The sequence below is a fragment of the Erithacus rubecula genome (genome assembly GCF_903797595.1).
Source record: "Erithacus rubecula genome assembly, chromosome: 9".
Lineage (NCBI taxonomy): Eukaryota > Metazoa > Chordata > Aves > Passeriformes > Muscicapidae > Erithacus > Erithacus rubecula.
This window is the reverse complement of record NC_136660.1, coordinates 25,244,693-25,361,704: the sequence shown is the minus strand read 5'-3', so window position 1 is coordinate 25,361,704 and position 117,012 is coordinate 25,244,693. Positions and strand designations below refer to the sequence as shown.

General features: G+C 40.8%; 1 protein-coding gene across 3 annotated transcripts; it reads right to left on the bottom strand.

The window, feature by feature from the left end:
- Nucleotides 1-11,730: 11,730 nt before the first annotated feature.
- On the bottom strand, nucleotides 11,731-103,066 carry ADD3 (adducin 3). Of its 3 annotated transcripts, XM_079313146.1 has the most exons (16): nucleotides 102,822-103,066; nucleotides 69,666-69,711; nucleotides 35,998-36,221; nucleotides 25,041-25,179; nucleotides 23,495-23,646; nucleotides 23,299-23,379; nucleotides 22,091-22,240; nucleotides 21,096-21,239; nucleotides 20,909-21,007; nucleotides 19,713-19,895; nucleotides 19,210-19,467; nucleotides 18,046-18,165; nucleotides 16,675-16,764; nucleotides 15,826-15,946; nucleotides 14,818-14,913; nucleotides 11,731-14,119 (listed from the first exon to the last, which is right to left on the bottom strand). In XM_079313146.1, the coding sequence occupies exons 3-16, from the start codon at nucleotides 36,190-36,192 to the stop codon at nucleotides 13,821-13,823; spliced, it is 2,127 nt and encodes a 708-aa protein (XP_079169272.1). In that variant the 5' UTR covers nucleotides 36,193-36,221; nucleotides 69,666-69,711; nucleotides 102,822-103,066; the 3' UTR covers nucleotides 11,731-13,820. The 3 variants fall into 3 exon arrangements, with proteins under 3 accessions (XP_079169272.1, XP_079169270.1, XP_079169271.1); XM_079313144.1 differs by lacking the exon at nucleotides 14,818-14,913; XM_079313145.1 differs by lacking the exons at nucleotides 14,818-14,913; nucleotides 69,666-69,711; nucleotides 102,822-103,066 and adding an exon at nucleotides 40,563-40,951.
- Between the last annotated feature and the right edge of the window lie 13,946 nt (nucleotides 103,067-117,012).

Sequence of the window (117,012 nt, the reverse complement as noted above, 5' to 3'; positions counted from 1 at the left end):
GTACCTCTAAAGCTTCTACGTAATTTCCTTTAAAATCCCTCCTTACAATCCTGTAACGATTGACCCTCCCTGAAATCCTGTGTGGTGCCCCCTGATCTCCTGATCTCAGCATTCATCAGGCAAACCTGAGCTTTGATCTCTGCTTTTACAATAAGCTATTTTTTTTTTCACTTCCAGCCTTCTAATTGCCCTCCCACTCTCCATCTTTGTAATAGTAGGTTTTCTGTCTCAGAGGAGATGGCACGAGCTCTTCTCAGCTCCTACTTGTTCTCTGCCATTCACACTTGGCCTTTCACAGTAGCTCCCATGCAGTTCTGATATAAAAATAATAAAGAATTTTTCTTGCCCACTCTTAAGGAAAAGCACACATATGGTCTGAAATTGCCTTGTGCCAAGCAGAAAAAAGGCACATCTCTTGGTGGGTGGATTAAACGCTGAATATTCCTGGTGAGTCTGGATGGCTCTGTAAGGAGTGGATGGGACCTGCTAAGGCAGGTGGGAGGATGGATGTGGCAAAAGGTCCCAGAGTGTCTCCCCTGGTGCAAAGAGCCAAGTGGGGGATACAGTTCTCAGCCTGTTCAAAGGAAAGCTTTACATCACTCCTAGGAATACACCAATTGATCCTTGAGTCTGGGCTGGGCTGGCACATCAAGAGAATGCCATTTGACATTGCTCCAGCCAGGAGGATCTTGTAATATTCTCAGTGTGCAATTTTGCATGCTTCAGCTTTGAGTTTTTATGTTAGACTAAGTAATGTGACATCCAAGACATCGACATTCAACACATTTTTGGGATTTGTGCTTTCTGGGCTAGGACTGAGGAGCCATTGGGATAAACCTAGAAGGATCCACTGTGGGAAGAGCAGAGAAAGAGAATCCCACACCTCCCAATGGAGGTTTGAGCCTCTTCTCACTTTTGAATGTCCTGTGTCCCTCCACTCAGCTGGCCTTTTGACTGATGTCATGGCACACAACCTGGCCCTGTGTTTTGATGTATTAGCTCAGGCTGGCCTTCCTGAGGTGGTGACTGCTGTGAAACCAGGCATCTCTGGGGCTGTGCACACTCTGCACCTGCTTTTTTCCCTTTCACCCCCTCAGGCCTTGTGTCTTGGCAAACTGGCTGGAGAAGATAAAGCCTAAAGGAAAAGGGAGGCAGAGGCTTTACAAGGGGAAGAGTCCTGGGAGGTTTCCAGCCATTCCCCCCAAGATGGAGCATGCAGAAATGATGCCCAGGATTTTGGAGGGGCAGGGGCTCAGCTTTGCACATCCCAGAGTGTCTCTTCAGCAATACTTTATTTCTGCTTTGTCAAAGCTTTTGCAGCTCGAACTCATCAGATAGTTTCTACAAAGAGAAAAACCTCAAATTTGCACAGTAAAATCCGTTTCCTTGGATTTCATGGCTAACTTGGGCTTTGTGGTACCTGGGCCTGGTGTTAAAGTGGTGAAATCCGTCAGGGCACAGCTGACATCTGTCTCCAGCAACAGCAGCAACTAAATAATAGTGAAAAATTACATTCTTCCCTTCAAAGGAAGGGAAGAATGCTGCTTATTCAAAATAAAAGGCTGGATAAAGGTTTAGCTTTAAAAATTTGTTAAACTTTAGAAAAAAATGTCATGGGCTAAGAGGTCATGGTCAGACCTGGAGTTAATGCTCACCTGCAGGCAGAAGGAAGGGTCAGTGCCCAGGGAAAGACTGCAGGAACCTGATGGGCAAAGGCTGCTGGGTTGGTTTTGGAGGCTGGGGGGCACAGGGATGCTGCTCTTGGCCCTAATGCCACTCCCCAGTGGGCAGGGGAAAGCAGCCCCTGGCTGTGGAGCCACAGTGATGGACACCAGCTGGGCAAGGGAGCACCTGGCTGGGAGGGGACAGTGCTTCCCAGGAGGAGCTCTGCTTTGGGAGGAACCCTGGGAGCATCCAGTGCCAGCAGCCAGCAGCTCTGCTGGTTCAGTGTGGGGGCAATGCATGGAGAGACAACTCGTGATTCTTGCAGTGTAATTGCTGTTACCTAATGATTTCCCTCACTTCTTACAAGCATCTCCCTCCAACAGCTCACTGTGCCTCTGCAGGCCACTGCCAGGCAGATTTTGACCTCAGAAGCTGATGCAGGAGGGTTTTCTGGTGCATCCCAAGAACAGAAAAAGCATACCAGTGTTTGGATGCAGTTTTTCTCATTTTTACTTGCTTGACATCCTAATATTCAAATACAAATAGACCAGCCCTGCTGCTACTCCAAACACCTGGTGCCATAAGGGGAAGGCAAAACCAGAGGGGATAGGCTGGGTCATTTAGTCCAACTATTCTGAGCAGCCACGTCATATAATCCCCTTCACAAATTTCCCAGTCTCCCAGCAGCCCCCAGCAGTTAATACCCATTTGTTCATGTGCCAACATTATCTTTAAAACCTATTTTCTCCCCCCAGTATTTCCCTACAGCTTCCTTTTCATCTTCCTCTGCCCCCTGCCATTGTAACTAAGGAGAAGGATTGTGCATCTTCCCAGGCTGATCCTGCCTGGCATCCTCTGTCTTCACCCTGGCCATGGCTGATCATTGCAGCAGCACCAGGGGAGAGTCTCAGCATCCCAGCCCCTGGTTTGTGCCCACAGCAATCCCACATGGATGGCTTCCAATGGACTGAGATCCCTGCATCTTATGGCAAACATGTCACAGCAAAAGGCACTGCTGCTGGGCCTGACCCTTCTTCTGTGCAGGTCCCAGCTCTGCTGAGTGGGACCCCCAGCCCTTCTGCTCCCCCCCAGCCAGTGCATTACTCCCTTTGCAATTCATTCACTAATCCTCACCTGCTCTGATTCCACTGATGATGGCTCTCACAGTGCTGCCAGATACCTGCCTGAAGAAGAGGTTTGGTCTGCACTGCCTGGCCTAGAAAAATCTCTGGTTGTAAAGACAATAATCAGTGTGACCCATTCATTGCATTTCTAACCTGGTACCCTTCCCTGTGACTGTTGTTTCCCCTAGGACCCAGATTTTGTAGGATCCCCCAAAGAGCAAACAGCTTGCAGAATAAAACCACATAAAATGCCCCAAACCAATGTGCAGGGCAGGAAAGAGTGACTGTGGGTTCCTGATAGGGCCAAGCTGGCAGAATGCCCTTGCTTAAATCAGCAATCAGCTGATTGTGGGCAATGGCTTTGGCAGGAACATGATTGTTCTGTTACTGACGTGCTGCCCTGCCATGGGTATTCCCCTTCTGGGAACCCCCTGAGCACCCTTTGTTTAGGGCTCACAAAACCCTCTATAAACCTGGGACTGCTGGCTCTCAGACAGCTGGTGACAGTGAGCAGCACAAATGATCTGCTCTACATTTCAGATGGCTGATCTTGGTGGCAGATGACTTGGTCACACAGCCAGCTTAAATCCTTGGCTCTGATGAGACTCCAATGATTGGAGTCATTGCCTGCTCCACCATGAACATCACTTCAGTGATTCTTAAAGATGCAAAGGTAGCCCTCTAATCTACCCAGAAATTCTCTCAGCACCTGCAAGAAGATGATTCCAGAGATCCTGGTTCAAAAACCTACACCTGTTTATTTGTACAACACTGATAAAACACTCCAGGCCACAGCAAAATGGCTCCCTCCCCTAGGGTGCTCACAGCATCTGGGGGGAAAAAATGATTCATTAGGGTGTCCAGGATTAGCAACAGGATTTGTGGTCTGAAAAACACTTGGGGTGATTCAGCGTTGGGAGATGTGAATGTGCTGTTGATCATGGCAGGTGAAGCAGGACAAGGACAGAAAATCCCATGGGGACAGCACAGGAGGCTGCTGGCAGAGTGCCACTGACACCAGCTCAGTGTCAGGAGCTTGGGCACAAGGGCACTGAAGAAGATGCCATAGAAACACAGGGTTGATTTGATGGGAAGCTGAGCTGGAGCACTAAATCCTAGAGGGATGCATAGCATGTGCCTGCAAGAACAGCCCATAGGACTGCAAAGCAGCTGGAGGAATGCTCTGCAGGGCAAAAGCAAACTCCTGTGACCTCTGGTGACCTGACCCAGCACCACACAGGCTGGGCACTGCCATCCACTTGGGCTGAGGTCAAACCAGTGAAAACTCACTGGATCCAGGCATAATCCCGCCTGCTTCCTGCCAAAGCCTGCCCCGCGCAGGTTTCACCAGGCAGACACGGCAGAGGGTAGAGCAAAGACACAAACAGAGAGGTTCATGTTTTCCACCCTTCTCTCCCAGCTGCCATGCAGATTGCAGCTGCTTCTCCCCAGTCACGCTGGCCGCAATACTCGTTGGTTTGGTATTTAATTGCCTCTCCCTAACGACGCATTAGGCAGGGTGTAATTTGCTGGCGCTGGTCAAACAATACAGATAAACCCGGTTTGCACACAAAGGCAGCGGAGCGGGGAAACTCCGCCGTCTGATTCTGCTCCCCTTTGGAGCTGCTGGCTCCAGACATGGGCGGGATGTGCACAGACAGACGTCTCGGCCTTCGGGAGAAGGAAGGGAGATGTCAAATAACTGGAGACACCCGCTTGCAGTGCGGCGAGCTGGGGTGAAACCATGAGCACCCAAACGTCACCAGGGCAGGGCTGCCGTGCCCCAGCACAGGGGCTGCCCACGTGTTGTTACAGCGCAGCACAGCTCTTTTCCTGGCTAGTTTTTGTTTTCCTACCTGAATTTCAGGTATTAAGATATTTTAACACTTCTCTCTCTGCTGTTTTTTAACCTTAGTGGCTAAGATAGGGGAGATGACAACTTCACTTCTGCTTGGGAATGACCCAGCTGGATATTAAAAACCCAATAGGGGTTTTTTACCTTAGGAGGCAGATGGGCTGTCATAACATCTATGCTAGCTAGCCCTCAGTGTTTGTCAGGAGATTGGTTTCAGTTGAAGTAGTCAAAAAGGAACAAAAAGGGAAAGCTTAATTGATACCCACATCTCACCCTACAGCACCATGATGCTCAGAGCATCCCTGCCCTCTCCTGCTCTGCCTGTACCCCAGGCTTCAGTCAGTGGACAGAGATTTCACCAAGATGCTGTGAATATTAGAAAGAGAGTTAAAAGTTAGCCTGCCCTTGCAATGCAAATGCTGAAAAGGCAAAACACACCCTTCCTTGTGCTGGCCCAGGGCACAGACCTGCATTTATGATCACATCTAATACAGCCATGTATTACATGAGCAATCCTCAATATCGATACAGAGAGAAGGGCAGTTATATAGATCATGGGTGGATTTTAGTGTTCCTTAAATATTTACCCAAAAGATGCTGGTAACCACTATTGATGCTAAAGAGCTGCACATTGCCAGCAAAAAATGGGCTTTAAAATGCTTGGAAATTAAGTATCACCATTAAAATTAATTGGGGAATTACCTTGTTTTAAGCACTCCAGTACTTTTAGGACAGTGGAGTTGTGATCCTGGCTGGGCAGCGGTGAATCCTGTGCATCACCCACTTCATGCTTGGATTTGAAGGAGCCTGACTGCTGTGCCTCACCCTGTAGAGGGAAGACTTATTTGGGACAGCACCAGGCTCCCACATTCCATCCCCAGACTTCTCAGCATCCTCCTCCCATTGCCAACATGCTGCACATGCAATAAACCCAGCTGCTTTGTCACCAAGTTGCACATTAACACCCACACCTCCAACACAGGGTAATTTCTGGGAAACTCTCAGATAACCCTGTCCTGGTGCTCGGCATCCTGGCACCTGCGCCCGGGCACGGCCGGCGGCGCCTGCTGCACTCGGGCTGGCAGGAAGCAAACCAACAGCAAAAAAAGGATCTGTTTGTTTGAAGGGCTCTGGAACAGGAGGAAATCGAGGGTGCGTCAAAATGGAAAAGCACAAAGACAGCAGGGAAATGGGGTTTATTTATAAACTTGGAGAGGATGGCTGTGAACAATAGGGTGGGTGGTTTTTTGTCCCACCAAGAGATGGAAGAGGAGTCCCTGTCTGTCAGCCCCCAGCACTGCAGGATGGGCTGGCTGGAGAGCCCTGGCCAAGTGCTCAGCCTGGGGGTCAGGGGCTCTCCAGAATGGGGCTCCATTGCCTGTGCAGAGCTGCATCCTAGGCAGGCATGGGGTGGGATCTTTCCTGGATTCCTGCAAAGCTCCACCACACCAGTCTCTGTGTGGGCAATGGCAAAGAGCTGCACAGCACCCACAGCACGTTTCTCCCTGGGGTGGTTGGGAGCACCCAGCAGTGGGTAGGTTTGGGTCCTGTTCCTGTGCAGCCGTGGTTCTGAGCATGTTTTGGAGCAGGTGATGCAATAGCAAACCTCGCTCCAGCTCATGAGCTCACCAGGAGCTGCTGGTAACTTACTGCACAGGGATCCTGCTTTGCTTTTGTGCCCTCTGGGGGATGTCTAGGGCCCTGGAGAAGCAGGTGCTGTGTGTGGAGCAGAAGGCACTTGTGCAGATGCTGGTGGAGCCCAGCACTGTGTTCCCACTCACCCAGACACCACTTTGGTTTTCTCATCATACTGATTTCTCCAAGTAATTGTGCTTTTTCCAAGTGCCCAGTAAATCAGTGGTATTGACAGCCTTGATAAGATCTAAATGAGAGCAAGAATAAGTGGGGGCAACAGCCCTCCTTTGCTTTAGGGGCAGCACTGGGTATGCAGTGGGAGCAAAGACTGAATCCTGATCTCACAGGTTGATTAAATGTGTGTGGCTTCACAAAACCCACCTGAAAAGACACTGGCTGCACACAATGAATGTCAGTGAGCTGTGCCATGCTGAAGTGGGGTTCAGGGAGGCTGGAGGTGCTGTAGGGAAGCTCCCAGGAGAGCCTTTGACCAGCTCACATGAATCCTCCACAGACTGAAAAGAACTTCTGAAATGAGATAATTTTCACAGAGGGAGAGGTTTCTCCAGCCAAATTGTTCCCTGTGCAGCCTTGTCACTGTGTTCACACCAGCACTCACAAGGGTGAAACTGGAGGAAGAGGCTGAAAGCAAAAACAAAGTGTACTTTGCTTTCAAACTTAAAATGCCCAATGTAGAAAAATCATCAGAGTTATAGAATAGCCTGGGTTGGAAGGAACCCCCAAGGATCATTGAGCCCAACTCCCTTCCCACCCCTCATCTGCACAAAGCTCATTTTCAATGAAGGGAAATGACACTGTTATTACTTGAAATATCCCTAAGAGGCCCAGGAGCCCCAGTGAGCAGCTGGTACCTCAGACATCCTGGTGTTGGTAGGATGGAACAGGTAACACTGACATAGCACCTTCACACTCACCCTGAGAAGGCATTTAGGGCATCTCCAGTATCATAAAGCAACTGGAAGGGCAGAAATCAAGCCAAAAGGAGTAAGACAGCCCAGAAAATATCTGCTTATTAAAAAAACTACACCAATGCCCAAATATTCTCCCATTAGACAGACATTGGCAGAGCAAATTCCACCCAATGTGCCTCTTCCAGGTCATTTGTGAAATTGGCCCCATTAAATAAATCCAGGAAGAACCAGCTGCTCCAGCTGAAGGTGAATGATCACATGTAGGTGACATGCCAGCCAGGAGATCAGGACTTAAAGAGATGTGGTTACTTAATTGTTGTAAACACTGTTGAATAAATCTAAATAAACTCTACTTATTTATACAGCATATTCCTAATGTTGGTTGGATGTTGCCAACTTTAAAATAAAACTGAAGTCAAGCAGGGTAAATGTTTTAATGCCTCTGTAGATATAATTAGCATGTGTAATATGTATATACAAATATACATAATATATGTAATTATAGGTATTGGTGTTTGAGAGAGCTGTCTAGTCAGATGGAAAGAGTAAGTATTGAAAACACTGTACCTCTGCCTGCTAGAAAGGGGAGGATGCTCATACTCACTGGAATAAGAAATTGGTAGTTCCTGTTTGGGAAAGGGAGTTACTGCCCCACATTCCCATTCTGCTGAGTGGATTTAATAGCCAACTTCTGTCTTGTCCATCCACTTAATGAAGGATTGGGGCTGAAAGTGTCCAACATCCAAGGGCAAAGCACTGTGTATAAACTGCAGCTGCTGCAGTGTGTTCAGAGTTTCTTGTAGATCCTTTTTGGCACCCAGCAAAGGTCCAATCAGGAGATGAGGTGGCTTTGGTCCTCTGGAGCAGCCCTGAGGCTCCAGCTCAGCACCTGGGCACACATCTGCACCACATGGCCATCTGCAGGGGTGTGAAGTGACCCCAGGCTTTAGTGCCATTGTTCCAAACACCAGCTTAGGAGACAAGCTCGGGCAGGTCCCCACACTGCCATTGACACTCTGAGACCCCCAACATGGCACATTCATTAGGGGTCAGCTCTCAACACCCTGGACACAGAAATTCAGCCATTTGCAGCAACCTTTCCTTTCCTTTTCATCCCCATGGGGGCATGGAGGAGAGGGAAGGTCCTGGGCTTGCAGAATGTTCACTGAGAAACAGAGCCTTCAAAGTCCTCAACTACAGCTAGTCAAAATGGTGTTGGGGGCTACATTTTCCCTGCAATTCAGGGATTATTTGGCTCTCACTGCATCAAGCTGAGGGCTAAACAACTTTCTCCTCTGCAGCTCTCCCTGGCATGGTAAGTGCTCAGCCCTTTGAGAAAAGCCATTAAGGTAAGCACCTCACTTTAGTCGATGTTTGAACTTTCTGTACCTTTGGGAGGAGAGGGATGACTGCTGTGCCTGAAGGTCAGAGAGCAGCCAACAGCTGACATGCTAAAGGTCAAATCCAGCACCAGCTGGCAATGTCATCCAGGGCTGGGAGCGGCCAGGACCATGCCCAGGACCACGTCACCACCCCAGAGAATTTCAGTTGTTCCTCACAGAGTTCAACTACTCACCATCCTGATAACCCAGTTTTGTTTTTTACAAATAATGTAATTTGCAAAAGCACCAGCAGTGCCCAGAGAGATGCAGTTGTATCGAGTTACTGCTGCAAATGTGTAAAGGAAATGCAGCTGGAATTCATGACATGGTGAGGCAGAAAGGTGTGGGAACCTTTGGCAGCCATTGTCTTCCACTGGGGTCTCCTGTGACTTCTGCCCCACCATCCAGAAACACAGAGAAGTCTCTGGCCTGTGGATGAGGTTGATAGAGAGAAAATATTGAACAAATAGATATTATTATCTTCAGTGGAGCGAGTTAAAAAGTGCAAAAAGACTTCAACATTCTTAGCTTGTTGCAAAAGGATGGAAGAGAGGAGACTTGCCTCTCTGACAAAGCCTGTTCCATTGCTGGATTTTGAAATGAATCAATATAGAAAATGAGTCCGGCAGCCAGATGTCTGCTTTCATCTCTCTGCACTGGAACTGGGATAAAGCCCACAAAATCTCCACCAAAAATACCTTCCTGGAAAGCGCTTTGTTGGCGGCTCCGCGGCTGCGGGAACAAAGGCGGCAAGCGCGGGGCTCTGCTGCCGCCTACAGACCGCTGGAATTTTCACCTCCACAGGCTCTCTCTGACTTCGGGACTCCCAGCCACTATTCCAGAGTGAACTCTTGTTCACCCTCCAATTGCCATCATCACGCTTTGTTTTGTTTGCGTTTAAGTTGATCAGACTTGACTGAAGCTGTCCATGCTGTGTGCTGCTCCACGTGAAAACCGCTTGGGTGTGTTTGCACGTACTGCTGGCACATGCAAAAAGCACAACTATTGCACCCCAACATTTCCAAAGGATAGGGCTGTACAAAAGCTTTTTCATATTGTATTCTGTCAGTCTTTTCTCTTAGCAACCTAAATTACTGCTTGGTTTGAAATTGAGATTAGAAAGTGTGGTGAAGGGCTGAGCAATGTTTACACTGAGGATGGGCTTTCCACTATTTCCCAGAGGGTCTGTGCAAGTTTGGCCAATCTGCAGGTCTCTGACAGAGCAGTTCCTGCAGGCTGTGTGCCAGCCCACACACCAGAAGTGCCCATCAGCACTGAGAGCCCTCCTGGTGCCCCCAGTGCATGGCAACACCCACGGCCAGGCTGGCCACTCTCCAGCTGCCCACTCACACACGGCCAGGCAGCTTCTAATCAGTGCCCTTCAGAGCCCTGCACCTCCTTTAACACCCTGGGTCTTTGAAAGAGCAAACACCAACCCACAGAGCAGCCCCATGGGTGAGGGGATGTGTTTCCCTGCCAGGCTGCAGAAAGGAAGAGAGAGAACATCAGCGCTCACGTCAGAAGTTTCCATCAGACCCATGTGCACAGCATGGGACACCGTGGCCCTTTCTCTCTGTCCTTGGCTACTTTGCAGTACATCCTGTTTGAGAAGTTTCCATGGGCTGAAATAGTGAAAAGTCAACAGTTTTATGTTCAAAATAGAAAATTCTCAATTACTTGCCCCAGAGATGACAGCGATTTATGCCACGTGCTCAACAGCGTGTAACGGACTCTACTGGCAAGGCAGGAAAATATGAGTCAAAACAGCCTATTACAGCCCTAAGCAAAGCATTATTCTCTCCTCTTGTGGCATCTAAAGCCTGATACACCTCATTCTGCAGATTCTGCAAAATCTGCTTTCCTATGTAACACCTATCTCCAGAACAGCTGGAAGTCTGTAAAAGACAACAACAGGTGATCCCCTGGATGTTCAGCTTTATAAATTCTTTTCCTTTTTAATGTTCTTGGGTGGAAGCTGGCATGCAATTCCTCACAGCAAACACTGCTCCTCTGTATTGCTCTCTCTTGGGTTAAGCAGTCTAATGACAATAATTATCTCCCATCATGTTAATGATCCATTTTGAAGCTCATCTTTCCAAAGGCTCCTACTTCTCAAAACTAAAGTTCTAATGTTTATCATGCCTGTTATAAACATCTACTTTATTTTCATGCTTTGGTTTGCAGAATCTCAGATCCTTTGAGTAACATTGTGAACAAATAAGATATAAGTGAAAATGAAGGGTCTGATGTGGTTTGGAGACTCCTGGGAATAAAAAGAGCCTAAACAAGTAAATTATATATGCCCTTGGCCTTACAATGGATGCTCCTCCATGTAGATACTATAGTAGTATCTACTTTCACTTTAGTGCAGCACTAAGCAGACTGTAGATGTCAGAAAATGACTAAAATCTTGGTCAAGATTCATTTAAAGTGCTAACCCAAAATTATCCTACCACACGGGGACTGAGTCCATCAGACTGTCACCAGACTCAGAGGGCTGAATTTTGACTTTCTTGTAAATGGAAACAAAAGGCTGATTTGTGGAAGAACAGGAAAAATAAACATTTGTGCAGTCTTTAAAGATATTTCACAGAGTTGGTAGAGCTACAAAAAAACCCCACTGCAACTTCTGCAGCCTGAAATGCTCCAACATACACCATATTGGCAGGGCATGACATAGATATCTTCAAATTATTTTGCATTAAGCTTTTTCTACAAGAAGACCTTTATTTTATTAATAATAATTTTTTTAAAAGGTAATTTCTGTGAGCTATTTCCTTGCTCTGTACTCAGCACTAAAACCACCCCAGTCCCTCATGCTGTCACCTGTGATGCCATGGTGCTGCAGAGCAGGAGGCAGCCCAGGATGGGCAAGCACAGAGCCCCTGGGCTCAGAACAACTGCCTGGTAGTACCCTGCCTTTTACCACGAGTCTCTTTCCTCTCCAGCACCTGTGACAAAGACAAAAACTGTTCAATAGCAAGATCAGATTATTTTCTTGTAGAGCTCTCAGGATAAACACAAGCAAGAAGTCCTCTCCAGAATAAATTCTTGAGAAGCAATGTGCATAATCAAAGCATCTTCTCTACAAGCAGGAGATGTAAGTGCATAAACAAAAGGCTGCTATATGAAATCCATCTATTTAAAATACTGTTTATTTGTGATTTAACATTAATTAGCATTACATCTATGAGCAATTTCAGATAACATTTATATATTTTCCACAGGACACAAGAGTTGGCTGGCTCATTCTTTATGCCAAAGCAAGTAAATAGAGGCATTAGCAAAAGGTGCAAATAGTTCACGGTTGCATTTTAAAAAATATTTATGCACATTGCATTCATTTAGATATATTTTTAAAAAAGTTATGAAAAGCGTAGTTCACAGGTTACTGTTTCTACATATGTTGTAATACAACACAAATAATGTAGAACATAAAAAACAAAGTAAGCAACTGAAAGTTTCCACTATGATTAAAAACACTGATTCCAGTATTTAGTGACAGCTAGAAAATTGTTTCCAGGATCCATTCCAACATTGCATTATCACACTTACACGGTCAAAGCTAACCAGCCCCCGAACATGCTATAATCAACATTGTTGCATGCCAAACCACTCTCCAGCCATATTTAACAATTATATATTGTATAATATTTCAACCGGTAATTTGGGAATCACATGGATCTTAAAAGATGTACTTCCTATTGTGATGACTGATTTACAGACATTTGACACAGCGAAGAAACCCCTATGTTAATTTCTATGTTTAGTTTGTATTTACAATACAGTAAAAGTACTAAAATGACAATACAAGTAAAAATGAGTAAGTGGCAGTACCACCCTTACCCATGGCACTAGGCTCTGATTTGCTCTGGGTTCATCCAAAGGACAACACAGATTCACGAGACCCTTTTACAATTTGAATGAAACTGAAGAAAAAACCCAAAGTGTTGCACTCTGCATGAATCCATACAAATTATTTAAAACATCTAGTATGGAAATGTCACTCTGCTGATTTAATAAAAATATCCCGCAATCCATATCATATATTTAAAAAAAATAATCACCGAACTTTTACTTTCTTTGTCTCCTCCTATTTCCCTACTATTTCACTTTCCCTTTTAACGTTTTTGTTTCCTTCATTTGGTTATGTTAAGAGATTATTTTTCTTCATTCATTAGCAATACCATGAGAGAGAAAAAGAACAACCCACAAATAATTTTTAAACATGAATCCAGTTCAATTTTATATGTTTTTATCCTTTGATTTTGAAGTCCCTGGATTCCTGAATTATTTTTAAGTATACTCTAAACCAAGCATCCTTAAATACACTCTAACTATTAAATGCTTGGTTCACATGCTTATAATACCTTTATACTGAATGGTATACAAACATTTGAACATATAAAATCTTCTTTTTGTTTTGTCAGTTAAACTAAATTATCAATGTTAAGTGTATAAAATCCCCCTTCTTGAAAAATAAGGGTTTCCCCCGCCCCAACTGATAGAATAAAAAAGAAGTCTTCAAAAATTATATTTCACTAAAATGAAATATTTGGCAAAAAAGTTATTGAATAATGGAATTCTTTAGACATTTTGTATAATTCCAAATAAACTTTCTCTTACACAGTTTTTCCCCTAGTATTATGTGCCAGTGTATATTATTTCTATATGAGCTAATCTTAAAAAAGATGTAAAGGTGTGCTGTTAATATGTACCCACTCAAATAGGGGTACAGAAACAAAATATATGGTCAAAAACCACAATACAAAAATGTATGATCTGGTTTCCAAATGAGACAGCAGTTTTAAAAAGTCATATGATCACTCAACAGTAACTTTATTAAAGACTTTAACTGTACTGAAAATTTTCAGGTCTGCAAAATACTCCAAGCAGAACTTGCTGCTGCATACTGTGATGGTGTTTGACCTTGCTATGATGGTAATTGAGCACCTGCCAGTGTAGTTCTACATGAAACTAATCAATGTTTCCAACCCTCATAGCAATTTGGACACAGCTAAGTGTGAGATGAATTAATTTGCAATTAACATGAAAGGTTTTTTGTTTGTTTGTCTGTCTCTTTGTTTGGTTTCTTTAAAGCAAAACCTCTTCCAGTTTCTATTTGCTTAGGTTAAAAGTCCAGTTACTGCACACCCCTAACACTATGCTGTTAATGGTCAACTTAAAGGTTTAAAATGTGCAATGTCTCCTCACACCACAACTGCACTTACGCTTCTACCTTCTCCTTCTTTTTACTCTTTTTCAGGAAGGAGGGGGTGCGGAATTTCTTCTTTTTCTTTGAAGGGGATTTGGAAGGTGACCCTTCAGGGGACAGGGCCTCTTCTATCTTTTCAGAGCCTTTAATGGTAATCTCTACGCTCTCCACAGTACTCATGGTTAACTGACTGACCCTCCTGGTGAGATCTTCTTCCACGTCGTGTGCATCTTCCTTCCCGTTCACCACCACAACTGGCATCTCCACAGATATTAGGTTGGCATTCTGGGTGTAGAAATCCTCATGATTTTCTGAAAGAGCAAATGATTTTGCAATTATTTATGCACAAAAGAACCCCAGTATTGAGACAAAGCCTGCGAGTCTGGACTGTGATCCAATGAATGAAACCCGAAGTTCTTAGATGTGGCTTTTTCCCCTTTATCCACAATCTTAGTTGCTGTAAGCAGACAACACAGTCAAAATGTCATTAAGGGAAAATGGGCTGAAAAATCCTGAAAAAACCTTATGTCTGCCAGGTGCATGCACAGCTCAAGGTGCATAGAGCATGTACATATATAGTCTACACAGCATATACAGCCTCAAGCACAGTCAGAATTACATTTTACTGCAAGAGACTGGTTTATGAAAACATAGCCATTCATACAGAAGGCATTGGAGAACTTGCTTTTTAAATTGCCTACTTAGACTTCTGGGAAAGTCTTAGGCAAAAGAACTATTCTTAACATTTTCAGTAAAATGAAGTATAATGTCTATTTGCTCCACCTGGTTAATATCTAAGTTTCAGCATGCCCTGAGTTGTTTTCAGTTTGTGACAATTATGTATTAGTAAAAATTGGGAAAAATAGTTTTCTGGACAGAATACCACCCCAACTTTGCAAAATAGGGCTCCTTTTGACTCATTTGTCTTCATGCAAGTGTAAAAGTGTAGAAGAGTTGAGGATTTGGGTTATTGGAACCCTTGGCATCGTACAGAAATTGCATGGAATACCTTCTAATCTTTCTGGGACATTTTGCGGGGATTGAGTTTGTGACTGAATTTGGGACACAGATGAACCGTCATCTGAGAATAATTCCTGTTCAGCATCTGCAGGACAAGATGTGAGTTAGTAGCCAAGCAAAAGTGAAAATCAAGCAAGAGTGTCAGTGCTGATGATACAAGATTTACAGGTCTGCTACAGCTTTGTGTTGCTCATTCTGATAACAGCACCAAGTTACAATACACAGTTGAAACTCTGAAGAATTATGGATTTGTTTTATCCGCTAAAAATTGGTATATATTAGTTCTTTATTGGAAAGCATTAAAGTAAGTGGCAAGGTTGCATTCCAAGCAGCATTTTATCTTGTCAGTCTCCTGGTGCAGTAAGCTATTACACGATGTCCTGAGTGTGACATACAGCAAAGTTGTTTTATTACACATTATTAGTGAAGAAGAATTCACAGTGTTATTGTTAAAACATAAAATCAACCCTGAATTAGTAATTCTCTATGGAATAGTAGTATTGGAAGAAGATGTGAAAAGTGAAAATAGATGAGACTTGCACACTGAGAGAAGTAAAATTAGAGAAGCCAGAGCCAAACATCTCAGTAAACTTTTGCTCAGTTGGGTACAGACTTGAGCTAATTGATCTCACTTTAGTATCAGCTCTGAGGAGGAACTGGATTAAGATGACCTTTATGGACTCTTTCACCTTAAGTTATTCTATGATTCTGACACAAAAATCAATTCATCTTAATTAAACCAAAAAAATTTAATTAATTGTGTTTTTGTCATTCCCATTTCTCTGCAAACCTTTCATTGCTTTCATTTCAGCACTAACTGAAGCAAAAGAACAGCCCACATTTAACAAAAGCATTCTACCACCTCAAGGGATGATTAGTTCAAAGCCAGTTGCCAGCAGTATACACTAATAATTAACACGTACACAATTTTTACAGCAGGTATTTTCAAGTCTATTATTAAAATGTACACCCCAGCAATTCAAACCACACTGCTGACCTTCCAAGCCCTGCTGCTTGCGCTCAATGGTTTTCTTGTACTCCTCCAGCTCCTTCTCAGTGAGGTGGCTGAAAGGGTTGGGTGGTGCCGGCGGCGCGTGCTCATCATCAAACTGCACTGGCTGGGAAGGAGAAGGAGAACTGAACACTTAGAAAATAAGAAGCAAAAAGAAAAATGTGCAGGTCTTTATTTTTCTTTTTTTTTTTTTTGGCCAAAAATTTGGTGATAAAGTTTTGGTAGGTAATACAGAATTAAAATACAGATGTACTAACACTTAGAAGTATTCCAGAAACTCTTCAAAGTATTCCAGAATGCCATTCCAATTCACCACAGTATGTTGGATAACCTTATTAGGGATATTTACAGTGTTTGGAAGTATATTCTATTCAAGAAAAGTTTAATAGGGGCAGGTAAGAAACTGGAAATCCTCTTTCCCAATAAGAAGCCTGTTTCTAATAAAAGCTGTCTTCCACATGGTCACATCCCACCTTCTGAAATCAGCTGTTTCTGGGACTCAGTTGTTATCTTAAACATCACTCCCACAGACTAATGAAGGCTGGTTTTGGCCCCATGCATTCCAAAGTTCTTCCTCTATCACTTAAATGATCTTAGACAAGGATTCTACTTCATTTATATTAATGGTGGCAAACTTAACATGCACATCTCAATTTGAAACTAACTTTTTAAACCTTTAAAACAAAACATGAATAAGATGTATCACACCACTTAAACTGGCACTAAAATAATCATAACAAAACATTTAGAACTAAAAAGCCCAAGATGACATTTGAAAGACAGGCAGCCAAATAACCTGAACAGTTGAAAATTAGTTAATTATGTTGTACTCACTGAACTTGGCTTTTTATCCACAACAATCCCTGCAAGCAGCTGAGATTGAGGTCCTGCTGTCTTTAGGTCATATCGGTTTTGCTCCCTTATCTATAGAGAGAAAATAAACCAGGTTAGAAACATATTTCTCCTTAACAAATCCTATACCATCAGCTTTGCAAAGCCACTAACACAGGCAGCAGTAAATGGCTGGACAATAAGCTGTGTGCTGCTACATCTAGAACTCTTCTTCCATCCCTGAATGCACAGCATATATTGTTTGGCTCTTTCAGTACTCACAAATATTTACCCCAGAATCAGCTCTTGCACTTCATGTAGGCCAACATTTAGAAATAAGCTCCCAGGAGTAGCCCCTGAACCTGTCCTCTTCACCTCATAAATGACACATAAATGTTGGAGAAACTATTGGAGAAAACTCTGTGGTCACAAAAGTTGGTAAAGTTTTTCCTTCTGTGTATAGTTTATTTTTTTCCCTAAACTAACAGCCCTAGCTTTGAGTTTTCAGAGCTTAAGAGATTGACAGATCAGATATAAATACCAATACAGATCATATTTAAAAAATCCTGTATCAGAGAATTAGGAATAAACTCTCTATAAGCCAGTGACATGCATGAATTTAAAAATCATTGCCTGGGACATGTATTATTAATCTCTGGATAATTAGAGGGTGCCTTTCCAGTTTTGAGGAAGGGAGTTGCTCCTTCTAACTCCACTTCAGTCCCCAAGGACACAGATATAGTGCTTTCCAAGAGAGAAAAAAATATGCAATCCAATGAAAAGTGTCCTGAATATCTGTTAATAAAGTTATGCTGAGGGTGGAGTATCTGGGCAGTCTGATAATCAGTGTCTTTTATGCTGGAAGGGAAAAGCAGAGAGATATTTCTGTTTACAGAGAGGTCCAACAATAATCTCTCATTTTCTTTTTTTTACTGCCATTAGAAATTCCAGCTTAACAAGCACTAGGCAAATTAGAACAGAACAGAACAAGATTAGAGTCTGAGATTGAATCATGCTGCAGATGACGCACAGCAGTTCTGTTGGTGTTGACACCTAATTGTCTACTAAATAAAATGCTAAATAACAGGGACTACCATTCCCAATCTATCATTTCCATAGTTAACACTCATCCTTCATCAGACTATTGCACTCAAAATTTAAATATATAAATATTGCATATGTATCCACAGATTTTATGTATATCACACATTTAAATACATGTTTTTGGTGCAAAAAATCACATATAGTGTAAGAACCTTCTTAATAAAATCAAAACATTTGAAAATGTTATTTTACTGCTCTGTTGAATCATTACTTGAATATGTATTTTTATCTGAAAATGTTACTATTTTCAGTTCATTACACTTCTTTTACCTTATTTCTCTTTTCCAACACTTCACTTGGGTTTGTGTTTAGAGGAACAAATTGGTTTGGATCTTCAATTTTGATTGGCGTTCCTCCACTAGTCTTGGAGGAGTCATCAGCTTTCATCCACTTAAAGATGGGGAGAAAAAAGATAGAAGCTAAAATACTCAGTATAATGGAAAGGAACAATTCCCTGTGTTGTCATACTGTTAAAGAGATGTCAAGAAAGGATTTTCTGATTTCACTCTCAATTCCACATGACACCTAAAAATAATCTCAATTCCTTTCCAGGTTTGTGTGTTTGCCCAAGAGGATTTAAGTTACCTTGAACAGGACTACTTTTTGTAAATACTGACATACACTCCTGAAAAATGCAGTGTTAGCTGTGTACCAATGAAGCTGTATTTAGAAAGGATCACAGTTTCCAGTAACTGGTACATAGATCCAGAGCCCTCCTTCCTTCAACCAACTTCCACCTCTGCTGACCACACATTGACTGCAGTCTTTTTCCCTTCTCAAGCAGGGTTCTGAGGGTGTTTTTCCCAAACTCAAGTTTAGAAACCTGCCAGCCTGCCAGCAGGAGGAGCTGATGCTTTTACAGTTGTACTGGGAGTAGCTGAAGAGCAACACGCTCTGTAGTCCCACAAGGGCCACCTCTCTGCAGGCTGGAAACTAAGTGTAAGCATCCTGCTGAGCTGCAGGAGGGGGAAAATCTTCATCATGATGAAAAGCCTGTAGCACGAACAGACCTTTCTAAAGCTGTTTTCAGTAGGCTCACAAACAGAAAGGGGGCAGCAAGAGATGAATTAGAGCTCGTGTCTCCCTCGTGTAAAAAAAGAACAACCCACGGGTGACTTAAAACCTTACTATATTTGGTGGATAACTAATAGCACAAGAAGAAGTGGTAGAAAAACTGTTTTTTACTTCAGGAATAAGAGATGGTTAGAACAGTGAAATCATTGTTAAATTTTATCATAAAGTGTTACTCTTATAGTCAACCCCTCCCTCCTCAAAAATAGGAGACCCTTAGTACATTAAGGCTCTGAAAAGCCTATTTTAATTTGCTCCATAAACTTATTTCCTAATCCTGTTCAAAATTTCCCTGTATAAACTGTGCATAACTTACTTTCAAGTAGGGCAAAACAAAAGTGACTGTCCAACATATCAACCTACCGTGATCTTAGTCCTGGGACTGGTTTCCCCATTCCAGGACTCCTCAGGCACATTAACTTTCAAGTATGTGTTTGGAGAGTTCAGCCACCTTGTCTTCTCTCTCTGTTGCCTCTGTGCAAGGAATTTCAGGGGGGAAAGTGGGACTGTATCATCTTCAAAGGAAAAGGCAGTCACAGTGGCTGGGATCTCAACATCACTCTTATGTCTGGGTTTCTCCCTGACTAATGGTTGCCTATAGGCATAGCCAGTTCTGTATCCCTGTGGGGGAGGAAAATACAGAAAAAATGTTTAAAAAAATTAAAATAAAGATTTTTACTATTAAGCAACTATACATTTGTAAGATGGTGGGACAAAATTAAAGCTCAAAGCATCATAAATTCTTATTAAGATGGAATACTGCTGTCAGAAACAGTATGACTAAAAAATTATTTGCTTTACAGAAGTTAATCCTACACTCAAGACCTTACAGAACTACATAGATACTACCAGCAATATGCTCTCACCAGGTTGTCCAGCATCCTCATGAGGGCTTCAAATTCTTGCTCCCCAACTTTCCATTTCTGTTGTGAAGCCATATTAACTCCACCTCCTCCCATTGCTGCCACAGCATGTGTGGAAGGCTTGAACTTCTGCAGATTCAGTAGTAGGAGATTGTCTATCCCACCTGCTCCAGCTAATGCATGAACCTGGAGACAAAAGGAGTGCATTTGGTTTGTGAAAAAGCTTTTGTATTCTCTGCTTTTCTGAATTTGCAGCAGGAGGTTGTTTAAATACATGCTGCAGTTACTTCTCAGGCTAGCTTTCTACTGTCCAAAAAATGTATTAAAATATATAGCAAGTGACTGCTACAGAAAATTGCACTTTGAAAGGAGTAGATTCAAACACTTGCTTTCAGAGTACCTTAAAAGCATCTTTCTGCATCACAAGACTAAAAATATTTCATTTGTATAGCTGTTACAAAATAGAAGAGTGTCTGAACTCAAAATGAATGGTAGGGCAAGGAAGGAAAGGAGTGGGTGCCCACCATTTGCACATCCAAATGCCTCTTTGGTAGGACAGGGTCACTGGGGAACAAGAACAAACTGATGATGTTTCTGGGGATGGGCTTTAAACTTATGAAAGGTGAGAACACTTTCAGTGGTCTCTCTTCACAGGTTATAGGTGACATCTGGAAACCTTACAAGGTAGCTAAAGATAGACAGAATGGAAAAAATTGAATTTGTGATTCAAGTTATTTTCAAATATGCCACCCATTACCACTGCTCTAAAGACCTTCTTTTAGTTTGGTTTCACAAATCACAGAGAGAAACTTCTGTACTTGTCACAACATTCAGCTTCAGTAAAGGAGCTGACTCTCGAGAGATCTCAAGTCACACTTCCCCATGCAGTGAGTACCAGCAAATCTATTATCTGACAGATTCCCTGCATGAGGCTCACTCTGCACAGCATGGAACAAAACCTTCTGTACCCTTTGGAGTGAAACACCACTGAGACTGTGTCAGTGTTCCTAGAATGAGTATTTTTGCCTTTCCCTTGCTGATTCCCTGATCATCCCAGTCTCTCTTTGACTGGGAATACAGGATTACTGGATTCCACAACTCCAAAACTCTGCAATGTAAGAGGTCTTCCCATCTGGGATATAATGTGTAACTCTGCAGCATAAGTGTTTAAAATTAAACACAGATAAATTCTCTCTCACCTGCGTTTCACAGGCCAGTTGCACATTGAAAATATAGTGGAATGCTTCTTCCAGTGTCTCTCCTAGTGCTACCACACCATGGTTTCTCAAGACTAATACCTGGTAAATGAAGACACTAATGTTAAATGGTAGAAACTGGAGCAGGACATGAAAATTGTTTATGAAGAGCATAAATGAGGTTGAATACCTTGCAACTGGGCCCAAGAACTTTCTGAAGCTGAATTCTCTCTTCCTGTTCATCAAGAGATCCCTGGTAGCTGTAATATGCAACATCTCCCAGAATCAGAGCCTCTTGTGATATGGGAAGAATGCCACACTTCATAGAAGAAACCTGTTTCATGAAAATGAAATGCTGATAACTAGGGAAAAATGAACTCTCAAAATTCACATCTTAACCACCCAAGCCATAACAGGGTGTACTTTGTTAGAAGAAAGACAAACTAAATAGAGAGAGCTTAGAAACAACCACCCCCACCAGTCTAATTTGCAACAGGGTGACAGACGTGCTGTTACTCTGTCTAGGGACATATTTATTGGAGGAAATTTTTGTGAATTTTATTCATGTTTAATTCATGTTTATTTATATTTAATTAATGTTTAATTTAATTATTAATGTTTAATAGTTTGTCCTTCTTTCCCGCATCTATGGCTTCAAAAAGCCAGCATAAAAGAAATTGTTAATTCCTTTTTATTTTGTCTCTAGGCAAAGAATTTATATATATATGCATTTCTAGATAAAATAATAAGAATTTAATTATTTCTAATAAATTATTTCAGGCCTCCTTACATTTTTATCACTATTATACAGACCATTTAAAGTTTATATTAACTATAACATTTAAATACTGAGGTAAATCCAAACTAAGTGTAACTACTAATCAAACCACTTAAAAATGGAGCTGCATAATGCAAATGAAGATGATTTATACAGCACATTATATTATCTAGGGTGCTACAAACGAAACCTGTGTAAACTATTTGCTTTACAACCTCCTCAACCTGAGTGCAATAATCTCTGATCATCAGTTTATTCTGATGCCATTCCACTGTCGTGGTCCAGCCCTCTCTATTTGATAACCCCACGCTTTTATTTACCAGAGTGGATATTAAAGCAAAAATGAGGCTGCTATGAGGAGAAATCTGGCTAAGTTGATAGGCAAAGGTGTTTTCTTTCAGACTCACAGCAGCTGTGGCAGGGGTGTGTATGTGTATGACACATCTGACGTCGGGGCGGGTGGAGTAGATGGCCACGTGTGGACTGAAGCCCACACTGTCAATGCTCAGAGCTGTGCTGCCCTGGTCCACCACGTCCCCTAGGATGTTCACTTTAACCTGAAAAAGGCAGACAGGCAATTGATATTCAGAAAGTTTGTGACAACTTCAGTTATCTAGAAAATACCATTCCTTTCTTATCTGGCACCAAATTTCCCCACACATTCAAGGCTCAGAGCACAAAAAAAGTAGGAGAATGAATCTGTGTGTCAATAAACTACCCTGCTGTAGCTTGATAGCTGTTGGAAGTTGAGCCATGGAAGAAGTAAGGATAAGACCCTGATATAACATGTATTCTGCTTCAGTCTAGCTGACCTTTCCTTGTTTCTCAGTTTTAGAAACGCATTTCATTAGCATTTCCTACATTTTAAATATGAAGATAATTCAGAGCCTGAGAAATTTCCAGTAAGAATATTCAATGCACAAGGAATTTTCAGATTCATGGGAACATTAAAATAGTAATTCCTGGATCAACAAAAAACTACAGCAGGGTCATATATCATGGTGTTTTGGTTCTGTGCTTGCTATGTAATAGTATCAATCTCATTTTGGTACTCCTTTCACCTTGAGGCAGTTTATTTGCAGATATGCAGTGACATGAAGAGCATATGGCAAGTTCTACACCAAAAGATGTGTGATTTAGCAGCTACCACTGCCTAAATACCAGCCTGTAGCTTCACCCAGCTCATTTGCTGGGCCTGGGGAAGATGATTTAACTTTATCTCTTCACATCTAAAGGTAAGAGATGATTCTGATAACACTACTTCTACAGAGTCATTTCACATGTATTGTCACACTCTTAGGTTATAAAAAGCTACTGCTACACTGAGCTACTGGTGCTGCACTAAGGCCACTGTAAAACAGACAGGAAAACAAAGCTTTGCTGCTCCACATTGAAGGTGGAGACAAAGAAACAGAAAGTAAAGCTAAACCCAAGAAGAAATATTGGCAACAAAAGGTGCTACTATCTAAGCAGTTAATCAGCTTTTCATCTGGTGGGTGAATATTAAAAACACCCAAACAACAGCATAATTACAGAAGTCCTTCTAAGGAACCACAAAAGTATTTTTAAAAACAGTATGAGCCCTGTTAGTTATTACAGCAGGTGAATCACATACCAAATTAGAAGCTGAAGCTTCAGAAAAGGACAGCCCTCTTGGAATGATTAGAATGTGGTCATGTTCTTTGCTTACTCTTACCTGCAAAGGAGACAGGAAATGGATTACTGACCTAATTTACATTAATCAAGGGGAAAATCATTTGAATGAACAGGTGAGATTCTAAATAAGTTTCTTTTTTCTCTAAAATACTTACTGTGATATAGGTATTTGGCAAATGAGCCCACCCAAACAAGTCAGCCAATCTATATAAACTGGCTAACTTGCATCGAGTAAGTTTTTCTCCCTTAACAAATGAGGAGGTATCTACCCCAGGTAGGTCATTGATGGGTGTAATCATTCCATGGCCTGAAAAATAGACAAAAATAGATGTTGGCCACTTGGACAATTAAATGTATTTCCAGTTATGTCATAGTTTTCCAGATGCAGAGTATTTAAGTGGCTAGCAAAGCAGTACTAGCATTTATGAGAGTGAATAAAGGTTTTCCTGAGCTGTCTCCTGAATCAATATCCTACATAGGACTGGAACTGTGCTTTAAAACATTTATCACCAATGAAGTATTTTTTACATGTTACTTTAAGGTTTTTTTGTCACAGGAGAAGACATTCCTTGTGGACTTCTGACAGCATCAAAACTAATTTGAAGAGATATCTCAGCCTTGGCAATTCAATTCAGTCCTTATGAAGAATTTATGATTAGTGCAAGAGTTCCCAAAACCTTAGACAGAAGGTATCACCTCTTAACAGAGAAATCACAAAATTTCTTTCTCTGACTTGTGACTACACAAATATATCCTTCTCCCCTCCATGAATGCATGATAGCCTTTTGACACCCCACAACCTTTGTTTAGAGGAAAAGTTTAGACCAAAAGAGGTAAAATCATTTTGGTTTTCAACAAAAGAAGTGTGCACTTTGAGGTCTGCCCCCACTGTCTCTGGCAAACCCAGCAGAGACAGGAGTGGGACACAGAGTCTCAGTAACCAACCAGAGATGTGAACATGAGGTTATTTGGGCTCTCTGCTCTCTTCCACTCATTTTGTTAAATAAACCCTGAAGTACCATTTTGGGACCAAATCTCCAAAGATGATGAATGCTGACAGCTGCCACTGTACTTCAGGCTTGTAAGCTCCCATATGATGTCCACCCACAGAACTTAAATTGACTTGAATGTCTCAGTGCTTCATGACTTGGAAAGAAGAACTTGGGTGTTAACTGCAAGATCCAAGTGACATCTTTGCAAGTAGAATGCAGACTAGAAGCTGTTCTTAACAGCTGTGGGAGCTGTTTATTTGATAATTCAGTTTGCCAGGGTATTCTCCCCACCTCAGAGTTGGGTTTTGGTTTTTTTTTTAGTAACAATTTATATGTAAGAGTAGAAAAAAAAGCAACTAAATGGTAATGTATTTCACATCTCAGTTTATACTCATGTTAAACTCCTAATAGTAACAGGGCACAACATTTAGTTCCTTACATCAGTTCAACTTTTATTAACAAATTATAGAATCACTGAGTTTGAGGATTCCAAGGATTTTGGCTATCATACAAGTCAAAGAATTTGAGAGAAAGAAGTCTAAAAAGGCAAATCAAGGCCACCATCTGCACTACTTCACAGCTGAAGAAAGCTCTGACAGAATTTTCATAAAAGGAAAGAGGAGATCCCAGCAATCCTAAGATCCTAAGCCCCGGTAACAATTAAAAAAAAAAAAAAAAAAAAGGAGCAGTTTATGTTTAATTCACTTACTGAGTGGAGATGAGGAAAAACCTGTAAAAGTGCTTGCTGTAATGTATTCAGCAATCTGCTGTAATGCAAGCAGTCCAGTGGGGTTATTGCCCTTCTTCATCTGTTCTTGAATAAGGCATTCCAGATCTTCTCTAAAAGCCTGTAGAAACATTTGAGAATCATCAAGGAAACCTGGCCTTGATAATCTTATTTCAATTATAGGTGGGGCTCTGCCTCTTATTAATGTTACATGAAACTTCCCCATAGATTTTGTTTTTAGCTGTTTTAACTTTTCCAGAATTAATCATCTGACCTAAACTTTGTACTGGCAATTTGGGGGCCAGAAAGTAGGAGTTTGGTCACAGAGGATTTACTAATTCCCAGTACACGACAAGATAAAATGTATTTTAAAAAATTTATTACACCCATTTTTATCAGTAATAAAGTGTTGTCCATATTTTGGAAGAGATACTTGAAATTCAATCAGGATGTGTTGCTTTCTGTGCTGGATATTTTTTTTATAATGTAATCCCTCTGAAAACCCATTCAAATTTGATAAAGTTATAAACAACTGGAAAACTGGAGCTCATCCATGCTCAAGTAATATCACAGACATGCAAAAACTAGATAGAATGCTATCTTCTCTCTATTTCTTTTCTTCCCAAAAGGGAAAACCCCTTCCTTCTTTTTCTGAAGAAAGTGACTGCAAGCCCAAGAGATAAACTCTTGCAGAATATATCATGAAAAAGTTTTCACAGAATCAAATTTAATATACAATGCACTGTGGACAAAGCCTGTCCCTTTGAGATGATAAACAGATTATTCCCTGTCTACAAGAAACCCTTGTCCTAGGACCACTGCAGTCCTGACATTTCTAGACTAAGTAAATTCTGTTCCTTCAAACTTACAGGTTACATTTTCTAGCCCTCACATTACTTCTTGGCAGCATCTTGCAGCTTTTCCCCAAACTCACAGTACCCAAACCTGCACACAACATGAGCTGAGGTAGATTGAGAACACTCCTCCTGGGTCCTTCCAAAAAGATATTTGGTGTCTTTATCATGCAGCTGGCTCCTATTATAACTCCAGACTATTCCCTGTAAGTAATTGCTCCTTTCAGTTTGCCTTCCTTGGCAGAGCACTTGCTCTCATTTAAAGAAAGAAAACAGTTCTGTATGACAAATGTAATTTCTTCACTGAATTTTAACTCAGTTCTTCAAAACACCCACTCTGTTGGAAAATGCACCAATCTCCTGGGTCTGTTCACCAACAGGTTTTGATTAGGAAGAGAGAGTGTTCCTGAACCCCACAAAGACATCCTCAGGACTCTACTTGACACAGCCTCCTCAGCTAGACAGCTGAGCATCCATGACTACTAATTACCAACTTTTCAGACACCCACAATCTCCTTTGAATAATTTTGTCAGGATCATGGCCATACCTGAGACTTGCCACATTTCCATAAGTAAACTCTCTAAAAATTCCCACTGACTGACTCTGAATGGATCTGTTGCACAGATCTCTCTCCCAGTGCAGACCAGAATATTCATGTGGCATCCCCCAAACAGCTGAACAACCTCTCACCAGCCTGAAGATGCACAGGCAAAGTCAGATTTTTCTCTTTTGTGGCTGCTGTTGGTAAGGTCTGTGCAGCAGGAGAAAGGAGCAGATGAAGAAAAGGAAAAAAACCCAAAACCCATGGAATCCAGAGGGAAAAGGAACCTAACCAAGGGAAAAGAAGTGGAGGCCAGGGAGCAGTGGCCATAAACTGACACAAAGTTCCAGCTTAACATGAGGAAGAACTTTAGATCAAGGGTAGAAGAGCACTGGACCAGGCTACCCAGTTCTCTGCATTATATTAAATTATTCCTCCTCCAATCCAACAAGGACTATAGAAAAGATCTGCAAAAACATTAATAGTAAAGTCTTATTAGTCATATTCAGATTTCTGGGGATTTTTTTAAACCTGTTCAAGTAATGTTACCTCTACAGCAGAAAAAAAAAAAAGTAATATAATATATTCTGGGAAACTTTTGACAGAAGGATTCTTATTAGTTTATTACATATTATATTTTTCATTCTTCTGCTTTTTGGTCGTGTTTTTGTCATTCTTCTGAGCTTAATTTTGCACCTTAATGCTAACAGCAGTATGTTACACATTTGCTGAGACTACTAGGGATGAGGATTTAGTGCTGTATCAACAGCTTTATTGAACCAAACTAGCAGCTTGCCTTAAAAATAATCTTAGAAATAAGAGAAGATTGGTAAGAATCAGGAAAGTGGCAAATGTGGAGGTTTGGGATGAGCTGTAAAGCAGGTGAGAATATGGATGAAGTGCATAAAATAAAGTATGCAATTTATCCACATGCCAGTGCATAATGATGTTCTCTGGCAGCCTTCTGCCCATCACATGGATATCTATGAATATTTTAACACATTTCTTTCACTGTTACAGACCTTTGAAACTTGGAACTGCATGTCCTTAAGTAACCACCCCACATGTGCTAACACAACCTTCTATTTCTGGTAATTCCAGCAGGCTCCTATGAAGGGCACCACCTCCTTGTGGTCAGCAATTTACCTTTAGTAAGAGCCATTAAATGAATGATATTTATTGGATATTTATTTCACTGCACAAGACTGATTTCTGTAGAACCACTAGCTTGCAGGTCTCTGATTCTGGGATCTGACCAGAGCAACAGGAGCCTGCTTCTGAAAACCTAACTAGAGCCTGGAGACCAAGGGGTTTGGTTTTGCTTTAATTCATGAGATTGTAATATATTTATATATGTGTGGAATTACACTGCCCACAAATGACCAAGCAAAAGTCATACAAGTAGGTCATACTGGAGAGAGATGCTTTCAAAGAGATGACAAACATGCTGCTCTGGCACAAAGCAGATATTTTTCAAGCTGAAAGGTCACTGTAATTTTAGATGTAGTATTTGACAAGAAAATGCTGACAAAGGAAAAACTGTACTGTCAGATGAATGAAAAATGATGTTATTCAACTGTATGCTCAGCATTGCTCAATCAAGGGAAAGTGTCAGCCCTCAGATTTAGGAGGTTCTTTCAGTACATGTGCATTGTTTTGTTTGTTTGAAACCACAATAACTTTAGACATGAGACACTAAGAGCAGTGCCTTTTTACAGTGGTACAAGTCCCAAAGTGAGTAGCACAGCAGTTCACAGCTGCCCATGATCCTGCCAACACAGCTGGACTCAGACACCTGTCTGTTTCTGCACACAGCAAGGATGTAACCTGCATAACCCATCCCTCCACAGATGGGAATCATATCCTGTTTGCACAAGCATCCTTCTGCCTTCAGGGACCTCACCTGCCCACCTGTGTCCCCCCTTGTTTGTGCTGAAACAGCACTTCAAGCATCAGACTGAAGGATTGCATAGGAAATATCCCATGGTATGAAAACTGGGCCCATAACAGCACTGGAAAGGAGGTTCAGACAAGATGCACTACCAAGAGGATGCTGAGTGGGGCTTTTATTTTAGACACCCAAGTGAGTAGCCTGAGCTGACCTTGGTAAAATGCAGGTTGCTGCTCTGCTTCCACCTCATCCACCTTCTGAGTACACTCCACCACATTGCTCTGAGACATGATTTCCCCACAACTCACCAGTAAAAACGAACAGGCAGCTCAGCCTGCTCCTAAAACTGTTTCCAGAATTTCATTCTTTCAAAATTGTACTTAGTATTTTACACCAGCTTAGACAGCCTTACATGCTACTGCACAGCTGTAGAACAGACACAGCTTTTCTTGATGGAGTCCTTAGTAGAATGATTAGGTCAAGCTCTTTCTAATATCATAAAATTACTTCTCCAGAACTATTTGCAATCATCTTCCAAACACACATCACAGAGTCAGGCAGTTTAGATGGAAAAATCTTTCAGCTTAGGTCTGCAGCAGTTCTCTGAAACTCAAGAGTGAAGTTAATAAGCTCAGTTCTGACTCATTTACTTCCATTTTCTTTCAGAAGTACAGTCTAAGTGTGAGCTGACTGTAAATTTGAGCTTTTAAGAATCAAAACAACATTTGTGTGTACCAGTTGACAACTAGTATTTTTCAGTCAACATATGCAGGAAGAACTAGAATAATCAACTTGCTAGAATAACCTTTTTTACATGGGTACACACATATACAGTGCAGAATAATGATGTTGCTAAAAAACTTGGTATTAATATCTTCATCTTGCTGAGCAGGTCTCTAAGGATGTTAAGAAGTACACAGGCTTCTAAGTATTTTGACTGTCTATGCTGTTTCTTTTTTGTTGACCACTGATTTCCACATGCATCCGAATCAAAAGAAGTAGAAATAAAATAATAAGCAAATAATAATGGTATACAAGTCATCTACAAATACTCCACACCACTGCAAGCCTTTAAGAGGAGAAAGCACATGCTCACATGAGGACTAATTACAGCAATGACCAAACAGTTTCACATCATTCTACAGGAAAGTAGCTAAAAAAGATGTGTGATGTCCCTACCTTTCACATCAGCACTGCTGTTAGCCTAAAAGCTGCCAGATAATACAAGAAACCCATCCAGCCATTTTCACTTTTGCCTGTTTCGATCAGGGTTTCTAATATCCTAAACCCATTTTAAAAAAGGGCATAATTCCACTTATCTAAATATGCCCACACAGAGTCTTTAAGCCAAATCTCCACCACCGAAGGAAAATTTCAAAACTTAACTGGTATTTTGTCTTTGAGAGCGAAGAGATGTTAATTTTGGTTCCTGTGCTGTAAACACAGCTGCCTGTGAGAGGAAGACCTTCACTGAAGCAGCCGACACTGCTCCCAACAGGCTCTTTCAGGACTGAAGTTTAGATACAAACAGCCCGTGCCCTAAGTGGAAAAGGGTGGAGCTGGCCACAAAAAAACCGCCAGTGAGCGAAGGCTGGCGGGGAGAAGATAAGAGTCACAAAAAGTGTTTGTCAATGCCATGGAACAGAACAAGGGGGATGGGGTTTCTGAGTTAAGACAAAAAGAAGCTGCCTCAGTAATAAGGATGGGCACTTAGCTGAAGTTACAATAATCTCTTCACTTGCACTGAAGGGTGAGGGTACCTGGGCTGGGTTAGTGGCTGGGCTGACAGCAAGGTGCTCCCCATGCTCAGCTCAGCCTGTGCCAGTTTTTCCGGCTCCTCTAACCTGGTGCACACTGGCTTTCCTCCATGAGCTGCAGCAGTGTTCACTCCTGTGATAAGCAGCCTAGAGATACCCCATGATTACAGCCAAACCTGAGGCACTGGACTCCTTTGCCAAGCCCATCTCCAGCACATCCAGCTCCCAGAGCCAGACAGTCACATAACTGCTGCTCTGCATGGGGGTCTGGATCCCTCCATTGTGTTCTCTTGTGGAGTAAAGCCATACCACAGATCTTGCTAAATGGAATGCAAATGAAATGTAACAAATGTAAATGGAATGTACAATGAAATGTAAAATGCTAGAAGAAATCAAATTTCAGCTCATCAGGGGTCTCAGGCATTTCTGAGCATAATTAACTGGGTTTTTCAGTAAGTGCAGGACTTGGAAGGGTGGGAGCACACACGGTGATGATGCAGTAGGAGGGATGGCAGAGCTCTTGCAGGGTGTTCTGCATGCACATGCTCTTGCAGACAAGGAGAAGAGTCAGCAGTCATGGCTTTCCAAGGTTTTCCAAACGTATCTGTTGCCATTTACATCAAATGAAAAAAACCCACAGTTCAAACGAAGTGGAAAGGAGCAACATGGAAATAGAGGGGAGTGAAAGGTAAGCCAGCTTTATGGCAAGCAAGCAGGGAAATTCTCATGACATGCACTTGTGGTGCAGGACATTGGTGAGAATTTACAGTGCACCATTGCAGCTACAGAAATGACAGCTCTGCAGTGAGATTTCTTGGGTCCTCACAGAGATCTAGAGATGGCCTCGATTTGAGACACGTTGCCCTGACCACAAATTCCCTCTCACTTAAAATGTTTTCACAGTGCACAGGGGATCTTTAAGGGACATTTTGTAGTATGTCTTCAATGACTTGTCAAGTTGAGCTCTTGCCTCTGGATGAACAAAATGCTGCACAGGTTGTATGATGAAAGCATGCAGTTAAATAAGCTATTGCAGTGGGAGGAGAGTCATGACTTCCCAGCAGGATATCAGGAAAATGCCAGAGAAGACAAAAGCCAGAGCAGGGAGATGCAAGGCAAGAGGACTGCCCAGTGTGGAGGTCCTCAGGTGATATAAGAGGTTGACTCCTTTGTGGCCAAGGGTGAGACTTCTGAAGGATGTGAAAGGCTTTTGAACTTCTGAGAAAAGAGCACCTGAAGCCAAAAGTTATGAGGAACTGAAAGGCTTTGATACTTATAAGAAAATAAACTGCCCCAAAAGGGAGTGGTATTGCAAAAATCCTGGATGTTCACTCAATACAAAATAAAGTAAGCTAAATAACTGCAAAAGCTGGGGAAAAAAATAAATTAAATCATCCTTCATCTCTGTCCTGATGGTTTGAAAATAACATATCCAGGAAAAAAAATCAAGTGTGGGTGGGATTGCTTGTTTTTGAGAAGAAAAATCTGCCTGCAAGCTGCAAGCTAAGGCAGACCTCTGAATAGAAGAGTTGCTAAGCTGTATAGTTATCTCCCCACTTTTTTGTTTTTGGGCAAGACCAGCTAGTGTGGGAGGCAGGGGGGTGTGTGCATGTGCAAGGCAGGAAGGGAGGCACAGTAGAGAAGTACATTTTTACCTCAGTATATCCCCCCAAAGTTTTGCAGTCTGAATAGCTTTACCTGAGCCTTCTTGAAATAGCAGTGTCAAGCCAGAGTGGCCCTGAACACCCTGCAGAGTCAGGATGGGTTGGTAGACACTCTCTAGATCCAGCATGAAATTAAAGTAAAGCCTGATGGGATCCTGCCAACACAGAGCTCAACTTAAGAAAACAACAAAGCCTGAGCTCCAAATAGCTGTGTTTTATATGTAAAAATGGCAAGCACACATCCAGTGGGTCTTAAGAAACCACACAAAACTTCACTAGTAAATTAAAAACATAAACTGGACATTTAAATTCCAACAACTGGGCATTTTTATGTTTACATAAATCAGCTGTCCAATTCATTGCTTCAGACACAACTTCTTCTTACATTAGAAAAAATAATGAAGTATATCTCATATATAAGCACATCTTTTGTACAAGAATGCATCCTCTCCAATTTTTACCCTTACCTGTAGCTTTCCTTCCAATGCACCAATACAGAGGGATGGAAGGTATTTCTCAGTGCAGTCTAAGCCTTGATCCTGATTTCCTGTCAGGTTACACACATTGTCCTGCTGGCTGAAGCCTGTAGTTAGTTTTTCTGCTGGGTGGTTAATGGTTTCTCATGGTCTCACTGCACTGGAAGCAGTGTGGCACTGCTGCCTGCCTGCAGAAACATCCAACACCTTCCCTGCTTCACAATGGCTGTGGGGATCTTCTCCCAGCCTGTATTTTCATTCAGCTTCTCATGCTGCACTGGCTGTTCAGTTTTCATAAACACCATAACTGCACAACCATAGCCTTTTTTTTTTTATGTGTTTTAAGAGTTTCTGGTTGCTGTGGTGACAGCATCAGAGAAATGCAAGAAGGAAATAAAGGCCAGAAAGACTTGTACACCACAAGTGAAATAAGGAGTTTGATGGTACAGAAAATACATTTTTGCTCTATAAAAGACATAGCTACTCTGTGTAGCAAGCAACATATGACTGTTTAGCATACAGACAGGACTGTTTTTAATTGCAGAGTTAAGTTGCAAAATATAAAAAACCACAAAACAACCAACCCATCTTTTCAGATTTTAGATATATTATAGGGCAAGCATCTTGGGCCCAATAAGCAATAAAACTAGTCCACTACATTAATGTAGTACTTTTCTTTAAAAATAACAACATATTACCTGAATCCTCTGAACCTGAATACATTACTAATATAAATCTCAATGGTTTTATGCTAAGATTGACCAGCAGTACTTCTGGATGTTATCAGGCTGCTCAGGCTCAGCTGATTTTAATTTCTTTCCACCTTTCTAACAGACACAGAACAGCAAACATGTTCAGTTTATCAGATGCTCAGGGTCTACATGCAGTATTAGGCAAGCACATCTGAGAACTCACCTATAATGTCAGGACATTCTCCATGGGCAATGGTCAGAAAACAACTGTGATTTGTTTAAGGTTTATTATGAACAGACTCCAAGACATTAGCAAACAGCAGATGTAATGGAAATAGCTTTTCAGTAGCTTTTAAATTATTTAATTTAGGAAAGGGAAATTGCACATCAGAGAGGAGTAGTCAGATTGCACACTAGTATGGGCACTAAGCAGCACATCAGAGAGATGCAGCAGCTTGATGTCTGAAGATGTCTGGTCAGGCCTGCAGCCCATACAATAACATGCACTGAATAAAATATACTGTGGTATATACTGAAATATATTCTCTAATTTATTTTGTTGCTAAAGGATTTATATTTTCCTACTTGAAAGAAAAAAAGTTTGTTAATAAAACCAGATTAAATTCCTGCTATGTGGCAGTGATTAACCATTTAGTTTTGCACCTCTGCTCACAGAAAGTGCCTGTTCAAAGATCACCTCAAGTCCATAACATGCTCGTATACTTTTAAGACAGTTACTATCTACAGTTACTACAGTTACTAGATACACTTCACATTTACTAATACTTGCCAGAAGAGGAGTCACTGACTATTTCTTTGATCTGAATGCATTTATCAAGGCTTAGTGAAGATACACATTTATATATCTAAGACTGGGTGAAGATTTACTAGCAAAGCAAGTTCTTCCTTGAACTGTGTCTCATAATTCCTCTTCTTCTAAACACCTTCAAACTATATTCTCTCTGTCAAGTGGAATATTCCAGAAAAGCATCTAAGTTCTATGAAAATATGTAACACAATGTAATTCTGCAGCTATAAAACAAGAACACTATGGATAATAGTCATCAATTCAATCCTGAACCTGTGTTACACAGGCTAGTAACAGGACTAATACTTCATGGCCATTGTGTGATGAATTCTAAATTCAAGGGAACAAGGTAAAAGTTTTCTGTCCTGAGTCCCAGAAGCAGTATGGCACATAGCAGCTGGAGCCTGGGAAAAATACTGCACCTTTCACCCCCAAATAAATTATGAAATTTACTTGATGGACATTTGGTCACAGATACCGTATAAAAATGCTTTCATTTCCTTGCGTGAGAAATCACAGCAGAGTTCCTCTAAAATTTCTGTATCAGGAAAAGGGAGGATAAAAGGAGATACTTGAGGGGAAGTGGGAGCTCAGACAACTCCTCTTCGTGCCTGATCCCACACTCAGCTCCCACTCTAAGCCAAGCAGGCAGCAAGCCCCTGGCTTATTTGGACAACTGTTCCCTTACACAACAAAAACTTGCAAATTATTGGCAGCTCTGAACAGTCACTTTCTAAAAAGTGCTGGGCTCAGCTTCTCTTGCAGCAGGACATTGAGAGCAGCCCAGCAGCTCCCTGTCCCACAACCTTCTGTTAAAACAGCAGCCTAAACTCAGGGGTTCATACCCCTCTTCACATCCCTTCCTAAAATCTGCATGCTGACACTGCATCTACTAAAAAAACCACCACAGAGCCTGCAGCAAAGGGACATTAATTACATCTGGCAGACTTGGCAAAAGATGCCCCAAAATGTTAATGAAATAGTTACACTCATCAGATTCAATACTGTCATCAAAAGGACCAAAAAAACACCCTTACATACAAAATCAAATGATCTCTCCAATTTATTTTTATCTGTTAGGCTAAAGATTAAGTCTTTCTGTGAGTCCTGGCTACTCATAATGTGAGTATTTTAACAAGAATGAGTAGACTCCGATCACATTTTACAATTGAGTATTTAACATAAAATTATTATGATTAAAACATTATGCAGTACCTCCTAAGAGTATTTTTCTTATGAAAGAGCCTGGCTACAAACCCAAGCTTGCACAAATTGACTTGAAAAATAATAAATTCCTTAGTCAACAGGTTCACATTATACTCAAAGCAACACACAGATCCAAGAGACACTCCACGACAACACTTTAGCAAACAATCCTGTTATTCATGGATGACTATAATAGGGAGATTACTAACAGCTGTTTGCAATCTCTTTACATATGGAAAAGCTTCAAAAAATTACAGAAGCACCCCAATTTACAGAGAAACTGAAGACAGAAGAAGCTGTAAAGCTGCTTAGCCCCTTCCCAGTCCCATTATCCTCAATACTCTCATGTACACACAGATACCCCTAAAGGATCATTCCACTGGCCTTATTGACTCCCTATGGCTTCAAAGTACTCAAGGCAACAGTGTTACTTTCCAATGTATTCATCAGGTTAAACTCAAAGAACACAGGTATTAAAATATAAATTAAAACTACTACAAATGTGGTTCAATAGATTGAATATTTTTGTTTGTATTCTACACAAGTATTGAACTTACACAAGCAGTAGATGAGCACTTATATGGCCAAGTTGGGGAATGATCACCCTCAAGGACATAAAAAGAACATAGTCTAGCTTTTAAATAAACTTAGCCCAATTATAAACGTTAATTAAAGCATTCCTGATGCAAATGATAGGTTAATATTCAAACCCAGAAAGCAGAACACCACGTAATGCCCTAATTTGTTCCTATTTGACCAGTGACTCCTCCACTCTCTTCCTTGCCCCTAAGTTTTAATTAGGAACCCTGCAGCCAGCCACATCTTTCTGTAACAATGCAATGAATCATAAGAATATAAAAGTATCAGAAGAAAAAAACAACACAATAAAGGCTGCTTGTCCACAGACAAAATGCTACACCAACAGAAACTGGATAATCTGTTCAGTGACTTCTCTTAGAAGACGGTCCAGAGATACTCTATCTAGCTGTGACACAGATTCCTTTTTTTACAACAGCCTTTCCCTTTTACTCCCCTTGAGTGGCACTCACAGGGCTCTGCAGTATCTGGGTGACCCTCTTCCTCTGCTCCATCATATTGAAGTCCTGTCTCAGGTCAGGGGACATGTTTCTCTCCCGGATGTACTCGGGGTCGTTCTCGTTGATGCGATCGAAGTACCGCTCTTTGTGAGGCATCGTGGCTGGGGGAGGAGTAGTGATCACCACCTGGCTGGCATCAGCACTCATGCTTCAACACTGTGCAGGGAAGGCTTCCCCTGAAACAAAAGGAAAACAGGGAAAAATGTTACTTCAAAGGAGGGCAGTGCACGTAACTTCCAAGTCTGGACACAAATGATGGCCCTTCACATCTCTGTAGGTCATCTAAAATGAAAGGAGAACAAGTGAATAACTATCATAGTCAGAAAATTTAGGAAAGACTCTAGAAAAATGTTTAAAAAACATTAGTAAGTTATATGATAGTGCATAACCATCTTTATTCAAGGAAAAATAAAAAGCAAAAAGCATACAATTAGGAGTGACATTTGGAATGACCACTGTGCATTTTATGACAATCTTTCCTCTGTAATTTTACACTACACTTACCACCTCCCAAGGTTTTTATACAGCTTTTTTTTCTGAGCTGTTCAAGCTAACACCCAGAAGAGAAGGTCTGTTTAGTATCTGCTCAGAGCTCATCTCTCAAATTGAATGAAGAAATTCCTCAATTACAGCATTTTCAAAGCATCTCATAACCACAACTTAAAGACAAGGCTTCAGGACATTAAAAGACCACCAGGGAATTTCCACAGAGCTCCAGCTAGTGCCTGCTTTTTCATGAAACACTTGGAGACACTGAGGGAACTGCAGAGAAGGTTGTATGTTGGCCCATACAGAATTGAGGCCACATCTATGGCAAACAGCTGAGATTCAGCTTTTTGCCTTTTGTGTGCAATTGTATGCAAATATTCTCACTGAAGATCATTACATTAAGAAAAGGAAAAAAAGCCCAACAAAAATACTTTCATGTCTTGGTAGAAAGCTTAAAAATCTCATAAAAAATACCTGATAAGCATTCATAAACACAAACAGAACTGGATCAAAGGGAAAGAAGCAGACACCTGAATTTTCATATTAAGATTCAGACTCAAAAGCACACTCAGGAACACCATTCCTCAAAAGCTACTGAAGAGGGACAATGTCTCAAGTTTGAGGAACAAAGAGAAGCAGGATTTGAAGGACGAGATAAGTGTATTATGAAAATACATTTTAACATGCAAATATCTACAGTCAATAATAAATTTAATATAAAAATATTTGCATGCAAAAATATTTGGTATGTAAATTCACATCTTCAGAGGAAAAAAAAGCTCAAGTCAAGCATGGTTTGACATTCTGGTATCAGTGGATCAAAGTGTCCTTGCTCTGTGGCACAGTTCACCCATCCCTCGTTTGTGTCACTGCAATTACCATTTGAGGTATTCTGTGAGCAGGGAGCCAACATGGAGCATCCAAACTGCCTCCACTGTCATCTCATGTATTTCCCAGGTGAAACACTGGGAACCCCTGTCAAAACCACCTTCAGCAGCCCAAGCCTGCAGACCTTGTAACACCCTCTGCTGCTCAGCCACACCACGACCCAGGCTGGCAAGAGGATGCAAATTGGTTTGCAGCCAGTTTCCCACACTGATTCCCAAATAGCTTTGCTGACAGTGCAAGGGAGAGCAAAAGGATGAAATCCTGGGCCACTGCAGCCCTGCAACCAAGCATGAAACTCCAGACAGAAACCACCGACAGAGCTGGGAAAATACTAGCAGATAAGAGCCAAGAAAACTATGTTTATGACTTTCTTGTACACTACAGATAAAGATAAAATTTGGGATTGAGATGAAACACAAGAGCTTACTACAGGTTTAATTGTTTTGTTCCTCTTGCCTTTTTTTTTTTTTTTTTTTCTTCTGAGAGAGAGAAAAAGAAAACATCATCTGGGATGCAGCATTATCCAGCTGCACACACAGAGCTCCCAGGAGGTACCTGGCATGCTGGATAACATACCATGTTCTGGGATGTATAATTCACATCCTGGAGACAAGCTCCATGAACTCTGATGGCTTCATTCCAGAGGCTGTGGAAACACATTGGTGAGTTTTGCATTTGCTGCTGGGGTGCAATAGGAGTTCATTCAGCATTTGCTGACTGACCACTGGAAAGCCTGGAATGTGTGATCAGTTTGGGGATGCTGGGGAGAAAACAAGGGCTTTGCCTCAAGGAAGTGAGAGTTAGGGAAAAATCTGCTAGAAGCATGAAAGAAGCTTAAGTTCTTCTAAAGAATAAACTCTTGGGATGATGTCTGGGGATCTGACCACCACTCAGCATAGGAAAAATAATCTTATAAATGTACCTGTGTATTATGCCTTCCCTCCTCCACCTTGTGTGTACCTTCCCTGACCCCCCTGCATAAAATGGTGAGGTTTAAGGAGAAAACATAATACCATGAGATCATTGGCCAAATGCCACAAGGTATGAGAAACTCGAGACCAGATCTGTCAGCTTTCACTGCTCTCCATCTGTGTTGGGATAAGAGCCTCCATCTGAGCCAGAACAGACACCTTCCAGCACCTGCAGGTAACTAAAAACAGTCTAGAAATCCAGATAGCAAGAACCTTGCTTGAACTGGTGACCAGCTGTGACTCCTGCTCTTTTCCTCCTTCCCTGGAGTTGTCTTATCTGACCATTTATTTCCCTAAAACCTGAACTGTTAACCCCAAGTAGGAGACTTGCTCAGCTGCTGATCGACTCAGTTGGCTGGATCAACTACATGCATGTCTGAAATTCAAAACACATTTATTGTTATTATTATAGGTTTATAAGACATAATTAGTTCAAGTCCATTACTTTACAATTCATTCTTACAGCGATAGAAAAGCCCATTCAACTGTAAAAATGGCACAAATGTGACTGGCAATACCCAAAATCCACAAAAGAGATTTTTCTAATTGCCTTGGACTTTAGTTTTTCTTCTTTCCTTTCAGCCTGGTTTGTTACCTCCAGCCATTAAGATTACAACATTGAAGTCCTTGTAGTATAAAACCCCTCCATTACTGAACATAATATGGGTGTTGGGTCCAGTTGTTCTTATTAGGTCTGGTTCAATGCCCGCTCTGTTGGGCCCAGGCTGACTCTCATATAACCCCTACTGTTTCCTGGAAATTTTTCAAACAAATCAACCATTCTTTTATTATTTATTTGCGTATTTTGATTTTTTTTTTTTTAAAGAAAGAGAACATTTATTAAAAATGCCATCAGCTTTAGGGGAAGAAAAAATCAGTACCTCCTTCTCAGCACAGAATCAGCAATAAGACAAAAGCATTTACAGAAAATCCAGGTCTCAACATCTATAATTGTGATAGAGAACCCTCTCCCCCACCTTTCTTTTTGTGCGTGTGTGCTACTTGTGCCTGGAGAAGAAATCAGCTTTGCTGCAAGGCTACTTTTGGCTTCCACCCCCTCCAATGCTGTTTATGAAAGAAACTGAGGTACCACCTTCCTGAACAGTACTAGCTAACATTTCTCATGCATGCTCCAGAGAGGCTGCAGAGACTGAGGCACAGGTAGAAATGAGAACCCCTATAGCAGCAAGACTGTATCTCGAGTGGTCAGAATGGACAAACACACACACAGAAATCAAATATAAACTCAGATCTGATTCCATCCTGGTGAGAGCCATCACTCTTGGTCTGCTGAGGCATACATTCTAGCCCACATTTTGGCCTCACATGCACATGCTGACATACTAGAAAGAGATTCAAAGTTAAAGAAGAGCAGTTTTCCACACCTGGTTCAACTGCTCCAACATGGGGCCAAACTAAGAGCAGAAAGTCAGAATGGATAAATGTTTCTTACACAGAATCCTTATCTCCGCTGAAAATACTTTTAAGGACCTGTAAAACAAAAAGGCTCACAAGGTCTTGCTACAACGTAACTTGTTAATCTAACTCCACTTCCCCCTCCTAGTCCTGCCCTCCTGGTTCGTGCTGAACTGAATTCTGATACAAAAGAAAACAGGTCGTGTCCTCCCGCGCTTTGATGCCTTATATAGCTCATGGGTTTGGCTTCCATATCCTGTTCTGTATTTCATACCCGTAACTGGGCTTCACAGAGAAAGTAGAACATACCCCTCTGTCAGGGAGCTGTGCACCTCTCTACTAAGGAGCAAGGTTTAGTTAATGAAAGCTTCATTTTTTTTTTTTTTTTCCCAGGAACTCAGAACTGTTGATTTTAGGTTGCAACATTACATCCTGAGCATCCCCATCTGACACTTTGTAAAGTCTAACTACCCTGCTGTGCTGCTTTTATTGGAAAAACTATTTTGAATGTTAAATCACAAAAACAGCTCAAAAATAATAATGAGGTCAGAGAAATAAGAAGTACTAAAGTAACAAAAGTGCAGGAGACCAAATGTGAGGAAAATTTATATTGAGAAAGATCCCCCAGAAAGCACTGACTTGATATATTTATATCTTTCATAATGTACTGAATGAATATAAAAATAAATACCACCAGAGTAACAGAAAAGGGACCAAATTATTAGATCACCTAGCAACAGAACATTAACCTACCTTTTATGCTGATCTTTTCTGGCTGGTTTCAGACATCTCCATTTTCTCTATGCAGTGCAATCCATCTTACTGAGAGTTCCCAGTGCTGCAAGCCAGCAGCGTGTGCACGGCATCATTAACTGGTGCCACTGATTTGGGGTCTGAGCACTGGAGCTGGGCTCCCCCACACCACAGCAGCTCCCTGGCAGGAGCACACCCAGCCCTTCTGCTCCTGTGATTTCTCGCCTGCTTGTTTTTAAGAACAGTCTGCTCTTTCTCCCCTCCACCCCCCCTCCAATATCTTGTCTGCCAGGAGACTTGTTGGAAGCAAACTGGGCGTCTCTTGATCTCAGTTCCAGCCTCCCTGTGAAGCAGGTTCCAGTCTGAATCAAAGACTTGGCTTTAGCAAACACCGTCAGCGACGTACGTCAGCTGCCAGCACACACACACACACTTCAGGGGTATGGGGGATCCTTGAGAGGGACAGGGAAGTATGTGGGAGAACATGGACTGAGAAGAGGGTCACCAATGCTATTTTCTGCCACTAGAGAGTCAACTGCTCATCCTCCCTCCTACACATTGAAGTAATGGCACAGAAGTGAAGAATTGCAACTCTTTTAAGGAAAAAAAAAAAAAAGGATAAGTACCTCAAAATTAAATTTATTCTGAAATGGGAACATCAAATACCATAAATATCTGAGTTTATTTATTTTTTTTCCCCAAATCCTACAATGAATTTGGAATTTTCTTACTTTACACATTGTTCAGATGAGTAAGATGTGTGGTCAGACGATTGAATTTTCTGAACTCAATTTGTGGAACTGAAAATACCTAAATAGGCAATATTTATTCAAAATTTCATTAACTGATTTTACTGATATACAGAAATTCCTTACACTAGCACTCAAGACACCCTTAAATTGACAGAAATTAATTTGCAATTAATACTCCTCATAATGTCTCCTCCCAGTCTGCCCAGCCATTCAATCTTTCTCCTGTTATCACATACTCAGATTTATACCAGCAAATGCTTGTAAGGCGTTTTTTAAGTGGTTTTTTTTGTTTTAGTTTGGGTTTTTTTGTTGTTGTTGTTGTTTTTGGGTTTTGTTGTTGTTGTTGTTGTTTTTTACTTCTTAAAAAAAATTGATTAAGTTTCAACTGTGTCAGTTAGCCTGACAGTTAAATGCTTAACTACACAAATGTTTGTTCTGAAATAAAGATAATGATGATATAAGAGTATAATACCATTTCTTCCAGTAGCAATGCAGCCGTAAACAATTTGTCATACTACAGCCCAAACTGGTTACTAATCAAACAGTCTAATCCAGCACTGCATATTTAAGTGCTTTTAAAGAGAGCAAGCTAATAAAATTATCAGCTCTTTTCAGACACCACATTAAAGAGACTGTATGGCAGCAAGATATATCTTTCCTAAGAAATAAGCACTCAGGTGCATTTGAACCTTGTTTTTGTGTTGTTAAACATAAAGCATTATTTTTTCCTCAATTATATCATGCAATGTTAAAGTCAGCACAAATAGTCGAGCTATGCAACTCACACTTTACTTAGTGTAAACTGGAATTGAGCCAGACACACTTTATTGTCAAGCAGTGAGAACTAAGTGGGTTGCTGACAACCACACAGAATATGAGAATTTGAGGCCTCTAGCTTTACCTTTAACTGCAAGGGTGATGTTTTTTTCTTTGTTAAGGAAGGCTCCTTATAATGCACTCAGCCTGTAGCAGGTGCTGTCTGCACCTCCACATTTGCCAACGTTTTTCAGCACAAGCAGTCAGGAAAAAACTTCCGGAGCCCAGAATGCTGGTTTGATGTATCCAATATGCTCCACCACATGGCCATAAAAGCTATTTGCATGCATTGAGTCTCATAAATGAACTCGCATGCTTAACCCTGTAGACCCAAACTACTTGAATCATTCATACTTTGCTATTCCTTCACTGCTGCGTGAGTTTTTCATGTCAGTAAAGGGAGGGAACCCTTGATAAGCAAGTTATCCAGTCACCCTTTTCTAAAAGTCAGTATGATAAAACTGGTCTCAAAAGCACAACCCTGAGAGTTCAGCTCCAAGGTCCACCCTGCCCACTGGGGAACCTTGTGTGCCAAGGGAAGGCAGTACACCACTGGCATGTTGCCATCACTGCATTGTGTGACACCTGAGCAGTCAGCAATGATATGATTTCCTTGCTCCACTCCATGAAATGTTTTTCTTGTTTTACATGAAAACTGTTAAGATTGTGCAGACAATACGAACATTTTGAGATTATGATGTTCTGCACACAAAATATGCAAGTCAGATCAAACCCAGTCAAACAAGCAAACTGGTTACAGAAAAGTAGCAGAGGAGGAATCCAGAATTTGTTGGTGAAACAATTCATGCAGGTGACAAAAAAACCACCTTTTTTATTTTTAAAGACTCGCCTCTGCTTATCTACATAATCACTTGTACTTAAGTCACCTAAAAATATTTCACGAGTCAGTAGACAACAGAGAGCTAAATTAAAAGATTATGTTCTGGTAGCACTTATCCGTATTAAGCTGTGAAAGTAGGCACTAACATAACCCACACACAGAGACAATGGCTGAACAGTGTCCCTGTGTCTCTTGAAAATCATGAAACCTGGGTTCCTCCACAATATAAACTAAGAACTTCACTGTGAAAAAAAAAACCTGGAAAAGCTGATTGCAGTCACAACCTTCCATATTTCACAACACTTGTCCTCTCCATCTCCTGCAAACTCTCCAGCTTCCTCTGGTGACCTTTTTCTTGGGCTGTCCCTGACCTGCACAGATGCAGGGGAAAACAATTCTTCTTTATATGCAGACCTACATAAGGTTATGGAGTAGAAGAAACAAGCTAACTTACTAACTGCTAGATAAATCAGCTAACTTGCTAATTGTCTGTTATGTAAACACTTTTAAAAAAATCCATTGACTCACATAAACCTGGACAGAGCCATCTGGAGTAACAAGGACTACTCCCAGCAACCTGCAGGAGCCCTCCTGTGTCACTGGGTACAAAGTGTGACATTGGAGAGCAGGGAAACCTCTCATCAATCCCAGGGCACTTGAAAAGTCTCTGTGATTTATGAGTGTTTGATTATCCAGAGAAATGCCATGGCCAAAGCAGATGCCCCCTGAGTTTTGCTGGAGGGTCAGAGGCTGTGATGGTGGGCAATCCAGATGATCGACACAAGGCAACTGATGGATTTTACAAATATTTACATGAACAACTGATCTTGTGCATGGCAGCACGCAGTCAAATCTTTTTATAGCCCAAACCCCTGGGGTTCCTCTCTCTTCACATCAAATCCTGACCTTTAGCACCACTGAGAGCTCAGTGTAGACCCCATTTAAGACCACCACCATGCACTGACCACAGAGAATTGCAGCTCAATCCTCCGTAACTCACAAGTGAGCACTGGCCAACAGCTAATCTCAGTAGGACAATTGCAACTGGAAACTTGAGGAGAAGATGAAACTGTGCCAGGTCTTCGATCATACAGTCTTCAGGACAAATTGTATCTTTATTAATATTATGCACCACACCCTACACAACTCTCCCCAGTTCATCTTGGGATCTGTGAATCACTCTGCCATAAATTTTATATGATAACGTAAGTCACATTAATATACCAGTATCAGCTTGACTGTGTCAAAATAAGTTGGCTAGCCTCTCAAAAAAGGAGTTTTAACATTTTACTGACTTATACATCATTCTCACATTAAACAGAAAACATGAGCATTTCAAAATAACTGATTTATGATAGCTATAGTTAAAAACTCGAAATATTTTAGATAAAACAACACAACTATATATAGATTTCACATTTGAAAAAAAGAGAATCTCTTTTTTTACCCCATTCAAGACTCCAAGACTTTATTTTTTCTCCATTACCAAAGTCAGTTTTGCCTTAGCATATGGGACAATTTAACAATTTAATGGGAAAAGTTAACAAACACACAATTTGATGGAGGTTATATTATAGTTGCATCCCTAATACTTACAAAATCATTGTCTGTAGAGGACTTAATTTACAAGTACCTCATGCTACAATTTTTCATTTTTTCTCGACTGCCTTGAGGCAATCCTGCCTTTCCCAGTGTATGTGTTTCAGTCCCCCATCTCTGAAAATACCATTCCCTAATTGTGCTAAGCACATCTCTCCATGAACCTTCAGTCAACAGTGGTTACACAAAAGCATCAGGGTTAAAAATAATCTGGGGGAGGAGAGCAGAGGAAAGTGTGGAGCAGAGTAGGGCCACAAGGGCCTAGCCAACCTACTCAAAAGTTCAAAAGGCAGCTACTTTATTAGCTGCAGCATTAATTATAATTCCAGTGAAATCCCTTGGATTTACAGAAGTGAGAAACACGTTTTTGGTTAATATTGTCTTCAGCTTGCTTGAAAATCATTAAACACCACCCACAACAAACTACCCAACTAACATATGCAAAAAGTTTCATTTGCTTTCAAAGTTTAACCTATATCAATATTCACATCAATCTCAATTGACTTGGCCTGAATTTGACCTGCTTCTTGTCTCTGCCACCTTTTGCTTATGGTATTGGAAAAATAAATTGAATTTAGAGAGCCAAAGGTCTTCTACACCTTCAGACATGAAAAACTATTCCCCTGAATCTCAAGCAAACCCAGCTGATGGCAGAGGGTCACTTTGGACTTAACCACAGCACTGAAAAAAGGAGATGTGCCCAGAGCAGCAGCCAGCACATGTCTGAGGAAGAGCTGAAGATTTACTAACAAAAGTAAGCCACACAGTGAGGGGTAGGGTGAGTCAGCATCAAGCCTGGTAGTAAGAGCAATATTTTAAAAGTCAAAAGCAGAATATATAAATATTTAATAATTAGGTTACTATTATTTTCCAGTGCAAGCAAACAATTATCTACTGTTATCCCATAATTCTCCTTGTCCATCATTGCCTGTAAGCCTGGAAACTCAGATACAATACAAGACACTCCACAAAAACTACTCTGGTACTACAAAGCATGGATGCATCCTGGAATGCTACACAAAATCATGGGGACTTACACATCTGTGATTGTTCCTAGAATGGAAAACCTGCTGACACTAAACACTTGTCCTACAGATTTAAACCATCCTCCTTTTTGCTCTCAGTTGCATGAATATTTCATGTCTGAAGAGGAGATGGTCCAATGAACTGAGAACAGAACTTCCCAGCAGCCAAGGTGCTACAAGCAACCACCCACCCCAGACTGCTTCAGATGACACTCACTTTATACTACAGCACTGTAATAATTCTTCCAGTTTTGACTTCTGCTGGCTTTTTTTTTGTTTCTAATTTCAAGAATATTCTGAAATCAACAAATAGATGGATCTGACTCCCATATAAACTTACAAAATAGCATAAATAAATAAAATGTCTTTTAGATAAAACTAAATACCTAAGAGCAATTTTATTTGAATTTCCAAAGCTCATTACTAAACTTGACCTGAAAATGCTATCTGCTTGTTTGCATTTAAACCTGTGTATGTTTATACTGGGTAGAAATATCTGATGTTATCCATGGGCTGAAGTTCAGAGCCTGAAATGTAGAGGCTCTTCTCTCAATTCTAAGAATTAAAGGCAACAAATTTAAAACTCTATGAGTGATTTTTAGAAAAATGACATTATGTTCTGAGCTTTGGTGATACTTTTTTTCCTGAATATTTGAATAAGTGATGGACAACATCCATCACCTTATACCATTAGAAAATCATTGATGACACAGAAAAATGTCAGAGGATATGGAGATTACATCTGCTTGATGAATAAAGGTAAGTACCATCTTTTCTAGATCTTTCAGTTTGGGTATTTTTTCACTTTTGTGTCGTGCGTTTTGTGGGGTTTTTTATAAACATCTGTAAAACCTAACACTGTTCAAAGAATTAAATATCTCTATGCAAGAACATGCCCAAAATCAACCACAAAACTTGATTAATAAAGTGCTGAATAGTAGGTGATTAGATGCTTGCCAAGGGCTCCTTCATGACAGCTCTCCCAGACGTGCTGGAATGCTGCAGAGGACAACACTGACCCAGGGCAGCCAGGGCTCTGCCTTAACCACAGCAGGGATGAGGAGGAACCACATCTTTGTTTTTTGGAATCCATTTTTTAATCCAAAGAGGAAAAAGGAATCTGAGGACTAATCTGGTCTCAGGAGTTTGATCTCAAAGGTTTTTGGAAGAGTAGTAGTAGGTGCTGCTGTTAGAGTTGGGCAGTACTTAGATTTATTTTTTCCTGTAAGATGCATTCCTTCAACTTGCTAATTTCTTGCATCACTTTGGGCAGGGAGATAACTGGATTTCTATTTTATTTTTAATTACTGAGTGATGCTTCCAGTGTGTATTCAAACAAGCATGTAAGATGTCATTTGTGGGTTGTTGTGGGTTTATAATTTTGTTCTTTTTAATTCTCTGGCAAATTGCTAAGGAATTTTGATTTTGGCCTGCCTCATCAGTACATTTTTTTTCTCTGTGATAAATTATCAAAACTAATCAAAGTTTGTACTGCAAAGCAGCCAGTATAATGTTATGAAAGCATGCAAAATTTTGTGTTAGATGAAGAGACTTTTTCCTGAGACTTCTGGCTTCAAACTCAGAAAAGTGAAATTCATAATGAGAAACACTCCTACCTTGCACACAACCCCTGCCTCTCAGAGAGTGCAATTATACAAGTATGCTGGGTGAAATGTAAAGAAAGGTTTTCATTACATCTATCTGTGTTCATTTCCATGTTGTTTGTAACTGTGTGATACTGGACTGGAAGACCAGTGGTTTCTAGAAGACTAAAATGGATGGTTTATTTTTTTGAAGTTATTTTTAACTGTCACATTCAGGAGGAACTGGATATGAAGCCTTTAATAATGATACATCTGATATATAAATAGGAAAACATGAGAAATAAGTAAACAAACAAAGCTATCCCTTCCTGGCTGCTCCTGGCATGGTGCAGCAGGTCATGGGCATGCCTGGCTGTCCAAAAGTAAATCAGCAGCCATCCTGAGCTAACTGCACATTCCACCTTTTCATTCTCTGTTAGAAACTATCACCCACAACAATAAGTTCTCCAAGGAGGCTATTTCATTCTTGCATCCACAAAAAGTAATTACTAAATGCTGCCTTGTGTAATTATGACAGCACTTTCACAAGCTCAGAAACGCAATGCCTTCATTTTACTTGTCCATTTAAGATCATAATATTTTATACACCAAAAAGGTTTTCGTCCTTTTTGCAGCAAAGTATGTTTTAGTCTTTAAAAATGAGAACCTAAATTGTCTCTTGATTATGCCAACCTGTGATCAAGTTTAATTAATTATCTACACTTAACCTGGACTTGTTTTTAGTCAGTATCCTACAATCAGATGGACTGAGCAACTTATACTTCAAGTACTGAGGATGCTGCTTAGCATCACAATCCTACATCTTTAACCAGATATCAATTTCTGTAAAGCACAAGCAAATTCTGTTTTTACCTTTGTACCAAGTTTGGCTTAAAGTAACCAACAGATTGAAAAGTTAAATGGCAGGAATGAATATGTGCACAGTGTGATCAGGTAAGATCCCATTTTCACAGAGCAGCAGGTGAACAAACAGTACCTGGAGCTGTCTCTGACCTGCAGCATGATCCCAGACATAGGTTTAAAATAACTTCCCATGATAATTAAGCTGAAGCTGTGAACAAGCATAATTTTGCTAACATGGACAATCAAAGGGGAACTTGAATAATCCCATTGAAGAGCCAATAATTTTCTTTTTTCTTAATAAGTAGTATTTGTGCCCATGGTGGCAGTGCTTCCTGAAACATGAACAAAGCAATAGGTATGTTTGGAAATTTAAATTTGTAGGATAAATTTAAAAACAGAGCGAACCCTCAAAGCATACTAAAGGCCAGTGTTAAAATGGGTATCTATAAATAGCATAAGTTCATAGTTCTGAGAGGAAACCAGCATTCAAAATTCCCCAAGTGCCTGTGAGCAATGACCTGAGTTAGTTCTACCTGAGCAATAAAAGCACTCAACAAAAATGAGAAATGTACTGGTAGGAGCAGAACAGGTTGATTTCTATTTTTGTCCTCTTCTTCCATTTCCAATGGCAGCATTACCACTAACAGAAAGATAAGTCAATTCAAATGATGACACTCAAATAAATCCCACGTTAAAAAAAAGAACCACATTTTCATTATTATTCTTGCATCTCATCTGACCTCCTCAGTATAACAATGAAAAAGACAAGGAGGGAAAAAAGAGGAGGAAAAACAAAAGACCAAACCAAAAACCTGAACAAATAACTGCAGAGGCTCAGGGTATCAGTTAAGAAATATAGCTGCTCTGAAGCATTTAAAGAGAATACAAAAGGGCCTCTACAATAGTATAACCTTTGCCTCTGTCTGCCAGCATCACAGTTTACACGGTTTCCATGGAAACCCTCTGCAAACATATGAATGTGCTTGTTGCGTTAGATGTCGAACAGAAAATCCTTTGTGGCAACTCTGGAGGGCCAAGGCCAGTGCCAACCTCCCAGTGGAATAATGCCCTTCACTATGCCTGGCCCTGACACACTTGCTCACATGGCACAGCTGCTGCCACCGCTTGTTTTTCCCCAGCTGATAAAAAAGAAGAAGAAGAAAAAAAGAGATATGCACATCATAACTATTAAATATTTCCTCCTTCACGAAGAGCCTGTTTTGCCTTCACCAAACTGACAGCAAAGTCTTAGGTCCTGGACTCTCAGATGCAATGCAGGAACTGTTCAGTGAGGACTGGCTGGGAGGCTTCCAGCAGGCTTCTACTCAGGGCATTGGGAATACATTTGCATATTGAGTAGATAACTACCCAGGAAGGGGATGCCACAATTCTTCATTATTATGTGCTTTGAGAAAAACACATTAAAAATACACATAAAATCTCAGCATGCAATAGGTACATCAGTTCAGAAGATAAAATGAGCTTCATCACCTTGTTATTTATCATCATGGAAAGACCAACTGACCTACAAATAACTCACTGGATGGGCTCTTCTTTCAGCCCTGGAGGCAGGAAAATTCTACCCAAGACAGTGAAGTGTCATCAAGAGGGGTGGTTTCTTTTTGCTGTTGTTAGCGGTATGCATGCAAGTGAAAGCTGAGGAACTAAAAAACTGGTTTCGATTTACAAAAGAGGAGTATTGCTACTGGCAAATATCTGAATGTTCTGGATTTTCTCAAAATTCATGTCCACTCTGTAGCTCTACATATTTTACCAGCATTGAAATATGAGCACTTCTAATAAAAGTGCACCTTTAGGCAGCACACATACCTGGAACATACCTTGTTTATAGGCTAAAACTTTGCCCTGCATCCTTATTCCTCTGAAAAAACAAATTTTTTGGTACATCAAGTTAGACATTAGATAAAGCTTTTCACCCAGAGGGTGGTTGGGCACTGAACAGCTCTCCAGGGCAGTGGTCACAGCACCACGTCTGACAGAGCTCCAGAAGTGCTTGGACAACGCTCTTGGGCACACTGTGTGATTCTGGGGGGTGTTTCTTCTCAAGTCTAAGAATTTGACTTGATTTTTATGTGTCCCTTCTAACTCAAGTGTGTTCTTTGATTCTGGGACTCTAATATCTGAGATATCAATGACATAGATATGCACAGCTTCAGGGAGATGAACCCTCAGGGAGTATGACTCCTCCAAAAGCTGTATTTAAGATAAAAGTCTCTGTATGCTGCATGAAAGGCCTGTGCCATTCCATGGCACCTTTCTGCTGCTGTCCGGACACTTCACCTGCCACTCAGCCATTTCCAGCCACTTTCACTGCCAGTGACAAAAACCAGCAGCGTAACAGCTCTGTCTGAAAAGCTAAAGAATGAAGAACAGCAGATTTTGTAGCAGAAAGAGAAAGCAAACGGAACAGTTCTAACCCTGCCAGCTCCCTGTTTTTGTGTTTATTTCGTTCCCGTTCCCAGGGACGGCGCTGAGGGGAAGCCCTTCCCGCTCCGCCATGGCCGCCCTCACCTCACACCGCCAGCCCAGGCCCCGGGCAGCAGCTGCCAAATTAACCGAGGGCAGCCAGGCTCTCCTTTTAGCCTCGCCTGCACAGCACAGTGACGCGGGGGTCACTCAAAGCCCGTGTTGTTCCAAGGCTCTAATAACCCATTGTTCCCCCGCGGTTGCCTCAGCGAGATAAAACGAAAGGCCGCGTTTTCCGAGGGTAAGCGAATTCCCGCTGCCAGCCAAGGGCTCGGGCCATCCCGCGGCTGGCCGGGGACACGGTGGGTTTGTTTTTGTTCCTGGGGGTTTGCAGGAACATCTGCTCAGGGAAGGGATGGCGTGGGGCTCTCCATCCCCTTCCCCACAAAGCCGTGTTTGGCCCCTCCGCACTCGGATCTCGCTGTAAAGATTGACAGTCCCACAGCTAAAATCCGGCTCCTACCTGCTGGATGTTTATAACCTGCTTCCATGATGTTGCAGAAGGATTGAAAATCTAATGGTTGCTATTGTAAGCTTCCCAGGAGAGGGGAGCCACAGAGTGAAGCACCCCCAGCATCACACCCACCAGGCTGCAGGTAACAGTGTAAGTACTGGGAGGGGAGAAAGGACACAACAGGCAGAATTAACCCAACAATACAGGAAATTATAAGATTGAAAAGTCACCTGTTTTATATTTTCACCACATCCTCTTGTCCAATAATGAAGTCCAGTGAACATCATTAACATTCCGCTAATGAGACTCCAACTGCCCAGAACAGCAATAACGAACGTGAGCTCTGTTTCCACCAAATCTACCAGAAGGATTTTTAAGGGTCTGCTTTCCCACTGACACAAACACATGACTCCCATTAGCCTTAATAAAGGAGCAGTGCATTCAGTGGGAGAGAAACTTCCCAGGGTTGCATAACTGAACTGTAGCATGCCCAAGACACAGTATAGACTCCTAAAAGAAGTTAGCAGTCCCAAAACTACAGGGACAGGCCAAATTCTTCCATTACTTTCCCATTAACTTTTGTCATAGTTCAGACTTCCTTGCTTTAGGCCAATGAGAGCACTCAAAGCTTTTTTTATGAAAGAAAAATGGCAAAGTAAATTTTTAATGGAAGAGCAAATCAGACATTGGGATGTTTGGATTCTATTTTTAGGCTGGGAAAAAAACCCCAACAACTTCAAATATGCAATTTCTTTATCTTAATGCATTGTCCCTACATACTATTCTTGACTCCATGGTATATAAATTCTTACTTTTCTAACAATGCAAATTTGTTGACAGGATGACAGGTTAAAGTTTATCTTTCAGGCTGCTTCCCTTGCCCCAGTCACAAAAATCTAGTTATGTCAATTTATGTCCCTTTCAGTGCTCAGTGAGGCGAGGAAATGGAGTGGAGTGCCAGAATGTGGAAACAATGCAAAAAAACTAATGCCAGAACTCAGTATCTGCCTCCTAGGCTAAACTCTGCTCGTCCTCACAAAGCTTTGGGATTATTACTGTGTATCTCAAAACTGTGTTTAAGAAAAACCTTCATTCCAGATGTTGAAAGCATGATTAATCTACTGAAAGTTAGAAGCTTTTTGTACATCTCTTCTCCCCAGTTTATTTATTTTAAAACACTTGGGTACAAAGTTCTTTTTTTTTTTTCCTTTGATCATGGTGCATGTATGCTTTTGGATACTAGGAAATTGAATTTAATTGACAATTTAAAATTGGTCATGCCTTTACCATAAAAATGTCTCTGATGTAATCAAAGAAATTCAGTACAATTGCAGTATACATTAATGAAGGCTGCCTCATGCACTCTGCTACAGCTTTAAATGAGAATAGACTTCTTTATTATTTATCACATTGCAGTGACTAATCTGGGAGAATATCTAGTCTGCTACTAGTCACACACATGATAAAAACCCATTAGCACACATACTCAGAGAAGATAAACTACTTTGACACAGTAAAGAAAGATGAGGAACTATAATGAAACAATTGCTGTAACAATGTGGCCAGTAACGAGCTGTTTTAGAGCCATGTGTTAAAACATATCAAGATTACCAACCTATAAAAAACCCCAAAGCCATCAACAATTAAAAAAACAACTCAAAACCCAACTCAACCACAAACCAAAATATAATTGATTCATTTTATTGCACAGACTTAAAACCTCAAAGGTACAGGGACCCTGGTACTGCAGCACAGCAGAATCAGCCCTGTGCCCCATGTGGCTGTGCTTACTTCAGCTGCCAACAAACACTCAAAACTCTGAGCCCAGTCCTACTGAGTCTGGCATTCTCCTTGGCTTAGCAGAAGCAAAATCAGATCTCATTTCCTTAAAACAAAAAAAAAACCAACCCAAACAAAACCAACAAACCCCAACCCATCCCATAATATGCAAAATGACCAATGCCAACAGACTGATTTATGGATACATGATACTAACTACAGAGAGAAACTCCATTCAAACACAGAAACTGTAACTCACCAGTCATGTCACAACACCGAAGATAAAAATCATGCCGGTGTCAAATAGAAGACACTCAAATTACAAGACAACTATCTGCAGCATCCATCCCCAACCATTCTGTCAAACACACAACTGCAATAGCACAAAGCATCTTTATGACAGGAATAAAAGGCTCTTTAAATGCTCCTTTTATTTTTTATTGAATGAACCCACTCTTACACAAAGTTCACTCAACGATGTCTCGGGCTTTAGTACTGCCAAATCCTGTATTTCATTAGTCAACTATGGCTTGTCAGTCACACACAGAACAATCTGAACTATTTATTAACTGCATACAATTTCATCATGTAGCAGGTCAGGTTGTTTAAGAAACTGAACTTATTACTATATTGATAAATGTAGTTGTCAGGAAGACAAGAATCTTTTCAGTGTTACACCACAGCTGACCAAACACTTCTCTGCTCCAAGTCACTGGCAAAACCCAAAGGGAGTTACAAACCAGAGCCACAGACTCCTCCCAGCCACAGTGTCAGCTTCAGCAATTTCTGTAGTTGACTCTTCTCACAGATCAGTAATCTTTACTAACAGTGTTCCTCCCTCCAAGGAAGCACACTGCACCACACCTCCCAATTGTTTTAGCAGTACATGTATACAAAGACCACAGTTGAGAAAGATACTATCAGATGTGGCGAGTCCAGAGAAATCTTGTCCTAAATATTTTTCAAGTTTATTCATGAGAAAAGGGTGGAGAAAGAAACCGCAGCTAAGAGATTCACAAACATGAACTCATTTACAGGTTTGCAAAGCAAATCATGCCACCAACCTGACATGTAACCCACAGGAAAACACAGTGCAGACAGTCTGGATCAAGATACTCACTGTTGGATGAAATTAAATTGCCCAGCCACTAGATGAATTCCTTAAAACTGGTTGCATTTTTTTGCCACTCCTAATCTTGCAGTCAGACAGGCATTAGATTAAAGTGAAGGCAAAGCAGAGAACAACCAGTTTCTAAACTTTAACAACTTGTTACACGCTGGGGCAATTAAGAACACTGCTCTTATACACTGTTTATTGCCTTGAAAGGATCACCAGTTGTTTACTGGCCATAAAAACAACTGCAACTCTATAATACCTTAAATATTTACTAACAAGATGCACCAGAATGCAAACCCCAGAAATCTATTCTCAGACCTTTCTGTCCAAACACAACTTGACAAAAATACCTTCTGGCAAAATCATTCCAGAATGCTTTTACTCTGGTTTTACTCTGCTTTTTCTCCCCTCCCTATAACAACACCCACTCTTCCAAACAAATAAGTAATCCAGTGTTGCACAGGAATTTTAATTGTTTCCATAACTTCTGCTACCTGCCAAAAAAGTACTTAGTATGACAGATATGGAGTGGAGTGCCTATGATACATGTATATTTACAATAAGATAGGAACATATACATGCATATGTATAACATACAACTTCTGTAATAGTTAACTTTTGTACAGCTATTAAAACTAGAAGCCTTTCAAGGACGCAACCTTCGTTCTTTGAAATAACAGCCACGATTTGAGTTACTGACTCTCTGGCTCAGATTTACAATCAAATTACTACAGCTGAACTTCCTGCATACCACGTGAGCCAGACCTGGGGTGGTGTCCCCTTGTGTGGTGTTGGCTATGACAGACACAAGGTCACAGAGGAAATCCCTTGCGTGGAAGGGATATAAAAAAATCCTGAAAAACTGGGATATAAAGATGCACTCCTTTGTATTTGCTGGAAGTAAATCCCACAGTTCTCTGCAGCAGTCTCTGCAAAAGTTTGGCTGATGTGGGTGCTGAGACTGAAAGTTTGGCTCCTTTCAAGAGTTGTGCAATTTTTATTTATTTATTTATTAAGATCTTGGTCTGTCAACCCTTCCTCACTCTGCACAGTATTTACCACAAATAATGGCCCTGGTTTCAGTGGGACCTTTGAAATACTCATCTTAGGGTACAAGGAGTTACACAACCCAAGCTGGTGGGGACATTTTCAGCATATTTGTACGACTTCATTTATTTAGTTGTTAAGACCAGGTCTTAAAACAACAAAACCTCATTTGAGTATTTGTTTAAACAATCCATTCTAGGATTAGAGTATTTATAAATATACGTTACGCAAATATTTCATATTAGTAAAATACCTAGGAGAGTTGTAATTATTTTGGCAAAGAGCTTAGAGATCTTCCCCTGAGTAAACTGCATGGCAGCATAAGCCTACTAGCAGGGGAGGTGTAACAATTCCATGAAACAAAAGTACATTTAAAACAGTTTAATGGACAAGGGGAAAAATATCTGTTGCACTTTCACACTGGAAGCTCACAAAATATTATCTTCAACAATAGGTACCACACATTTTTCCACTGATTTTACAACTAAGCCCAGCATGCTACAGCTTCTGAGAGCATTAGGGCTTAGAATCTACTTTTGACAGCATTTTTTGATTTGTGATGGGTGGTTTGTTTTTGGATTGTTATGGGCTGGGTGAAGCCCTGAGGCAGACATGCAGCCCTGTTGATAACATATGTATTTTCCAACCCCGTGATAAATTTCCCATAACTGCTAGCCTGGAACATGACTTTCAGCAAGTTGACTGTTTCACATTTGGATAAAGCAACATCAATCCCTTTTATAAATTAGCTCCAAGAGTATACATGGAAGACAACCATTTTCATAATAGATTGCTTTCAACGCTCAACATCAGACTCCTATGTTCAGAAAACAATGATTATTGCTTTCAGAAATCCTAATCTCCTCAAACAGATTTTTTTCTCAAGCTGAAAATCCAAAGGCAGAAATTAATTTTGCAAGATGCACCTGGAATTTGAATATCGACGTCAACAGTGCTGGTTGTTACAGCTTAGGAGAGTTTTTACTCCATATGCAAATCCTAATCTACAGATATATTTCAGTTCTCTACAGTACTCCCACTGAGAAGGTCTGTGCTGTTTTCAAAGCCTTAAAACCTTGCCTTTCACAGCTGCAAAGGAAATGACAAGAGAAGAAAAACACAGCCCAGTGCATATCAGCAATGAATTCCATCCCCAGCTGCCCAGCTGTTTGTGCACGGAGGAACTGGGCTGTTTCCCCCGGAGCTTGGGCCACTGGAAGCTGATACGGCACTTTCGGAGACGGGGCTGCTGGTAACGCGTCAGGAATGCGAGATCGCACGGAGTGAAGGGGAAGAAATGAAATCCAGACTGGAGTGCTGAGCATCTGTGTTATGGGGATAAAGTTATCTGGGGGAGAGGAGGCTGAGGGGGACGGGGAGCTGCCAGAGGAGCCAGGCTCAGCATGCAGGACACAACCATCAGTGGCAGAGACAAGGTGGGATGAGCTCAGAGACCTGCACGTCTGTGTCAGCTCTGCCAAGATGTTTTTATGTGCCTGACATCAGATAGGGGGATCTGGGGACACTTTATGAAAGCTGTTACTTTCACTTGGGGTCAGGTTTTCTCAGCAAAATTGCTATAGAGACTTGGCTCCATCCATTCCAGAGTAAGACTTACTGGTGAGAAACTACTACTTATTGTTATCTCACCAATGGCTGCAGCCCTAAAGCCCCAGAATTTAAAGCAGAATTCAGTCCTCCACCGTCTTTCCTATAAATGAAATCCCTTCATGCCACCCTTGGGATTTCAGGGAAGGCATAGAGTATATAAAAGAGGGATGTTATTGGTACCATCAACAAACCCAACCCTGTTGAGCCCTGGAAATTTCATCCCACTCAAACCCACCAGTTTACATGAACAGCTAATTTTTTCCTCTAATACATTTAAAAACTCAAAACAACATGTATTTTTTCCCTCCATTAATCCAAGCCAGTCTCCATTTAAAAATTCCAAATCAATTCCTTCTTGCTGGATAAAACAAAACACTTCTAATATATATTATTATAATATGCATTAATATTATATATATTAATAATATATATTAATAATATGTAATATATATTATATAATAAATATATAATTATATTAATAATATAATAAATATAATAATATAATATATATATTAATAATATATATATTATTTTTTTCTTCAGCTCCAAGATCACCAGTAAAAAATAGCTCCTTTGATTTTTAGTAGCCTTTTCATTGGATGGAGCACTCAATCCTCTCAAATCTGCACAGGTGTTCAAAAGAATGACACTAATAAGAAAGTATTTTCACTAGACCATTTTCAAGACCTGTAAGAAGAAACTATCACAGGGCTATTCCCTCTACAAAAAGCAATGAAGTACCAGCTTGTGTATTTTGCTGAATAAACTGAGTCTGCTAAAACTACACACTTGTGTCCCATGCATGGAAAGAAAAACATGCTGCAGAAATAAGACTGTGATATCATGTCCATACAGTAATAAAACAAATGGTAGAAAACTATCCTTCTAGCAAACAAGACTGATGAAATATTTAAGCATTACCTTTTCAAAAAAGGATCTCTAAAGTTTAGAGCTATTTTTCTGGAAGATTGGTATAATCTCCAAAACCACTTACAAGCATGCAATGTTATCAGTTGGAAAATAGAAAAGCAGAGGACTTTCAGTAATTTACAGCTTCCCAAGGAAACTAAATCCAAATCCTATGGTTGACTGGAAGATATGAATTTGTACAAACAGTTTAAATTGCCATGCTTTTTTCTTTTTTGGAACCAATGACTCAATAGAGGGTAAAGAGAAGCAACACCTTTTTAAATCAGAAGCATAGCATAATTTATACTGCCTGTAATGTCACTATATTGCTGTAGGAAGAGTTCCATTGCTGCTGGAAAGCAAGAACAGCACTCTTCTTCCACAATTTCATTTTTAGCTACTCAACATTGAGCAAATCCATTGGGGGATGATTTCCTACATTGCTTATTGTCTGCCACAGCAAAACCTGGCTTTCTCACATATTAGAAACATGCACAGAAAGTTTCTGGAGGTGATCAGTCAATCACATCACACTGAGCAATGCCAAGACCCCCAAGGTATGTAGGCCATCTTCCCATCACCATTAGTTCTTTTCACATGAAGTTCAGCAATGCAAATAACTGTATTTCTTAATATCCTACTTATCCTAAACACTGGACAATACAAAACAAAGGTATTTTAAAGCAGCAGAACACAGAGAAGTCTTTAAAAGTCACAGAAGGATTAAAGACTTTTTTAAACCTACCTCAAAATAGAAGATACCTCAGTAAAGTAGGGAATAGTGATAGAGCTGCAGATGCCTTAAAAAATTATGTAGCTTAAAAATTACTCTTCCCCCAGTCATACTAACTAGAATTGGTGTTAGTTATTGATTTCAAATTTGTTTCTCAGGCTCAGTTTTCAGCAATATTTTGATCTAAGACTGTGAAAATACTGATAGATGTTGAAAGTGATAACAGTTTCACTGCATCAGTAGAACTCAGCTGAGCACTGCAATTAGAAATCATTCAAGTGAATGTTGCAAGTGCACATATGCCAACTGGCTAACTAAACACAGCTCTTCACTGACTAGTCTCTTCTCTTTGCTACTTTTTCTCTCACACAAAAATCTCCCTTGTGAAGCAAATCTATCCAAGATCTATGTATTCTGTAAAAACTTGAAATATCTACCCCAGAAATAAACCACGATTCTGCTCTTAAGGATTTACCATTTAAATTTAGGCTTCAAACTGGAGATCAGTTTTAGTCACTAAGGCTAAAATTCAGATGTAGAGTGTTCCAAGCCCACATACCACTTATGTCCCAAAGCAAACTTATAGGTGAGTAATAGTGAGGTTTAGATATGCACACCTCTCAGATTTTATACACAGCAAAAAGTTTCACACTAAAAGTATGCAAAAGGGGCTTAGAAAGTCCCTAATTTTCACACCCAGCTGTAATACATGCATATTCTTTGACTTATGCTGAGTATGAACACATATCACATTTATGAATATGAAATATATCACATTTGCTGGAATAATTATTGAAATATGGAAGTTGATTGTGCCTAGAAACGCTTAGATCATATAATGGTTAAGGATAAATAGCACCATATGAACTTGCAAGAGAAGTTCATACTTCACGGTTAAATAATTAGTGAGTCATTTGGGATGACTTAAGTTATTTTCTCTCTGAGAGGTGAACCAGGAACAAAGTTGCTCAATGTCTAAAAGTTCCCAGTTTGAAAGAGAAATTCCTAAGTCCTAAAGTAACAGTTTTCATCTATCATCTATATTATATAGTACTGAAACTTAATATCTTCATGTTCAGCATTTGTGTTTGTGAAACTATTAGATCCTAGAGTGCAATTCTTTCTGCCTAAGTTTAGATAATTATATACTATTTGAAATCACTGTCTAATTAAGCTCTCTCTGGCATTAAGTGAGTAATTATCTAGACTTCATTGGCTGCACCATAGGCTCACAGTGGTTGCAGAAGAGGCACACAATCCACAAGCAGGCACTGACATTGCAGAGATCTCGAGTTATGCAAGGCACGTGCTGCCCTAAAACACTGACAAGCTACAGGCAAGACAGAATGAGCATGTAAGAAGAGATCACTTAACTATTTTATTAGCCCAGGGGGGAAAAATATCCAAGTGGCAGATTTAAAAGCAAGAGTCTATTCAATAAATTCTTGCAATTCACGTGCTCAACGGGTAATACACTTTTCTATTCATCTCACAACCAGAGGTCTTTCTCACATTGCCCAAGTCAACAACATTGATTCTCAGCAGTGAGATACAACACAGTATAAAACAAGAACCTCACAGTGCCAAGATCTGGCAACAGTTTAAGTGTGGACTAAAATATGCTGTCACCAGGCACAAACAGAGTTTCAGAATACCAAGTACAAGAGCTGCCAACATAACTATTATTAAGTTAAAATACATCACCAATTCCTTAAAAAATCAAAAGGAATAAAATCTCATCATGTAGGCAGTAGAACAGGAGGAAAAATGAAAGATGGACTAACAGAGGAAAAGTAGCAGAAATTTTATACATATTATAGCAGAAATATTTTACGTATTTTATTTGGTTTGCAACCAAAACACAAATTTATTTGATTACAAAAATGTTCATCCATGGAGACTACTATAAAGCAAACATGTTTAATAGGAGTGTTTAAAAAGTTCCACAAGTTGTTTTTAAAGTAATGACAAGGTTTTCTCTCCCATTTTCAGTAAGTGCTTGAAGCTAATGTGCATCTCAAAAACTGACTTCTACATTTTACTGTTGCTGTCAAGAAAGAAAAATTAGCCAAAAAGTTACCAAATGCACTGCATAACTCACACTTCTTGATATCAATGTGGTACTACTGTCTCTACATCTCAATGTTAGTATGATGTGTAAATAAACAAAGCACTCCTTTATACTAGAAATCCTTTAATGGTTCATGCTGAAAGTGGAGTAAAGGCAACAAAAAAACCCCTCGCATCCATCAGCCCACTACAAGCACCTTGCTGTATTCACTAAATAAAGAGTTTATTGCAGTGAAATGTACTGAATGTCCTGCACTGAAATGCATTTTGTAAAAGCTGATTTAAGCTCCCGTCCTTATATGACAGTTAGATGAGCCAGGGTTGAATTGGCATGATTCACAACAAACACACACACAACACTAAGTTATGGTGAAAATGAGAGGATTTTTGAATACTTCTCTAAATCATCAATGCCCACCTACAAACATATTCTTTCTTCCATATGACACAATGTGCAAAATAGCAATGGTGCAAACTTCATGCTTTATGCTTGAAAGAGAATAGCATAAATTCATCTACAGTTTATATTCCCAAAGCCTAAGGGAAAGATTTGGTCAAAGAAAATGTTTCCATGGAAGTAACCTGACCTTTCTGGTAAACTTTGGTCATTTTGTAATTCTTTGGTACAAAACTGGTATAAAGCTGCCAGATGCTGGAGAGAGCCTTTCAGCTGGTCTAGTAAATCTGTTTAACTTTAAAGCTATTTCACCATCATTAAGTACCTTAAAGAGGCTCTAGCCATGAAAAAGCTTGAAGCTGCTTTTAGTCCAAACAATATATTTTCCTAAAGCCTGGTATGATGCCAAGATGACACTTTACATTATTTATTTTGTATCTTCTTACCAAGAAGTGTGTGTTATTGTGTGTTATCAGCAATGCAAAAAAGAGTCACACATTCAGTGTGATGTGTGCCAGTCACATCAAATAGTTGGCAGATTTCATAGGAGTCTACTTACTGGCAATGCCACACTTAACACAGCTTCACCTACATTTTGTGGTCAGAACCTGACCAAAATTAAACAAACATTCACATCTAAATTAATATACATCAGCAGTCATAGTTTTTTATTATATATGTGTCATTTAGTGTTTTTGAGGCAATACAGTTAATTTCAGTCCACTGTTTCCTATAATCCAGTTATTTATTGAGGTCCACATAATTTATCACAAAGTTACATTGTGGTATAGTATTCTGCTCCTGGCTGTTAAGCAAGTACATTTTTCAAAAAGTTATATGATTATAGAGCAAATAATTGATGTTTGTTTGCATTTGACACCAACAGCAAGTTCAACTCTGCAAGCTGAGGAGGAGGAAAATGAGACCTAAATAACTGCATGTCCCACCCTAAGGTTAAAGGCCATCTATCTAAAGTGCATGTGAGAACTTCCCTCAAATCCTGAGATAAGTTTTTGCCCATGTATTTGCTCACATGTTTACCAATTTTGTGGTCTTTGTTCCTAATGAAACATACCAACCTGCCTGTACAGACCTGCAGGTCTGTGGTACACTGACTATTCCTGGAATGCTTTTAATACATTGAAATTTTGTTTGTTTATCTTCCTGCCTCTGATCTCTCAGCCATTTTAAGCAACAGATCACAGTTGCCAGATCAATGTTTTCACTGGTGCTTACTGTCAGCTCTCTTGGGCAAATGGTATCTACTCCTGGCAATCTGCTACTTTTTTTCTGTTTTCTAAAAATCTATTTTACCAACATTTCAAATTGAGACCAATTCTCAAAATGTGACCTACAAAGTGAAGTTTCTGCCCTAAAATCTCTCAGGAAAGTCAACTTGGATAAAAATCATCTAGCTTTTGTTCTGTGCCCTATCTTTCCCACGCATTTCTTCTATACTTCAGTCATCTATCAGCTCTCCAGTCTGTCTGGCAGGATGTTCATTCCTGATGTACTTGAAATGATTCAATTTAAATGATTTATTGTCAGCTCTAGTATCTTTAGCAAATTGTTTCTCAGAATATCTTTTGGCCAGACTTATTATACTTTAAAATTTAATTTGTGAGATAGTTTTTTTTTTTTTTCCTTCTATTTTCTTCACCAAAAACTTCAGCTTTTGAAAGATGGCTCCCTGTTGCTAAGAGATTCCTAAAACTTGCTATAAACCCCTCCATGCCTCTTAAAAATAAAAAGTAGCAACAACAAAAGTTTGAAGTCTTCAATAGATGAATATATATTTTATCCAGCTTCTAATTCATTCTTTAAAAAACCACTTTACTACCTGCAGGCTTTAACTTCCTGCTAACAAGCATTCTCATTTTTATGACTGGCAAAGGAAAGGCTGCTCAGTCCCCCATCTCAGACCACTGAACTGGGATCATACAAACACATTACTGGGAGCCAGGTAAGGACAGCTGTGCCATCCCAAACACAAACCTACTGAAAGCAACACTGATGCTTTCTGAAGTCACTGCCTTCAACAAGCTTGACACTTGTATCCACAGGCTTTAGAAACACAAAATTGTTTCCTTCCATACCTTCATGGTAGCAAGTTGCTGCCCCAAACATCAAGGAGATACATTCAATGTAGTATAACCATTATTGGTATTCAATAATGGTGTTACAATGTTTCAAAACTTTTTTTTAAGCACATGTGATTAAAGACTGCAAACAGAATGCAGGTGGGTTTGTTTTGTTGCTGTTTAATTGTAATATTTGAGGGATTGACTGCTTTAGCTTATTAGAATTAACTCAATCTAAAGTAACAGCCTATGTCAAGTATAAATGGTCCATTTCCATGAAGAACAAACACATTTAATTCAGCAACTCACTCACCAATTTGTGTAAATTACTGTTAGTCCAAAAAACATGATTAAATTGAATTTAAAGTTAAGAGAATTATACTTTACTCCAATTACTGATATAGATAAGCTTCAAACTGAACTTCTTGACACGAAACTGCCCTTATCTGTAGGCTAAGGTGTAGACACTGGGCAACAGCAGCAACTGTCAACCACTGCAAAACTGCTCCTGAATGTGGAGCACAAAGAAATCAGACTTTCATGCTTTGTTAGTGATTGTTTTTACCCCATTCCCCTTCAACCAGGACTCTCACAACCACAGTTCGTAGCACTCCATGCTGATAACCAGCAGAGACTCGAGTGTTGGCAAGTCTCAATTAGCAGCCCAAACTCTGCAGGAGGAGCAGAATTAAGGGAGCCCCAGCTGCAAAGAACTTGACTGAATTTGTTTAACCAGATACACAACAAAACCAAATCTTTAACTTGCTGCCACATTTAACAGACTGTTTTCTATGAAGAGTCATTGGTCATTAGCAGACAGAGAAAACCTTCATGTTACTACAACTGAACTGTTAAGAAGTTATATAAATCCAGTTTCAGCAGAGGGGTAACAAAAAACTGACTTTCTAAATATCAACATTTGCTAAGGATGTTGCAATTTCTGAATACAGCTCGATTAGTGAAGGGGGGAAATACCACAAACTCATAGCTATTGCTGAGGTTAAATTGCTATTGAGCAGGTGAGGTTCAAGATTTGTAACTACTTTAGGGAAAAATAAAACCCAGTTTTAAAATACATATTCTTCATTCACTCCACTCAGCCGATGAATAAAGTCAAACCAGAAAAAAATCCAACAATCTCCATAGTAAAGACACGATGGTGAGTAAATACACATCTAGCCACATATGGGTTTTTTATGCTTTACAAAGATTCAGCAATTTTAAGTCATCAGGGACAGATTTATTCCTGAGCCAAGGAGCAATTAAAAAAAATTAAGCACAGTGTTGAAGTTTTAGAGAGGCACATTTAAAGCCATTTCATTAATAGCTATAATGCTAGCAAAAAAGAATGAGTTTACCTTTCAGAGAAAATATTGAATTTTAAGGCAGATATGTTCTCTTGCAGTTATAAGCCTGATCATTTAAAATATATTTTGAATAGCATTTCCAGCTTTAATTCCATCATCATACAGAAAGAGCTGAAAATCTGTCAGCTGTGTCACAGGCAATTGAAGAATTACATCAGCTCCAGTGCTTCTCTCCCATGCCTGGCAATGTGCACTCCCTACAACTCCTCCTGAAGGTGCCCACCAAGCTCCTCTGCTCCCTGCTGCAATCAGAAAATTCACATGAATGCTGTCCTCTTCCTCCTCCTGCCTCCCATGAAACTCTTTTTCACATGGACTGAGGAATTTGACAGGGAATGAGATACAGAAACTTATCTGCTGCCAGCAAACTGTTTCCATGAAAGGGACCTTGGGAAGGGAAAATGGCAAAGAGCAATCCAACACTCTTCAACACATTCCAGGCACTCATGGGGGGGAAAAAAGCAAAAGACAAAAGGGAGGGAAAAAAGCAAAAAGCAGCACCAACAGTATTTTAACATAACTGAAATAAAGCCTTCGAAAGCTGTGCTGTCTTGGAAAGCATTCATGTCTTTTTTCCTAAATCCACAGCAGAAGTAATAGCTACAGAAATTCTGTACAAACTCAGGGATTAGCAGCATGCCCAAGGAAGAAGCAGGATCTCAAGCACCCTACTCACATTTAAAAGATTGCAGGAGTTTGGATAAGCCTTCCTTACTGCTATGGATCATCAAAGTAGCAGCAATTCTGTAAGTAATTTAGGGTGATGCTTTTCTATTTTATTTATTAATCTTCTTCATCCTCAACTTCTAAGCTACTCCAGCTTTCCATCACAGTGAGAGGAGCAGTACAAGTGTTCAAATTAAGTCTGTTTATGCCAGAGAAATTTTAGGTTTGGTACTTTTCAGACAAGACAATAATCACTCGGTGCCAAGGTTACAGAGAACCAGGTTCTATCTCGTAACAACAATCTATGCTGAATATTATTGTGTTTTGAAAATAATGATTAAAAACACAGCCAACAATCCCACAGTTCTTCCACGTATGTACTAAAAGCAATAGGAGCAACAGACAAAGCGGTTTTTTTAGAAGAAAGGCAGCAATATAGAAATGTTGAAGGATCACTTTTTATATTTTTTTCCTAATTCTCTTTGACTACTTTAACTTGCACAATATATATATCCCTCATTTTATTTCATTTCTTATGAGTATCTGGGCAGAGCTCCAGTGCTTTGATGAACTGGTCACAGTGAACAGCTCTGTTCAGCATGAGCACTACCACCAGCAGGGAAAGCTGGAGAACTGGAGATACAACACCACTGTCACATCCATACAGGACAAGGTTGAGATAGCCAAGAAAACAGGAACTGAGTTCCACAGAGTTTCTTCATCTCAACAGGAAAGAAAAATCCAACAAATGCAGGACTATAAATGCAAATCGTCTTCTCAATTAATGTGGTTACCTTTCAATCCAAACAAGAAAAAAACAGATTGCAGACACAGCATGAACAAATATTACTATCTGCAACTACAAAAATTTAGTGAAATTCAATCAGAGACTCAGATTTCTATGCATCGAAACTTCTCATACTAGGAATAAAAAAAGCTTTAAATTGATTCACTAGAGAACAAGGCATTGGATTACATAACTGTATAAAATTTGCATAATCCCAAATCTGTGTTTAATTTTGTCCTTATTATCAGACTGCAAGACAACTTCTTTTTACGAATATTTACTGGAAACAGGCATTTAGGGCAGAAACACACTTGTGTCACATATTCTGTTTCATCACTCATGCAGACAGGATTATCTACAGTCACTGATGTTTGAAGAGCCACATCTGGGCAACTGAAACAGCACCAATTAAAAAACTGACCAAAATCAGGAAGTTCACTGACAATGGGGCTCAGAAGGGACAATAAATTTACATTTAGCCAGAGAACCCCAGGCTTCTATGGTGATTAAATATGGTTCAGGGCTGGTAGCTGACAGAAGACAGAGAACACAATCTTTCCATGTTTGCATGAAATACTGTACATCCAGGAGTAAACACTTATTAAACACTTTCACTTGCTTGATCCCAGGAAGCATCATGGCTAAAGGGATTTTGAGCCAATGTCAGTCCCAATTCCTCCTTGCTGGGCTGGAAGGGTGAGAGCTGTCTGGAGAATGGAGAGGGAATGTTGAAAGATGCACTGGGCAGGGTGGGAGAAAAGCACTCAAGACATGCTTAAAATAGTCCCACAAACACATCTAGCCTCTCTCAAGGATTAGAAATCCCAGGGCTCAAAATCATCTACACTGCAGCAGCCTAGTTAGGAACATGACCTTCAGCAGAGCTGTTGCAGCCATCCTGGAAAACAGGGTGTGTGCAGGTGGCAGGAATGGGACACTAAAGGCTGACAATTCAGTAGGGCACAGACAAAAGGTTTAGTCAACCCTACACTGGTAACATACAAACAGACTTTGTCAATTGTCCTCTCTACCTTACTTTGACTCCTTCAAAGAGGTCAGAGTAGGGCATGACCATGTGTAAGGGGATTTAAGAAGTCTAAATGAGTAATGCTACCTGCAGCTTAGAAATGTGCTTCATATCAGAGAGAGAGAGATATTAAAAAAAAAAAAATCAACTTTACAAACTTGCTGAATCATAGAGTTCTCTGAGATGTTTTCAAAATGGCCTCAACAAGCCCCCTGAACATTTTAATAGTTCAAGATCTGAACTCCTCACACAAACCATGTGGGACAATATGAAGAGAGTGCAGCTTTCCCAGCAGCTATGAGACAATGTTGAATTTCATTTGACTAGGTTAAATGGTTATGGGTAATACAGCTCCACTATCTGTATTTCAGGGAGGGCTTGGGGTTTTATTGTTATTTTTAAAAGAAAAATCAATTCAGGTGATAGATTGAAAAATAGGTTAATATTAGTCTTGCATCTTACTGTATTTTTGTACAATTTACTTTTAGATTGTTCCTTAGAGCAGGAAATTAAAAGGCCATTGTTTTACCACGTTCTCCCATAATAAGATGCATCAGATTGGAGTTATTGAATAAGCTCAAAATTCCCCAGGTTACATTTTTCATCTTCAGCCTTGTCTTTCAAGTGAGCTTAACTCTTATTAAAAGGACCAGAGCTGTCCTCAGGCATACCCTGTCTTTAAAGATGAAGCCCCAACCACATTTTATGTAAAAGACCTCTCAGTCTGTACCTTTGCCAAGCTCTGTAGCAGGTTTAAACAATTATGCAAGACAGTAGATTTCGATTCCAGGCTCCTCTTACTCAGTCTCAAGTTCTAAAAATAATATTTTTCTTTCTGCTAGAGCACTTCCAAACAGTGATGATCCAAAGGCATTAAACAAAAAGAAAGTTACAACTTAAAGAGCATGACACAGATTATGAATAAAGAAACCTTTCCCATATGGAAAAGTTTTAAAAATTTGACATTCCTTTTCAATATGTGTTAATCAGGAAGACAGTAGTGAATTCTCACTGTTTCAGACAGAAAAGAATCAAACCTCTTGGGACACATTACACAAAAGAGCAGTTGCAAAGAAGGGAGAAAAATAGTGAGAAAAATCCTGTACTTTCTTCTGAAACCATACTCCTAACAGTGTTTTCTTAAATGTCTAGGAAAGTCAGCAGTTTGGAGCCAGCCACATGTTACTTATCAATGCTTCAAATGCAGGGCAAGTAAGAAAGGCCATGCCTGGTTCCTTTTGCAATTGGGAAAAATCTCTTTTGAAGTCTTTCTGAGGGACTGGCGGGGAGAAAGTGTCAGGAAAGGGATTTGACAGGTTCTGCACAGTAAGGGGCAAAAAACATCAAGAGTAAAATCCCTTGTCTAAAATGTGCAAAGAGATAGAAACCTCTCCTTCAGCACTGGAGACACTAGATAAAATGTCTGAGAGTCCCTTGCATGTTTTTTCCAGCTACACATTAATTCCTTTTTATGCTTTTTGTCAGCTTCTCATCTTACCAGGAGCTGCAGGAGTAGCCAGTCCAGTGCTGCAGGGAATGCAGCCACACTGGGCTCCATGTACAGCAGTCTCCCAAGATCCCAAGAAAACACCTTGCATTTTAAATACCCCAAGCATCACAAGACCTCAGTTTAAAGGTGGAACCAACAATCTGAATGATCTTACAGAAAAAGTGAAAGGACTAAGAAAATACCCAGTTTCTTGAAATGAAAGGCATTATCGGTGAACGTATCAGTGACAACACTTCTGGTTTTGCTCTTGGGCAGCAGACAGGTTTAGCTCTCCTATATTTTCAATTCTGCCCAAATAACAGACATGAGTAATTTTGTACCATCTGCAATTTAAGCATAACTACCACCAGCAGATCAAGAACTGAACACATTTTGATTTTACCAAAACTGTAAGTTGCACTGCCCTTTCTTTTAAATTCTCACTCTTTAAACAAAAAGAAAACACCCATTATTTTTTCCATCAATCACAAAGACTTGATGTAACTCATCTCTAAAAGCAGTATTCATAGTAGAAATTTGAGAAATTAATTCCATATAAATTGTACTTTAATCTGTAGCAAACTGCTCTTGCATGTGTGGCACAAGCAATCTACACAGCTACAAACGATACAAACTCAGCATCAACAGGACCAAAAGGACCAGAATTCACTACATCATCACTCACAGATCACAAAATGATGCACTCTTAGTGGAAGAAGGCAGCTCAGCTCCTCTCAATTTGAAGTGCACAGAAGTATAAAATCAGCTTTTCTTACTAAAAGCCATTGTCTTTCCATTTTGATGAAGTGATAATATTTTGACTTCTTCCTTGCTTCTGCCTCATAGTATTCCATTTGCAGGGTACATGTAGCATCTCACAGGTAATTCTTCATAGAAAAGAAAAGAGTAAAAACTTTCTCCAACCAAGAAAAATCCCCCAAAAGAACCCTATCCAAGTGCTAGCAACAGGATTATTTTAATATAATCTTTTTAGTTACATAACAGACATGAAAATGCAAGTCTTATTAATAAAGACCTGGGGAGCTGTAAAAAAGAGTGGTAGACATAAAATACTTCAGATAAGAGATTAGGTATTCAAATCCCTAAAATATTCCACTGTAAGAGTGTGTGCTGCCTATTATTATTAAAAAAAAAAAAAAAAATCACAACACAATATATGTTATCTATACCACAGGTACAATTGTAAGTCATTAACAGAAGTGTCTGAAAAATGCCTAGAAGAATCCCCAGTTCCAACTTACAGAATCCAGGCTGCTGCTCAGGTTCTTCCATCTTCATACTGGGACTGGAACTTGCAGGAAACCTCAATACCCTGATGTCTGTGCAGTTCTATGACATATTTGGAGCAAGTATTGTGCAGCTTTGTTCAGGCTCTTGTACACACACCAAAGCTGAGGTAAAACTTCATCCCACAAAGGTATTTTACACAACATTATTGAGATTATTGTGATAGGGTTTTTTGTTCTGTGGTTTTTAATAAAACCACTTTAAAAGTGGCAGTTCACTGATTCAGTTCCCTCTTCCCCCTTATTGTTACACTAGAACACATCAAGAATTCAGGCAGTATAATGTTTTAGGTACCTTGAGTTTTTCCACAGCTTTCCTCCTCTCCAGTAATACAGTTGACCTGTAAAACAGAAAAAAAACATGACTGACTGCTGGTAGGCTTCACTGGAATATACTGTATGCTTAAAGCATCCACACAACATTTAGCTTCTTGAACTCTTTTTCAGAATTTTTCATTGAATTGCATTTAATTTTGTTATCATATATCACATTTTTCAAAGAGAAGTCTCATTTAAGAGTGCCAAGTTGGGAATCTTAACACTCACCAGGTTACAACTCAGAAAATCCAAACTACCTGCTGCATTTTTAAAGCAGAGCATAATAGCCACAATCCCCAATTCCCCTTGTATCCCTGAGGAAGCTGAACTCCAGAGCAGCCACTGAGCTGTGGAGCCAGGACAGGAACACAGGACAGGAACACAGGACAGGAATACAACACCTCCCTTCAAAAACTGACACTGCTGGTGCTCAAAGTTCCTAGGGAAACAACTGCCCTGCTCTGACCCTTTCCCACACTGAGCAGTGATGTGTTTTCCTCTGGCATTCATCTTCTAAAATGAAAGTCAAATGAGTAAATAAAATAGCAATTGTTTGCTTCTGTCATCTTTTGTCTTCACAGGCTTTGACCATGAGTTATCTCCAGTCAAACCTGACAAATTATTTCCATCACCTTCCTTTTTCCCTCAGCTACTCCACCAAGAAAAAACAGTTATTTCCTGGGGGAAAGGGGCCAGATTCCTTCATTTCATAAATGCATACAAAACATATGCTACATTTTCTAGGATCTATACATTGCAAATTTGACATTTTATGCATTGTGAAAACACTGAGCTTACCCTGCCATGAGGCAAGGCTGGTACTTCTCATCAACTTTCTACCCTGTTTTAATTCATCAGGTTGTAACAGACTCTTTCAACCGTTCTCAGCTTTTCCTTTTTATTCTTTCATGACTTCACTGTAGTATCCTCAAACATTACTGCTTAGGTCTTCTCAGTATATCCCACTTCAAATACTTCACCAGTTTCAGCACTTCAGCAGCCTGGTTATTCCATTTTCCATCATCACTAAAAGCTGGATTATTCAACATGAATGAAGAATGAATTTGAGTTTCAGGAGTAAAGAACTGACTTCCAAAGAAATAAATGTGCACAAAAATAATGCAAGTAGAATTATACAAAATTACTGGAAGACACTATCAGCAGAAGATACTCTGAAGCAAAAAAAAAAAACAAACTTCCAAGAGAAGTAAAAATAAGATGTTATTGCTCAAATTGTCCATTTTCCCTGAATTATTTACTTACATAAAGTCAATGCCTTGCTCAGCAAGTCTGCATTTAGGAATTAACAATGTACTTTGTTACAGTTGTAATACAGGTAAACAGCCACAAGACTATCTCATCTGCTTTTAGACCTGACAGGAATACAGATTTAGGGGACAGAATTCTCTACCTGGTGCTCTATGTGGGGCTTGGGCATATTTGCTCATTTTGCTGTCCTGCCAGCTGCTCCCTGGCAGAGCACACAAGCCATGGCAGTGACTGGGGAAAGAAGAAGAAATGCATTGGCATCAAAACACATGAGTACTCTACAGCATCAGGAATTCAAACACTCTTACGTGACTATTCTTGGCACGAGTTCAGTTTATTTTTCATCTACTTCACTCTCTCAGAGATAAGGGAATGCTATTTTTGTGCAAGCTCCTGATATGTTATTTTAAGTGTAGCCGTCACCAGCAAGAAGTGACTCTCTTCCAGGCTAGCAGCTACTGTTTCCAGAGGGCATTGACAGACCACTCTCAGACAGGAAAATTTAACAGTCTCTCCAATTTTGCCAGCTTTAGGTCTGCAGCACTGCAGAACACAGAGGTGCCCATGTCTGATGGTGTCTGGCACCACTTCAGTCTCCCCAGAGCTGCACAACACAGCTCCCTCCCATCAGGGCCAGCAGAGCCCCAGGACAGCAATGGGCAGCTTGCTCAGCTCTGTCCCCTCCTCTGGGCACTGCACTGGAGATCCTACAGCTCTCAGCAGGAGGAGGTACTGTGGGGAAAGCCAGAAACTGTGACACTGCAAACATAACATGCTAGTGAGAAAATTTCTTTCCTGTCCTTTGTCACAAGCTCTTTGTTACAACCTCCTTCTTCTTCACATCCCTTCTCCCTATTACCACTCAATGCAGTTTCACAAGCTATCAATCCCTCCCACTTCAAAATTCTCATTATTAAAACAATAACAAAAATATCTGACAATTATGAAACTACTCTGCCATTTAGTACCATGACTTAATTCCCTCTGCTTAATCCACCGAGGTCTTTCATCCCATTCTACCCACCCTGGAGTATGAGCAAGAAACTTTGACACAGGCACTGGTCAGGAAATGTCTTCACTGCACTTGGCATTATTTAGGTCACATTCTCAGCACTTGTCCATCAGTTAAATGCCTCCATGCCCAAAACAAAATTATATAACCAGTAGCAAAGGATGCAGATCATATCAAGGATGGGAAAAAAATCTGGGAAGAAGTAACAGTTGCACATTAAAGAACAAACTCAGAGTCAGCTCTCAGATCAGGGAAAATAACAACAATATAAATTCTTGGATGAATATATTAGGAAGAGGGATGGATTTTAACTGAAGAGATGACAGCAGTGAGAGAGATATTGAACATGAACAGCTTCAAAAAAATTTGCAATACATCTGAATAATGGCATATGTCAGAAATCAGATGTACTACACAAATCCTAACAGGATATTGAAAATGCAAGTACAAATTAAATGCTAGATGTGGGCTTCAGCCTAGGACAAAAGAATCTTGTGTGTCAGAAATACCATTAATCTTGAGAATTAAAGTGCAAAAGCCACTTGGTTACTTGAGAGCTACCTCTCCCCCTCTTAGAGAAGTAATGTTTTAGAGCTGCATCCAGAAACTATGAGTAATCTCAATGATGGATAGTCCAGGAACTGTTGGGATATCCCAAAGAAACATGCTCTGGAATGAAATTACAATCTTCCTCAGCTACTCATATTATAATGGCTGATCAGTGTGCATTAGGAAAATACACTTCTGGTGTGAATCCAAACCTTGAGTATAAAAGCAAAGCTCTAGTAAATATTTAAGGGAATTTTGAGTTCCAAACTTAAGAGCTGGCAACTAAGTTCTTTTTTTTTTTTTAACAAACAAAACCATCAAAAGATTGTGCAACTCTAAGAGCCCTTAAGGAAAACAATTGGGAATTTTTCATAACATGGTATTTCCTTATACTGGTGACCACAGGAATGCAAACAGTTCCACCAAACAGAGATTTCTTCATTGGAAACAACTGACAATCTAACCATGTTTCCATCTTTTCCATTCTCAGCACTCAGCATACAAAACAGATGATATAATAGAATGCAGAACTGTCATAGCAGGGCTACAAGACATCTTTACTATAAATCAGCACCTGAGAAATTTAACAAAAATGTATTTCCTAAGGGTTAGAGAACTTTTGTCTAATTATTTAGCACCTGTGACTAAACAAAACTGCAATTTTCTATATATTTGTCGAATTTCTCCTAAATAATGCTGTCAAAAACAGACCCCTATCCCCAGCCATAACTCAGCACATCAGTAGGAAGATTCACTCCCACAGCATTCCCTGACAGTAAGGCAGGTGAGGCTAGTGAGGCACAAAAACATGGGCTGGTACTCAGTTGAGTTGGTGGAAGGAAAAGCAATGCTGCTCTTTGTACTTTCAAAGACAACCCACGTAAATCTAATGGACAGATTCCCTCTCCACATTCTTCTCCACTTAGGATTGTTTGAGCAGTGCCAGCTGACACCATGAATCCCTCCAAAGGAAGCTGGAAATGTTTGTGTATCTGTACAGCAATGGCACTCAGAACTCACATTCTACCAGAACCTGCACAAGGAGACCTAGTATGAGAGATGCCTCAAGGGAAAGGCAAGACAGGACTTAAAAAGGGACAATTTTCCTGACAGATAATTAACAAATCACTATCACAGAGAAAGCAATTTACACTCTGTGCTGAACTTCATGCTGTGAAGAGAGAAATATAGGATAAATGAACACAGGCAACTGAAAAAACAGAGTCAGAATACAGGAAGGCACAGGATTGAGAAAAGGTGATACATCAGCACCCTGACCAATATATGTCATTGCAAATTTGCAACTCAATTAAGGCAAGATTTTAATCAGAGCTACAACTGCACTTAATTCTCTCAATTCAAGCAGAAGGAAAGCAAGAGGAACAAGTCATAAAAGGAGAACAAAACTGGAATGTGCTACAAAGAGACCAAATTGTTTTCAAAAGGAAAAACCAAAACAAACAAAGCCAACGAAAGACAAAGCTTTATGGAGTTAGTTTGCCAAACAAGTCAAGAATTTTGGATGGTAGAAAAGACAGACAAATGTCTTAACTTCAGATAGAGACATAAAAAGACTTTACTTGTGTGGAAATGTTTACAATCCATGGAAGAGAAATTACTGTAGTCAAGGAAACCACTCCTACAAGATTTCAAATTTTGGAATTCCCCTTTCAAGAGAGAACATAGAAAAATCCTCCACACTTTTCTAAAAGGAGAATGAATAAATATGGTTGGTTCTAGTGTCCCAAACAGGGGAACAAGGCTTTGGCAACAAACTGTTCCAATGGCTCAGCAAAGGAAGAGGTCACCATCATAAATGAAGCATGTCAATACTGCACTTTCATATTCTGAGATTATCAATGATAATATAGCCATTACCTCTCACAATATTTTCACATACAAACCCATTAACCAGGAGTTACTAAACCAGTAGCTACAATTTTCAAGCTAGGCTTTATTTAAATTATTGCATCTCTTGATCTTTTCTTTCAAAGGGATGCCCACTGAACTCTCAAAAGCTGCCCTTTCATCACAGCACACTGTTGCTCTTGGAGAATTAAACTTCTCTGAAGTTACAAACATGTGAAACCTCCCCTCCTGTTTCGATGATTCTGAAGTTCTAAATATAAATTATACAAAGAAACAGCTTGGTTTAATTATAATAGTAGAGCGAAATTATTTTTCCAGTTTTTATCTTAACTAGATAACAACTAGATACCCACTTCAGCCGATATGCTGAGATTTAGAGTGCATACTCAAAAACTATATTTTATTTTTACGGCTGTCAACATCATAAGAAAAAAATATGCACCAAAAACTTTTCAATTTAATCTCCTTGGTGATGTTAGAGAACTACCCAAACTCTGCAGACTGTAAAGCAAGGCAGTTGTTACAGCACACCATGATTACCATAATTAGAACATAGTAATACCAAGCGATGCAAGAAATTATTTGCTGGTTTTCATTAAAATGCACAGTTCCTTTTTAATTTTTCCTACAGTCACTGCACCAAGATGCATGTTGAGAATGGCAAGAAACTGTGAGGCAAAATTTATGTAACATTCATACTCAAGTTGAATTAGCACTACAATCACTAGAAGCTTTGGTGCTGATAAGGAAGCAGAGACTAATTTTAGAAAAATATTACAAATCAAAGCTGTTGAAGAGTAACTGAAAAGCTTTAATTATGCCTTCTGGCTGAAATGAATACATAGAAAATGAAGGTGTTAATTCACATTTACCTTATGGGTTATTGTTTATAATAATACTGGCTATTTCATTTTACCTTTGTCATCTGATAAACCCCATTAACAAAAGCCCAGTGCTCAACAGTTTGGTGTTACAAAGAATAGAGTTGCTGTCTGGTATCTATCTTAATGACTGTTTCTCAGCAAGAATAAATTAGTTTCAGGTGGGATATTTTAAGTACTGCATTATTAAATTTTCACATAAATACAGTCTAAGCAATGGGAAATGTCACTGTCAGAAATCATCTGAATGGCCTTATCTGACTGCTGGGTACAGTTTTACAACAGACCTTTTAACTGGCCTCAGGGAAGTAGTTTCTGCATTATATACTTCTGCTCCCCTTGCTCCCTTCAATAAGGTGAGGTCCCTGCTGAGACTGGCATGAGAGAAGGTGTGTGTTAATATACTGTAATATACTGTTAGATACTGCATCTCTTCCAGTAATGGGTAAATCAGACCAGACAAAGCACAAGTGCTAACTGCAGCTCCAAAAAAGCCTGACAAGGAGGCAGAAAGTGCTCCTTTAGCCTCCATTAACAAAAAAGAAAAAACATAGGTTGAAGCTACACCAAATCCATTTAAGCAAAATAATTTCCAAGCTATGTCTAAGGTTTGGGGAATTGTGAAGAAAAAGAAAAAGACACCTAGTATTTTTCAGCAGCCATTTAATGCCCCTTAACCTACTTTTTCCTTTGCTGTTTTTGTTGTTTCCAAATATATTCTTGTATTCAAACTTCTCCGATTTTAAATCTCTCCTTAAAGAAAAAATATCTTACATCTTTTCTAAAAAGAAAATGAAATGTGAAAGCCTGGTAGGATCCCTTTCTCACCTTTTGTTAACACAGGTTTCCTTCTTTCTTCTCCCTGAGACAAAATCTCCCATTTTCTACCAATCTTTCAGTGTCAACTTCAACCCTTCAGCTTTTACTGCAATCTCATTCCTGCTCCCTGACCCCATCTACTAATGTGTCATGGTAATTTTCAAAGTTTCTCACCAGAAACCATCTACTCCAATCATTCCTTCCTTATGGTTTGCAGGATCCCACTCCTAGCAATACACAATCCTTCCAAAACACCAAGACTACTAATGGTTGTAAGAAATCCCACTCTCCAGCCATTGCAAGTCCCTTCTGCCACACTACTTCTGCATTGTTTCCAGCACCATCAGCCCATTCCTCCTCTTCCACTCCATGTGACCTGGCATGAGAACTGCCCAGACACCTTGTGTTGGAAAAACACCTCCAGTGCAGGATTGGAATCAGCTCCTTTGTGCTGGACACAGACCATCCACCCTGCTCTGCCCAAGAGACCCTACACAGCCTCAAGGCTTCAAGAAAGGGATGGGCACTTGGGCAGCAAGGCTTCTGCTCCCTTGGGCTCCATCTCTCACACAAGGAAACAAGAGCAGCTTCCCAACTCACTCAGCAATGTGCATTTGAGACTCCATTCTCACCAGATCAACATGCAAAAAATACACTTAAATATTGATTGTTATAACAATAGTGGTCTGGCTAAGGATACAAAGAAAGGTAAGATTCACATGGACTCCTTCTATATGCTTTCTCCTATGAAGTAAAAGCAAGATCTACCACATTCTTACTCTATGCTTAATTACTCAGCAATTTTTTTTTGCAAGCTGCCTTTGTCACTTCAGTTCTAAAAATACCCATTCAGGATGTTTTTACTAAGAAAGGATTCTTTCTAAATTGATGCTTCAACCACCTGAGCAGACACTGATTCCTTTCTATTGTCACCTTTTCCTTTAATGCTATTTTGGTTTTATTTTGCAAGCCATCAAATCTAAAGCACCTCTTAACCTGCACTCACATACAGTTTTGTCTTTCAGCTGAAGTGTTAGTCAAATTCTACTGCATAATTCTGAGCATTTCCAGCAAGGTTACTGGCATTCTGCAGCTCTTTCTGAGACTCTCAAAACTCACCCCACACTGTGCCTGCAAACAGGAAGAGAATAGTGGCAATAAAAGTGAAGATCTGTAGCTCAAGTTTGAAGGGAATGGAAAGGATTTTCCCCATGTTCCCAATGGTGATTAGTGGGGCAGTTTGGACAAAACCAACACAAGGAATCTTTGCCTGACAACAGATAATCAGATGTTTCACAACATAAGCTTCAAATGTATATTATTTTCTTCCAGCATTAACTTATAGATAAAGCCATATCTGTATCCATGACATCACATTATTGCTGCAAAGCTAATAATGTACATGGAGATCTTGAAATACTTTCCCTCATCTCTGAAATACCAAGCCCCTTATTTATTAGAACAAGCTGTATTTGGAAGTTGAGGTTATGATTTGTTTACAAACTGACCAACTCCACTGGCAAAAGAAAAATACATTTTCATCAGTATTTGTCCTACTTTATTATGACATTATAAACAGAAACATTCCCTCTTTATATTCTTTTATTTAATCATGCTCATGAAAAATTCACCCCCCAAACCTGAGAAAGGATAAAAACCAACCACAGTTTTATTTTTTTAAACTCTGTATCTCACTTGTTCACTTTTGACTTCTGCAAGGCTTAATTCAGTCAACCTCCACCCTAACCCCTGGGAGCATCTTGTACTTTCCAGCCATCTGGACTGTATTTACATTACTAAGAAGAAAGTCAAAGTTACTCATGAACAAAGAAAATCTCCTTACTATCTTTCTGTCTTGTCTCCATAGTTATTTTTTAAGTTCTTATTCTTTTTCAAAAAAATTACTCTTCTCTCTGGGGACCTCACTCAATCTCCCTCATGAGCTCTACTGATGTGTCATACAACTTCTTCACTTATCATTTCCTAGAGCTGCCTTTAAAAAATAAATCTAAAAATAGAAATTACTACTTTTCCCCTCAGTTTTCACTCTCTCCTTACAAAAAAAAAAAAAAAAAAGCCCTTTCAAACAGCATGAAGGTTCATGTATGATGGATTAGGATAGAAGTAATTATACCAAAGTGTTTATTTAGACAATAAAAGTGACAGCTTTGCAAATAAAGTGAACTATTGCCAAACTAACATCAGAGACAAATTTGAAAAGGAACACAGACAAACATTTACTTTTGAACTTGTATCCATTGTAATGGTATTCCTCCCCCTGGCAGTGACTGCTGCATCCTGGCTCCTCCAGGACAGAGGAGCACACAACTTTGAAAATAATGTATTTTCATCAAACTATCTGTGCTGTGCCTCCCCTCCCAACAGGAAACTTGCAGAAAAAGCACAAACTGCAGAAGACAAGAAACTGCTTCAAACCAGTTTTACTTTCAACCACATGTCCTTAAACCCCACCTATTTTTTATTTTATCTGAGCTGCAATGTAAGTCTGCCTTTTAGTATTTTATAACCCTATTTTTCAGGGCATACTATCTCTTTCGATCAAAGGTAGTCAGCTATAGCTTATCATTAAAAGCTATTTTGCAGATTTACTCTGCTCCACTTGACATGCACCAGAAATCTGCATCAAGTTTAAATGAAAGCCAGATTGGTGCCTTAGTTACAGGGCAAATTAATGAAAGCAATGAGTGATGCTTGACATTCAGCTAACTTTTTAACTAGGAATTGAAGAACCCCAGTGCTTTATGATGCCTGACCCAAATATCTGACCAATTTCAAATATTAATTCAGTTTAATGAGCTAATTTAATACCTGTGTAAGGGGAAAATGCCAGTGTAGAAGAACAGTGTAATATAAATTAGAAAACACTTACTAGGAAAAAAAATACCTTTATAGAGGAGTGTTTGCTTAAAGAGAACTACCTACTGTTGTTTATTTGCAAGCTGAACCTCTGAATTTAATTCAACAAAGTGACCCTTCAGAGGCATAATGACTTTTAATGATCAAAATGTCAAGTATTTTCCTGTCTCCTCAGCAGCTCTTCTGGAATACCAAGGAGTAGAAGTTCAATTACAGGTGTATGGTAGGGTGCATACCACAGCCACAGTAAGTTCATTAGAGCAGGAAATACACAGCACAGAGGTAACAATGAGTTTAAAATGCAATGAATATGCCCACATGAAAAATAACTGAAATAACTCACCCAAACACTACCACATTCTACTTGCTTTTGTCTAAAGATGCCAATTTCTAGAATGATTCAACACAATCTTCCCAGATTTTTCCTCCTCTTCTCCAAAACTCAAAAGACCAGCAGTGCTAATTAACGTGGTTTGTCATTAAAAGTAGCTGAAGTGTTGTGAAGATGCAACATATCTCTGTTTTAGGGAAGCACAGCCAAATTACTTATCAAAAACAAAACCCCAGGAGATCTGTTATCATTTGAGCAATACCCCTACTAAAAAGGACTTCCTCCCTCCATTTCAAGCTGTTCAAATTTTCACCAAAATTTGCAGTACTTTTTCTTTTTGAAGACATGGACAATAAACATTTAGGCAACCCTGAACTTCCTTTTCTTGCAGCAGAAGCTGAACGTTTCACACAAACTCCTAAAAATAAGTTTTACTTCCAGCAGTGACAACTCCTCACAGCTTAATCAAAGGAATAGCAATCACAGCCTAATGGGCCCTGTTCTCTAGAGCATCCAAGTTGAAAAATTATCAGTAGGAGAATATTCACTTCAAAGAAGAGAAGAATCTGCCAAGAAGTGAGGTCTAATACATTTGCACTTAGTCTGCCTCAATTTGATTTTACATGTTTCTAACAGAGAGAACAAGAAGTGACTTGATGCTCAGTCTGCAGCTAGGGTATGAAATTAGTTTCTAAGGAAACAGGGAAGAATCCAAGGGACAAAATTTCTGTGTTTGTGCTGCTTCTGCAGCAAACACAGCATTAGCTGCAGAAGGCACATGAAGCAAAATTCCTCCAAACCAATTAGGGACTGGATCTTTGGCATCCTGAACCAGCAATTTAACTGGCAGCCTCACTGCTGAGGCACTCATCTGTTTGTGGAGAGCACAGAGGTGTGAGGAGGATGCACACCAGCTCATGGCCACTGCCTGCCTACTCCTCTCAACTGCAGTGCAGGAAGAGACTCTAAAAATAATACAGCTGGCACTTAATACAGTCTGCTCCTTCATGCATGCAGAGGCTCTGCTGTGACTTTTAAAAAATCTCACTGCCCACATCTCGTGGTTCCTCTTTTAGAGGAAAAACAAATCTTTAACTAGTGAGGCAGAAAACTTTTCTGTCCAAGAACTCAAAGTGGGTCAGGTAAAAGGTGCTGATTTTCAAGAGAGGTTTCCACACCATGAATGCCAAGCAGGTTTCCCTCTGTGATGGGCACTGGGTGTTGGAGAGCATCCCTCCAGCCTGATGGCATGGGGCTGTTCTGGTGCTGTCCCCAGCTGGTGCTGTGCCCTATGTGCAGAGATTGCACTCAGCATGCAGACAGGGGTGAAGGGCAGCACACCAGAGAGCTCCAGATGATGAGATCCTCCAGGCCAAAATAATCAGAATTCCTTGGAGAATTTAAAACTTCTGAGGTATGTGGTGCACTCTGAAATGAAATATTCTTCCTATCAACCAGCCACATAACCCACTGCTTAACAACAGAGCTGGCACACATCTACCTGTCTGCAAGAGGGAAAACAATTCTTGTTATCCATCACTCTCACAATAACCAACACAATTCCTCTCCAACTGTAAACAGGGTTTGTTGTTTGTTTTTAAAAATTGTCTTAAATTCACATTTCAATAGAAATCCAGGTCCCCTCTACATTCAATGAAAACTAGATCATTAATTGAAAAGAAAATGTTTCTAAATCAGTTTCAATGCAGGTGTTTGAGTAGGACTAATTTCAGCTTGAGAGGGAACTTTCCTTGGTTTGCTGTGTTGGTTCAGGCAGTGCCAATTCTTTTTGCACAGCTTTCCTTTTCAGAAGGAAAACATCAGTGCACCTCAAAACCTCAGTGTTAAGAGTCCATTTCTGAAACTGTTTGCCTGAAGACCAGAAGTGACATCCCAGCCCTGAAATCCCAAATCCATTACCACAGGCTGGGGTATTATTTCCACTGTGCTATTCCACTGCAGAACACACATCGATACTCCTCCCTATCCATAAATCAATGGAACCTATTTTAGACACAAAAGCTTCAAAATAAATCCTTCTGACCAACCTCTCAAATTAATTATGCAAATGCTGTATCAAAGAGGACAGATAATTTTTACTTCAAATTTTTAAAATCTGCACAGATACTCTGAAAGGAAAAGAAAGCAAATGCCTAATTATACACATTGAATAATCCAGATAATGGCCTGTCACATGCATCATTCTGAATGCAAATCAGAACAATGGTTTTAGCTGTAAACATAATGTGGAAATACCAAGTAACTTTGATCTTGTCTTTGGCAGGAACACATTTCCTTAAGATTATCTTCTGAATTCAGTGGGATTTATAGATATAGGTATATATAAAATATAATGAAGCATTTTTTCCCTGTTGAATCTCAAAGCCTTTTCTTAAAAAGCATACTCTGTGAATTATTCCAAGAGAGATGAATTGTATTTCTCCAAACAGAAGGATGCTGAGTCTTACTGTTTTGCTAGAAAAACTAAAAGCAAAAATACCTTCTTCAGTGCTTTACTTTCATTCAATCAAAGTGTGATTTGTTTTGTATCCAAAATATCCACAAAGGGTGGCTGCACTCAAAAGCTCCTGTGCTGGGGAGAGCACACCAGCTTAAGAGAGAGGAAGAAAGCCATACCCAGAGCAAGCATCTGCTGTGGAAATGAGTGCCAGCATGCACTCCATGGCAGTGTAGGAGACAGGATTCTCTTCATTTCAGCCTACTTCTTCCTAACACAGCAAGCAAACCATGCAGATATCCAGTGACCTGTCAAAGGAAAGGCTAAAACTGAATAGATCAGAATGCCCAGGTTAGACATGCTAGGGAGACAGTGGAAACCACTGCTGTCCTCTTTGCCTGGTACTAAAAAATTCCCTGTACCACTGCTCATGCTATTAAGATAAATTTCAGCAAGTGCAAAACCTTATTTCATGACAATGTTGTTAAGGGAAGATTAGACTTTTAATAAGACAGTTTCACAGCTTAATAAATTGAAGCTGGAAATTAAAAATAAGGAATTTCAGTGGCAACTATGGCTAACAGTGACTGAAAAGTAAAAGTGCAACCAGAAAATCTATCTGCTGTATGGTGCAGTATTCTTCACTTCCCACCCAGGCTTTGCTTACTAACACCTTTTGCCACTTAGAAAGAAAATAAAAAATACTAAATTTCATGTTGCAATTAGTTTCAAGGTATGAAGAAAATCCATGAAAGTAACAATACAGGAAAATAAATGCACGCGTTTTTAAAGTCACCTGTCAGTAGCTGCACTTCTAACAAGATCCTCAGCTTAGGCTAAAGGCATTTTTTGCACACACCTGGATCCCTTCAACAAAAAGTACTTAAAAGAAGTGAAGGGAACATGTGCTGATCAAACAGAACATGCCATTAAATGGTGATGCAAGACTGCATAAGATGCACACTGAAGGCCAGCAGAATTAATCCACACCCAGGTCTAAAATGCTTACAGTACTTTATACAATACTACAGAACTGTAAGATTTCCTGAGCATGTGCACCTCAGCCAAGTTACACAAGCCCTTACCTATCTCTGCTGCTCACTTTTTTCCCACCAAACTCAAGAAAAAACCAGCCACTTTCATGTGCTGCTTCTACAAGGCATTCACACTGACAACTTGTACATCAAATTCAGTTAGGAAAGTGAACAAAACTAGGACAGACACCTTCAACTTGAATTTGTTGAATGTTTTCATGATTCAAGTCTAATTATAAGGTTTTGGCCAAGCTTTTCTTTTTACTCATTTATAGTAATATCTGCCTATCCAGACCAGGTTTCAAAATGTAAACAGGGACTTGTTACCTACTTAAACAGAAATCCTATCCAGTGTAACATTCATTCAGATACTAATTAAAATGCTGTCTGTATTCTCCCCCTCTGTCTTCCTGGACATCACCTCAGTCCTCATTTGCTGTTCCATTCAACCAGCTCCTGTTACTTGGTCCATTTCTGTTGGCAAAATGCACAGATTTGTGTGTTTGTAGGAAAACAACCACAACTACTTGACAAATACTTTAGGAATTGCAAGTTGCAATGATTAAAACATCTCATGAGCTTTCTCCTAAGTTTGCATCAGCCTATAGGCTTATAGCAAGGGGCAGTTACACATGCAAGTTTCCTGTTTTAATATTCCTCCTCCTCCTTTTTTAAGCAAGATTATTCTCGTCCTCAGAAACAGGAAGTCATTAAGTTTAACATGTTTATACTAAATGAAAACACATATTGCCATGACTTCTACTCAGTGACTAATGGGTGGTCTCAATCTGAGTTCACTTTCTGATCAGCAAGTGCTTCCCTTGGAGAAATTATCAAAGCATGGCCTCAGAGACCAAGGATTGGAAAGGTATAAATTATCAGCTACTATAATTACAGTTCAGGATTTAAATTTTTTTAGAAGACTTTAACATACCCCAACAAAACTCCCAAACATCTGTTTTCAGTAAGAATTTAAATAAATGTTTTTCCCGAACTATATCAGAAACTGGCGAGCGCTGTGTGTTTCTTGGGATGAGGTCAGCAATGTGTGCTAGTGCAGAGCCTTTGCTGCAGTAATTATGTTTATTTGTGACAGAGTGTGGTTGAAGGGGGAAATCCACAGCCCACTGGCATGATCCACTGTAACCTTCAGAACCCTGTCTGCAACCTCCTGTGATCAGCACCTCCAACATGCCAACGTCTGGTCATACTCTTCTTATTCATAAACTCCTCATGTTTCCTCTTGAATTTCACACACATTAAAAAAAAAAATCTTCATTTTACTGCTGTGATAATACATTGATGGGTGGCCCACAAAGATTTCCCATGTACAGAACATCTGACTACAACTCACCCCACACTAAGAAAAACCTGTCACTTGTGATTTGAGTTTATTGTCAAATTTACTACGGTTTGTTTTTAATGGATATAAATTACATCACAAGAAAAAACAAACTTCAGTCCATCAGCACACATTTTTAATTGCTTTTGCAACACCACCTGTCCTTATTACAGGAAAATGGACTTCCTCCCAACCTCAATATTTTAATTATTAAATAATTGGAAGAAGTGAAGAATGTTTCTCAGAAGGGAGCTGCACAGCAGTTCCTCAGTGATCATGAGCACTTTTGGGAAACTTGAATGCTCTTCCAGCACGCCCACTTGCTTCCTGTGAACAGCCAGCATGCAGAATTACTTGGAGAGGTCTTCCAAAGTGCTGAGAACATGATTCCTGTGCATTTTGATGCTCTATGAATCACCAAGAACAGAGTATGAAGCCAAGAAACAGTAAAACATGCACATGCACATGCAACAAAATAAGAGCCACTAATACTAATAATACCAAAATACATCCTGAAAACAGCAGGAAAAGGCCAACAGGAAGCTACCTATTATGCCACTTCCACCTGAGACTCTTTACTTTTGTTTGGACCCACAGATCAATATGAATGTCAGGAATTAATAAAGCTAAGCAGTTGAGATCAGCTCTCCAGAGACCAGCCACATCTGCTCAGCAATGCCAAGCTGCCAGCTGGATAGAGTCCCAAAAGCCTTTAAAGGGTCATCATGCACAGCAAAAGCTTGTACTTGAGTAAAAACCTTTTAGCTTAGCAACTCAAAAGGTAATAGATATTCTGTTAATTACATTAAGTAATTAAGTCATGTTTAGCTCTGTTAATTAGGGTGCCTAATTTTAAAAAGTCTAATAGCCACAATATTTAAATTTCTAGTTTGTTTGGGTAATGCGAGAAAAATCTATTCTAAACCACTGTCATTTTTTGGCTGACTCAAAAAAAGAAGTTATGCTGTTAACAGAAAAGTTAATCAGTTGCAATGAAGAGTCAAATAAATTATTACTTGTTGAGTACTGCATATTCTAAGAAATGAATAATCAGTTAAAAAATGCAAAATGAAAGACACCCTGGATCTCAGTCGAGATCATCAAGCACACAAGGATATTTTATCTGGGTACAAATTGTCAAAAATGCTCTTTCCTTGTGCACATTTGATAGGAGCCTGTTCAGGGAAGAAATAAACCTTGCAGCAGATGACATTTGCCTCCCTCCCCAGTATGTCCCTCACTGGCACACAAAGTCTGGCAGGGTAGAAAAGCTCCCATTGAGCTTTTGATAAATTAAGCTATTTCTGAAATAACTGCTGGCCTACATGGAAACTGCTCCTTCCAAATATCTCAGATTCAGGAGTACAGTACCATGCTCAGTTAAACATGGCTTCATCTACAGTTTTTCCACAGCTGCAGGTGGCTCAGCTTCCATGTGACAGAGACACAGCTGACACCCTTCAACACCTTGGCAGGCACGTGCTGAGGAGATATGTTGTTTAGGATTACAACAGCAGAAAACCCACTCTGTAGCTCCCCCTGCTCCCCAGGCATTACAGCCCAACACTCTTTTTAATACAGGATATCACACCTCTGATATTTGCAAGGTATTTCCAATTCTTCTCCTTTGTTTTGTTTCCAAGCAGAACCCAAGAGGTGAGTCCAGGCTGCACCACTACAAGCCCCACAGCCAGCTTGTTTTGTAAGCCAAGAAGTCACTTCTAAGAGCACAGTCAAGAACAACCTGCTGAAATTAGTCTGAACAATTCATGTTCAGCACAGCAACTGCAGGGATCTCTATTTTAATAAAAGCAATTCAATGCTCTCAAATTTTACTCATAGCAGTGGCCACTACCAGAGGGTTACAACCAGTCCTAAAATGCACTGTGCCTGTGAAGGTTTGTCACTGCACAGTAATGCTCTTTCTGACCCCATGCAATGCATCAGGAACACTTCCAGCATCACAGTGCCACTACAGAATGTGGGACACTCCCCATGAAGGCACCTGGAATTATTAGCCCCCACTCAAACAGCAAATTCAGCTACTAATTTCATATGCCCTTAAGCAGGGCTTATCAACCACACAACACAGTGCCCCAGTCCAGCCATCTGGAAATGCAGATATCATCTGCTCACCTTGGTAATCTGCTGCAAGGTTTTTCAGATGAAGATGTACTTCATCTTGTGGTGCTATATAAATAAACAAAGTATTATAAACAACCATTTTATCTGACTGGGGTTATGTCATATGGTTTGCTTTCTCTATGAAAGAAAACACGTACATAAAGTGCAACCAGATGTTGTTGGCAGAGAATCCACTTAATATGGACTCATTTCTAAAAACATGATTACAGATGTGGCCTACATCCTGAACCCAATGCTTAAGGAAAAATTCTCTCCATGTGAATTTCACTTATTTTCTATGTTTTTTCTAAGTCTCCTAACTCACAAAAAAAAAGTTTCCTAGAACTGAAAAAGTCGCATGTCTTCCCCTTTCACAAATCCACCAAAAAAAGTAATTAAAGCACCCCTTATAAAAAAACCCTGAGCATGCTACTGAGGAAACCCAGCTTTGCAGCAGCTCATTGCTATGAGGACAACTATGCAGCTTACAACTAAGTCTAGACTGAGTTTCCTTGCTACTAACATGACTTAGCTAGGACTGTACCTGACTTGAAATTTGATTTTCAAAGTGCAAAAATAGTTACTACAACTCTGCTTGAAGAACTGCTTGTGGAAACTGTAGCTGTCTAAGGAATTATCTGCAGTGTTTTAAGTAAAAAAAATTAAAAGTCAACTGAAACATACCAAAGTTTTTGATGAATAATATCATCCTTGAAAACTCACAAATTCAGAGACCTCTCAGTAATGCAATAAAATATAAAGATTTAATTGGTGTACTATAGGATTGTTTAGTATATAAAAGGTTCTTTAATTCTGATAAAACTCTGAGCAACCAACAAAAAGAAAAACAGAGAAGTTTTAAATTCAAAATTAGTAAAATCTGAATAAGAACTCCAATCTTTCATGCTTGTTGATTTATAAAATCCTACCTAGAGCCTCAAGAAATTAGAAAAAAAGCTCACTCTTTTCAAAACAGGAGAGAAAGAATACAGAAAGACTGACTGCATCATTTCACATCTGAACCCAAGAGATTTTCACCATATTTCGTATCCAAGTATTGAATTAATTAAGAACAGTCCTCTTAACAAACACATTCCTGAATTTGATCAGACAAGTTCATATTCATACAAATAGAGAACCCAATGCTTAAGAAAAATTGTCTCTCTATATGATCATTATTCTCACTCCACATCCATGATCATATAAAGTTAAATTAGTAAACCCCCCAGATACTCAGTGGTTACTGATACAATTGTCTCAGCAATGTATTTATTGAAGGAACAGAAATACTTGAAAAGATAGGTTAGTTAACTACCAGTGACATCACTGAGCACCAACAGTTGAAAAAAAGCAACCCCTTCCTCCAAATTATCTTTTGATTAGACCTTTAAAAATAAAACTAAGTATATATTTCAGAGGACAGCACCACTTAGGAGTGCCTACATTTATTAGTAAAGCTCAATATTTGATTAATCTAGATTATCTTTCCAAGCAAGGTACTAAAAAGGTCATATGAAACGATGAAAAAAAATCAAATAATAAAAACCAAAGCAGGAGAAAGTCCTACTTTCACCTAAGAAATTCTATGTCAGATGATGGGAATGGAGCAGAAATTTTAACATCCTCTCATGACTAGTCAATTTCTAATCAACAGGTACATAGCTACTTGCTCCTAGGCAGGAAGATGGGACAACAGGAATTTTACACAAGTATTTAAGAAGTCCCAAGTGACCTTTAACAAGAGCTTTAAACATCTGTTTTGGGAATCCTTTCCAGCAGGATTAAATGTATATGCATGGTTGTATAAACAGAGTCTGTAGTGGGGGGATTGGATTGATTTAACACGGTCAGACCAGAGAGGAAGCTCTGGTGAGGATGGATAAACAAACACTCCCAGCCCAGAGGTGAGCACAGCACTTGTTTCTGCTCCACGAGGAAAGGTTCTTTCAGTGAGAGGGGCTGCTGAAGTGTCCAGGCTCTGAGGCTCAGCTGTGCTCCCACCCAAGTGTTTCCAGCACTTTGGTTTGTGGGCACGATGCAGGTGAGAGGCTCTGCCCAAAAATTATCTCCAAACTTCAACTGCCCCACTTAAAAAGAGAGCCCTGATGTGTAGGTGCACCTACCTACTATTTATAACAGAAGCGTTGCTAGCAAAGCATTTTCTTTAAACTTAAAAGAAACCTCAGTTTGACAAGTTTACCTATGGATGGGGGGAGGAGAAATAAATGAGGATGTGTGTGTATTTTTTTATTTTCTTCAGAGGGAAGACAAATAAATGGAAATGCTTGAGAACCCAAAACCTTACAGGTGGTTTCTGGATGCATTAATAAATCAGTGGCAAAACCTTAATTCATCTGCTAGGTGCCAACTACTTCACAAGAACTGTTGCCAAGATGGGTGAACATGAACAGCTGTCACATCAGTATGGGATAAAATATCTTAAAAGGAGAAAAATAACATAACTGCAGCATTTATACAGCTTGTGTTAAAAAGTTTGAAAAAAACCACCAAAACCCTCACAGCTCAAGTCTTCTCAGAGATTAAGCCAAAATGCAGACAGAATATTTAAATATAACAGCAATCTGAATAATGAGCTGAGAATTAACAGGGAGTTGTTACCTGGGTGTTATCTGCACAGAGCTGAGAGGATCCACAGCTCCAGGCCCCTGGTACCAAGAATCTGCAGGCATAATAACCTAAGTGTGCTATTCACTGCTCTGCTGGGGCACCTTAATTGGCCAGCCAAGCCCGACTTGAGCTTGCCTTGTTTGAAGGCTTCCAGCATCCTTAGAGAGTTCTCCAAACAGCAATTCAAAGCAGGAATGTGATTAAAAGGAAAGCCTGAGCTGGCCACAAAGAGTACTGTGAATACCTCCTGCCTTTCTGCTCCCTTAAGGGCTGAGCCAAAGAAAGAGCTGTGGCTCAAGAGTCTCAGTAGCTCTGGGTCCGAGTCCAGCACAAATTCCTGCCCATAAGATGCTACAAGGAAGTCACTGCATCTGACAACCAAGACTGTTCTACCTTCTGCTTTTATAACCACCACCCCTCAAGGCTGATCTATCAAATACATGGAAGAGAGCACTCTAATTAGAAAGCTGCACTATTGCACACTTTTAGTTGTTTGTGCTAGTTCAGTTTAACCACAAAGAACAAACAGTTACGAGATTAGATCCTCTTGCAGTAAATAATGTCATTCAGACCTCTCAGGAAACTTAATTTCACACAACTGCAAGATAAATAAATAATTTGAAGATATCTGCTGCAACCTTTTATGATTTTCACACTGAGTTACACAACCTTGCAACCCTCAAAACCCAAAGGTTCCTGTAGATGAGTAGGATTTTACAAAGCATCTGTACTCGTGTCATCTCTGGTCAGAAGTAGACATTGCAATAAATTTCTGGACAGAGGCAAATCCTACTTTCACAAATGTTTCAATAACTTAGGCACTTCAGGGCACACTTTCTTCTTTCTTATGTAATGCCCATTGCTGGAATCCGGAGAAATATTCCCAAAATTTTATCCTTGGGGCAATATACAGTTTTACTCCTTCTGTCAGTTTGTTTTCTTATTTTCATCAAGCAGAATCCTCCTGTACCACATATGGCACAAACAGACTAGAAATGCTGTGTCCAGTAAATTTGACCATATCACACAGGGCTGATGTACTGCAAGTGCTAATCTCAAATCCCATACAGCTTTTTGCTCCATGACAAATCCAGTGTTCATCTTCCAAAGTGCTTCCAAAGTGCTTCCAAAATGAAAGCCCTTACATTGGCCTAAGGTGTAGACCTTAGGCCAATGTAAGGGCTTTCATTTTTACCATTTTTACTTCTAAGCCACAAAAGGTAGAAAAGATGAAGGAACAGAAGTTAAAGTTATCCCATTGCACCCTAATAAAATAAAGAGCATGAGGAAAGTTTCTCCTAGATTTCTGTGAATAAAGAATTGGATAAGGTATATTGAAGAGCACATGCAGAAATGGATGGGAAGAGGAAAGTGTTTTGTCTTTTGGGTATGATTCAACCACTGCACCCAATTTCACCTTTGCACAAAGACACAGAAGTTTTTGAGAATAAGAGTAGGGGAAATACCCCAAAGTGTTCCAAAATAATTAAAAGGACATTTAAACAACAGCTACAGTTTCGACTTCAGCTTTACTGTAGTACCCCTTAGTTTGTAAATGGCAAAACTAATTCTATGTTTTTTTCCTCCTCCTCTCTCCTTGAGAATATCTGCTGAGAACTGCAGTAGTGCACACTCTCTAGCCTGAAAGACCAATGTTCTGGCACAGCAGAGGCAGTGCAAACAGATTCAGCATCATTCCCCTTCTGGCAGTGCTCAACATGAGAAAGAGAGCAAGCTACCAGCATACCCTGCCTTCTTGCTTCACACTGTATTCTGGCTGAGAGGTACCATCATTTATTTATAGAATCTCACAAACTTGCTTGCATCCTGAAGTGCATTCTGATAATTTTCCCCCTATTTTAGCACATTACAGTTAATAATATTTTATAACTGTAGTAAAATACAAAATATACCAATAACAGCTAAGGGAGTTGCAGCAAGTGAAAGGCAATAGAAATGAAGGTCAGGTACTCACTCTGCCAGAAAACAGCACTGCTTCTCACAAAGCGTGAGCTCAATGCTTGGAATCAGTGCTTCAGAAACCCCAGGCACAGTCAGGTCTGTTACACTGGCTTCAGTGATAGTCCTTTCAGTGAATCTGGATGTCTCCTGCTGGATTTACTGCTCTAATGGCATTTGAATCACAGCAACTTCCTGAGTAACCCAGAATTCAGAATAAATGCACAAAGATAGGATATAGTGATTAAAAGTATTGCTATTGGTCTCTCAGTTCCTTCAGGCACTCAAACTGCCTTAACTCTAAACTCTGCTTAAAGTAAAATGAATGAACGCCAATAAAAAAGTTTGATGGAAAATCCAACATCAGCCAAATCTGGCATTGTTTGTTTCAGTTATACGGAATCATTGTGTCCAGCCCTTGAATCCTCTTTATTATACCCTCATTTCCCCTGACTGGAGAAACCTCTGTAACAGAAAACCCTCAGGAGCCATAATTCAACAAAGACAGCATCCAAACTTGATACAACAACCGTATGAATGAAGACAGTAATCTGGGTATGGTTAGAGTTGAAAAAAAAGACTCCAATGGACAAAATGAAAAACTACATTTGATAATAAATCTTCTTTTTATGAGTAGGCTTAATACTCTTCCTCTTGGTACAAGAATGTAATTACTGTCTTCCTTGCCAAGAAACAAAAAAAAGGACAGAAAACCCACACACGATAAGAACTGTAAAGAACAGAATAAACATCAGATACACAAAGTATTTTCAAAAAGTTCGCATTAACCAGACTTTTTAAGAACATCAGTTCTTTAAATCAGTCTTCAGAAAGGCAGCAGAAGTCAGACACACACCAGGGCTGGGGCAAAATGAGACAATTGCACAGGAATTACTAGAAAGCTCCCCCACACATTTTACTATTACAAGACAGCAACAGGCTACATGTGTGCAAGCATGGCAGCCACACACAGATCTGGGGGTGGAAGACACCCACACCAGCTTTCCACTACAAACATCAAAAGCTCAGAACCCAGAACTAACTGAGCTTAAATGAGAGTGGTGTTTGCACCCAAACCCAGGCACTGCTTGTTTTGACAATGTGAACAAAAGTGCTGCTACTCCTGTTTGTGCATACAAAAGGTGCCCACTACAACAAGCTCTCTCTGAAGCCATTTGGCTACTCACTTTTTAAAATTCAGGAGTTCTGTTTTGGTTTATCTAACACAGAAATGCTTCCAACAGAAACCAAGTTCATACTGGGGCAATACTGCAACAGGCAAAGTAATTTTCAGAAGCTCTTTCTGTTGAAGTCAGTATCAGGTCGTCCAACACGCTGACACAGCTAGAGCTGTTATTTTTAAACACAGCCATAGTCTATTTAACTAAAGCATCTTTACTCTGACTGAGCCAGTATTACTTTGATAAGACTCCTTAAGTCTCTACACTGAAGCCTGCATATCATATGAAACAGAGAAAATGCAAACTTTGGAAGACAGTCCTTCACTGCAGCTAGGAGAAGAGAGAAAAGGACAAGAGAGGTGCAGGAGAAAGCTGGGAGGACCTGGCACTGAGGACAATAAAGTGCTATCTGCAGGACAGCTATTCACACTGAGAACTTGTGTCACTCACCACCTGCACAGAGATGCACTGGAACAATTTCAGTCAATTCCAACAGCAAACAGCTTTCTGCTGTTAGGGGCTCAGCATTACACTTCTAAAACAATTCTTCTGCCAAGTTTGTTTCTAGCAACACTAGGATTTCTTACACATTGTTTAACTGATGAGAACCTGGATGGAAGGAGAAGAGAGGCAATGCCACTGTCAAAGACAAGTAAGAGGCTGCAAGCTAGAATTATTCATTTTGGGCGGCTCGCTGAGATATGCTAAACAACTTATTTGTATACATTTTCTTCAATGGAATTCTGAATTCCTTATATATAAAGTTATCTTGTACACATATGCAGAAGTTCATTACCAGAACGAAGAGCAGCCCCACCCTTCCCTCTCACCAAAGAAAGAATTTGTTCTATACATACAGACAGTGTGCCCTACTTGATGTAATAAAGTTGTCCTATGGCAGTATTTAGCCTCCACTTCTTACACATAACTAAAGAAAAAGTAAGAGAAGCAATGGTATACACTACTCAGCAGTGCAAACCTTTGAATTCTACTACAGAAAATTTAGTGCACCTTGTGCTATGCATGGATACTGCAGGCTCTGGAGGCAAAGGAAAGGCTGCTGTGGAAAGCAACACCAAGCACCCAAGACCAGAACAGCACACAGGACTGTCACTCACTGGCAGCCACACAGAGCTGGATATGGCAGCCACACAGCCTTGCATGCTGAGATTATTTTAATTGAAATATTTTTGAAATACTGCCATTTTCCCAAAACATTGCATTTATCCCAGAATCCCCCTTTAAACACAGCTGTTCCCTCTCAGATTCTGAGAGCACTGGGAGGATAAGGGGGAACCTCACAATATGGGGGCTACTACATTGTATATCTCAAAGCCTGGAGGAATGGTTTGATCATTCCTGCTCTCCCACCAGTCAGTCCCCTTGCAGAAGACTGGGTTTACAGACACCTCCCAGGTGCAGTTCTCATTGCCCCCAGTACTGCAGGCAGTGCCTGGCTGCAGAGCTGTCAGCACACAAGGATTAAGGGGCTGGAGCCCAGCACTGACACTGCCCCATCTTCTTATCCCCCCTTTTTCCTGCTTCTCCCCACTGCCTTCAACACCCTGCACACCCTAGAGCTCACTAAACCCTCTCTGGAGTTAACTTATCAAAGAGAGTTAATGCAGTCAAAGGGGGAGAGGAGCTTTTCTGCTGCAATTCACAGTGAATTGCACAAGTTCAGCAAGCAGCAGGGCTTACACAAGAGAGGATGAGGCAGGACCACAGGGCCAGGAGGGAAGAGCAGGATATCCCCTTTAGCTTGGTTGCAATGTACAACCCAAATATTTCAAATGGATGGAAATCAGTCCTACAGAGGAGTGACTGCATTAAAGAGGTGATTATATTTATTGGAATGGTGACATGCAGACTTCTTATTCGACAGGGTTCTTAAATAGGATTACAGGGCTTTAATTTGGTTCTTTAAATTGGTTTTGGAGAGAGAGAGAGAGAGAGAGAGAGAAGCAACAACAAAAAAGTTTGGAGAGAGGGTGGAATAACCTTGGAGGGAGTACACTACATTATGCATGTCAACCATAATAGCTTCCCTAGCACAAATATATGCTTGTGCACATTCTCCAAGTTAACTAATAAACAGAACAGCCATAAAAAAGATAATTACTTACACTATGCATTTGCACACTGCAACCAGTAATTTTTTAGCTTTAGTTCCATCTTTCAAATATGACTTATATTGACAAGGAACAGTGGCAGCAGTGTATATCACAAAAAGAGTAAACAAATTACCTTTATCTGACTTTATTAAAGTAATAAAGGACAGACTCTTTTTTTTTTTTTTTTTTACTTACTTCAAAGAGAGTTTTATAGCTAGCTACCAGCAGGGTGTGGACTGAAGCTAAAAACTTTGAAATGGGTCCCTGTGAAATCTGAAACCAAAATACAGCAGAGGTCACCTCTCTGTGAAGAACTGCCTTGTCTGTATGTATACTATAAGCAAAGCTCTGTTAACCCAGCCTCGGTAATAATGTAATTCAACTTAGCCCCTGGGAATAGCAACAACATCAGGTTTCTACTACAAAGATAAATTTACTGCACACAATATCTGTTACAATATATTTGCAGCGTGTTTGATAGTAGCCAGACACCAGTGTTACATGGTATACCTCAAGCTATTTTCTCTTGTTAAAGACTAACACGGCTATAAATAAATTTTTATTCTTACTCTCACCATTAGCCAATTCTTTTTAATCAACATTGCATGTACATTAGTTTTATGCAATATACTAGCTAATATTAACAGGAAAGGAAGTGATACATCTGGGGCTTGGTTTGTTTTAATTTTTAAATATTTTTCCCATAAAGGGGATAATTTAAACCCTTTTCAACAAGGAAACTGACAATTTTTCCAGTGGAGAGATGGAATCTCCTAAGACAAGTATTGGGACAATAAGACTAATATACTTTGGTCTGTCTGGGGTGTTCCTGTGAAACTGTTCACAGTCCCAAACTTGGTGACAAGTGTCCTGCAGCACTCGAGGTTCTTGGAGAGGGTTACCCATGCACACACTGCTCTGCTGATACCTGTGGGCCAGGCTGTGTGTTCCCAGCTCAGGAAAGGGCCAGGCAGATGAAGCTGCTGCCATTGGAACCCCTGGATGAGCTGGGCTCCTGCTGGCCCTGCTCCCACCTCCTGTCTCCACGCACAGCCCTCCCTCCCTGTCACCCCCAGGTCTGCTCCGTGTGTTTGCCAAATCTCTCCTCAGATGGAAATCTCCACATCTAACCAAAGATTTCCCAAAGCACTGGAGTGAAATGGTGACCACCCTTGCTGGATGACACCTCTGTGGTACAGAAGAAATAACCACACTAAAGAGTCTCCATCGTTTGAGAGATGGTGCCATGATTCAGGTAATTGGAGACTTTCAGATTTAAGATACATGGAAAGACACAGGATCCCACCAGGCAATACACTGAGTGCCACTTGATTTGATTAGAAGCACTGACATGCAATAACACACTCATGTTAGGAATGGTAAGGAAAAAGAACACTTTCTGCTGGCCAAACAGCAAAAGCTTCCATTTTGAATGGTGTGGTGCTTGAGAAGAACTAACCAGTCTTTGAAATCCAGCCCTTAACCAGGAGCTGTCTCAGGACATGCTAAAACAAGGGGCACTGATCTTTAAAAACATCTCAGTTTAAGCAAACACACACAAAGAGCATAATGCATATGCAACAACCCTTTAAAGAGGAAGCAGTATTTCAGTTTCTCCCCAAGTTCTTGGCTCACAGGAAAACATCTGATGCAAAAAGGGAACCAACCCAATTGGCCCCTCTGCCACCTCAGGGCAAATTATCCAGGCACCTATAAAAAAACCTCCTGATGCTTTACAGCTTAAATGTTTTATATAGTTAAGCTGAGTTGTCTTGAGTTCACATGCTTTATGTTATTCGATATGTTTTAACTAGGAAGCTACCTGGATTCATTTCAAGATTTTCTTTTTTTTTTTAACTAACCTGTTTTTGAGCACAGACTCTCTCATGCTAGCACTACACAGATGTATTCAATCTCTCTGCATACTGCAGAAGTATTTAAACAAAGTTTGAAAGAGAGTAAAAAAAATGGAGGGGGAACCCGACTGCCAGGCCACTTGGTTTCTGCTTTTGTGTTGGATTCCTTTATTTCTTTAGAAACATCAGAAATTTCAATGTATTTGCAAGTTCTTCTGCATTTTTTTTCTGCTCCATACTAGACCCATGATTTTGATCAGGTTGATAAGGAAGAAAACAAACACCTAAAGAGAGTTTTGCTGGTTGGAGACATACTTGGCTTTACAAAACATTTTAATAGCCATTATTAAAACATGCATCACAAGTCCTTCTTTCTTCTCGAGATGCTCAGGATTAAACCTTTGCAATAAAAATATTTATGAAAATTTGACTGAGAGATCTACTTTGGACAGTTTGTCTTAGAAGATGGAGCTTTTTGTTCCAAATCATGCACACACAGAGGTATCTGCCAAGCTCTCCAACTGTGTCACTCCAGTCCTTAAGCCATTTAACACAGAACATGCACGTGTCCTTTGAATGCCAAGTCAGCTACGTGTCAAAGACAAACAGCTCTGCACAGCCAACCCATTCCCATCAGCACATCAGTAAGAAATCTCATTTGTATTCAGTATTATCTTCATTGATAGGGATGGTGGAAAAAAATAAATAAAAAATAGGAAGAAACTAACACATATTCACAAATGCTTTTATAACCTCAGTAACTTTAGGAATAAGAAAGTTACTTTGGCCTGAAAATACACAGTTTGCCCTAGGAGGGAACAGCATCTATTTAGTGGGTGAATTAAAGACCATGAACATCTTTGCCTTCTGCTCTGATGGCTGGGTCCAAAAACATTTGAGTTACCAAAAGTGTTTTGCCTTTGTCTATATTTTTAGACATTTAGGCATTTAAAGACAGTTGCAATTGAAAGCCAGAAATTGTACAGATTAACTGTGAATATTACTAAGACAATTATATCTTAACCAGGTATTTAGTGAAAAGCTTCATCTCTAATCAAGATCTGAAACAGGATGATGGGTTTATTGTGGGTACTGTCACAATTTAAACACAATAACAGAAACATATTGAACCAGGCATTCAATTGTTATTGCAGTAATGCTGTATCAGGAGAGCTCACAGGCTAATGTAGCATAGGAATGCCAGGAATTATTTTAATATACAGGTTCTTACACCCTAAATCTCAGCACCCTCAAAGAACTGTAGTCAGTAGAGCTGAAAATCATTTGAGAACACTTGATCTGACCCTCCACAGGGTACAACTCCAAATACAGTTTGTATGTTCCAAGAACAAAATTTTGGTTTCCGTTTTGGTGGTGGTTTAGGATACACAGCAAATAGGTTTTGTCACCTGGTGTGTAGCAAGAATTTAAATAATATTGAAAGGCAGTTTGCTTAAATTGTGTTTTACTCCTATTATAGCATTGACCAGGAGCCTGGACAAATTGTTATGCAATTCATTAACACTCCTAAAAATGGTTGTGTATCTGAGTCAGGAAAAAACAAAGGTACTTGTGAGGTCAGTGCTTTTGAGTTATTGTATTCAGTTCTAGACAGAGCTGGATGCACTGCCTAGTATTGTCCACTGTTTCCGTCCCAAAATTCTATTTTCAATTTCACCTAATTTTTCTTATGTTAGGCTGAAGGTTACCTCTGGTAAGTGTCTGTTAGATCTGAAGCATCTGAGCCAAAACAGTTCTCTCTTTCTGACATCAGGACTCCTAAGTGTGCTTTCCAAGGCTGTAATTTAATTTTTAAATTGAGGATATTTTCTTTGGAAAGCACTACCCAGCTTTCAAATACTTGACTTTGTGGCCTTAGTGATGCTCTTTATAAATACAGAGGTTTCTTGTATATACATCCATAAAAACTAAAACATCATATGGGTAGTTAAGACAGTACTGGGATACTGGATTATATTAAATGACTTACATTAATACCAGCAATCTCTCTGAACCCAGCCAATTTATAATTGATATTGCTCTAGAAACTATTTATTTGAATCACACAGACAACTTCAGTACCAAACTGCTCCCACAGCATTCTGCCAAGACTTCTAGTGCTGTCCAAAAAAAGAGAAAAAAAGCTAGGCTACATTTGTAGGGGGTGTGGGATATAATATATATTTAAAATTATATTTTTCCTTTCTTGTTTTGACATTATTGAACAGTTAAGCAAGCTTTACCCATCAAGTAAGTTTCCCTATTTTGCACTCTATTTGCCATCAGGACACATGCAGGTTGGGTGGTGAGCACCCTCCTTCCAGGACTGACATTTACTGTGCATTTGCAAACAGAATATGCAGGTCCACCTGGCCTCTAACCTGTGCTGTGTTTAATGTAATAGCCATGGATGATGTGCAGAGGGATACTTGTTTTCTACAAGAAAAAAAAAGAAAAAAAAAAAAAAAAAAAAGGCAAACAAAGCAAAACAATTAAACTCCCGTATCATTTAAGGCTTGAATATATGCATTAATACAAAAAAACCCAAAAAACCAACAACTTGAGATCAGCTATTACAGGTATAGAAGACAACAAACAGATTATCAAAGCAATTCAATGAATCCTCTTGGTCTGGCCAGCAGGCACAGTTCAGCTTGGCTGAAGTGCTGCCAGTAACTCCAGGTACCGTTCAGGGCAGGGCATCAACAAGAGAACAGCCCTGAACTGCTGCCAGCTCCGTGCTCAGGACTGCCACGTCCTGCAGCTGGAGAAGGAACTTAGGGGATTCCAGCTGTGCAAGGGAGAAGGGATTTACCAGCTGTTAGCAGCTGTGGGTCAAGAAAACACAAGGTGAAATGCTACACAGCAGCCCCAGCTCTCACACCAGCCAGAGATTTAGGGATCTTCACCTCAGCTGCTGACTCACATGAAAACTGCCTCTTGCTTTGATGTCACTTGGATTTTAACACGTTAGACAATACAAGGCAAGAAAAGAGTTTCTTCCTGGCCAAGACCACAACAGTTTAAGAGAGGAGAACAATGAATGAGGCTATTAGAATATTTTCCTAATTAGCACTTTGTAGCAGCTGATTGCATCCTTGTCAAACAGAATTGACATTACTACCATAAGACACAAACTACGTTTAATATGTTCCCAGAGTCCTAAATAAACAGATACCTACATCACATTCACCAGACTGTAAAGAACCAGGGGGGAATAAAACACCAGGAGCCATCACCCTCCCACTGAGGTCTGATGCTCTCAAGCCTTTTCCCACTATCCAACTCCTCAATGAAAAATCTTAACCTTTTAGTAGTCAACATTTTCCAGCTTAGTCTAGTTTTGAGCTGCCATCCCTCCACCACTAGTCCAGATTAAGAGCATGCTATAACTGAACATGCTTTCTTATCTAACCAATTAAAATTTTTTTCTCTTAACTAATAATCTGGATCACAAATTATCTGCAAAAAGCCATGCACTTGCTAGGATATCTTTAAATGAAATCTCTCAAAATCCTATTTGTGATGATGTACAATGACATGTGTTATCTTGAGTACAGAAAAGAAACAAAAGTGTTTTCCCACACATCAAGTGACTCAGAGTTAGTATAGAAGCAGAATAGACTCTGTGGGCAAACAGAACTAATATTAACACACAATGAGTAAGTTACTGCTTGTTCCCTAAGGGTCAAGTAGCTTTTATTCATCTTCATCTGCCAAAAAAACACTACACAAAAGACAACTAACCCCCAAGAATCCTACCAGAAGCCACACCACCATCTACCACCATCTCTCATATGGCAACAGGCATTTCAAAACATAGCTTGAAGAAAAGCCTGTGATGTAATGGGAAGCAATGTTATTAAAAAATATAGATTGCATTCTTCTAAGTCAATACCAAAACAATGACCGACTCAGTTTTTGAAAGAGCAGCACTATGAAAATGCAAAATTGATTTAGAAGGGAAATAATAGCCAGAGGTTACTACGGCTGCTAAAGTTACAGGACATTTTTTAAAGAAACTAGAATTTATATGCAGTTCATAAAAATCTAGCAAAAAGGCAATTTTATGCACCATCTCAAAGTGAAACAAGTTATTCCCCTAAATTAAAATTGTTTTTTTTAAAGCATTATCATTCCAGCACCATCCACAGTGCAGTAAGAACAGCACTGCAGTTTTAACTGGCAATGATGATTTTAACAAGGGAAAAACTAGCAGCCTTTTGCCTTCTTTCAGTTCAGTTCTTGATCCGTAAAACATTCCCCTTACAAAAGGAAACAAACTAATGCTGGCCTTTCTTAGAACAGTTTTCATTTCTCATCTCTTACATGTCAATTTCCCACGATTTTCACAGCAAATAGAGTCATATGCCAGGTCATTCGGCCTCTAACAAGTGGAGCTGAACAAAAGCAGGCAGCCCCTGCGTGCAATGTCACCTCTAACATCACATGCAACAGGGACCGTTCCAGCAGAGCTACACCGAGCCCAGCTGGGCTCAGCCAGCCCTGTCCAACAGCTCATTCCATAAACAGGGGCACCACAAGGGCTGCATACACCTGGCTGGCCCAGGCAGTGGAACTGCCCCTTTGCCCCAGACTGCTCCTCTCCAACCACCCTACAAGCACTGCAGAGCCTGGGCCATCAGAGGCATCACCTGGACCTTCTCTTTGGGTTAGATGGTTGTGGTGTATATGACAGCTTGAATGCACCACCCTAAAATCACCTTTCCCTTATGTCAGCTGCCTCAATTCTCAGGCAAGAGTCAAGGATAATGACTGATTTAACCAAGAGACCATTAAATCCCCAGATATCCTAAAGCATAGCAGTACTCCATCTATTGGTCAGGAATTAAGGACGTGCTTAATCATCATCATCATCATCACCATCATGCACTAACCTCTATCATTAAACACTCAACCCATAAGCAGCCCACCCCTTCCCACCTGGGACTGCACATTCTTCCAGCAAAAATTAAACTCAAGTAACAGTATCTTCTGAGAAATAATGTAACTAACACTAAAAGCGTTAATATAACAACATCTAAAGTTAAAACTGGTATACTCTATTAGTCACACAATTATCATTTTTTTTCATTGAGAAATACGTGCACTTCTTAAATCAGCATTGAGGAGCTTGTCTGGTTACAGCCAAAGAGCTCATGCTGTTCCCTGGGTTGACACTTTCTTTCCCTGCAAGTACTGGATGCCACCAAGGAGGTTTGTACAATTTGTTCACAGTTTCCAGCCAGCAAGGCCACTGAAGTGACCGGGTGTGCAGTCCTGAGAACTCCCTGGTACAAGGCAAACCCCTGGCAGGGAGGCAAAGGGTTGAGCTGCTGTCGAAGCAGACACGTGCAGAACCTGCCCCGTCTTGCAGCGCTCCCCCCAAAAGGCAGCGCCATCCCACCCCAGCAGATCACACACAGCCATACCTGTGCTTCACTCCAGGCATCAGCAACTGGACCAGAAGGTACGTGAGACAGCCTGGAGCTGCCCCAGGCACAGCAGGGCGTTCTTTGAAAGGCTGGGGTTATGTTTGTCAGTTTCATTCCTTTGGTACCAAAGCTCATTTAAGCAGCGACTTCTCCCACACAATTCAGCAACTCCATACATTCATGCTTTTATAAGCCTCGGCCATTCATTTTATTTTTTTTTTTCCCCAGATATCCATTGCCATTGATTTTATCTATTTGCTTTTTTAAACTTAACTCCTCCACATAGTGGAACCACGCAGATGAGGCAGATGCCTACACATTTTTCCTCCACTTGGTATCACATCACTACCCTCCAGACACGAGTACAGGACATGTGAATGAAAAGCAGCAGATTCAGGCTCAACCTGCCTGTAACATAATGATGCTGAGAAGACAGAGGCAGCCCACCTCCACGACGGGGCTGTGGCTTTTAAGGCATGCTCTACCCTCCTTACAGAGCCACACCAAGGCTCTCCTGCCAAAATCCCATCGTTCAGCCATGCAGACACTGCCTGCCCTGAAGTCTGCAGCGAACACTGACTGATAACTCCGCTCTGAATTCCTAAATAAGCTTTCTAATGCGAGATGAAAACTGACCAACATCGAGGAACAAACTCCCAAAAGGCCCATCGTAAATCCGCATTTCTGGAGCCTAAAGTTCAAGGCAGCAATCTCGAATTTCCTGCTCGCTAAGACAAGCACAGAATGGAGGTAATTCCAATCTGCGGGCAGAGCAGGGGTGGGTGCCCAGGGCAGCAGGGAGCTGGGCTGATGCTGGGCACGGCGGTGGGTCCGCGCTGCCGTGACCGGAATCCTGAGCCGCGCCGGGAAGCGCAATCCCGGGCTCTCCGCACGGATCCACGGCGGAGGTAGAGCTGCGCGCCACTACAAAACCCCCAAAAACCCGCACGTTTTAAGAAGTTTTCCGAGACGCGTACAGAGTCCGGAGCCTTGCGGCGGAGCGAGGACACTCCGTAGTTACGACAATTCCTCCCGAGGTTTTATTTGATTAGCGGAGTTTGGGAGCGGAGGCGCATTATTTAAAGCCCCGTCCTCCCGCTCAGCCCAGCGCCGAGGCAGAACGACAGCACTGCAGCATCTCCCCCGGCCGAGAGCTGGCGCAGACCCGCGGGCGAGCTCCCCGCGGTGCCCCCGCACGGCCCCATCCCGCCCGCGGCCGCGGCGCCGCGCTCCCCCCGCGCCCCGCTTCGGCCGCGGCTCCGCGGGAGCGCTCGGGGCCTCCGCCCGCCGCCCCCCTCCCCTTCCCTTCCCGGCCCTCGGCGGCTCGGCGCCGCGCTCGGCGGGCAGGGACGCGGCCCCGCTGGCCCGGCGGTGCCCGCAGCCCGGCGGCGTTACCTCAGCGGGCCCGCGCCTTTGTGCTGCAGTCCATCCCCGCGCCGCGGCGGGAGCGCCAGCAGCAGCAGCGCGGCGCGGGCGGGGAAAGGGGCGGCGCGCGTGTGGCAGGAAGGGACACCTGGGCTCCTCCTCCCGCCGGATCACTATCTGGCAGCGCCCTTCCCCGGCCGCCCCTGGCCAAGTTGGAATCACGGCCGCCTTCCCTCGCCCTTCCCCGGCTTCCAGCTCGGCCGAGGCGCGGCGGCACCGCCGGTGTTCTGCGCCCCGGCTGCCTCCATTGTTGTCCCTGCTGTACCTGCAGTGCGGGGCTGGAGCATCCATCCCCGCGGGAATGCTGGAGAGGCGCTCCCAGCGCACGGGGTGCGGGGAGCTGTGTGCGGGAAAAATGGATAAAGAACCCGCGCCCCCCAAACAAACAACAACAACAACAAAACGCTGGGCTGGAAGTGAAATTCTGAGAAATTTAAACAGTTGTTGGGGCTGGAAGGCGGCAGACGGCTTCTCCAGATGGCTCGTCCTGCTCAGGAGAAAGCTCTTTTGCCGAGAGCAGCCTTAGCTAAAAAAGCTGTTCAAAATGCTAAAGTCATCTTGGCAAACGCTGTCCTATCTCTCTCTCCCTTTTTTTTTTTTTTTTTTTTTTTTGGGGGGGGGGTTTTTTTGGTTTTTTTCTTTTTGTTTTCTTGGCTTTCTGTAGCTGTTCAGCTTTGCAGCTGAAATCATCCCTGTCTTGGTTCCCCACCCAAAGTTACTTGGTTTCTCGGTTTCAGGGCCGGTTTTGTTACATCTGAGCGGCTCTGACCAGACTTTTGAAGTCACAGAAGCATTGGTGATAGTTCTTTTTATGCAAAAAAAAAAAAAAAAAAAAAAAAAAAAAAAAAACACTAAACAAAGAACAACAAAAACAAACCACCACACCTCTGTATTTTAATTACGTTTTTAATCACTTCTAAGATGCAGAAGTCCTCAAATCCAACAAGTCCTCAAAATCCAGGCTAGGAGTCAATTACAAGCAGGATCAAGTAGAAACTTTGTAAAATATGCTTGAAAGTCTTAGAAGGTCCCTTTGAAATCAGCATTGCTGCTTACAGGTGTAAAATTACACACATTAGCTAACTCCATGTAGGTTTGGGGACAAAGCCTTTTAATTCTGGGTACTGCTCACTTTTAAAGAGCCCCTCAAGGACTGTGATCATGGGGAAAGCAGCAAGGTTGGAGCAGGGTGGGATGAAGACCCTGATGGGGTCACCAGAGAGGCTCCAGCCCGCTGGCTGCTGCCACCACATCGGTGTAGGAGCTACAAGACCATCACAGAAAAGTGAGCAAGGGCCCTGGGGAGATAGAGAGATCCTTGGAGGAAAAAGTGCCGAGGCACCAAACTGTCCAGCCACAGGGTACTTGATTTGAATAGGGACAGGATGCAGAACACTTTGCAAATGTGTACACAGCACTGAGATGGCTCCATCTGACCACACCAGCACCACGGGAAACTGCAGGTTCCCTGCCACTAATAAGGGGATGAGGTGGCACAGCATCTGCTATTTAATACAGGACTTTTAACTTTCTGGTGGCTGTTGGAAATCTAAACTTACCTTGGGCACAGGAAGAATATATAACTACATGTGGCGTGTGCTATGAAGGTAGAAGCAATTGGCTTTCTCCAATTTGCCTATTAATTCAGTTTAACACTCATGGAATTAGTAGGGCTGTTCCATCCATATTCATCCCCTTGTTTTTATTTCCTTTTGGGAAAAAAATTACAGCTGTATTATGTTTTAATAAACTTTGAATTTGAAAAGGCCAAGAAATTGCAAACCTTGGGTGTGGTTTTGAAAGTGAGGGTGACACTGGATTGAAATTGGTGGGGTTTTGCCTTGAACTCTGAGCTCTGGCCCAGACAACTGCTTAGCTAGAGAGGGTCCTGGCACATGAATGGGAACTGGCCACACACACATTTCAGCTGGAAACCAGAAGAGAGTTGTCAACCATTAGAGCAATCAAATACTGCCTTACCCAAGGGGGTATTTGGAATGGAAAAATCTCACTGCTTTTGAGTAGTAGTTTATTAAAGTCATTATACAGTGCATTGTCTGCAGCAGCAGGGGACAGACTTGGTGTCTCAGGAGGTTGATTTGAGCACTGAGGTGCTGCGTGACATTGATCACACACCCTGATATTTGAATTTCAGAGGCAGCAGTTGCTTATCCCAGCAGATGCCTCTCAGGTTTATTGTAGGGTGAGTTTTCTTCTCCTGGGCATGTAGATGAGTTTTACTTTAGTCTTGGAAGGATTATGAAGCTGACAAGTACAGATGATTCAGGTTATAAATGGATTACAAGCACGATCAAGGAAGAACTTTCCTGCATGGAAAAAGACTTCTCCCATTAGTTCTGGAGCTTTGTTCCCTCCCTCAAAACAAGAGCCAGGTGCTCCTGGAGAGTCAGTGGCCTGGGCCATTCTAGTTAGGCAGATCCCTGTGCTGCAGCAAAGGGAGACCTCTGCCTGTGTACTCCTGCTGTGAGAGGGACAGGTAGCACCTAGAGCAGTGAGGACAGATGATGGGCAGGACTGCTCTTTTGGGGTTGGATTGTATCTTAGTGTTAAAAACCCTCCCTTAACAAGTGAAACCAAACACATAGTAAGCTGCAACAATTTTTGGAAAGTGAGTCCTCACACATACATCTGGCTTTGTTACTCTCTCTGGATCTCACACAGTTTCTCTGTCAGCCAGGTCAAGGAAACCCTCTCTGTGTACATTTCTCAATAAATACATTGAAAAAAATCCACACAAGAAGTAAAGTGTTTCCTTTTCAAAAACCCAGTGTTGCAGGAATGCTTTGCCACTCTTTCCCACTTTACATGGTACAGCAGCCTTTCCATCCTCTATAAAGGCACGTGTCTAATCAGTGGACCTAGCTGAGCTACTCATTAGAAACTTGGCCAAACCACAAACATTTGTTTCCTTGCTTTATGCCAAACGCAGAGAAAGTAGGAGGGAGTGGCATAGAGCTCATGTTAATGAGTTCTTCATTCCCCACAGAGAGATAATCAGAACACTGCTCAGAGATTCATCAACTTTTTTTTTTTTTATTAGCACTTTAATGACCTACATGTTTGGGGTTTGTTTGAGAAGTTACTTCAGCTAAGAGCTAGATAATTCCTCATGCAGCTGTGGCTTAGGAAGCAGCTCAGGGGACACACATGCCAAATTACTTTAGCTCTAGTTAAAAAAAAAATATATATATATATACCACAAGGTTTCCTGGGTGCCTCCCTTTTCAATCAAGGGCATTATGCCCTCAATCTGTCTCTGCTGGGTCACGTGTGGGGGGCTGGTTTCTTCTGCAATCTTTGGTGAGCTGTACAGAAAATGCCAAGCACTGGTGGTACTGCGTGTTCCCCAGAGACAAAGGGCTGAAACAACTGCCTGGCCCTGATCATTCCGGGAGGCACGCTCCCTTGGGAGGGATTAAAGGCACTTCCAGGGACCAGCAAAGATGCCAAAGAAATCAGTGGGCTGTGTGAGGAACAAAGTTGCTAAACGCTGAGAGCTGGAACCTTTTCCATGTTGCTGCAGGGTGAGCCTCTAACCAAGGGATTCTCCAGTGCCTGCTGAGGAATATATGACCCTGCACATGTGCTGGGGAGCCACTGCAACCATCTACACATTACAGTGAAGGCCAATGGCAACAAAAACCTCTCAGGAGCTTGGAGGGGCTGCTCTGAAATTATCCACAGTTTGGTATTTGCAGCTTTCCTCATGTAAGGAACTGCTTTTGGTGGCAGTCAATAATGGCAGCTGCTCAGGAGTCCCTTTGGTTTAAAAGTGAAGAGCTGCTGGCCTTTTGCTGTCACTCAGGAGGGTCATCGGATGGAAAATACTGTAAAATCTCTTCCCATGCCTCCCCTGCTCCCCTGTGACCAGATTTCCTTCTGGTCTTCTGGAGAGAGCTGTGAGAATATATACATTAAAGGCAGGGATGTAGTCAAATACTGCAGGATAACTGGGGTTATGAGAGTGTTATAAAGGGATAGGATTTACTTTTTCCTGAATCAAACCCCAAGTGTTTCCTGTCAAACCTCACTACAATGGGATACAAATGCACAGTCTATTACGTTCACATTTCCTCCAAACTGCTGTCTCTTTCCTTGAACACAGAGTACAGGAAAGGATGCTTTCTGCCCCCACTCATGTCTCTCAACTGACTTTATCTCCTTCGAAAAGGGAATTGAGACATTTAGCATGCACTGTCTTCAGTAGGTTGCCTCCTTCTAATGCCTATTGCCTTAGGATGAGAGGTTGTAAACATGGAGAAATGCCTTTGATATCAAAGAGAGCTTCACTGGAGTAACATCAGCATGAATGAATGCAAAATGAGGTCCATGGGGAATAAAATGCTAAGCCTGGGGAGAAAAAAAATCAAGATTCACAGGACTAATCCAGAGGAATAGTAGCTCATACCATATAAGAACCCCATAGTTCTCATTTCCTCCTCATCCCTTCAGGACAGGAAAGAACATCCTGCTCTTCTAATATGAACAAAATAAAAGTTATTTTTGGAAGAAAAAAACTCATGTTCAGAGCACATTTTTAAAAAGACATCACTAATCTGTGATTCTGATGATGCATTTGGAGCACAACACGTCCCTTTGCAGCAAGAAACCCCATTTGTTGGCTCAGCACCATCTGCACTCAGCAAAAGGTTTATGCTGGTTGAACAACGAGGTAAGGATTCTTTGTCAGCACATTAATGGGGACTTGAACCTCAATTGCCATCTCTGGCATGGGTGTCAGACACACAACAGCCTGGGGGAGAGGAAGGTGGAAGCATGGGAGTCTAAGGTCATGGGCTGGTAGATGTGCATGTTGACTCAGTAACTCTGAAAAAGGTTCTCTGTAACTATCCTGGAGTTCCACTTTCTAATGAAGAATCATTACCCCAAGACAAATTGAATAGAGGACAAAGAGTCATCCCCCATCCTCAGTGGTGAGGCATCTTTGCATGCTGTGCTTTTTGTTCTATCTCAGGGCCTACAGAGGAGCATGTGGTGTAATTTCCTGGACAAATGTTTTGAAGTTTAGAGCATCAAGTCAAACTCAGAGCTGTTTGGGCCAAAGTTGCCGCTTTTCATATTTAATGGACCACTTGAAACGACAGAACAGCAATGAAATCAGCCTCAGATTTGTTAATACACATAAACAATATTAATTCATGAATAATGTTTTATTTTGGATTTTGATAAGTAACTGTCACTCCCAAAGCTTCGTAGGAGGCAAGTAAGATAGAAGAATGTGTATTAGTGCAGTATCTAACAATAAGGATAAACAATTGTAGAGGAGTTAATAATTTACCAATTCAAGATAGCAAACAGCTAATGTACTATAAAAAGAGTTCCACTTTCCCTTTAAAAACCATTCATAGAGTATAAGATTTTAGCTGCTCTCAGTGTCAAGGGCCCCAAATACCTAAGCAGACTCTTGGGAATGACCTCATCTGTAGTTTCTGAGTGTATTCCCAGGGATGCGTCATGCTAGGAATGGCTGGATGGAAAGCTGGGGCCAGGAGCTCGCTGCCCCAGCACAGCAGGGCTCCCAAACTGCAGCACGGGCCAGCAGTGCCTACACAGAGCTCCTGGCACCCCCCTGCAGCAGGCAGGAGTGTGCTCAGGGCAGTGTCCTTCTGTCACTGCAGCCACCAGAGCAGGCTGAGAAAAACCATGCAGAGATATTCCTATGAAATCAGTGGATTACTCACATACTTAAAGCACTGATTTCCCTGGCGGGACAAATTGTGTTCAGTGGTTTTCATATGAAAGGATGTGAGATTGCTGCTGCTGACTGTCTCCATTTGTTCTCAGGCAGGAAGTGGAGAAGGGCAGTGGGACCGATGATCAGGTCTGTGCAAACAGACACTGGAAACTCAAAACAAATCAGTCACAGAAGTATGTGGACAGAGAAAAGAGAAAAACCTTTGCCTCTCTTTGCCCAGCAAATCCTGGTAATTCTTCAGAATGTGCACTAACCATCTCTAAGTCTGCCTCTTACCCTGTGATGATTTACCCTAAATTGCAAAGTCTGGGGTTTTAACTGGGATATCTGAACTCTCTGGGACTCCACAGGAGAAAGATAAATTAATCTACAGTGCAGACTTCAGTGTCACAGCTGAGGGAGATAAGGAAATTGTGGAGGAGTAAAAGCACAAATTCCCTTTAAGAAGAATAATGTGTAATTCTACATACCATCACTTACATACCAGAAAATAATACACAGATCCACTATCTAATCAGAGTTCTGAATGTGTGTTATACAGCAGATGAAGCAGCTCAAACTACTGTGCAGAAAACAGACCTTGGATTGTCTAAAGATAGATGGTGAAAAGCTATGAAACATCCAGGGTTTCCTAGACTTCACCAGAGCGAGAGATACATCAGTACAAATTGAGTCTCTGGCCTCCTAGAGCTCTGCAAATCATCAAAAAGGACATTAATGTCATTAGCAAAACCAACAAACGTGCCTATACTTATTACTTGTTTGTAATAAGATTTGGCTAGTGTATAATTAGCAGGCTGCAGAAGACTTTTACGACCTCTGAGAACAGTCTCTGCCATGCTGAGGCTCACCAGAATATTCCCATTCTTTCTGTGTAGTAAACATCTTCCCTATGGGTTTCTACCCCATCAGATGGACTGACATAAGCATATGCAACATGTCATAGGAATCCATGTGAACTATATATATATATATATATATATGTATATGCATTAGTTTGGTTTGATTATTTATTCTACAAGGATAATCTTTGACCAGGAAGGCTTGTTTCCCAAGAGGCAGTAACACTCTTCTGCCAGGCAGGACAGTGAGTTATCTTGTGTATTTTTGGTAAGTAGACACAGGATTACCCATTAGCTGGCTTGAACACACCTCACTGTGAGTGGCTGATCAAGCTGGCTCTCTGCCCCTCTGCTGGGATGCTTTTTTCTCAGGGCTTAAGCATGACTATAGTGACTTCTTTAAATGTGTCTAACTAGGGACATGCATAGGGCCAAGGGAGGCTGGAATGGGACAAGTCATTGAGCAGCTGCTGAATATTTGGATCCCAATATTTGTTGGGTGACAGAAAATGGCACTGAACAAGATAGCAATTCATGCCACCACTCTACAGAAAGCTGGGGGGATTTTAGTTTTGGGTTTAGGCTTGTATGATGCCGGATGGGAAATTGTCACACAAATGTTCATCTGCCACTAAAGCAGATGAGAACAGCGGTGTTGGAGTTGGCCCTCTGTCAAGCCAAACTGCAGCTACGGACCCAGCATCCTGCCTGGCTTTCAGATAGGAAACCAGCTCCAGGCCTGCAGCTCTGCTGCGTTTTCTACAACTGGGGGCTTTTCAAGGCTGTTCAACGTGTACAGGAGAATCGGCTGCTTCGCTTCCCTTTCCAGCACCAGAGGTGAGGAGAGGCCAGCATGCAGCCAAGGAATGGGGCTGTGAATCAGCTGGGATTTTCTGACAGATACCCTTCCTCAGATGGAGCACTCCAGCTGCTGCTGCTGGGGGCCAGCTCTCAGGCTCCTTTAATGCCCTCTGTGCTGTGCTCTGAAGCTCAGCTCAATGGCACAAGTGCTTTGGGAAGCTGACATGGAGGGACACATTTTGTGATACACTCTCTGTCCCTTGCGCCAGTGTTGTGTCCCCCATGCTTGGAGAAAACTGCTCTTGGTTTGCAAAATGTGTAACTCAGATGTGATCTCTCTGCCTTGCAAGGGAGTGCTTGGGAAAGCAATGTGCTGGGACTGTGGGAGTGATTCCTTCCCATCTCATGGATGAACAATGCATTCCCTTCACTTGTGATATTGTTATCAATGATTCAAAATGGGATAGTGAAAATTCTTTCCATGCTGTGTAACGAGCTTCCTAGCAGAGAGATCCAGCTGCAGATATGATAATCATGCTCTGGTGCTTTCAAGGATTATCAGTGTAATGTTGGATGCTAATGGACAGATAGCACAGTGTTAAAAAAAACCAAAACAACTGCTGTAACAAAATAAGGCTGTAATTCTGTTGCTGCTACAAGCTTGGTGTATGAACATGGGCAGATCTTCAGGAGAAAACATCAAATTTGCATGCCCATGTCCAAGTTTTCCTATGTCCTGACAGATGGTCTTTCAAATCCCATTACAGCAGGTATGGCCACAATTCATAATCTTTCTTCTACCTGGGTGTTTATTTTCCCAGCCCTGGACTAAAATCCTGATTTGTCTAACTGGATCCAAGACTGTGCTTCTGTTTCAAAGCCTGCTAGCAGGCAGGCAATGCCAGCCAGCTTTACCCACAGAGTCCCTCTGGTTTCTGGGGAACTTCCATTTCTCTCAAAGTCAGACTGGCGATTCAAGACTGATGAACTGCTGTGAATACTCTGCTTTATCAGAGGAAATAGTTGGAGGCTGAAGTCTTGGTCCCTAACAAGTCTTTGCGAAGATATTAACATGTCTTGCCAAGACCTAGTAATTCCCTTGCAGCCAATGCAACATTCCTCAGAGGCCATAAGGCAAGACTGGAAAGGGGGATCATGTGGCTGGGCCCAAGCTGAATTAGCTACTCCAGAGATACACCCTGAGCATGTGACTTCTTTGCAGACACAGATCTAAGGTAACAAACCTACCTGATTTTGGTGAATCCATTCAAGACATCTATTCTCAAGATGTCTTATGTAAGAAAAATAAGGCTATGCTTTCAAAAAGGAAATTAGGACCTGTATATACAATGCTATAGCCATAAGAAAACGAGACTTGATTATTTGGATTAAAAAAAAAGGAATTGGGGAAGAGGATATTGCACAGCTATGCCCACATTTTATTTGCTTGGTTGCCTGCAACGAAAGTGTCAGGAGAAGAAAAACAGTAAAATGCTACACATGTCCCCTGTAACTGATTATGCAAAATCCTGTCCTTGTGGGAGCTGCTTACAATAAGTTAAACCTTACTTTCAGAAGATGAACAGCAGGTTTTCAATTATGGCATTTGAGATCTCTGGAGCAGGGATTATGAGAAGATAGCATAAGTCAGATGGCCCTTCTGAGACGTGCTTCTTATTCAGCGACAGACGAGCCTCTTGCACTGGTACTCTTGCAAGCACTCAAGGTATGTACAGTAAAGGGCAGCACAAAGATCTTCACACAGGCTCCAGGAGCAGTGGAGCACGGTTTGGGCTGGGGCAGGATCAGTGCCTTGGAGCCCAGGGTGTTACCTCTCTGTGCCTCTGCTCAAATGCCATGCAGCTAATTAGCTGTGGGAGCAGCCTTGGTGCCTGCTGGCTGGGTTACCTCTGTGCCACATGCTATTGCTGGGCTATTTCTCCAGACTGAAGGGCAGTGGGAATTTTACCAGCAGGTTCAGTGAAAGCAGGCCAGCAGGCAGTGCTTTGCATCTCCTACACTAAGAATCTTTACTTGGTTCACCACTCATTGTTCTGACAGTTGTCTCATTTATTCACTTTTTACATCAAAATCCATTCCTCTAAAGCTTATGTTTAGCCTTAAGCTTCAGCATGTGCTAATAGTATTAATCATTCTGGAAATAGCTCTGTCTGCTCTGCTATCAGGAGCTATCTGGATGACACACTGTCCTGGCTCCACATTGCTGCCCTGCTCTCTGGGGGTGGCTCTCGAGCAAGTGCACAGCAGGGAAGGGGGACAGGAGGCAGAAGGAGGCAGAGGGGGATGTCCTTGGGCTGTGCATCCATATTTTAGGGGCTGTGCCAAGCTGCATTTAGCTGCAGTGCTTCTCATCCCTGTTCTTTCTGGGGGGTCTGAGCTTCCCCAGCTCATCCCATCTGTCCTGGAGAAGGCATCACACAACAGGTTCAGAGTGGCAAACATGGTCTAGAAAGCTTCCAAGAAGGATCCTATTGTCACAGGCTTTAGGGGCAGATGGGACTTGCAGACAGGAGAGCCAGGTCTTGGAAGTGCTCTGGGGTCCTGCAGTTCGACTAAATGTTGGTGTTGCTGTGTTTTGCCTTTTTACTAGCCTGACTTCTGTGTATGCTTCCCTTCAGAAAAAGGAAGGATATTCTGGAGGGCTTCAAATCCTTCTACTGAATATATTAAGAAATAACACCATGTGTGGAATCACCAGCAGAGACATTAAACAAAGACTAAAAATAGAATTTCTTTTTATTTTTTCTTAAAAAAACAAAAACAAAAACAAAAACAAAACCAAAAACAACAAAAAAAACCCCTAATGCCCAGATCTCAGATTCTCATGTTTCTTTATCTAATGGACAGTCTCCAAATAAAAACATCCTCTGGGGCAATGCCATGTTCCTTTCACAGTTGCCTGAACCAGTTTTTCACTTCTTTCTGACTGTATAATATCTCACAGCTAGCTATGGAAATTGTGGAAAATGCCAGTAACATAGTAAGGGTGCAAGTAACACATTGTTAGCTTTTTTTGAATATAATTTAGCTGCTGAAAACCAAATGATAGCTGCAAGCATATGACCAGTCACCTGCCTGCTTCCTGGCCCACAGTTTAAGAATTTCAAAATAGTACAAAAATATTTCACAGCTAATTAAAAATCTGACTTTTCTGAAGGTCAATAGAGATGGCTCTGCCAAGGAATGCACAGGAAAAAAAAAAAAAAAAAGAAATTCCAGCACAATTGGCAAATCACTTCCCATGTCTTAGTTTCCCATTTTTATATAATACAAAGTACTTGCAGACCTGACTTTTCCATGATCCACAGCAGGTGCCAGAAGAACAAATTTCCACATAGGGCATTTGGTCAGGTAAAGTACTATTGTACTGCAAGTTGCACATGATGGAATAGTCATTGGATAGGAAAACATGAGGTCATTTTTAGCTATTGATAATTCATGGAAATGTAAAATACATGGGGCATAAGTAGGAGTGGATCAGAGTACTGCTATGGTAATTGTCCAATAAATGTTATGCTTTTATTCACAAATCAATTGACAAACTAACAAATTCGTTTTCACAAGGTCATTGTGTATCTGAGGTACTTCTGCAGTACTTGAATTTTAGAACCCTAGTATCCCATAGCAATGCCAAAATATTGTATGTGCAGTTGAAATTAATGCAATTACCTGACTTCTTCAGAGCTGATCATTTATTTTGACTCTGTGGTCCTTGGGGTAATATTCTCCTTTCAATTCAGAGTATACTGTCAGCATTAACAGTGAATCATAGACAGGAGAGAATAATCAGCTTGCAGATTCATCTGTTTTCCAGCTAACCTTTCGCCAGGAAGCATTTTTAAAAGGCTGGAAATGAACACAAAATTGAAAGTTGACTGAGCTAATATCTGTGCTACTAAAGAAATTTACTGAGAAAATTATTTTTGCTGTCAACACTGTTGGGAAAGAGCCAAAGTTCCCATGCAAATTACAGCAGTATTTCCCAGGCTAAACAAATTTAAAAAGTGAGGATTTTGTGATTTCTTATTTACTCCCTCCAAAATATGGCACATTTCTGCATCACAAGCTAAGTCATCCTGTTCAGCCACATTGTTTTTTAATCAAATGCTTTCCTTTACCTGTTGCTTGACATTAACCCATTGCTCCTCTGCTGGATCCTCTCCTCCATATCCGTGCTCCCCTTTCCCTTCTGCTGCTGTGCTTTTTAAGTTAACATCACTTTTAAAAGTTCCCTTTTAATCAGCCCAGGCCTGCTGGCACGAGCTGTCAGCAGGATTCATTTCTCTAGGCTCTTTCCTTGTGTTGCATTGCCTTGGCAACAAGATTTAGCAGCAAGGCAACAGCCTTGAACTTGTCAGAGTCTGTTGCAACGCGCCGAGCATGTATTACTCTCCAGCACCTCGGGTTACTATAACAACTACTAACAATAAAACTCATCTCCTGGCTTTTAAATACAGGAACTTCTACAGTCTGTTTCCTGGCAGGACTGCAGCAATATTATGTGATTCCTGGCTGTGCTTGTTTTGCCTGCTCCTTCCTTTTTGCACATGATAGCAGCTTCCAGGAGCGAGGTGCTGAGGCTTGGGAAGGAGCTTGGCATGGGCACAGCCAGTGCTGATCCTAGGGATGGGGAAACAAAATGCCACCTGATGCCAGGGACAGAGCCCCAGCAGCAAACTTCAAATGCTCCAGACTGGTGATGCTCAGCACCTGCCTGCACCAAGCCTTTGCCTGCAGCATTTTGGTTTTTTTCCTGTTCCAGCAAAATACACCTTGTTTGGCTGGTGTTGGCATCCTGGGGAGGAGAGTGCAGCCATCAGAGAGGCACTGTTGGTTTCTGTCAGCACAAAGTGTTTTATTCCATCCTTGCAAATGATGAGAATATAGGAGCAGTGTAGTGTGGAGAGATGGGCAAGGGACCAATGACTGTCATAAGATCATATAATATTTCAAGCTGGAAGGGACCCATGAGGATCACTGAGTCCAATTCACTGCTCCTCACTGTACCACCTACAAACAAACCAGGTGACTGAGAGCATCCTCTAGATGTTCCTTGAACTCTGGCAGAGTTGGTGCAGTGACCATGGAGTCTGTTCCAGAGATCAACACCCTCTCAGTGAAGAACCTTTTCCTAAAGTCCAGTCTGAACTTCCCCTGACAGAGTGTTATGGGCTGATGTTTGGACTGGCTCCTCTCCTTGCTTCCCCCGTGCAGCTGCCGGTCCCTCCCTCGGACTGTTTTATCTCCTGCCCCATTGTTGGTCACTCAAGAGAGATCAGCACCTGCCCATCTCCTGCCTGCTGTGAAGAAGCTGAAGCCTGCAATGAAGGCACCCTTCAGTCTCCTCCAAGCTGAACAAACCAAGACATCTCAGCCTCTCCTCTCAGTCTTGCCCCAAGGCCTTTCACCATCCTAGTTGAACTCCTCTAAACAAACTCTAATAGTTTGGTGTCCTTCTTATATTGAAGAACCCCAAACTGCACAGAGTACCCTGCAGCAGTGCAGAGCAGGGTGGGACAATCTCCTCCCTTGACAAGCTGGAGATGCTGTGCCTGATGCACCTCAGGACATGGCTGGCCCTTTATGACTGACAGGCATTGTTGACTCATATTTAATCTGCCATTGACCCAAAGCCCCAGATTTCTTCTTGTGGGGCTGCTCTCCAGTCTCTCCTTCCCAAACATGCACATATACCCAGGTCTGCTCAGTCCCAGATGATGTTTGTACTGAGGTACACGTGCCTTGATCAGCATGTCATGTTGTCGTGACACAAATTTTACAAATTAAATCTGAATCACTGGTGCTAGGGATTTAAAAAACCTTTTAGCAGAGACAAGAATTTTAGTGCCAGAGGACCCTTTATTAGGAACATTTTCAGTCAATGAAATGCAGGATGAGGATGTAAATTGAGCCAGTGCAGAATCAGGAACCATGGAAATTTCTCAGCAGCTCACCCAGTGCCCTGTCACACCTCCTTCCTGTGGCTTCATTCATGAGGACAGAGCAAAGCACTCATCCTTTTCCTGTATGTCACATCCATGAGTATCTCGTGCAGACTCAACATCATTCTCACTTTTCCATAACATGGCTCATATTTCTTCAAGGGGGCAGAATTCATAACCCACGATGTGAACAATGGGAAGGCTTGTATAAGAATAGCTCAGGATACAGCTCATTTCAAGCGTGGTGAGGCATGCAAACAGGAACAGAAGAGGAGCAGCAGATCTTTCCTCCTTTAGGAGTGATACTCAGGTTATGCAGCCAGGAAGCACTGCCTGTGATACAGCAATTGGTGGGAAGTGGAGGAGGCAAAGCTCTCTCTGAGCAAAGGTCTGTTTGTTTAAACAGATTTTATAATGCTAAAATGGTGCTTTTCATTTTCTGCAGTTGCTGCCAGCTGAAGGATAATGGCTGCAGGTGACGAGAGCTGCTGGGGATCTGGTCACATTGCTGTGCACTGTCTGCTTTCCTGTGGGGCCAAAGGCTGAGATTCTTCAGGGTCCCCAAGCACAGAGCACAGCCTGGACCCACAGGTCATTTAGAAATGACTCCAAGCAGGACCCATGTGGGTAATGCTGATGATAAAAGAATCAGTGCAGGGCACAAAATGTGCAGGCAAGGAGCATCCCTGGATATGCATGATCTTCTACAGAGATCCTTTTCATTACCTCATTTGCTTTGTTAGGCTCCTGCTTTCTCCTGTACAGAGTTTTGAGCACACATTCTGGAGTATGTGAGTATGGAGTTGCTAAGAGTGAAG

Bases quoted from the DNA above. Each gene is read 5' to 3' on its own strand.
- ADD3 (XM_079313146.1), bottom strand. From the start codon at position 36,192: ATGAGTGCTGATGCCAGCCAGGTGGTGATCACTACTCCTCCCCCAGCC. The intron at 23,647-25,040 runs GTAAGTGAATTA...TCTATTTTTCAG, and splicing joins TTTTTCCTCATCTCCACTCA to GCCATGGAATGATTACACCC. The intron at 18,166-19,209 runs GTAGGTTGATAT...CCCATCTTTAAG, and splicing joins GTCCCAGGACTAAGATCACG to TGGATGAAAGCTGATGACTC.